The 121,896-nt window shown below is 36.4% G+C and overlaps 17 protein-coding genes, 2 long non-coding RNA genes, 1 other non-coding gene and 1 pseudogene across 27 annotated transcripts; 7 read left to right on the plus strand and 14 right to left on the minus strand.

Moving 5' to 3' along the window:
- Window positions 1-3,265: 3,265 nt before the first annotated feature.
- On the minus strand, window positions 3,266-7,049 carry LOC105179219 (beta-fructofuranosidase, soluble isoenzyme I). The gene is made up of 7 exons (XM_011102818.3): window positions 6,578-7,049; window positions 6,376-6,384; window positions 4,658-5,517; window positions 4,289-4,447; window positions 3,971-4,206; window positions 3,786-3,873; window positions 3,266-3,675 (listed from the first exon to the last, which is right to left on the minus strand). Exons 1-7 carry the CDS (start codon window positions 6,981-6,983, stop codon window positions 3,475-3,477), a joined length of 1,959 nt encoding a protein of 652 aa, XP_011101120.1. The 5' UTR covers window positions 6,984-7,049; the 3' UTR covers window positions 3,266-3,474.
- Window positions 7,050-18,532: 11,483 nt separating this feature from the next.
- On the minus strand, window positions 18,533-20,252 carry LOC110011310 (uncharacterized). Of its 2 annotated transcripts, XR_016066494.1 has the most exons (4): window positions 20,009-20,252; window positions 19,792-19,921; window positions 19,413-19,480; window positions 18,533-18,831 (listed from the first exon to the last, which is right to left on the minus strand). It is a non-coding gene; the product is annotated as an uncharacterized LOC110011310 (long non-coding RNA). The 2 variants fall into 2 exon arrangements; XR_016066493.1 differs by having other exon boundaries at window positions 19,413-19,921.
- Window positions 20,253-23,842: 3,590 nt separating this feature from the next.
- On the plus strand, window positions 23,843-26,160 carry LOC148787595 (uncharacterized). Its single transcript, XR_016066333.1, has 2 exons — window positions 23,843-24,323; window positions 25,462-26,160. It is a non-coding gene; the product is annotated as an uncharacterized LOC148787595 (long non-coding RNA).
- Window positions 24,825-27,866, minus strand: LOC105179218 (putative glycerol-3-phosphate transporter 1). Its single transcript, XM_011102817.3, has 3 exons — window positions 27,668-27,866; window positions 26,166-27,220; window positions 24,825-25,742 (listed from the first exon to the last, which is right to left on the minus strand). Exons 2-3 carry the CDS (start codon window positions 27,169-27,171, stop codon window positions 25,183-25,185), a joined length of 1,566 nt encoding a protein of 521 aa, XP_011101119.1. The 5' UTR covers window positions 27,172-27,220; window positions 27,668-27,866; the 3' UTR covers window positions 24,825-25,182.
- Window positions 27,867-29,632: 1,766 nt separating this feature from the next.
- LOC105179216 (heat shock 22 kDa protein, mitochondrial) lies at window positions 29,633-30,916 on the minus strand. The gene is made up of 2 exons (XM_011102816.3): window positions 30,533-30,916; window positions 29,633-30,172 (listed from the first exon to the last, which is right to left on the minus strand). The coding sequence occupies exons 1-2, from the start codon at window positions 30,726-30,728 to the stop codon at window positions 29,775-29,777; spliced, it is 594 nt and encodes a 197-aa protein (XP_011101118.1). The 5' UTR covers window positions 30,729-30,916; the 3' UTR covers window positions 29,633-29,774.
- A 1,096-nt stretch (window positions 30,917-32,012) lies between these two features.
- On the minus strand, window positions 32,013-36,475 carry LOC105179215 (LUC7 N terminus domain-containing protein). The gene is made up of 8 exons (XM_011102815.3): window positions 36,227-36,475; window positions 35,606-35,734; window positions 35,355-35,394; window positions 34,348-34,423; window positions 34,058-34,258; window positions 33,751-33,963; window positions 33,251-33,664; window positions 32,013-33,155 (listed from the first exon to the last, which is right to left on the minus strand). Exons 1-7 carry the CDS (start codon window positions 36,267-36,269, stop codon window positions 33,284-33,286), a joined length of 1,083 nt encoding a protein of 360 aa, XP_011101117.1. The 5' UTR covers window positions 36,270-36,475; the 3' UTR covers window positions 32,013-33,155; window positions 33,251-33,283.
- Window positions 36,476-39,860: 3,385 nt separating this feature from the next.
- Window positions 39,861-42,772, plus strand: LOC105179214 (cell number regulator 6). Its single transcript, XM_011102814.3, has 5 exons — window positions 39,861-40,094; window positions 40,243-40,365; window positions 40,801-40,915; window positions 41,257-41,525; window positions 42,347-42,772. Exons 2-5 carry the CDS (start codon window positions 40,255-40,257, stop codon window positions 42,572-42,574), a joined length of 723 nt encoding a protein of 240 aa, XP_011101116.1. The 5' UTR covers window positions 39,861-40,094; window positions 40,243-40,254; the 3' UTR covers window positions 42,575-42,772.
- Window positions 42,773-43,343: 571 nt separating this feature from the next.
- Window positions 43,344-45,408, minus strand: GONST3 (golgi nucleotide sugar transporter 3). 2 transcript variants are annotated; one of them, XM_011102813.3, is made up of 2 exons: window positions 45,215-45,408; window positions 43,344-44,717 (listed from the first exon to the last, which is right to left on the minus strand). In XM_011102813.3, the coding sequence occupies exon 2, from the start codon at window positions 44,715-44,717 to the stop codon at window positions 43,590-43,592; it is 1,128 nt and encodes a 375-aa protein (XP_011101115.1). In that variant the 5' UTR covers window positions 45,215-45,408; the 3' UTR covers window positions 43,344-43,589. The 2 variants fall into 2 exon arrangements, with proteins under 2 accessions (XP_011101115.1, XP_011101114.1); XM_011102812.3 differs by having other exon boundaries at window positions 43,344-44,722; window positions 45,215-45,406.
- Window positions 45,409-46,449: 1,041 nt separating this feature from the next.
- On the minus strand, window positions 46,450-49,227 carry LOC105179212 (F-box protein At5g51370). Its single transcript, XM_011102811.3, has 2 exons — window positions 47,718-49,227; window positions 46,450-47,138 (listed from the first exon to the last, which is right to left on the minus strand). Exons 1-2 carry the CDS (start codon window positions 48,917-48,919, stop codon window positions 46,844-46,846), a joined length of 1,497 nt encoding a protein of 498 aa, XP_011101113.1. The 5' UTR covers window positions 48,920-49,227; the 3' UTR covers window positions 46,450-46,843.
- A 2,021-nt stretch (window positions 49,228-51,248) lies between these two features.
- LOC105179271 (uncharacterized) lies at window positions 51,249-55,461 on the minus strand. Its single transcript, XM_011102887.3, has 2 exons — window positions 52,406-55,461; window positions 51,249-51,771 (listed from the first exon to the last, which is right to left on the minus strand). The coding sequence occupies exons 1-2, from the start codon at window positions 55,059-55,061 to the stop codon at window positions 51,392-51,394; spliced, it is 3,036 nt and encodes a 1,011-aa protein (XP_011101189.2). The 5' UTR covers window positions 55,062-55,461; the 3' UTR covers window positions 51,249-51,391.
- Window positions 55,462-58,667: 3,206 nt separating this feature from the next.
- Window positions 58,668-61,836, plus strand: LOC105179211 (uncharacterized). Of its 2 annotated transcripts, none has more exons than XM_011102808.3 (4): window positions 58,668-59,246; window positions 60,569-60,809; window positions 61,135-61,228; window positions 61,368-61,836. In XM_011102808.3, exons 1-4 carry the CDS (start codon window positions 58,774-58,776, stop codon window positions 61,637-61,639), a joined length of 1,080 nt encoding a protein of 359 aa, XP_011101110.1. In that variant the 5' UTR covers window positions 58,668-58,773; the 3' UTR covers window positions 61,640-61,836. The 2 variants fall into 2 exon arrangements, with proteins under 2 accessions (XP_011101110.1, XP_011101112.1); XM_011102810.3 differs by having other exon boundaries at window positions 61,383-61,836.
- A 2,538-nt stretch (window positions 61,837-64,374) lies between these two features.
- On the minus strand, window positions 64,375-68,147 carry LOC105179210 (splicing factor-like protein). The gene is made up of 2 exons (XM_011102807.3): window positions 65,600-68,147; window positions 64,375-64,639 (listed from the first exon to the last, which is right to left on the minus strand). The coding sequence occupies exon 1, from the start codon at window positions 68,055-68,057 to the stop codon at window positions 65,622-65,624; it is 2,436 nt and encodes an 811-aa protein (XP_011101109.1). The 5' UTR covers window positions 68,058-68,147; the 3' UTR covers window positions 64,375-64,639; window positions 65,600-65,621.
- A 1,261-nt stretch (window positions 68,148-69,408) lies between these two features.
- Window positions 69,409-72,106, plus strand: LOC105179270 (hexose carrier protein HEX6-like; annotated as a pseudogene). Its single transcript, XR_016066302.1, has 3 exons — window positions 69,409-69,762; window positions 70,432-70,755; window positions 70,888-72,106. The product of XR_016066302.1 is annotated as a hexose carrier protein HEX6-like (transcript).
- Window positions 72,107-72,749: 643 nt separating this feature from the next.
- LOC105179269 (small G protein family protein / RhoGAP family protein) lies at window positions 72,750-79,584 on the plus strand. Of its 3 annotated transcripts, none has more exons than XM_088882321.1 (10): window positions 72,750-72,874; window positions 73,457-73,566; window positions 73,700-73,962; window positions 74,936-74,998; window positions 75,087-75,105; window positions 75,491-75,589; window positions 75,675-75,752; window positions 75,843-76,087; window positions 76,638-76,800; window positions 79,176-79,584. In XM_088882321.1, the coding sequence occupies exons 2-10, from the start codon at window positions 73,506-73,508 to the stop codon at window positions 79,319-79,321; spliced, it is 1,137 nt and encodes a 378-aa protein (XP_088738447.1). In that variant the 5' UTR covers window positions 72,750-72,874; window positions 73,457-73,505; the 3' UTR covers window positions 79,322-79,584. The 3 variants fall into 3 exon arrangements, with proteins under 3 accessions (XP_088738447.1, XP_088738449.1, XP_088738448.1); XM_088882323.1 differs by having other exon boundaries at window positions 72,832-72,962; XM_088882322.1 differs by lacking the exon at window positions 72,750-72,874 and adding an exon at window positions 72,881-73,150.
- Window positions 79,585-80,088: 504 nt separating this feature from the next.
- On the plus strand, window positions 80,089-83,807 carry LOC105179208 (N-terminal nucleophile aminohydrolases (Ntn hydrolases) superfamily protein). 2 transcript variants are annotated; one of them, XM_011102805.3, is made up of 7 exons: window positions 80,089-80,304; window positions 80,729-80,900; window positions 81,446-81,510; window positions 81,621-82,013; window positions 82,095-82,153; window positions 83,023-83,127; window positions 83,321-83,807. In XM_011102805.3, the coding sequence occupies exons 1-7, from the start codon at window positions 80,242-80,244 to the stop codon at window positions 83,553-83,555; spliced, it is 1,092 nt and encodes a 363-aa protein (XP_011101107.1). In that variant the 5' UTR covers window positions 80,089-80,241; the 3' UTR covers window positions 83,556-83,807. The 2 variants fall into 2 exon arrangements, with proteins under 2 accessions (XP_011101107.1, XP_088739017.1); XM_088882891.1 differs by lacking the exon at window positions 80,089-80,304 and adding an exon at window positions 80,330-80,585.
- Window positions 83,808-84,075: 268 nt separating this feature from the next.
- LOC105179207 (putative kinase-like protein TMKL1) lies at window positions 84,076-86,875 on the minus strand. The gene is made up of 2 exons (XM_011102804.3): window positions 85,964-86,875; window positions 84,076-85,357 (listed from the first exon to the last, which is right to left on the minus strand). The coding sequence occupies exons 1-2, from the start codon at window positions 86,451-86,453 to the stop codon at window positions 84,768-84,770; spliced, it is 1,080 nt and encodes a 359-aa protein (XP_011101106.1). The 5' UTR covers window positions 86,454-86,875; the 3' UTR covers window positions 84,076-84,767.
- Window positions 86,876-88,972: 2,097 nt separating this feature from the next.
- On the minus strand, window positions 88,973-91,720 carry LOC105179206 (acid phosphatase 1). Its single transcript, XM_011102803.3, has 3 exons — window positions 91,061-91,720; window positions 90,325-90,534; window positions 88,973-89,314 (listed from the first exon to the last, which is right to left on the minus strand). The coding sequence occupies exons 1-3, from the start codon at window positions 91,474-91,476 to the stop codon at window positions 89,137-89,139; spliced, it is 804 nt and encodes a 267-aa protein (XP_011101105.1). The 5' UTR covers window positions 91,477-91,720; the 3' UTR covers window positions 88,973-89,136.
- A 3,932-nt stretch (window positions 91,721-95,652) lies between these two features.
- Window positions 95,653-98,714, minus strand: LOC105179205 (G-type lectin S-receptor-like serine/threonine-protein kinase At1g11330). The gene is made up of 7 exons (XM_011102802.3): window positions 97,932-98,714; window positions 97,605-97,703; window positions 97,330-97,520; window positions 97,035-97,245; window positions 96,708-96,942; window positions 96,400-96,550; window positions 95,653-96,265 (listed from the first exon to the last, which is right to left on the minus strand). Exons 1-7 carry the CDS (start codon window positions 98,470-98,472, stop codon window positions 95,948-95,950), a joined length of 1,746 nt encoding a protein of 581 aa, XP_011101104.1. The 5' UTR covers window positions 98,473-98,714; the 3' UTR covers window positions 95,653-95,947.
- A 1,551-nt stretch (window positions 98,715-100,265) lies between these two features.
- Window positions 100,266-100,339, plus strand: TRNAN-GUU (transfer RNA asparagine (anticodon GUU)). Its single transcript has one exon. It is a non-coding gene; the product is annotated as a tRNA-Asn (tRNA).
- A 26-nt stretch (window positions 100,340-100,365) lies between these two features.
- Window positions 100,366-101,818, minus strand: LOC105179204 (F-box protein At5g07610-like). Its single transcript, XM_011102801.3, has one exon. It carries the CDS (start codon window positions 101,725-101,727, stop codon window positions 100,486-100,488), a length of 1,242 nt encoding a protein of 413 aa, XP_011101103.1. The 5' UTR covers window positions 101,728-101,818; the 3' UTR covers window positions 100,366-100,485.
- A 1,226-nt stretch (window positions 101,819-103,044) lies between these two features.
- LOC105179268 (ARM repeat superfamily protein) lies at window positions 103,045-121,529 on the minus strand. The gene is made up of 39 exons (XM_088882529.1): window positions 121,186-121,529; window positions 120,868-121,081; window positions 120,651-120,746; window positions 120,375-120,492; window positions 120,121-120,288; window positions 119,854-120,024; window positions 119,608-119,663; window positions 119,415-119,504; window positions 119,192-119,340; window positions 118,972-119,054; window positions 118,757-118,885; window positions 118,495-118,569; window positions 117,630-117,798; window positions 116,847-116,986; window positions 116,640-116,732; window positions 115,616-115,796; window positions 114,604-114,698; window positions 114,366-114,515; window positions 114,135-114,288; window positions 113,232-113,365; window positions 112,948-113,017; window positions 112,706-112,868; window positions 112,301-112,376; window positions 111,934-112,107; window positions 111,782-111,850; window positions 111,595-111,693; window positions 110,443-110,532; window positions 109,850-110,061; window positions 109,507-109,717; window positions 109,242-109,421; window positions 108,841-108,936; window positions 108,672-108,739; window positions 108,252-108,603; window positions 107,623-107,838; window positions 106,694-107,368; window positions 106,176-106,585; window positions 105,728-105,977; window positions 104,842-105,012; window positions 103,045-103,589 (listed from the first exon to the last, which is right to left on the minus strand). The coding sequence occupies exons 1-39, from the start codon at window positions 121,355-121,357 to the stop codon at window positions 103,359-103,361; spliced, it is 6,450 nt and encodes a 2,149-aa protein (XP_088738655.1). The 5' UTR covers window positions 121,358-121,529; the 3' UTR covers window positions 103,045-103,358.
- Window positions 121,530-121,896: the final 367 nt, after the last annotated feature.

Below are 121,896 nucleotides of genomic sequence, written 5' to 3' on the forward strand. Positions count from 1 at the left end.
TCCATATTTGCTATGTCCCCACCCCACAAATTGCGCTTTTGCTGTACTTCCCGCCAATTTTGCACCAGTTGTCGATTTCTCATTTAATTTTTGTTTTGCCCTTCTGTCTCCAACCCTCCATTATAAATTAAATAATCAATTAATAACTTAACATATTCAATTTGTGTGTAAAATATTAAAAAATAATAAAAACTATTATAACCCTTTCGGGTGATTTAGTGTTGTTACACGTAGACAGGTACGATTTAGAAATTTTTAATACATTTGATGTTTATTTTCATCTAAAAAATAAATTTTCAAGTGTTCATATGAGTCACCGAATTAGGTGATATTAACAAGAACATATTGAATCAAGATTTACATTTACACCCGACTGACTATTTCTGGATTATTACAAATCAAATAAATCTTTTTCTGATCAAACTATTCTTATACATCTTCACACGTCAGTACATGTGATGATGTATATTTTCATCCTTATAAGAATAATTTAATTTAAAAAAAACTATTATACTTTTATACCTACATAACATATATATATATATATAATGTTTTATTAATCATACACGTTATCTTGAATTGACAAATATAGCATATTAATGTGACATGTAATACGACATAAAAATGAATTGATAAATAGGTTTGCTATGGAACACATTAATTATATGTTTATTTTAATTATTCATAATTTGATTGAACTTTGTCTGATATATCATATTGTATTGAGCTTATGGTTATGGGTGTAAATAATTAATACAGATACTCCAATAATTATGACAATATGTCATTTCATGTGATAAGAATTTGTGTATACATTTGAGGGGTAATCTATTTAATGAGAAAATTTTATGTTTGAATTTTATTGGGTGCGAGGTTCTATTTAGCCGACAATAATCATAAACTGCAAGAAAGAATTAATTTCGAGTCTAATAAAATTGGGGACACTTTCTGAGAAAAAAACTACTAAAAAAAAGAATTTGCGCAAGAAAGCAAGTCATGCAATAAATATGAGTTTTTATTATTTTTTAATATGATAAATATTTATTAAATATAGTTAATCGCAATGTATGAAAACATGGATACATTTAAATACAGAGATATTTCAAAATTGGTATTTCGAGGAAAAAAATTAAAATGACGAAAAAATTAGTTTAGTTGGTAGTCTATTTTTGATGAGGTAATTTGTTACTTGTCATTTTCAGGTTCCATCAATAAATATTAAATTAAAATAAATGGTCGGTATCTACCAGATTTGGAATTGACAATATATATATATATATATATATATATATATATTTACACACACATGAGATAAAGACAAAACCCTTTATTCTACCCCATCTATTATAAATTATTAATTATTGCGGCACATTATTTCTACGTGCACATAAATAGTTTTTCATGTTTTAAAATATATTATAAATAAAAGTAAGATATATAAATCAGTATAATCCATTAACAAAAGAAATAAAAAAAAATAATTTATTAATTAATATAAATTTTAAAAAATAAATAAATTAGTTATTTTATCATAAATGACATCTTTTACTTCACACAAAATTGGTGCGACAGTTTCATTAACTGTCATTTGTGAGTATGAAGATTTTTTTTTTTTATATTAGTATAAATAATATCATTTCTAAATGAGGGACTTTCCAAAAATAAAAAATTTTCACAAAGAAAAAAAAAAAAGAGAAATTCTTCTTAGGGGAAACATTGAAATACATGCAACTCATAATACAAATTATTGGATTATGATTTACGCAAAGCGTTCTAAAATTGGTTGTAAATCATGTGTTTAAATAATTTAAAAGTTTCAAGACGATCAATCTCTAATAAAGCGTCTTTTTATAACAAATTCATGATACTCATACGAAATCAAAGCGAATAATACCTCGTATAAAAAGGCTCATATTGAATCAAAAACCACATCATAAACCACATCATATTAGGATTAAAAAAAATTGATTATCCATGCATCACATTTTAGTCAATTCTTATTAATTAAGCCCCTACTTTTTAATTTATATTTCTTTAGTTCTCTTGGATTGGGGTTTTTTGGTGGTGGTGGGGGGGGGGGGGGGGGGGTATTACCTGAAATTTCAAGAAACAAGTAATGATGGATGAAAAGTGGGCATGAATTTAATAATTGGATGAAATTTATGGAGCACAAAAATTATAAAAACATGAGTAGTTGCAATGATTTCATGTATTTGCGTACCCACATGTTATTAAGAATCATTCATTAATCCATCATTATTTGACTTTACTATGATCAATAATTACCTAACTTTTTATTCTACAATTTTTGTTATTCTTGGGAACATCAACACTGTATGATTGACCTTATAATAGTCAACATTTTCATTCATAAAATACTCTGATTTCTACACATAATAATTTATATATAAAAAAAAAGGAAAAACAGCTGGTAAATATCCAAAATTACAAACATTAATATAATACGTGGGTGTAGTTTAGGTAAAATTATGAGTTTAAAACATCATATGATAGTTACGATTTAATATTAATTGTTACAGTTGTCAATGATTGAGATCATAAAGTCATTGTAATTGATTTACTAAAATATAGCACATCACGTTGAAATAATACAAATATGAATAAAGTTGCGCATAGTTTTTAAAAAATTGAGAAAATAACATGAGCTGAACTTAGGTATTGTGAGGATTTACTCCACCAGGTTATTGCCTGAAGACACAATAATCAGGCAAAATAGAGAATTTTCAGACCAAAGCTCAACCTTATATTTTATTCCTTAATTTCAGATACAAAGAACCCGCTCGCACAAGAATGAACTCTCATTCATCCTTACATAAACGTGCAAGTCTAGGTCAGAACATACAATTACAACATTATAGTTGACAACCCCAACTGCAAGCAAAAATCTGCCCAAGAAACTGTCTAAAACAAACCCACAATTTCTGGGACATCTATAGCCTCATGTAGCAATGTAGACACGCAATTTTCAACCATAATTGTCTGTCATATGCTACTTGAAATTTCCATACGCCAACCTTCAGCAAGTCACTAAACTTTATTGTACCGACTGTTTGTCAAAACCTGTCGGTCCCATATAATATTTTCTAAAATGAAATATGTATCATTCTTATGTACATAATGTGTATATATTAAATTACATAGAAGATGATTTGATATTTGCAACAAAGAATTCAATATAAAATTGATATTTTGTTTTATTACAACCTTGTAATGATATACTAGAGGAGGAAAAAGGGAAGAGAAATTAAAAAATTAAAATTTAAATTATTTGCAAATAATTACATAAATCACATGTTCAAAAATCCAAAAACACGCCAAAACTATTGAACAACTGCTGGACAAGCCTTCCATTTCTAAGCTAAGGTCCAGCAGACAAATAATCTCATAATCAATTTTTCCCATCTCTTTCCTTCATCAAGTGTGAATGGATGAAAACAACGATTTTTGGATGCGTCAAAGTTGATCCAAAGGGAACGGGCGAATATTGGCGGAGCTCATCTTCCAGATCTTGATGGATGCATTGACGCTGGCTCTTGTTGCGTTGTTGAACAAGAAAACGCGCGCTGCACCACCAATGGCCGTTGTAGGGTAAATTCTCGATGTGATTACTCTCCTTCCTCCTTGTGCAAAGCTCTCAACAATGGAGTGATCCACCTGAAATCGTTTTTCGATAAGTTTGTTAAGAAATAGACACAAGGACTGTGAGACATGAGTTGAAATTGAGAAAAACTCTAACAGAAGAATGGACAAATCTTTTGACATACCAATGATCTAATGGTTAAGTTTTCACCATCGAGCACAGGGACTTTGCTCCCATAAACTATTTTGTCGACATCAGGAGCTACCGATGACCTACACGGTCGGCATATGTTTCACTCAAGAACACAGCTATAACAAGTTGGCTGCATGAAATTAAAGCCATTGAGCAATCAAAAATAACGAGACTAACCTCAACTCATCGGCACAAAAATGAGTCTCGACCTTCCCATGAGGCCCTTTAGCAATGTAGAAGTAGATTGGTGTCAACTCCAATAGATTTTCATCAGCAAGAACAACGATGCCGAAGGGTCCTAACATTCCCCTATTAACAGCACCACCGCTTGTAGGACAGTCATATCCGATGTCTGCTTCAGTTGTCACCTCAAACGTCTCTTTGTCTAACTCAAATGAGGCAACTATGTCTAGCTGCATTTGTTTAGTCATAAAATCAATAGCTTTATTGTAGAAAGCTTGGTTATGTTTCTGGATTATCGGACAGAGTACAAACCTGTGATCCTGAGTCGACTTCAATGGGCACAACTGATCCTGGTTCAAGCTTCGCATTGAACTCTAAACTATCTGATCTCAAGCTCTCCACTTCTTCTACAGGCCATTGGAGTATGTTGCTGCCTGTCTTCTGGTCGAACACAACGGTCCTTGGAATAGACTGCATTAAATGAAACAATCAAAACTCCTTTTGAGGGAAATATAAGAAAAAACTCCAACCAAAGCAGGGGGGAAAAACAAACAAACAAAGAATATGAACTCCTAGGCTGTCCAATCTAGGTAGGAGCTTAGCAGCTACAAAATTTACTATGCAAGAATACATATTTGTACGTAATGTGATATTATACTAGGTAGTAGGATGAAATGGTACCTGAACCGAAGCCCATCCTTTCAAGATATCAAGTGCTTCAGCATCAGTTTCTCTAATCCAACCCCACAAAATTCTCCTCTTCTTATTTTGGTCATAAAATGTCTTTGATGCATAGTATTTCCCATAGTCATATCTTAGGCCAATACCCACATCCAATTCCGGGTCATCGGGTGTCCACTTGTTCTTAACCGGGTCATACGTTCCAAGCGCATAGTAATCATTCTTGTCATCATCCAAACTTACTTTCATCACATGCTTAATACCCTGCCCATTAGCCGATGTATCTAACCCATTTGACTCCGTCAAAGAAATTGGATAAAAATCAATGCACTCCCACATACCCGTACCCGGGACCTCATGCAAGTACCCATCCAACAACTCATACTTGAAGAAGTCAGCAGTCTCATAAACAAGTGAAATACCCGTTGTATTAATCTTCGACCCAATTGTGATCCGCCACTTATCACCATCTGGGCTAAGCCAAGCGGTTGTCGGATCCCTAAAGTCCTTATGGCCAATACCGGGTGGAGGGACCATGACCGGATTATTCTGGTATTTGACCCATTTAAGGAGGAGGGGATCAGATAGGTCAGCCGGGTAGGCTAGACACTGCACCTGCACGACATCATGTGTGTCTCCAGTGTACAACATCATGATCCGACCATCGGGCAGAATCGTGGCCGACCCCGTCCAAACTCCGTTAACATCGTACCATTGATCAGGGACCATTGCATAGGGGAGGTGGAGCCAGTGGATGAGATCCCTTGACACTGCATGGCCCCATGTGATGTTGCCCCAAACAGCTGATTCTTGATTGTATTGGTAGAACAGATGATACCATCCCTTGTGAAACAATGGACCTGTCATGTACACATGCATTTTGTCAAAGTTTCTCACTGAATAATATATATTAAGTGACAAAAATAGCGTCAAAATGTAATTTTTAAAAATTCATCGATGACAAAAATTTACAAGTTATTACTATTCATAATTCATCTATACTAAATAAAAGAACACATAGATTATCCACAAACCATAACATTATGTTTTTTTTTCTTAATATACTTCAAATATGTCTCAAGAATGTAATAAAAGGACAATACATTTATGAAAATTAAAAACATCATGAATGATTTTGACAAAGTGATGAAAGCTAGGGCCTGGAATTTTCCCCAAGACAAAGAGTGGGCATCATCCACGCCCACCCACCCCCCAACCCCATTGGTCCACCACTATGTATTATAAAACATACATTATTATTGTACTAAAGCTGAATATTTTAATTTCCAGATTCAGAACACTTATCCCTCCCTTACTCATCCAAATCCCAATTACCAATATCAAATCCTTGAAAATTCGCCTAATTTCATCAGAAAAATTAGCAAAAAGATAATAAGCGCTTAGCATAGAAGTTCCTATTTTTCTTTTTTCTTTTTCCTATTGAATTAATTACAATTATATTATAAATTTACATCGCATAATCAGCATATCATGTATTTAAATTTAATGTTTATAATTTTAAAAATAATTATTATTAAAATAAAATAACGCCGACATATTGGTAAATTCTGACTTGGTGAATTAAATTAGACTTTTACAGGTCTTTATTGATTAAATTTCAGGTTACTGGCTAAGCACTTTTACCAGTTTTAGAAAGCGCTTTTGGCGAACTTTTAGACAAATCAAAAATAAAGAAAGAGAGTTCTTGAACGACTTACCATTAGGATCTGTCGCAGAGCCCACCACAATTCGCCCCCCAAAAGTTTTCCATACAAATCAAAAAATTAAAAAAGGAAATAGTTAGAATAATAAATACGGACATTAATTAGCAAAAATATAGGAAAATCGTGATGTCTAAATTCTTAAATTAAAAAGAAAAAAGGGAAATAACTGTTGCATATGTATAAGGTAGAAACCTACCATTCATCCAATTCTTTTCCGGTTGAAAGTGGTAGGCCGTCCTCTGCCAGGACAGCATAACATTACTCCAAGAAAAAGTCAACTCTCCGCCGCTAACCCGCCGGAAAACCTTCTCCGACGCTCCCATCGACACCCCCCTTGACGGTGGCTCAGTCAGAGGCCTCGCCGGAGAAAAATCATTAACTGAAGTTGACGGCGTGGTTTCTACAATATCGAGTTTGGCTGGCCTTTGGTTGACAACCAAGAGGACTAATGACAGCAAAAGGAAAGATGAAAACAAGATTCTGGCGAGGAGCTTCTTGGGCCGGTGGGGCTCCGCCGCGGAGGAGGTGCGGTGGGGGCCGGCGGGGATGGGGGAGTAGGACATGGCCCCTTCGAGATCGTAGGGCGGCGAGTGGGTGGCCATTGTTGTGGAAGTGGGGGAGGGATGGAGAGGGAGACTGAGTTGAAGTAATTTAGGAATGGAGGAGTTGTTGTAATTATAGAAGCAGCAACACGTGATTGGCTAAGATGTCTGTCTGAGTTGGAAATTTGTCAGATAAAGAGTGGAAAAGTATTAAATAAGGATTTTTGCCTATCTACATTAGGAGTGTGGAAATCCTAATTCAACTTAAGTTACATCTCCTTAGAATTAATTACAAATTAAGTATAATATATTTATTCTATAATTAATATAAAGTTGAGAAATAATAATTAATCATAAATGTGGTTATATTTATTGTATAATTAGTTGATTTTGGATATATTTAATTTGGGTAAGTAGGAGTAAAGAAATTCTAGTTCAATTGATTTTAGCCAAATTCCAATAAATTATGAGTTAAGTCTATTATACATATTGTGTGATTGATATATAATTTAGGAAAAATGACCAATCACATTATAAGTATATCACACTTATTATATAATTAGATGATTCCAGTCAAATCCAATTTGAGTAGGATTTTTTTTAAGAATTTATTTTATTTATTTCTTTTTGAATAATTAAAATAATTAAATACAAAATTTTTTTAAAAAAAATCAACATTAAAGAATTTTGTAATATTACTCTGAAAAGTAATAATTCAGAATTAGTGATGTGGAAGTATAAATTCTAACCCATAGCATCTAAATATTAAAAAAAAAAAGTTTTGTTAATTGTAAATTTATAATTCACTAATGTTTTACAAGCGATCCGTAGCCTTTTAATTGATTTTGTTCATGCATTTGAATCATTACAATTTGAATATTTTTTTCCCATCAAAAAATACATTTGCTTCTTTCTTTGAATGTAGGAGAATTATTCTTCTTCTTCCTTTCTAGTTAATTGATTATAATTAAACTATAAATCATTAACAAAAAAATCCATCAATTACTAATATTAAATATATATATATAATTAATCAATAATTATATTAAAATAGACGAATATACATAAATTGGGGAACTAAAATCCATGTAATTTTTTAATCATAAAACCTGAAATTTTACCAATTAAACCGCACATCATTGGCTGCGTTACTTATATTTTCTTGTGAATCACATGGGCAATAAACAAAACAGGTAGTAGATTTGGAAAGTAGAGCATTTTAGATTGGTCAACAAATTTATGTTGATCATCGTGAAACCAACTAAATTTTCTTACCAAATAGAACGTGTGAAGGGTGTAGAAGGTTGGGTGACATGATACACGTGATGGGTTTAACAATGAGAATTAGTGGGGTAATAAGCTTGTTGCCTTTTTGACACTCTTTGGTCGGAGGCAGTGATGATCAACGGCGCAATTAAGAGAAAAAGACCCCTCAAATCATTCATACCCATCACCTCATGTCTTAAATTACCTTTTTATTTAACATGATGCAAAAAGCCCTCTGTTTATTTTTCACATAAATAATAGTGAATTGATTCACCTTATTAAATTATTTGTGAGATATGATCATAATTTTAATAATTCTTTTTTCATCTGTATTTATTTAATGATGACTACAAAATTATGTTGATTTTTTATGATAAAAACTGTCTAATTTAATTTGAATCATTTTTTAAAGATAACTTGAGATTTCACATAAGAAAGTAGTAAGCAATGCCCAATAACACTTGAAAGAAGAGAATTTCCATCTACAAAATCATCAGAGTTCGGTTCTACAATGGGTTTGAGTTAGCATAAAACACAAAAGAACAACATAGAGAAAAAGAAAAACCTAAAGAACAACAATTCATGTCTTACTAGGTAGCTGGAGGACGAAAACATGATTCATATCCGTTGAAATCAGACGAAGAATAAAAATTGATCACGCAAATGCCGCCAACAATCACCCCACTCCCAAACGCCCCACAATACTTGGCAAATTTCCCCCAAATTCTCCCCAACCCTTCTCCCTCCTTCATATTATCATCATCCACGCACTTCTCCGGCGGCCTCTCGCCTTCAAAATCCCATCCACGCACCGCGTTGGCCGCGACGTCGTCGTTCAGGAGCGTCTGAGTGCAATCAGAGCACACCGATGGAGTATCACAATCGAGATAATTCTTCTGTGCACAAGTTCGGTACTCATCCCAGCCCCGAAACGCGGCCTCCAGTCCGTCGAGTTTCTCTCCGACTTCGCGCAGGCAGTCCGCGTTTTGCGGCCGAGAAGCAGCCTCCGCCCTGAGAAGATTGTTGAGGAAAATGAAGCGCTGCTCGATATCGTCCACGAGGATTTGGTGGCGGGGGTCGCGGTTTTGGCCTAGGGGGAAGCGGAAGACGTCGGCGAGTTTGGATTCGAGTTGGTGGAGTTTCTTCTGCAAGATGACTGATCTCCGTGTCATTTTTTGTGAAGTAATTGATTTCTCGCTCAGTTAGTTTCCTGTTTTATTTGAAAGCTTTGGCTGCTCATCAACTGCCGCGACGGTTATTACCTTCTTTGGCGACGGTTTACTCTCTGTTTCTTTTTTCATTAAATATAAATTGCAATATTTATAAGAGCAACATTTACCATATATTTCTTAGATTTAAATTTCATAGAAAATATTTTATGGAAAATAAACAATATAAGTTGAAAGGGGTGGGGCATACAGACATCCTAACCCTGTGTTGGCCCATATTATTGAATGAATTTATATACTTTATTTAACAAAATTGCACTTTTAATTACTACTAAATTCTGAAATATTAATCTGGCGCAAGGTGGTTTGCTCCAATTACTCTCAAATCACTTTGATTATTTCCAACTTTGGAGCATCTTCTCATGTTTCACACACTATAATTAAATTCATCCTATAAACTTTATGTATCTGTAAGAAATTATTGGTGTGAAAATATTGAGTGGGCGACCAAATTTCCAAGAGCTTTGTAATTCTTACAAAATAAAAGCAAAGCTAACACGACATTGTTAACAAGCACATGAGTTTTAACAACTTAATTAACTCCATATTCCAAGGGGAAGGGGCGAATATTTGCGGAGCTCATCTTCCAGATCTTGACGGATGCAGCTGTTAGGAAATGGATCGGGTTAAGATGGATAACAGGTGGAATATGAAGGCGATAAAAGACACACGAATTTGTTAACCCAGTTTGGATATAAATCCTACGTCTGGGGGCGATACCAAGCCAGGAGAAAACACTCAAAGAGGAGGAAAATTGAGGAGTACAACACACACACACATGTATGCAAGTCTTCACCACACGTGAAAGACAACACTCACCCTCATCTCAACTCTTTCTTTTCTCTCTACTCTATTCTACTTTGCTCTATAAAACAATGCTAATAAGAGTAGTATATATATAGCCATGACTTATCCTTTTTCCAACTCAACTTGGGATTTCTAAGTTGAATCGGGTTATCCTTCTCCAACTCAACTTTGAATCGGGTTATCCTTCTCCAACTCAACTTTGAATCGAGTTATCCTTCTCCAACTCAACTTGGGATTTCTAAGTTGAATCAGGTTATCATTTTCTTCTTCAAATCAATCTTCACAACTTAACAATCTCCCACTTGAAGATTGATTAGCTTTTCTCCACTTCTTTCTTGGTACCGCCGGGTTTGTCCACTCTAGTCATCAAGGCCAGTCGAAGCTGTACACAGCTTCAACTTCTCCATCGCAACCGCCTTGGTCAGCATGTCCGCAGGATTCTTTTCTCCTTGGATCTTCTCCAGCTGCAGTGTCTTCTTCTCCAGAAGTTGTCGGATGAAATGGTACTTGATCTCGATGTGCTTTGTCCGCGAATGGAACGCGGGATTCTTTGCCAGATGGATCGCACTCTGGCTATCGCTATGAAGAATCACATCTGCCTGAGGTTTCCCTAATTCACCCAAGAAGTGTTGCAGCCAAATGAGCTCCTTAGCCGCCTCAGTAACTGCCACGTACTCAGCTTCCGTCGTGGACAGTGTGACAACCTTCTGCAGCTTTGAGACCCAGGATACGGCTGTACCGCCATATGTGAACACGTACCCTGTAGTGCTCCTCCTTTTGTCATAGTCACTCTCTGCAAAATCAGCGTCAACAAACCCAAACAAGGTAAGCTTGCCCTTACCAAACACCAATGCTCGGTCCTTAGTACCCCTTAGGTACCTAAGAATCCATTTCACAGCTTCCCAGTGCATCACTCCTGGATTGCTCATAAAACGGCTAACTACTCCCACTGCATGTGCTATATCCGGTCGAGTACAGATCATAGCATACATCAGGCTCCCAATTGCTGAGGCATACGGTGTGACTCTCATCTTTGCACGTTCGGAGTCAGTCTGGGGCGCATCACTGTTGGATAGTCTGAACTGATTTCCCAATGGCGTTCCAACCGGTTTTGCATTTTCCATCTTGAATCTGCATAATACCTTCTCAATATAATCAGATTGAGATAACCATAATTTACCAATACCTTTGTCCCTTGTGATTTTCATGCCCAATATCTGTCTTGCTTCGCCAAGATCTTTCATGTCAAACTTCCTCGATAACTGATCCTTGAGCCTATTGATCTCTTTGACATTTGATCCTGCTATCAACATGTCATCAACATACAGGAGTAGAATGATAAAAAACTCATCGAACCTCTTCACGTAGCAGCAATGATCAGCATTGCATCTAGAGAAACCTATCTCTAGCATGAAGTTGTCAAACTTCCTGTACCACTGCCGCGGAGCCTGTTTCAATCCATACAGGCTTTTCTTCAGACGACACACCTGCTGATCATCTCCATTATACCCCTCTGGTTGTACCATGTATATCTCCTTCTCAAGATCCCCGTGTAGGAAGGCTGTCTTCACATCCATCTGTTGTAACTCCAAGTTCTCTGCCGCTACCATGCTCAACACAAGACGAATAGTAGTTAACTTGACAACAGGTGTAAAAACATCAGTAAAGTCAATACCGTATCTTTGTTGGAATCCCTTTACTACGAGTCTTGCCTTGTACCGCTTCTTCCCGTCTGATTCTTCCTTAACCCGATAGACCCATCTGTTCTGTAGGGCCTTCTTTCCTTTTGGGAGCTGACACAATTCCCATGTGTTGTTTTTCTTCAACGAGTTCATCTCGTCGTTCATCGCAAGCTCCCACTTGCTCTTGTGGACATCATTGACTGCCTCTGCGTAACATTCGGGTTCTCCACAATCAGACAAAAGCAAGTAATAAAGAGAGGGGGAGTACCTATCTGGGGCCCTTCTCAGCCTCGGTTCTCGACCTAGTGCCAAGGGTGTGCTGCTTTCAGTAATCGGTTCCTCCGATACTAGTTCTGGCTCTATCTCCGTCTGTTCGGTTTCGTCCGTCTGAACTCCCACTGAATCCGTATCTGCTGGTCTCATGATCCCGGAATTTGAAATGTCGAGATCAACAAATTCCCTTTCCTTCTTGTCATCGTCCGGGCTTACCTTCCTGTCGTTGTACATTACATCCTCATTGAATATAACATTCCTGCTACGAATTATTTTCCGATTTTGATCATCCCAGAATCTATACCCAAATTCGTCAGTCCCATACCCAATGAATGTACATTTAATCGACTTAGCATCCAGCTTAGTCCGATCATCGTTCAAAATATAGGCTGAACAACCAAACGTACGTAAGAAAGAAAGATCCACTTTCTTACCACTCCATACCTCTTCCGGTATCATGTTGTTCAACGGGACAGAAGGCCCTCGATTGATCAAGAAAGCAGCCGTGTTCACTGCATCTGCCCAAAACATCTTTGGTAGTCCGCTCTTCAATCGCATGCATCTCGCACGCTCATTCAGTGTTCTGTTCATCCTCTCAGCAACGCCATTTTGCTGAGGTGTCCCCGGGATTGTTTTCTGCATTCGGATTCCATGGTCGGCGCAGTATTTCTTGATACCTTCACTGCTGTACTCGCCACCGTTATCCGATCTGAGACATTTCACTTGTAGACCTGTCTCATTTTCCACTAGTGCCCTCCATCTCCTGAATGTATCAAAGGCATCAGATTTTCTTTTTAAGAAATACACCCATACCTTTCTATTGGAGTCATCGACGAATGTCATGTAGTACGTTGATCCACCAAGAGATGACACTGGTGCTGGCCCCCACAAATCGGTGTGAACAAGCTCCAACTTTTCTTTCCTCGGAGTTCTTCCTGTGGTCAAGAAGCTCACCCGCTTCTGCTTTCCGAACACGCAGTGTTCACAATGACCCACCTCCACCGATTTTAACTCGGGCAACCGTCCTTTCGACTTCAGCACGTTCATTCCTTTCTCGCTCATGTGGCCCAAGCGATTGTGCCACAGGTTAGCCTGCGATACAGTTCCTACAAAGGGGATGTTTGAACTGGATCCTCCCGCCATGTAGAGCGTTCCCGACTTTAGTCCTCGTGCCAAAGTCATTGCTCCCCGACTGATCTTCCACTTTGCGTCTCCAAACGTCGTGTGGAATCCATCACTATCCAGCTGTCCGACTGAGATCAAGTTCCTCTTCAGTCCTGGTATGTGTCTCACATCATGTAGGGTCCAACATGACCCATTCATTGATTTGATCCGCACATCTCCCTTTCCTACAATCTTGAAGGGTTTGTTATCTGCAAGATAAACTAAGCCAAAATCACCTGAGGTGTATGGCTCCATGATGTCTTTGTTGCTGCATGAGTGGAATGAGGCCCCTGAATCCACAACCCAATCATCGGAAGAACTGCTCACACTCAACAAGAGTGCATCCGTGATCTCTTCCGTCGCGGCATTCGCTGTCCGGCCCTCCTTTTCCTTCTTTGGCGCCCGACATTCGCTTTTCATGTGTCCGGGCTTATCGCAGTTCCAGCACACCATCTCCTTCTTGCCTTTATTCTTCCCCCTGGACCTTGACCTTCCACGGTATTTACCCCGTGTGTCAGGTCTCCCTCTGGACTCTGTATGTAGTGCAGAGCCAGATGATCCACCCGTTTGCTTTCTACGGGTTTCCTCGTTCAACATCATGTCCCTGATGTTGTCGAACTTCATCTTCTCCTTCCCAGACGAAGTGCTCACCGAAGTAACAACCACATCCCAACTGTCAGGTAAAGATGAAAGCAAAATTAACGCTTTTACCTCATCGTCAAACACAATATCCACAGACGCCAGCTGTGTCGTGAGTTGGTTGAAGTCATTGAGGTGATCGGCCACCGACTTCCTCTCCTCCATCTGCAACCTGAATAGTTTTTTCATCAGCATAACCTTGTTCATTGCTGAGGGTTTCTCGTACATATCGGCAAGAGTCTGTAGAACTTCCTTCGTGCTCTTTGCTCCCTTCACATGATAGGCGACATTCCGAGAGAGCGACAGGATTATTGCGCTCATCGCCTTTCGATCGAGCACCTTCCATTCTTCATCACTCGTCTTCTCGGACTTCTCTGCAAGTGGTTCGTACAGGTCCTTCCCGTACAGGTAGGCCTCCATCTGCATACGCCAAAACCCAAAGTCGGAACCATTGAACCGTTCGACTGGAAACTTTCCCTCCATCTTAACTCCTTGAACCAGGCTCTTGATACCAGTTGTTAGGAAATGGATCGGGTTAAGATGGATAACAGGTGGAATATGAAGGCGATAAAAGACACATGAATTTGTTAACCCAGTTTGGATATAAATCCTACGTCTGGGGGCGATACCAAGCCAGGAGAAAACACTCAAAGAGGAGGAAAATTGAGGAGTACAACACACACACACATGTATGCAAGTCTTCACCACACGTGAAAGACAACACTCACCCTCGTCTCAACAGCAGCGACGCTGGCTCCCGTGGAATTGTTGAACAGGAAAATGCGTGCTTCACCATCAATGGCCTTTGTAGGGTAAATTCTTGATGTGATCACTCTCCTTCCTCCTTGTGCAAAGCTCTCCACAATGGAGTGATCCACCTGAATCGTTTTTTGATAAATTTGTTAAGAAATAGACACAAGGGAAGTGAGACATGAGTTGCAAAACACAAGGATATCTAACAAAAGAGTGCACAAATTTTTTCACATACCAATGATCTAATGGTTAAGTTTTCACCATCAAGCACGGGGACTTTGCTCCCGTAAACTATTTTGTCCACATCAGCAGCTACCGATGACCTGCACAATCAGCATATGCTTCACTCAAGAACACGGGTATAAAACAAGTTGGTTACAGTAAAAATAAAGCCATTGAGCAATCACAAACGACTAAACGAACCTCAACTCATCAGCACAAAAATGAGTCTCGACCTTCCTGTTATGCCCTTTAGCAATGTAAAAGTAGATTGGTGTCAACTCCAATAGATTTTCATCAGCAAGAATGATGATGCCAAATGGTCCTAACATTCCCCTATTAACAGAGCCACCGCTTGTAGGGCAGTCATATCCGACGTCTGCTTCAGTTGTCTCCTCAAACGCCTCTTTGTCTAATTCAAATGAGGCAACTATGTCCAGCTGCATTTGTTTAGTCACAGTGTCGGTAGTTTTATTGTAGAAAGCTTGGTTATGTTTCTGGATTATCGGACAGAGGAGCAAACCTGTGATCCTGAGTCGACTTCAATTGGCACAACCGATCCTGGTTCAAGCTTTACGTTGAACTCAAAACTATCTGATCTCAGGCTCTCCACTTCTTCTACAGGCCATTGGAGTATGTTGTTGCCTGTCTTTGGGTCAAACAAAACGGTCCTCGGAATAGACTGCATGAAATCAGACTATCTGAACTGCTTTTGAGCCATGTAGCTAGTGGAGAACTCCAATAAAAACAGGGGGAACAACAAACAAACAGGACGAAATGGTACCTGAACACAAGCCCAGCCTTTCAGGATATGAAGTTCTTCAGCATCAGTTTCTTTGATCCAACCCCATAAAATTCTCCTCTTCTTATTTTGGTCATAAAATGTCTTTGATGCATAATACTTCCTGTAGTCATATCTTAAGCCAACACCCACGTCCAATTCCGGGTCATCGGGAGTCCACTTGTTCTCAATCGGGTCATATGTTCCGAGTGCATAATAATCATTTCCGTCATCAAACAAACTTGCTTTCATCACGTGCTTAATATCGGGCCCATTAGCTGATGTATCCAACCCGTTTGCTTCCTTCAAAGAAATCGGGTAAAGATCGATGCACTCCCACATACCCGTGCCCGGGACTTCATGCAAGTACCCCTCCAACAACTCATACTTGAAGAAGTCAGCAGTCTCATAAACAAGTGAAATACCCATTTTATTGACTTTCGACCCAATTGTAATCCGCCACTTGTCTCCTCCCGGGCTACGCCAAGCAGTTGTCGGATCCCTAAAGTCCTCATGGCCAATACCCGGTGGAGGGATCATGACCGGGTTATTCGGGTACTTGACCCATTCAAGAAGGAGGGGATCGGATAGATTGGCGGGGTACGCTAGACACTGCACCTGCACGAGATCATGGGTGTTTCCTGTGTACAACATCATGATCCGACCATCGGGGAGGATCGTGGCGGATCCTGTCCAAACTCCGTTGATATCGTACCATTGATCAGGGAGCATTGCACAAGGAAGGTGGAGCCAGTGGATGAGGTCCCTTGATACTGCATGGCCCCATGTGATGTTGCTCCAAATAGCCGAATCTTGATTGTATTGGTAGAACAGGTGATACCATCCCTTATGAAACAATGGACCTGTCATGTACACATGCATCTTCCTGACATTGTTACCATGTCAATATTGTAATTGTAAATTCCACCTCATCATGTCGTGGATTTGCAAATCCTATCCAAGTTGGCATTGAAATTTCTATTACATTTAATATAAATATTCCTTGTATGCAATATATATATATATATATTTCTTTAAATACTTAGATAATAATTTATTGTACACTATATGCAATATATGGACCATTTCTTTCCTTTTTTCTTTTATAGGACTCACGGTGATAATTTTTGAATATATGGAATTCAAATGTCTTTAATTACTTTTAGACAAATTAATTAAAGAAAAAGAGTTCTTTAACCACTTACCATTAGGATCTGTCGGAGAGCGGTAGTCCACCACAATGCGCCCCCCAAAAGTTTTCCATACAAATCAAAAGATTTTAAAAATACTAATTAGCAAAATACAAAAAAAATCATAATGTCTAAATTATAATTATTATTATTTTTGAAAGGAAATTGTTGAATATGTATAATGTGTATAATCGTACCATTCATCCAATTCTTTTCTGGTTGAAAATGGTAAGCCGTCCTCTGCCATGACAGCATAATATTAGTCCAAGAAAAAGTCAACCCTCCGTGGCTAATCAGCCGGGAGACCTTCTCCGGCGGTACCTGCGACACCCCTTCTGGCCTTCTGTTGACAATCACGAGGACTAATGGCAACAAAAGGATAGATGAATACAAGATGCTGGGGAGGAGCTGCTTCTTGAACCGCCGGGAGGAGGCGGGGATGGGGGAGTAGGAAGGCGGCGCATGGGAGGAGGGGGTGGCCATTTCCAGGATGGAGGGAGACCATGAGTTGCAAATGGAGCTGTTATTATGATTATAGTAGTAGTAGTAGTAGGAGCAGGTGATTGGGTAAGAGGTGTGACGTGTTTGTGCGTGTCTGATTAGAATTTTGTCTGATGAAAATAATTATTAGAAGTAGGCGCCCATTTTTAATGGTTTACTTTTGACTCCCTCTGTCGTATTTTAGTATTGGGAGAATTTTATTTTTTATCTTTTAGATTATTTGCTAAATCACTTTTGCCTCCTTATATTTCAATCTTATTAATTTTACTTCCCAAGTAATTAAAGTTAATTTTGATCATTGGTTGATAAAAAACAAACGGATGTATTTCTCACGATTTGGTAGTATAAATTCTGTCAAAATTTCGATATGTTGCATGTGCTGGCCATGTCGTATAGTACGATTATGTTTCTCAATTATATTAATTTTAATACATGTTTTAACTATAAGATAAAAAATATTAAAATTTGTAAATATTATGAACCGAAATTACAAAAAAGTAACTATATATAGGGATCAAAATTGTATTTACCCACTTTTTGTTATTTTTAATTTTTCTTTTTAAATTAATTATAATATTTAACTTATAATTTATTTTTATTATAAACAATAAAAAATATTGCAAACACTCTTTGAACGTATAGATTAGCTTGTAAGTGGTGGCCCAACATTGTAGTGGCCCATCCAGACATCCTAACCCAATATTGGGCCGTATTGTTGATGGCCCAAGTTTACTTTTATACACCTTATTGTTTCTTTGATTGATCCGTTATATTTAGTATTTATCCATATTTATAAGTTTTATTTTGACGGATATGAAAATCTATTTATAAAATAAATTATATCTGTTTAAGAAAGCATTAGAACAAAATTTGGTATTACCTTCATTTTACTGATTATGGGCTTAAGTGAAAGTTTCTCACTTCCCTTTAATGAGTAAGGGCAGATGAAATATATATAAATACGTCTTTAGAAGTTGTATTTGAAAGCAAGAAGGTATCCCTCTTTTATATTCCGAGCTATGGACAGTTATTTTAGTTTTCACGTCGGTACTATCCCTTTTTGGTGCCTCATTGTTGGTCATAGATCCCAAAAGAGAGAGCGAGGTAGTTGAAAAACCAGTCGGCTCCAATGCCGTGGACCTTACAAAGATCGTATACAAAACACAAGTAGCAAGTAAAGGGTAATTTAACTAAAAACACTCCATGGTGGACTTCCACGTATTATTTTACCTATTTTGTAATAATAATAATAATAATAAATTAGAAATAACGAGGAAAATAATTAAATTATTTATTGTGAATAGGTGATTTACGATGGGGTGGCTGATAATCCGTCTTTGATAAATCTTCGTCCTTGAAAATGGCCATTTCTCTAACATCGAGGTCATGTGGCCATCTTGAAGCCTACATATCATCAACATAGGTAGAATAATGTCACAAATCCAATCATATCATCTCTTTTACTTTCTAATACTTTACCATATGTCCTCACATTTTTAACCCAACTAAATTTGGCCCACCAATTAATAAAATATTTTTTATGGAATGTCGTCAAAATTGTGCCTTGAAAAATTTAGAGATCAAAACTGATTTTGGCCAAAAATAGGGACCAAAAGTGTAATTTACCCTAAAATTCTGATATGTAATTAAACATAAAATGTTTTGGATATGATTTAATGTTGAATAAATTTGAAGTGTTGATGATAAAATGTGATTGGAATTGACAGGAGAATTGAGGACTATAGATGGAATGACATAGAATCCACATGTCTGTACATGACATCTGTCCTAGACCATTTGGTCCATATCAAACAAATGACCTAATTGTATCTCCATTTTGACTAGTCATTTTCAGTGTCATTTCTTGAAACACACATTATCTCTTATTTCTTAATTATTAATTATCGTGAACTATATATATATATATATATATATATAAGAACAACATAAAATACTCCAAGAGCATCTTAATTATAATTTATTACCTCTGAGATTGAGGGATGCAGCAAACCCTTGTGAAGATCAGAAGACTTATTATTACAATCTTCACTTCCTGCATTTCTCATATGCATAACGAGTTCAAGATATATATATGTAACAAAATAGACAAAATCCTAAGAAAAAAATTTAGCAATCTAATTAACATTAGTGAATAAATCATCACTCCTACATATATAGGATCTTGTATGTCCTAAATCATATAGACCTAACTAAAATTTTTGAACAAAAATCAGTTATGAGTAGGAGGTCTCGTCGTTGGCCGAGAATAATCTGAAAAAGTTCCAAGATTTTTGTAATATTTCTTGATAATGTCTGGTTTAGGCCAAGACATGGATACACAACGAGGCTTAATCAAAAATACACCTGACTTTATTCTTTCTATGCCTTTGTTTTTCTGGCATAAATCCTTTGTTTCCATTGGATTTAAACGCTTCCAAAATGTATTCTTCATGTTTGAACTATGATTCTTGTTGAATTTGAGATTCTTCTCGACCTGTATTATCAAACCCAAAAAAAAATTGATATTAGAAGACATGTTATGAAATGTAAATAAAGTAATTATAAGGGAAGAGACACAAACCTTGTGTGAAATCGAAGTGGCTCCAGCAAAAGGTCTAGCGTTACATGCATGCATTGTAAGGAAACAAGAAAGCAAGAGCAGGAGAGGAATTTTCGCACACATAATTGAGTGATTATGATGGGGAAAATTCTGTGTTGTCTGAGAAGAGTGTGGGAATATATATATATATATAAACAAAGATGTGTGCATGTGTTGAGACTGCCTATGACCTCTGACTCGCCTATGATTAGACAGTCTTGATCCGAGAACGAGTTCAGACATACTGTTGTGTACAAGACCACAATTAAGCATTAAATAAGCGTGATGCGATGCAATACGGGTCGGGTTTGAATAATTATGATTATTTTTTATAAAGAATGAATTTTGAAATTATTAGTAATTTTAACTAAAATTTTGGGAAGATTATGATTTGAATTTAATTTACTAATTATATGATTAATAAAGTGTAGAAAAGTATAATATTAATTAGTAGAGTAAATAGGAGAGGGTAAGGCATTGTGTTGTGTGGATACAAAATTAGGTGTTGGAGGAGACAAAAGAGAGTGTAGGATTGGAACATGGGGAGGGGAGGGGAGTGGAGTGTTGAGAAGACGTATGATTGAGTAAATGAAGTTGAGGAGGCCCTGTCTGTCTCCTCCCCAAACTTCACGTTTTCTAACACTTTTGTCAGGTCCCTATCAACTCAGCTTTTCCTCCAAATTTGAATATTCACTTTTGATTTATGTGGGAATTAATTTAAAATAATAATAATATGTTGTTGTAGTAATTTCTTTTTCCAACTTATTACTTATACTAAGTGGTTAAGACTAAAACTTTATTTTTGGGTAATTTCGATAAATAAATAAAAACTTTAGGTCAAAGAAATTTGTTAGTTAAGAAATAATAAAAATTGAGAATGTTTAAAAATTAAAAAAAAATTGAAGTTAGAACGTTTGGAGAAACAATTTTAGATTTATAATTTTATCAATAAATTTAAAAATGTAATTGGTTGAGAGCAGTTACTTACAACTTTTTATTTAAATCAATTTAATTTAAGTATTTCAAAATCAGAAACTATAGAATAAAAATATAATTTGAATTCCACTGATGACTTTAATAAAAGTTCAATCTCCTTGCAAAAATACTATTGAAAGGTTAGACAAAAGCCAGAAATTAAACAAAATAGTTACTACCTGGGAAGCCTCAATTTAGGAAGAATAAAAAGAATATAATTAAAGTCCTTAAATTAGGGTTCTTACTTTGACATTATTACTGTACTTACTTTGTCTTCTACTTCTTCAATCTTGCTAATTATTACATTATATTTAATCTTAGGATTAAATACACTTTGCATTCATGAACTATACATTTTGTCTACACTCCAAACATATGAAAAGTAACAAAAACATCCCTGACAAAATAATTTGAAATTGATAAGACAAAAACGTTACCCCTACACTTTTTTATTCTGTTTTCTAAAAATATGCTTTATTAAAATATCTCCCTAAATTATTTTTAGCAATTTAAAACTTTACTCACATTTTATTTTATTTATAATTTATAATTTTTTATAAATTATGGAGCACAAAAAAAATTATGACTCAATATATGCAAATATATTTTATAAAGTAAATAAATTATGTGGGTTAATTTCACTTTTCATATATACCCAAATTCATATAATTTATAAATTTTTATTCAATTACATGTCCACATAATAGAAATATATCATATCATTACTTAAAAAATTATAGAATTTTATGTATTAATTATATTTTAGATTTGCAGATTTTACAGTATATATAATTTGATGTAATATCTTAAATTTGTATTAATAATTCTTAAAAAAATCAATATATATAAAAACACATGCTAAAATTTTATAAATGTTTTACTAGTTGTGTAAAAGATATCATAATTATAAATTTAAGGAGTTTATACAGATTCTATACTCAATACAAAAATTATATATTTTGAGTAATGTCTATTTTAAATAAAAAATTTATAATAATTCATATTATATTTTAGGGGTGTAAATAATAAGGGCATTTTTATCATAAAAAAATTAGTATTTATCATGAAGAGTCATTTTGTTAGGGGTGTAAATACACTTGATGCATGATTTAAGAGTGCAAAGTGTATTTAACCCTTCATTTTATAAATTAATATCTTGTTAGTATACCTATGAAATCTGAGACATTCGTGTGAGATCAAACGTGAAATGAAATATTTCATCTCAAAATTCGAAAACATGACACCTTTAACTGCATGCTTCCATGGGTTGGTGCATTCATGCAAATGTTTGGAGATCTACAGACATGCTCCAAACATTTAGCAAGCTGATTAGCACTGGAAACTGATCATGTCCCTAATGCCCAAACTCTAACAACAAATTGTCAGATATCATGAAATTAAAAAAACCTTAAGTTTGTTTCCAGGAACCCCCCCCCCCCCCCCCCCCATCTTCTTGTCTCCATAGATTTCTCGAGATTTCAGGGGAAGTCTCCCACTGTTTGCTGCTAATTCCCACTTTTAAATGGTTGAATCGGGTGGTCCTAAACTTTTTTGGGTCGTACGTAGTATGCAAACATAATACTAATTAGTTAGGGTAGTAGGAGTTGTCCCCTACCAAAACCCTTAACGGTTAAGTGATGGAGTCAATTAATTGAGTACATCAAAAGACGTGCAATTGGTCGAATGGTCTGAGCTGACCAGGTTGAAAATCCATTTGGGTTCGTGACCTGCAAACACAACATCGCAAATCCATTTGGGTTCATGACCTGCAAACACAACATCGGGCTAGGATCCTTGGGGTCTGTACTTAGGCAATTGATTTGCGTAGTTGAGTATATGGTGTGCATATTTGATCGGAGTTTTGATTTGTAGCAGTTTCACCCACATCACGGGCCTTTGTCTTGTTCTGCCAATGCAAGACTTTAATGGAGTAGTTATCTTGGAGTGCTAATAACATGTTATGAGACAGAATTCTGAAATTCTTCATGTGTGTCACTAACATTCGTGCCGTATCCACTTGTCTCCTAAGTTTTTTAGTACCAAAATTGTCTGAAAGCTACAATATTAAATAAATAAAATTATATTAATATATATATTAGAGTACCATATTTTTCAAATTAAAATAACAAAAATTTACTACAGTAATTATTAGATGGGGTTAAATGCATTTGCTGTCTGGCACCGTAGATCATCATTCTTTATGTTCGGTAATAGTATTTTGGCTCATCTTTTTAATTAGTGATTTTAGTTTTCTTTTTTTTTTTGTCAAAATTTATCTTTACCTACGAGAAGGATGAACTAGAGTGCAAGAAAAGGTTGAAATTGCGAAAACTAAAAAATATAGGATAAAAAGTGATATCCTAGAAGGTTGAAAGATAAAAATGCTTGAAAAAATGAGCCAATATGAATAATAAACCCAATTTTAAAAGATCATGTGAGATGCACATGCATTTTCTAGCTACAAGGGTAAATTCTGAAGGAAAAAGAATGACTAAATTCACAAAACTTAAAAAGATAAAGGACTAAAATCCTACCCTAAAAAATTAAAGAAAGAAAACATTAAATGACAAGTTTTATAGAACGAAAAATGCATTTAAACTTTATTGGATGCTAGAAAGTAATGAAAGATCATATAGATACGGAAAGAATTTGAAAAAGAAAAAAAAAAAGAGGGTACAAAGATGAATGTTCTCTTATTTTTAAAAAAATAATAAATACCTAAAATGGATGCTAAAAAGATGAATATTCTCTCATTTTTAAAAAAATAATAAATACCTAAAATGAAAAATAATTATATATGTAACTGTGATGTTATGCCCTTATTTTGAAAACTCTCTTTCACAATGTAATTGTTATTCAAATAGTAAAAAAGGAAAAATTAATATTAGAGGGAGGACAAAAATGTAATGTGCAACACGGCGTTGCTTAATCATGGAGTTATTTTGTCAGACGCTATCTACGCATTCTACTGCAACCGAGCGGCGGCTCAACTTTACACCACCCGCCGCGCATGGCGGACAATCCCCGCGGAGAACCCACAACATGAAAAGAACAGCCCTAAATCTATGTTCATTTTCCAGTTCGAATCAGAGAATGCCACTCACCAATAGGGCAAAAGAACGATGGGTATAGTAAGGAGCAGCTTCTTGCTCGTAGCTTCAACAGTAAGTGGAATTTACACAGCCCAAAGCGTCCCCAACATCAAGAAGGTTGTCCATGGAGCTCTTTTTACTGCCAATAAAGTGGAAAGAAAAATACCGCAAGGACGCCGTTTGGGCACTTGACTGAGCGTGATCGCAGTTTTGGTTTATTTAAATTTCAGGTTTTTATCTCTCCTCCTCTCTTTTTTTCCCCCCAAAACTGCCTGCTGGTTTGTGGGCTAAACTGTGATCGTTTGATTGAATTGTATTTCTTGGATGGATGTGATAAGTGATCGTATATGTGTAAGTGATTAATTGATGAAAAGATGGTTGCTTTATCAATGAATTTGACTGGTCATTTCCCCAGTTTTTCTCCCAGAAACAGAGTTTTAGGAGTTGCAAATCATGAGTAATGTAGAGTAAATCGAGTCAAGACGAAGGTATTTTTATCAAATATGTTTGGATTGTGATTGAGTTTCAAAATTGCATTTGAATTAATTGTATAGTAATCAAATCAAACTTTATCAAACTTTAGTTGAATCAAACTAAAGCAGCTCGATATTATGAAGCATGAATTCGTCATTGTTCCCCAATTGTATTGGTTTTGAGTTGAACTTGACTTAAGGAAGGAAAAATTATGTTCTTGTGATTTGTTAAATTTAAAACGTGAAGTTGAAACTAGCTTTGGAGAGAATAAGATATCTTTTGATTGAAAGAACTCAAAAGAGCAAATGATAATGTTAGACCTGTGGATAGCCATTTCCTCTGGCCTTCTCTAGGGACATATATTGTCCCATGTAGTATACAAGACTGTACAATGAGGTTATCTACTTATTTTTACATGTAATAGAAACAAGGGAATCACCATTTCTTCCCATCACAACATCAACCATGAATGACGCAAAAACATCTTCTATCAAGACCTCAACCACAAACTATTTACCACTCGATTTCATATCGACTGTGGCTACTCATCTGAGCCGAAATATCTAGCACACGGAGGCACGAGAACTCAGAAAACAACGCAGTTCTATAGTAAAATCATGCTTCAGGCAGAGCCGCCCTTGACCCAGGAAGTTCTTGTGTGCCCGGCCCTTGAATCTTTGCAGCCACCTCGGCCACAAGAAGTCTTGTTAGAAGCAAACCAGATATTAGTGCTGAAACCATTAGCATTGTGAATACAGCATTCCAGCTCTTGGCTGAAATGTATCCTGTTAGTAGAGGCCCGATGGCTGCCCCAATTGAGCCTGTTCCATCTATTATAGCAGTAACAGTGGCTAAAGCCCGTGAATTGCCTTTTAACGAGCTGTGTGTTCCCAGGTCGGCTGAAACTGCTGTTGTTATAAGAGCATAAGGCCCATTCACAAACATTCCTGTGACCAGCATGAGTGTGATGTTTAACGTCATTGATATGTGGCCGTAGCTTCTGTACAGAAAGAGAGCTGGGATAGCACAGTACATGAAGCTTGCTGCTGTTATGGCCCTTGCATCTAGACGATCAGAAATGTGGCCTGCCAGGATCCCTCCGACCACCCCTCCAACGTCAAACATAGTCGACAAGTTTCCAGATTCCTCATCCGTCAGGTACCTCCCCTCTATAGCTGCAGATGTCACAATGAAATGCAATAAGTGTGAGAGAGAGACAATGCTGTGTATAGGAACCTATTTTCAATGCAAAAAAGACGTAACAACCTCCCCCGGTTGCTGGTATAATCATTGACTACATTCTCCCGCTTCTGAAATTACGAGAACTTTCACTTTTAGTTTATAAGATTTACATAACACTTCATTTCATTAAGGTTAAAGAATTTGATGGAGTGTTAATATTCTATTTCCAAGAAGTAGGACCGGTTGTTCTGTATCTAACCCCATAATTAAGATAATTGTAAGGTTTTTATTTCTTAGATATGGAAAGTTGAGAGTTTGTAATCTTAGAAATACGAGGGATATTGTCGGTAATTACACAAACTTCCACAGAGATCATTGTAATAAGCCCAAGAATTATATTTAGGAAACTCACTTACCTGTGTGGCTAATGTAGAAAGGAAGCCAGTATAGGAAAGTATAGGCCACCAATTTCGCGAAGAAAAGGCAAAGAGCAAAAGGCGCAACCCCAGGAATACTCCAAGCCTGTCGAAACCCCACAGCATCCTTTGCATCTGCCTCTGTTTCCAGCAAAGGTTGTCTTATTTCTTCCCCCACTTTCTTGGAGGAGCTCAATTCATCATCTCCCACAACAGCTCCAACTGATTCAGGACTAACCGGCAATAGGAAGAACAGCACCATGCCAACAAAAGCAATGCCTAAACCAGGAGCAACCATGGACCAACCCCACCCATACTTCAACAATATCGAAGCAGCCACAGAACCTATAATGTTACCAAGAGATGTATGAGAGTTCCAAACACCCATTATAAGTCCTCTCTTCTTCTTACCAAACCAATTTCCCACAACGGCGACCACAGAGGGCCACCCAGTGGATTGGAACAATCCGGCAAGCATTTGAACTACTAAGTAGTAAGAAAAGATATGGATGTTTGCCCAGTATCCAACTCCAAACAGGGCAGTAAACAAGCCCGTTCCAACCATTCCTACAAAAAGAAATACCCTAAGATCAACTCTGTCACCAACATGACCGGAGAAGTACATCCCCACCGCATACACGAACAGGAACGCCACATCAAGCTCACCGAGCATTTCTGTCCCATCGCGGCCGTTAAAGGGTGGCCATCCAGCTCCAAGAGCAGACAAATTCTTGGTGCTTTCGAATGGCTGGTGAGAATAAGCCCTTCTCCATGAGAAGGGGGCGTTTGTATCTGTGCGTGGCGTCTGCGGATCAAGAGCACTTTTGACAATGCTTGTGGTTTTTCTGGTCGTATGGTAGGCCAAGTAGGCGAAAAACGTCACAATTAGGACAAGTGCTTGATATGACTTGTAAGAAATGGCAGATCCTTTTATGTACTCTAGGAATTGGATTCCTGGTGGCTTGCTGTCGTTTACTTCCGGGGCTGGTTCGGCGGTGGATCCCATTAATGGATTGAAGGTAACTTGTGTATTATATAGAACAAACAATTGCAACCTGAAAACCGCAGGAAAGTAATGTAGGTGAGGTGAAGTGGAACATCAGAGGAGTTTGAGTCGAGAAAGCAAATATATAGGACAAATAGGGATGAGTAGATTTTTGAATTCTCCGAAATCCCATTGCCACAAAAAAGAAAAATCATATGTTCCAGGAAAATTCTCCAGTCGCTGTTACTCAAATTCTTTCATTGCACACATACACGCAGAGAACAGGAAGACTATGGATTTCTAACAACTATTGATTCTTGTAAGATGATCATCAGTCTTAAAAAAATGATTCTTGAAACATACTTCTTCAGCGTGCGGAAGACTTGGGTTTCTAACAACTATTGAAAATTTTCATTCAGATGGACAACATGAAATCCCAAGAACTAGAAAGATAAAAAACAAAGAAAAGGAAGGATATAGGAGAGATATGTATGATTAATAATAATAATATAATCACCTATGTTGATTGAGGTTGAAAGAATGTGTTGTGCTAATCTGTCTGCAGTATTTATGTCTCCGCCTGCAAATCTTCTGCTGGGGCTCGGTTCTTCTTGGCCTGTGATGAGTTGCTTAACGAACAAAAAGCTGGTGACGTTTCCCCGAAGCAGATGATAGTGAGTGACGATTGCAAGAAGAGGTTTCAGTTTCTGTTTCACTTTAAACTCTAAAGGGAGTGGGGGTGGGGGTGAGGTGGGGCTACTATGACATTCCCCAAACTGCCCTTCTAATACCTTTTACTCGTCACCTTTGACTTTCATACCACTCAAATCTCAAACCCTCAGGGGGTGGTGTGGTAATTTTGTGAACTTACAAGTAAACAACAAAAAATAAGTGTTTTATATGTATAATTGTCATATTTAAACATTTATACATTTATAGTGAAGCGCAAAAATAAATATTGTAAATCGGTGGTGATTGAGTTGTCACTACTATCAATCAAAAGAAATGATTCACCATTACTGTAAGTGATCGATTTTTTATTAAATACAAAATAATTTTTGTAGTAAATTAATAAATTACCCCCTCTAAGTAAATTCTTTAGTATAATGTATAAGGATCAACATATCGGATTACACCTTCAAAATTTTCAAATTTTATTTTGTCAAATTTATTTTTCTTTTTTTTTTAAAAACAAGTGATACATATATATATATATATAGAGAGAGAGAGAGAGATGTGCAAGGCAATAAATGACTTTTTATTGAATTAAAATTGTCCAAGAATGTAAGAGATGATGTGATGAGATGATATATCAAATGTAACATCAATCAATTAAGACTAGTAATATAATATTATAACTAATTGATTTTATAATGTCTCTCCCCCCATCAACATTTAGACTTTATATAAATCAAAACTTTTTTGCAAGTTTCAAACACACAATTCCATGTCAAACAATCTTCTGGTTACACCATTTCCATGTTCCGCGTCCCGCCATTAAACAATTTTTTTTCTTAAAAAACTAACATTGCAAGCTTCCTTTAATTAAAATCACATAACACACTCAACATCTTTTTTTTTTTTCTGTTTTTTCCTGGAATGATGTAAATAGTCACTCTCAGACGCCGAGGGGAATGAATGCGAAATTTTGAGATGTAGTGCCTGTGTCTTATTTGCTATAATTTCCCAAACCGTATTTGGTGGTGTGCAGTTATGTTTAGTATTGTTGGTTGTTTTTCAGAACGTGGACACTCTTTTGAGATGTTCATCCCACTTACGGTCCAGAGAATAAGTTCCAGGAGACGCATTCATATCTACTATTCGACCTTTTCATGGGATATTCGAATATTACTAAAGCATATTTCTTCTCTGCGTGCGAGACGCTACATAAAATCAATCATACTACAAAAAATTGTTTTACTTGAGTTATGTCCTTTTAGTCAAAATACACTTATATTCATAGCAATTTAGTCCAGCTAATAAGCCCGAATAGAAATTTTCCTAAACAGCATATGGATTGCCTGTCACGACAATGTAAACGGCGTACCATTCTAATAACATCCCGATTGTATGTTATCTCGTATCATCAAATTGAAATCCACACGTCGGAACATGCCCTTGAATGGATCCTAAATAAACATCATACGAGTCCAGTCCATATATCTCTCTGCCTCACCAGAATCATAATATTAGAACCGCATTCCCGCCCATCAAAACCCAACTCATTCCACCGTTGAAACCCCAGGCCCAACTTACTTAAGCCCATGCCCAACTTGACCAACACCCAGAACCAGCTCACAGCTCCTACTCATCTTAAATTAAAACCAAACCCAAACTGCACATTCAAAGCCGAATTCATCCCGAAAAACTTGTTAACGTTTTTGCAATTATACCGCTCACTGATTGTGCGATATTACTTGTAATACATTCACAACATACATTGAACTGATCCAAGAAAGAGAAAAGTGATCCCATGACAAAATTAAGAAGCTGTCTCAAGATATTCGATATGCTTAAAGTTAAAACTGAACGCAGAAGTACAAGAAACAGACAACTCTCGCTTATTTTATTGACAGTTTCGTTCCATCACCTATCTCTGCTGCTAAAAGGACACTACGTACCATTCACTCAACACTCACATGGAAAACATCAGACCTCTCCTCTTCCTTGATCTTGGGCACAAACACTTTCAGAACACCATTTTTCATCTCAGCCTTGATCTCATTGGTCTTGTAGAGTCTCTCTGGCAGATCAATCCTGCTACTGTACCTCCTTCCATGCTCCTCTTCCTCGAATTCCTTCTTGCCCTCGCCTTTGATGATCAGAGTATTCTGCTCCACCGAGACTTTCACATCCTCCTTGTCTAACCCAGGCATATCCATGCGCAGGTGGAGCCCGTCAGCAGTTTCCCTGGCATCCCAGTTACGGCGAATGCTGGAAGTGACAGGGGATTCCATGAATTGGTCCATCATGTTCAAGATTTGACTAAGGCTGCTCCTCGTGGAGAACGGATCAAATACTCCTGCGTATTATGAAAATGCAATTGTTAACGAAATTGCTCTTAAGGAAATTATCTCTAATTGTTACTGCAATCTTCAAACAAACGCATAGACGACCTCCTAAATTGAAAAATAGTAGCACATCAGCTATTGTACTATAGGACTTGTAGTAGGCTTATGCACAGACAGATCTGAGTACATACGGAAACATCAGAAACACGAAATCAATAAAAATGTAGCACAAACGAAATGAAGCAAGCAAAACAGAGGGGGAAAAAAAAAGAATAGCACAATCACCACATGCAATTACACGAAACAGGCTTCAAGTAAACATAAACAGCAAGCGCACACTCAAACCAAGTATAGACTGCGAGAACAGATACCTGCGAAGGGAGAAAAGACGCGACGATCAGGACGGCGGTCTACGTCCACATCGCGGTCGTCGCTGTCATACTCGCGAACGGCGTTGCTGTTGAAGAGTCGGAAGGAAGCCGGCTGAGCTACAGCGCGAGCCGGACGGAACGACCTGGCGGCGAGGTTGGAGGAGAGGAGCTTCTTCAGAGCTAGAGAGGACGCCATTTCAGTTGCGACGTGCGATTGAAAGCTTGGAGAAGACGAAAGCGATGAGGTTTTGGCAAGGGTTTAAGCGAAGACAGCGCGTGAGTTGCAAGTGAGATGTGCGACGGGGGGGCAGTGGGGTAGAAGCGAGATTTAAAGGGAGGAGGAGCAGTGTGTAGAAGGTACGCGAGTGGATTATGGATAGAGTGATGGAGAAGACGAGAAGGTTCGCGAGAAAGACAGAAACTTTTCGCCCAAGGAAACATGGATCCTATATTGGGCCTGAATCTACTGGGCTTCAGGTTTATGGGTTTTGAAGTGGGCCGTTACACTTTACTATGGCATTGCATAATTTGCATGAGGTGTTCATTATGAAATAAATAACAATGAGAGACGAAGAATGTAGGAATTCTTGATGGGTGGAAACTGGAAAGGTAAAATCAGTTGGGAAATGCTAAGCTGAAGTACAGTTACTGTTACAACTGACCATGCTAGCAGACCATCACCACAAGCACAACTTGGTTCAAATTGTATCTCTTTACTTACACTATCCATTATTTAGTTGGCATAACCTCTTTTCAATAAAGGAGGCCAGTCTTGAGGTACAATTCACGTTCCCTACCTCCCACCCGTAATGTAATAACAAAGTACATTTTATTTATAGATTACTAATTACCGTGGCACGCAAACTTGCATGCATATAGTCGTAATAACAATATAGCGATTTAGAAAAAGATAATTAAAAGTGGAGCAAGCGACAAATGAGTAAAAATGAAAGATAAATATGATAGTAACTTGAAAAATGATTTGGATCGTTTAAGAAAAATAAATAATTATATTATTATAAATATTTAATGATATATTTCAAACCGATATTTATGAGTGAGCGCCTAGGATCTCTTACGAAGAAACTGAACAAAACATGATAAAATCCTCCAAACTCAGCCACTCACTATTTCTTGCTTCTTGGGCCCCTTATGGTACCATCATATACTATTCTCTGTACAAAATTGCTGCATTCGTGTTCTGTTGAAAGCCATCACTATCGCCCATCGGCTAGCAGAAGGTCATGCAATTACATTCAGCATCTTGACCAGCCAACTTCCACCATGTATGAATTCAGTTTATGGAAATATTAACCCTACTCTTTTCAACTTTTTTCACTGCGTGTCTAAGGAAATATCCTCCTAGGAACTCAAATTGTAGAAATAATAGCTATTCAGATCCCATTTCTCTATAAACCTCTCTATTCTTTCCATCTGTAAGATAAAATACATCCATTTTCTGTTTGGTTACAAACAAAACTTAATTGCACCGTGTAGCTTTATATCCTGTGTAGGAGGTAAATATGATCAAACTGAACTCCAGTTACAAAATTGAACACCCTTAAAGAGACACAGTAATAATTCATGTAAGCTAGCGCTTGGATCTGCCTTCTGATATACATTGAACATTGGATGATCATCACCCATAATATCACTACTACTTTGAGCTGAAAGCAGAGCACCTGTGCTTGGCAAGTCCTTCCAATCTATGTACTAACCATTTTATCAACCATAGCACTCTAAACAACGCATCACCAAGCCAAATTGTGCCAAGACAATTTTGCAACTATGCTGGTAGTCAATGTGACTCCACGACAAACAGAAGTTCCATCAACTCGTTCGCACATGTTCTGTTATAGTGAGCAACAAATTTCACCGTACAAGAAAACAGAGAGTTACCATAGGAAATCCAATGCAGTCCTGGACATCCTTGCATAATCTTGAAAAACGGCCTTGTGCAGAATGGAGTTTCATTTTCTAAAATTTTCAACATGGTGTGCACACTTCACACCAGTGACCTGAATATAGCTTCAAGGAATACATACAGAGTAATCCTCATAACTATGGAGAAGGCTAATATATTATCGATACGCTTTAAGACCAGAGGAAGGAAAAAATTGGATTCCTAGTCTAATCAAACCACAGCATTAATTTTTACCTATGATTTGTTCCAGGGACAAACTAGCAACACTACCAGTATGGATAGTAATGATGCTTTCATACTTCAACTATTCAAATCTGGTGCTAATGAGGGATGAAATACAAATCAGGTAAGAAAGATTTACCCCAGCAGTCCAAGAGCTTCACATAAGTGCAACAGCAGATCTACATGAGATCTTATTTGTGAGCAACAATCACAAGAAATAAATCACATTGCATTACCTGAGTTACCTATGAGAAGGGACACAGATTTGCCAGAAACTCTGAATAAACCAAGCCAAAAACAAGAAAAGCAAACTGGTAGAATGGTGAAAAGCACTGGCTTGAGGACAAAATCACTTGTAAAGCATCAAACAGTCAACCGAAACTTGAATAAAAGAGTTACGCCAATGAAATTGTACCTACCTCAACCTTTTCTCCTCTAATTATATTGTTGATAGGGAGATGGTACAGTCTCATAGAGCTGTGAGAACAGAAAACACGTTTACTCATAGTGACAACAGAACTTAAGCCTCCAATTCACACACATTAAACTTTGGTGGTTTATAAAGTGTCTACCTCTTCAGAATTCAGAAATTTTTATACAATCCTCTAATGTGGACGACCTGGACTCCTGGATGACCTTCTGCGACCATGCCTGAGGGGAGAACGTGACCTGCTTCTGTCACGTTCTCGGTATCTATCCCTACTGCCTTCTCTTCCGTTACTCGAACTGCTGTTCTTCCTATCTGATCCTCTTCCCCCTTCCCGGCTTCCTCTACCATTTCTTTCACGAGATCTCTCATGGTCACGATCCCGTTCTCGGTATCTGTCCCTCTCCCTGTCATTATCCCTATCACGATACCTGTCCCTGTCAGTAGAGTCACTTCTTCGGCGTCTGCTCTCATATTCTTTTTCCCGTAGCTTTCTTCGCTCCTCTGCTTCTTTCTCCCTAGCCAGTCTCTCTTCTTCTCTAGCCTTCTCCTTTGCTTCCTGGTGATTGTATAAAATATATAAATGGATGTCAATTATTTGGTGATTGCACAAATAGAGTATGACTTGCATAATATGAGTATTACCTTATACTCAGAGAGGAAGTCACGGACCATTCCATAACCCATGTGCTGCTTGCCGGTAACATGCGACTGAGTTCTCTCTGCAGCATCATTTGCCACTAGAAAGGAACCACATATTTCACATAATGCCATTTTTTTCTCCTGTGCAACCATCAATAGTTTATCCTGCTGCGGTTGCTGAGTCAAGGCTGTCTTCTCAATATTAAGCATTTCCACCTGAAAAGCATAGCAGTCAAAGTTAGTCAAACACAATCTGCGACACTTCCATAATTGAGAAGTGCAAAATCACATAGTGAACATATGAAAGCACCTTTCTCATAAGTGCCTCAGCTTCGTCAACCTTTCCTGCTTCACCAAGAGACTCAACTTGTTCCAGCAGGTTCTTTATCTTCTCTTCCAGCACTGCCAACTGCTCAGATTTTTCAGCTGAAATAGGAGGAGGGGGGGGGACCTCAACCTCCTGTGCAAGGCGTTCACGACCACGCCTCACTCTTCGATCTAAATCTGAAACCTGAAACAGAAATTTGAAAATTGGTGAAACTATTATCAGAGATCATATCAATTGACATTGAATCATAAGTACTGAAGACAGATACTTGCCAGCTTTTCACAGAAGTGAGCTAGTTCAGCTTCAAACTTGGGGACATATGAATCATGTCTGGGGGACTTCTCAAAACTACAGAGAGAAACAACAAGGTGTCATCTAGACTCCAAAATACGCTTATAATCTTGAAACTACTGAGGGAAACACAGAAAATGCATGACTGTCCATGGATGTTATGCAAGTTTGTATCAGATGCCTCAAGTTAGTATAGTGACTCAGCAACATCTGCTGTGATAACAAATTGCTTAAAACAGATTTTCAACAGGGTCCTATCTCTGAATATTGTTGATTAATCCATCTTGACATGAAAATCACGAGAAAAGATACAAAAATAGAAAAGGAAATGCTGATGCAGCATCTGTCTTTTCTTGTGGCCCTTCTCAAAGAAAACAGAGAAGAACAAAAGCACCTAGATTCCATGATCAGCTTATATAGGTTAAGTTACTCAAGAGCTTTATAGTGTACACTGTCAATATCTTTTTGAGGTCTAAAGTTAATACAATAAAAAACTCGTACATCTGTTATGTTAAAAGAAGTATTTTGAGGGGCTACCTTTCAAATTTTATAAAAACATCCAATACACAACCCGTGTAATTAGGATGTTCTAAACAAGTCGGTAATGTCTCATAAAAGTGTGCTCTAAAAGGAACTAAAGAGCTGTTAGTTGTTGCATGTCACTTATTAATGCCAAACGTTCCATATGGTCAAATCTCCTTCATCAGAAAACAACGATTATATACAATCTTAAGCCCCTGCGCCTCCATGTCAGACAGCCACAGAAGGCACACTCTTCAAAAAGACACAAAAGCAGGACAATAAATAGAATTCAAGGCCAGAACTGTAAAAGTATACACAACAGGTTTGCTGGGCACGAGCTCCTAGTCTCACAAGAATTCAGAGTAAAAATTGCACCTAAAGACATGGCATGTTAAAACTAGTGTATAACACCCTAGAAATAGAGAACGCTTGAAAGAAAAATTCCAGCTTAATAAGCTCCTATCACCTTTCCTTCAACTTTGGATCATGAATTTTTGGGCACACCCCTGATACAATCAACACAACCAAGAACATTAGTTAGCAATATAGCAGGTGCAGGAGAGGAAACATGGAGATATTTAGGTACTAAATGCAAATGCTTTAACAACGCGCATAACATACTATTAGGTGATGAAATAAGCCGATCTTCTTCAACATACTCTAAATAATACCTCCAGAGAAACTAGGAAGCTTGAATGAAATGAAGCTAGACATTACCTAGATCACTCCGAGTGTTTACAAACAAATCATGGGGGCAAAATCGAACCATGTAGCATCCACAAACTTCCTTATCGTCCCACTTAATTTCCCGGTACCCTCTTCTCTCTTCTTCCGTCAAATTACGCGCTGCAGTAAGAACAAGAATATGAATAAGCATTCCATTCAGTAGTATGTGCATAGAGAAATAAAAGAATGCATTTCCAGAACAGGTTTATGCTTCCAAGAAGTAAATTCGCAAACTTCAATCACCCACAACAACAAAAGATGAGAACAAAAAGATGTAGCAGTAAATTTTAATGTGCTACTCTATATCAATTAAGACCTTGCTTGCTGAAACTAGAAATTTGAGGTCCTAACTCCTAATCGAAATTTTGACAAAAAATTAGTTCACAACAACTGTCCAGTTCGAAATTTAGCCTCCAATTAGAATCTTCAAAGCCAAAAATAAAGCAACAATCTATTGACCAAAACCTGGGGATTGGACACTCAATCGAGCAATAATTCACTGACAAAAAATAAGCTTGAACATACAGAAAACTTAACCGCAAATTCCATCGAAAGAAAGCACAGAATCTAGATTCAAAAGCTAGGGTTTAAGGCAACGGAAATACTTCTAACCTGAGCCCATGAGTTCATCAAGCAAAGCCCTCTGAGCATCCATCGGTGGCAGATTGAATGTACCGAAGCTCGAAACAACAATAATCCTCAAGAAATAATTTAGTGATTTACAGTTTCTAGATAATATCAATGAGAAGCCCTAAGATTTAGTCGGGGAGCGATTTATAGTGTGGTATCAGAAAATTGAACGTTGTGGTAATTAGGGTTTCAATACTATTGCCCCAGGATTTGTTTGGTTGCTCGGTTTTGTGCTCCTGTATATAGTATTTAAGTTTTTTATATATATTTAATTAGCTTTAGCACCAATATAATAAATAATCTTTTATATTTTAAATAAATAAAATATATAAAATAATATATTATATTTAAAAAAAACAATTTAAAAGTATTATCAACACAACAAAAAATTTAGTACAGTAACTCTACAAATCGCCGTTTGTGAACAAAAAATATTTTTTATAATAATATATATTTTAATTTTGTTATATAAAAAATATTATTTTAAAATATTAAATTAATTATATATTTATTGGTGGAGTACTGAAAATGAAGGCAATAAGCGCAACGAAATTTAAAGATTTTACAACTAAAAATAAACATGCAATAAGATATATACATAAAACGTTTATCCATTGGAATAATAGAATTATGTGAGAGCACAAAATAGGGCAATTAAACTGATTTAATACCTTTTGCACTCCCTCTGAAAAAGATATAATGAATGTTCTCCAAAACAACCTCCTTCTTAGCAAGCGATGCATCATTCACAATCAAATAGCCAACCATATATCATATATATATATATATATATATAATGCACTTGAAATATAAGTTATATATATCGTTGTTTGCCGCAACAATAATGATAACTTATCTTGGGATTCCAACTATTGGTAGGCTCAAAACTAACTTTTTTTAAAAGTTTCAAAAGGATGCGCTATTTTTTGAAACTGTATACAGTGCACTTGATTTAGAGACCTCAAAGAGTGAACTCCCATAAGGTTCGTTTACTTTTGTAGTTGAAAAAAGTAGTGAATTTTGTCTGTTTAGATAAAAATGCAGAAATGCTAAACGCACACAATTATTAAATGAAGTAAATGTTGATCTACTCGGCTGATTTTTCTGTCATGCAAGAAGGGTATTTTTTATTTTTTTAATTTCAAATATGGTGGACATGTGGGAATAATTCAATATTGCGGATAAGAGGGTCAATATGTAATTTTATGGGTAAAATGAGGGTTAGAAAAGTACTTTCTTTCTCGAGACCTAAAAGACGATCGAACTAAGTAAGATCAAGGCCTCTTATACATGATAAATTACGTAAATTTATCAAAAATTACGGATTAGGACACAACCTCGTACCAATAAAAAAAATATTGGATATTATTGGATTGGGCCAAAGTTCCAACAATATCCAACCTAATAAAGCAATGTAAGCAAGGCCTAAGCATATTTTGATTTGGTCTTCCAATCTCATTGGAGTGTGCTTCCATATGCATAAATGAGTGTGCTCCCTCCAACCACATTCAACAAGTGCGCTTGTTTAATTATTTCAATTAATTAGCAAAAAACACATACCAATTAATCCAAAATTAATATATCACAATACTTAAGTAATCATATCAATTAAAATGCTGGTTCCTAACAAGCATTATCACACACACATTAATATCTTTATGTTAATGTCCATGAAATGAGACTTTTGCTCAAATGATGTTAATTGTGTGAGCAATCCTCTATAGGATTAGTGATATATTCATCTCATTGATCTTTGGTTTGGAATGTATAAGACTAAAATCTTGAGCGCAAATTTCATAATCACCATCATATGTGCTACCATGTGTCATAGTTATGAATGACCTAAAGACTTTGTTCAATTGCATAATATGAATACACAAATTAGGAATGAAGAATACAATATGATTTATTAATGTAAGATAAATAAGATCGTTTATTATACGAGTATTATAACGTGCTATCAAGCTACATCATATGCACTAATTGGCACATCGAGCACTTCCCTAATACTTACAATATATATATATATATGTGCATGTTTTTATGTATTAAATATCTGATAAATATTTATTATTTACAAAAATATTATACATACTATCTATTAAAAAATTTTAAAAGTTAACTTATTAATGTTGTATACTTTTAACACATATTTAATAGTTCAGTATTAAGATTTGCTGTATTTAATTTATTAAAAATAATATATATTATTTGTGATTATAAAATTTTGTAAATATAAATTTTATTAAATATCATTTAGCAATATAAAAAAGAATAATGTATTCCCAATCTATTTGGAATAGTTAAAAACTATGAGGGAGATAAGAAATAATAATTAACGACAGAGGTAAAATATAAATAAGTAATACTATGATTTTTTAATTATAATTCCAGAATTATGTTAAATTGCACCAACCAAATATATACTTATTAAGTATTTTTTCCTCTGTATTATATTTGAACTTTGAAAAAAAAAAGAATCTCACTTTGCAAATTTCCACCATCTATAAGATTGAATTTTGAATTCGGAGCATAAAATTACTGTAATTTTACCATATAATTTTCGGGTTAAATCCGTTTTGCCCCCCTGTGATATAACAAAATATCAAAAACCCCCTTATGAAATTTTTAATATCAAAAATCACCCCTAGGTTACCAATAAATAATCACACAGCCCCTAGGTCAATTTGAATCTATTTTTTTTAGAAACAATGACTAAAATACCATTCTAGTCAAACCGGTCAATTAGGCTTATTAATATATAATATTTTAATTTATAATTTTTAATATATATTTATAATACATATAATTATAATTTATAAAAAAAATTAAAAAATAACAATTATACCCCATTCCCCCCACCCCCAACCCCCAACCCCCACCGGGCCCACCGATCTTCTTCCCCCTCCCCCACCCCTTCCACCTCCAAACCCCCCCTTCCCTCCCCCCTCCCCTATCCTCTCGGCACACCTCCCCCTCCCCTTCCCTCCCCCGGCGCCCATTTGGGCGACGCCGGCCACCCAGAAATAGAGGGCGATGCGGTCGCCCTCGCTGGATGGGCGACCGCGTCGCCCATGGTGAGGAGGGCGCCGGCCCTCCTCTTCAGCAGTGGCGGCGACGACGCCGCCGCTGCATTTTTTTTTTAAATTATATATAAAACTAATTTTAATTTATTAAAATAATATTTTATTATATAAATAATTAAGTAATTATTATATAAAAAATATTTTATTATTAATAGAAATATATCATATTTTAATTAAATAATTATTATATAAAATAATATTTAATTCTTAAATACATATATATAATATTATATGTTAAATGTGAGAGAAGGGCAAAAATGTCAAAAAAAAAGGTATTTTTATAGAAAAATCGCAGTCAAAGCGCGTGTGGCCCAATTTTTGTACGGAGGGGGTTTTTTGAACTTTATTTTATATCATGGGAGTATTTGATACTTTAATTTTTATAGGGGGATTTTTGAACATTCCTATTATTACAGGGGGTTCTTTGGATTTTTCCCTATAATTTTCCGTCTGGGCAGACGTGGAGAGATTATATTGGGCCGGAAGAACGCAGACAAAAGATCCATACGTTGTATTGAATAAACCCTGTCTAGAACCAAGTAGCAAGTCTTTCGTGTTGAGTAGAAATAGTGCGTTAAACCCGAAAAAGAAACAAAGAATTCTACAGGAATTCAATTTCCATACCAAATAACTCAGTCCCGAGTCTTCGCCGTTTTCAATTCTTCCTTTGCATCTCGCTAAAATCTAATTGCATTATTAAGCGATTACTCCACGCTCGTTGACTCGTACACGTTCATCTACTTCAATTACAAGGCAAAACTGTGGTAAGAATACGCTATCTGTGTGTGTGTGTGGCGAGGGGTGTGTGGATTTTTCAGTGAGTGATTTGTTTTTCTTTAGTTGGGTTTAGTGGTACTACGATTTGGGGGTTTGGGGTTTTGAATTCTGTGAGATTTTTGTGGTTCTCCTCAGATCTTGTAAAGAATGGCGGAGGAAGTAAGTCACCCGTCGAGGTATGTCAAATTGACGAAAGATCAAGCGCCGATGGAGGATATTAAACCCGGAGAGCTTAATCAGCCCATTGATGTTCCTCAGGTTTTCTTCTTCTACGATGTCTATGTATATATAATAGATGTGCGTAGTTGTATATGTGAAGGCGTATTGTGTTCTTCCTATATATGTATCTGCGCTATTGACATTGTAATTCTGTTTCTATGTTATGTGATTTGGGATTATGCCTGGAAAAAGTTGGTTGGAGGGGATCCATCTGCCCCTGCCACTGTGTATGTGTGTGTAAAGGAAAGAGGGGAAAAAGGGATCTACCTCTGGAATTGGTTGAGCTGGATACTCAATCTCACTGAATTTAGTGTTAAGATCATGATTAATTCCTCCAGCTTTGATGTTATGACCTAGTTGCTTGTCTATGAATTTCTCAGGCTTCATTAAACTTTATTTTTTTTAAATATATTAGCGAGGCTCGTTTTTATATGTTCAAAATTCTGAATTTCATTTGTGTGGTTAAATCTGCAGTTGCATGTTCGCAAGTGCAATGAATGCGGACAGCCTTTACCAGAAAGCTATCAGGCTCCTGCAGATGAACCTTGGACAACAGGGATTTTTGATTGTGCGGAGGATGCAGAAAGTTGTAAGTTCTGATCATGTTTCAGTGAAACAGGAGTGAAATTTCTGAAGTCTCAACAGCTGAAGATGATTGCTTTGTCAACTCTTATGCATTAAAAATTATCTGAAAATCCAAAATTTCCTTAGTAAGCTTGATCCGAGCATGTAATCCAGCCAGGAAAACTTACATTCTACAATATTTGTTCCAAAAGACATTCAGTTTGGTTGTCATACAATGGGGCGAGATTCTATTGTTATACGATTATGAATAGATTAACGTGAAATGCCCCTTCAGTCTTATCTTAGTATCCGTCCAATATGGGTGGTTGATGATTCTAAAATCCTTTATGTTCTAATCTACGACAGGCAAGATGGGACTATTTTGCCCTTGTGTTCTGTTTGGCCGCAATGTTGAACAAATTAGAGAAGATACTCCATGGAATGGACCATGCATTTGTCATGCCATTTTTGTAGAGGGTGGCCTTGCATTCGCTGCCGCAACGGCAGCCCTACATGGAATCATTGATCCAAGGACAACATTTCTCATTTGTGAGGGTTTGTTTTTTGGTTGGTGGATGTGTGGAATATACACTGGCCTCATGCGGCAGTCATTGCAGAAGAAATATCATCTCAAGGTTATCTCATTTTCTTTTGGTAAAATGGCCTTTTTAGAATGGTTATGGTGTCAATTCTTAATATTTCCCAATTTACTATACTAGAATTGGTCCTTTCTGATTGAATGCTATCGTTGGAAAACATTTTTTATTAGTTTATAGTAACAATTACTAGATGCAAACTTGTCTCTGCTGTCCTCCTACGATATTCCAGCCAGAGGATCAGTTTGCTGTCAAAAAATTGTTTTCTGTTATCTAGTGTATTTAGGATATACTATTGGAAGAAAATGTTTTGCTTTGCCCAGTGTCAAAGCAAAAATACAAGGAAGAAGCTATATATGAACATAATTATATGAATATCTCTTCCCTTCAACATTTACTCTCTCTTTTACATCATTATGTTCATTTACATTTGCCGAATTCTAAAATTAGTTCTGCCTGTTTTATATACAGAATGGGTGAAAAAATGGTGACATTAGATTTGCTTGTCTTTTTCGTTGAACTTTCCCTCAGTAAAAGAATCTTTCCAGACGTTCGATTTCGACTCTTGTTATTTCAATCATCATAACCGAACCTCTAGTATCTTATCAAGGCTTGTGAGTGTTAATGTTTCTGCTGTAGTCTTAATGTTCAATGCTATTTGTTACAAGAAATTTTACTTTCTAATGATGGCCTTGCATTAGGTGACAGTGAAACATTAATGGGAATTTCTATTCTTTGACAATTGTCAATCCTACTTGTGGAAAATAAAAAAAGATGTTCTCAGGGGTCAGTTCTGTTTTTCAGCAGGAAGATCTGTTGCTTTGTTATTAACTTACTACTTATTTCCATGTTCCATGCAGAACTCGCCCTGTGACCCTTGCTTGGTTCACTGCTGCATGCACTGGTGTGCCTTGTGCCAGGAGCACAGGGAGATGAAGGCACGCCTATCCGATGATGCCATCATGCCAATGACTGTAGTTAATCCACCACCAGTTCAGGAGATGAATGCAGCTGGTGACAACCAGGGTTCAGCGTCAACCTCTGCAAATGGTGGGGAGCAAGTTCATGTTGAGATGCAAGCTTTATAGAACCTCATTCTTACTTCCAGATGCCCCTGAAGCCTGAATATTTTCAGTTTCCTTATTTTCCAATTTGATTATAGGAAACAGATGACTTTATACGACTTTTGAAGACCCTTTTGGCAGGACATTGTAAATTTTAGATGTTTTACATTTCTGTCAAAGTTGCAAGAGTAATGTGAGCTTTATACTAGCTGTTTGCATGTAGCTGTGAAGGTGCACCATTGTGGCCCTCTTGACAATCCAAGTGACATCTTGGCCAGAAAATAGCACGTTGCTTCAACTAGGGATCCCTGGTGGTGGATTGAAATGGGATTGCTGAAACTTTCGAGGACTCCTACAATTGCAAGTGGGCTTCTCGTTGCTAGAAAGGGGCAAGTACTACTAACCATATATAACTCAACAATAATAGCTGGTAATCACGCACTATAACAAGTTAGTATAAGCTCTTCTCAGTGGATCTATCAAGATCGAGAAGCTCCTCACTGTCCGCAGGATGTCTTCGTGCAATATAGGGGCAAACTTGAGCTTGTAACATTGTCATTACAATGAATTTGAAAGAAGCATACGGACCTTTAAGCTGGAGAAAAGCAGTGAACCTTATCCTAGTGCTGCTTGCGATGATGTAGCAACTGCACTTAAGTGGACCATGAGCACGCAGTATCTCTGCAAGGCAAACTATAAAAGAGCTGAATTTTACCATTATCTTCAACCTTGACTTAGCTGATATCTATATCAATAGCGAACTATGAGCAGGTTTGTTCTCTTGGCAAGTCGATTCAACAAAAAAATTTCCAAGAATGGCATGCAATTCTAGAAAGATTCTGAAACCAACAAAGAATAGGTAACATGGATCCTCATCGTGCACCTGAGAAAGCTAGGGCCTAATTCCTACCTTAAGGATGATATACTGTAAGGATGAGGAAATTACACTCTCCATCAACCCACTATACTTGGAACGAGAAAACAAAAGAAAAAAAAAATTAAAAGAAACAATTGCACTGGAATTTCCCACAAAATTGAACTATGATTTTCCTTCTCCACCTTCTGTAAGTTGGTTGTCATCCCCACCGTTCTCTGCAATTCTTTGCAATTCAAGCAGCTTCTGTTGTTCCTCATCAGTCTCCTGAACCTTCATATCTTTGGGAGGTTTAGGTTTGTTGCTAGTAGATTGTTGATACAAGACGCCACCACCCATGCAGATCAACAGTCCAACTGTTCCCAAGAAAGTCGAGTGTTTGTCCCAAACAACGAGATTTATCACAACTGTCAGTAGCTTGTTTACTATGCCGAGAACAGTGAATCCTGTAGCTGAAATGGCCCTACGGCAAGAGAATCCGAAGAAGGAGATTGCCAAACCAAAAAGGCATGACAATCCCACAGGCAAAACCACCTGGAACGAATGCCAATCTGACTCATCTGAAATCTCATGCTCTATCTTCTTCAACTCTCCCATTATAAGCAACTCCAAAGGAAACAACAGCAAAGCCTCAAGATTGTTGTACAACACAAGACCCCATGTGTTTAAACCAATAGTCATGACAACATGCTTGATGTAAACAAAATCTATGGACATGCTCACTAAGTATGCCAAAGCCCAGCTGTAAGCTGTCAGAGTGAATTGATAATCGGTAATGACATAAAGCACACTGCCAGCAAATATAGTAGCGAGTGAAAACCATGTCTTTAGTGCTGGCCAAGGCTGGTGCAAATATAGGGTCTCACCAATTGCAACAAATATGGGGACTGCTGAGCGGAAAACTATAAAGGTATCTACATTGGCATGAAGAAGGAGCTCACTGTTGGTGAATAGAGACAAATAGAATATAACTGCAGCAGGCAAAAACTGCCACATAGTAAGAAGATCAAGCTTATCATGCTCAACCAACTTAAGCCACCCACAGATTAGAACTCCAACAGCACTGGTGAAGTACTGCAACGCGGTTAAAGCTCCAGGGTATGGAAATTTCATAACTGCCCATTTATTGATGATTGATAGTAATGAAGCAGAAATGCAATAACCAGCCGCAACTCCATAAACCGAGGCTTGCTGGAGGAAGCTGCTATACCAAGATGCTATTGGTCCAGGGGGGCTTGATTGAGCATTAGACAATGCACTTCCATCCTTACGGTTTTCAACATCATTGGACATCTGAGCTGAATACACATTCCAAAGAAAGAAAGATTACCCCCACTTAACTATAAATATGAAGCTTCATTACAATTTTTGCAAATATGCTGATAAGGAAATGAAATCAGTTACACACACGTACAGTTTTCGTTCTTTCTTTCTTTATGTGTGTGTGTGTAAAGATCACTCCCAGTCAACTAACAGACACTTCACAGAAAAGGCTAGCATGGAAATTACACTTATAATTCAGCCATTCCGGACCCATACATCAACTTCATCTTATCCCTCCTAAACAATACACATTAAACTACCTTATTCCCATTAATTAGGTTGGTAACGGGTAACAAATAGTAGTACTGAAACTTCATTTTCACCTTTCATTCAGGGAACTAACACCACAATCAAAAGAACAACAGACTAACACCAATTCAAACCCGCACTACGATAGGATAACAGTCCTAATTACACACAGTAAACTAATCGAAACACACAACAAATTTCTTAACATGAAAACATACCTATTACGACGAATATCCGATGCCACGCGCAGCCGCCTGCGGATTTTTGGCTCCCGCAAACGCCTGAGATTGCTCCGCTGGTCTCGCTACGGATTTGCAGGTAGAGTGGAAATGTACCGCCGCGGAGGGCAGTGTCGGTGAAGCAGAAATTTGGAAGAGTTGGCAATTGGATCTCGTGAAAGCGTGTTCTTAGTTTGGATCTGGTTTATTACCATTAACCCGAACCCGCATGTATCAATCGGGTTGATCAATTTTCAATCACATGAAATATTTTTTTCTTTTTAATTTCCCCATGCAATAATTTCATAGTATTTAAGCTCTACTATTTTTTTTTTAATTTTTTATATTTATAAAAAAATAAATTTGATATGTTTTTCGCTGTATGGAATGTAAAGCTTCAATTTGATTCGAAAATTATATAATTTATTATAAAATAATTGAATATGAGATAATTAATTTTGAATTAATTGACTTAAAAAAATAATTATGGGATTAAATTATTTATAATTTTATAATTGATCATATAAATATAGGTTATAGCTAATTAGAAAAATCCACATCATTTTTTTAAGGTTAGTGAAGGAGTTAAAAGAATATATTATAATTGCCGTCCTCTTTTAAGATTTAGTGTAAATATACGTAGATTTCATGTGGTCTGATAAATTATACTTAATGTGCCAGACATTTGTTTTTATCCTACAAAACAGATTTATCTGTTAGTAAATTTACAGAATTTGCTCATATCAATAAAAAATGCTAGATTAAAATTTATATTTTTCCTTCATTGACTTACGGTGTTTGACCAACTACCTACCTCATCGCATGCATTAGTGCCTGAAGTTGTACAAGGTACTTTCGTTAAAAAAATATTTATTTGATCTGTAACAAATTAGTAATAAGTCAATCGAGTATAAAATATAATTTTTCATTCAAAATTTTTATTGATATCTACAATTTCGTAAATTTGAGTAATGAATGGATCTATTTGTTGGATAAAAATATATGTTAGTTATACTAGATGTAATTTTTCAAATCATAAAAGGTTTATGCATAATTATACCAAACCTAAGAGAAAAACGATATAATTATTCTAAAAAATATTTGATGGGGCATAATGGGTTATTAGATGAAATAGAATGCTGTGGGATAAATGTAATAAATTGTATCTTTTATTTTTAATTAGGCTGTAGTTTTAGTCGAATGAAAATGGAGTAAAAGAACACACTTGAGAAACAAAAGCATGAAATTGGAAAATTTTATCCAAATCAGATTTGATGGAACCAAACACATCATACAACAAGTGTCATGAACTTGTCATATGATACTCCAATTATATGTATTGTTCTTACCATATAACTGATTCAGGTCTAAACAAACTAATTTCCCGTGAAATTTTGAGAGTGGCGGAACTTTGAACTTCGGATGAAACTCTGTTCTTACAACACTATGTGTAACAAGCAGTACAAGTCAAAGATCAATGAACTATTGCTCTATCTTATGAAGAAACCTAAATAGCTTCAAACATTTATCATTATTATGTAAATGAGGATCAGAAACCTCCTCCATCAGCTTCGGAAGAAATCTCATATGGTCGATCAAGAAACCTTATCGTTTCAACAACCTGAAGTTCTAAGAGCCTGGCAAAGATTTCCAGTCGCACGTCCTCTTTAAGAACTTACTGCCTCTCTTTCCCATGCCGGTTCCTGCAAGAGTGGCTGAGAGACGAGATTTTCTATCCGGCTCCCATTTCAAGTCTTTAAGAGCTGAAAACACAGTAGATAGTGCAGGACCGATTTCATCTTCGTTTATGTTGTTGCACGATTTCACTCTGAGGCTCTGAAGCTTGTTGCAGGAAATAAGTACGGACTCCAGGCCGTGTGTTGTCAGCAATGAGCACCCTTCTAAAGAAAGAGACCTTACTCTCCTGTGTAAATTGCCATGACATATGTAAATTAGATCTAAATATCAGTAAACAGAAAATCCCACAACATAATTCTCAGTACTTGTTCTTGATTACATTTCTTTTTCGTTCCATTCCGTTGTTCATGGCTGCTCTCGTTGGCCTTGTTTTTGTGTTAGTAATCCGCGTTGTACTCTCTTAGTACCTCTTTCTGATATAGTGAAAGTCTCTCCTCACCAGTGGGCATAGCTCGTTTTTGTTCGAGTAAACTATGTAAATCTTTCTTTTCTCTCTAAATTTATGCTCTTAATTCTTGCTTGAATTCAAACAAAATCCCAGTCAGGTTGTGTTTCCACTTGCTCCTTCATGTCACATAGCCATTTTACCCGCAGAAAAGAAAATAACTACACAACTCTAGCAATTCAAGACAATGAGTTGCTCGGAAAGACAATAACACTCATGATACAATGGAGACACTTAACAACAGAATGATAGATGCAAGAAACACAAGCAAATGTTCGGTAACGTATTGATATGACAGCACATAAGATCCATAAAGACGGTAAATGACAAAGCAACTAGAAGAGTTAGACAATCCGGTACCTGAGAACACTTGCAGTGCCGAACACATCATCAGTAAGACCCCAGCAATTGTGCAGAACTAACTCCCTCACATTTCGGCAGACTTGAAACAATGCACAAAAACTCCTTTTATCCCTCAACTGACACTTCTCCAAATGTAAGCTTTCGACAGCCGGACAAGATCCCAACTCCTTATCCAGCAGAGAAGTTCCATCGATTCTCTTACACGACGAAAACCTTAACGTCTTCAAGTTTTGACAGTAAGAAAGAGCCAACAACCAACCGTCCTCCATTTTGTGGTTGCAAAGGGTTAACTCCTCAAGCATTTGACAGCACTGGCCTATAGCCTTAATCCCCTCGTAACTCCCTTTACATCCATTCAATTCAAGTTTCACTAATCTCTTACATCCCTGAGCTAAAATAGTCAATCCAACATCCGAAACCAAAGAGCCATAAACTCCATCAACAATCCCACTCAACTTCAAAATCTGTAAATTCTGGCAGGCTGCAATTCCTCTCAAGACCTCATCATTGCACATATGCAGCTCCAGTTCTTGCAATGTGGGGCACTCGTCAGCCACACTCAGAAGCCCCATTTCACTAGCATTGATCACCACTAACTTCCTCAAATTCGGATACCCACCAGCTAAAACCCTCAAACCCTTGTCAATTTCATCAGCATTCAACACAAAGTTCTCATTAAAAAACCAGTCTTTAGACTCAACCTCAGAGCCAACATGAAAAGAGACAATCTTGTTAATGCAAGAGATACCTGAATTCCGGGGGAAAACCAAGCACCCATTAACCAAATCAACATGAACCAGATTAGGAAACCTCAGAAACAATCTACCCGAAATCAGAAAATCCCAATCAAGAACCCTTATGGACCTCACAAGCCTGCCTTGCAGATTGAGCCAACGTTTGGAAACAAGAAAATTGGCATTCCTCTGAGGTTTTGGGAGTTTCGACATAATCTTGAGCAAGATTTCATCTGAAAGAAGTGAAGTTTTGTCGGAAACAAGATTTGTGAGAGTGAAATCTTGGATTTTGCTAGTGGGCTGCGAGGCAACAACAGATAGAGCTATTCTTTCTGTTTGATTCATAGGCTGCTTTTGTTTAGGAGTTGAAGAGTGGAGGCGCATTGTGAAGAGAACATTGTTCAAAGCTTTCTTGTTCTTGAACCACAACGAGTTTTGGTTCTCTTTCTCAGGTGAAAACGCCATTGATTTCAGCTTCACAAAATGACCCTTCCTTTCCTCTGTTTCTTAGTATTCTCCGCTCCAATTTCCTCCCAGAAGACAACCCTTTTCTCCTTTTCTCTCACATGTCTTGACAACTGAAAAAAGATTCAAGATTTTCACTCAAAATGAATACAGTTCGTTCTTTCTTCCTTTTTCTTGTGAACGTGTGTGCTGCTGTTAATCTGCTTGCAATAATTGAAGTTGGGGTGTTTTCAGGTAATGACGCTTCGATTTCCGTTGGCAACGGTCTAGTCTGGGAAATTGATGTTCAAATTGCTTCTTATGTTGCACTTTTTGTTAGTATACGAGAATTTGAATTGCGCACTCGGCATTTGTCGGGCCCTTTTCCCCACTTGAAGCTCAAACGTGAACCCCATACAGGATATCTCTTTGTCAACTTGTTTCTATTTTTTTCTATTTTTATTTGTTTTCCTATTTTTTTTCTTTCTCTTTTCTTCTTGGGATGGGGGAATTGGTCTGACAAAGTCGTTGGATGGATCCATTATTTTATTGCAAACTTGTTTTATTTGTAATGTATTTAGGAAAGTATTTGTGTAAAATTTTGATATATGTTAAATAAAATATGAGATGTAATATAAAATTTAAAATAAAAAATACAATACAATTTTGGAAAATGTTTTGCCAAAATTTGGTACGATTAGACCAATTTAATCACATATATAGCAAGTATATTTTTAAATTATATACTAATCACATGATATATGTACATGTAATCGAATCCAATCTGAATATGAATTTCTTTACAATCTAGGGGTTGTGTTGTTATGACAAAGTATTAATATATATTACAGACTTAAAACTTCTTGTGATTGTCCTTTTCTGTGTATCAAATGTTAAACATATAGTTACGCATATATTTATGCCCCACCACTTAGATAGCAGTTTCAAATATTTGACCATGTCTTTTTTCCCCCAAAACTTATTTAAAAAATATTTTTATAGTAATATATGTTATAAGATATTAGATCTTATTTTAAAAATAAAATTCAAGAAATATTTACATAAAATAAGATTATAAAGCTTATAAGATGTTAATAATGATAAATTTATAATTAATTTGAAGGTATTTATTAAGATATTTGAAATAAGTTGACAACTCCTTACCCTTTTTTTAAAAAACTTATAAACCCTTGACATTTTAATTTTAAAGTTTATAAGATTTTTTCTTAAAAAAAATATCAAACAATTTTTAGTACCTTATAAGTTTTCAAATATAGTATAAAATATTCCAAAAAACTTATAAGCTCACCCAAAACACCTTGTGAGTGGCACATAATACTCAAAGTTGCAATACTCGACTTTTATTCAATAAAAGAAAATTTAAGTTGTTAAATAATTTTTTTTAATGTCCGAATTATATACAACATCGCAAATAATAGAGGGAATTCAATGTGTTAAAAGATCGTTAAAATAGAAAATAGTATTTATTGTAATTTTCTTGATTTATATATATATATATATATATTTATGTTTCTTTAATGATAATGATAGATATATTTCAATAACATTAGATTATTCCCATCTATTTTAGAATTGGCTTAATTAAGGAAACCTGATTTGTGAATCAATTTATTAATTGCAAAATTCTTTCTTAGTGCATATATATTATACCTAAATTATTGTAATTACCATCCTTGAATGGATTTAAAAAATTAATACTTGTCAAATCAAGAGTACTACAAAAATAGTGAGGGATTGGGCCGTCCATGGGCTTTTGACATGACAATTGGCCCATTTATATCCAAAGATCCAACCTCAAAGCCCATATTTAGACCCATTACTAAATGGGACGGGTTCGGAACAGGTCTGAGTTCCTCTATCAGCTAAATATTATGATCAATTACAACGACATTCGCTGAGGTTTGTCATAATTACGGATACCTCCTCATTGTTGAAAAAATTACCAATATTCTCATTGATATTTGATTAAATTATGTAATCTTTGGATAGAACTATAAAATTGTCACTTTGCCCTTATTGTTGTTTTTTATTTTTTTTAAAAAAAATTAAACGAGGTGGATGAAAATTTTTAAAAATTATAAAAAAAATTATTCACTTAGTTCATAAGAAAAATTATTTTTTTTTTAAAAAAAAATAGAATTTCTAATTTACAAAGGCATTTTGATCAGTGCACCATGAAAAATGAACGAAAACCTAATAGATTGTGCTAATTGTTAGATAGCCAATCAAATTAGGGGGTATTGATAATTTTTCAAACAATAAAAAGATATTCATAATTATAACAATTATCAGAGGGGTTGTTGTAATTTATATTAAATATCAACATAACTAGCATATAAAGAGTAGTTGGTAATACTATTAAATGTAGCCTAAATATTTTGAAGCCACATTCTATGAACCACGTACTTATATACACTTATATACGCGTACAAAAGTTGAAAATTCTTTATACATGTATGTATCAACATTCTATTATGGCTCTGGAAAATCAACAACCACCTCATCACGCCTGACCAATTTCTGCTTCTGCTTGGGCTTGGCCTCTTGCAACATCGACACCACATCCCTCATTGAGGGCCGATCGGCCGGATTTCGGCTAGTGCAGAGCAATGCAACCCTAAGGAGGAGCAACATTTCTTCCCTCACCGAGGCACACGATGCACCAGCATTTTTGTCTAACACATCAACTAAACCATTTTTCATCCCCACTTTTGACTTCACCCAATCTACTATACAGTTTCCATCACCAAATTCGGTGTCGATCGATCTTTTTCCTGTTAGAATTTCCATGAGCACCACCCCGTAGCTATAAATGTCACTCTTCTCGTCAACTTGTAATGTATAGGCATATTCTGTCAAAAACAATTACAAAAAATTATTGTGCACTCAACGGGCCATATCTTGTCGCCCCACCTAACGAACTTACAACCATGATGACCAAAAAGATTAGAGATAAACCCTCCAACACTCCACCAAAAAAAGGACTTAAAAAAGTAAAAGAAATAAAATATTTTAGATATATGTATGTGACCTCAAATAACATGTTTATACGAAGTGAACTATGAAATAATAGAAAATTTTATTTGATTAAAATTGAGTTTTGTTAATTTTAAATTGATCATATGGTGAGTATATATATATATATATATATATATTACATGACTTGCAATTTATAGTTTCTTTTTAAATTACTAATCATGTGGTAAAATATGCAATAATAGTTATAATGCAATAAACTTGATGCAACTAAATCTAATTTAAATGACAATATTTGATATAAAATTTAATTAGGACTTAAAAACTAGATGAATAATAGCCGACAACAGAGATGGTGCAATTAACTTTCATAACAACTTATCAAAGTAATTATAATGCAACACAATATTAATTATTACACTCGTAAATGAAAGGGAATAACCAAAAATTCAAAAATTCTACTAATCAAAATCAACAAGAACCCGAAAAACAAAGAAATGTTATGCATACCTGGAGCAATGTAGCCATAGGATCCAGCAATCACGGACATAGACTCATCAGCCTGAATCAACTTAGCCACCCCAAAATCTGCCACCCGAGCCTCCATCTCCCCGTCCAGAAGTATATTACTCGGCTTTAAATCACGGTGCACAACCACTGGGTTGCAATCATGATGAAGATAGCATACACCTTGAGCCACCCCTAGTGCAATCTTGTACCTAGTCATCCAATCTGCTACCAAATTCTCATCCTTATTTTTCCCATGTAATAAATCATCCAAGCTTCCATTAGGCATGTATTCGTACAGCAACATCGTACATTTGTTGTTGCTAACACAGCCCAACAATCTCATGATGTTACGGTGTCTAACGTTACCTAAGACATCGACTTCTGCCAATACTCCTCTCCTTTTTCTTGTTGTGTCTTGCTGTTTACCCCATAGTTTTTTAACCGCTATGATCTCACCACCTGGCATTTCCGCCTTGTACACGGTCCCCATGGAGCCCATCCCGATGATCTTATCAGTCATGTGGAGACATTCTAACACATCGTTTGCTGTGAAATTCAGCCTATGAAATGCTGTCAGTTTCCAGGACCCCACATTTTTGTCATGGAGGAGTTTTCGACTGTATTTAGCCTGGAAATAACGGCTGCCGACGACTAAAATGAGCAACCCGACACCCAATGCTGCCACCATGATCCAAATAAAGGCGCTGGCCGTCTTCTTAGGCTGGTGTCGGATCTGCACCGCTTCAGTGGCTGGTCCCTCTGTAAGGCAAGGTTTCTTGAGAATCTTGCCACAGAGCCCGTCATTCCCAATGAAGGAAGATGGATGAAGACTTGAGAAAACTAAGCCTGATGATGGTACAGGGCCTGTGAGCTGATTGTATGATACATTGAAATTCTCCAGCGTGCTGCAATTGTTGAACTTCGACGGAATGGCTCCTGTCAGAAAATTGTGGGACAAATCAACATCTGTGATCGAAGGAAGTGTCGAGATTTCCCATGGAATGGTTCCTGTTAGGGAATTCCTGCGCAAATTCAAGCTAACCAGCTTCTGACAGTGGGTGATGTCCGGCGGAATTCTGCCAGTGAGATTGTTTCCATCCAGCTCAATTCTGTAGAAACTTCTGCACCCCACAAAATCAGGAATTTTGCCATCAATATTAGAAGAACTTGCTAATAAAATCTGTAATCTTGGGGCTTTCCATATGTTCCCAGGAAGCTCGGAATTGAATGAGTTTTCTGATATATTCAAGAACTCAAGTTTCATTGCAATGCCAAGATCTTCTGGGATTGGACCGGATAAGCTGTTCTTGCTTAATTCTATGAAAGTTAGGTTCGGCAAGGAGCCAAATCCAAGTGGGATCGAGCCATTAAGGTTGTTATTCTGAATCCTTAAACGTGACAGGGCCTTGCAATTCGTCAAGGATGAAGGGATCTCACCAACAAAATTGTTCGAGAAGAGTATGAGTTTCATCAGCTTGTTGCTGAGGCAAAGATTTGGTGGGATTGGACCCGACAGTGAATTTGAAGAAACATCGAGCCGTTGCAACTTACAATTCGAGCCTAGTGTTTGGGGTAAAGTTCCTGAAAGAGAATTGTTCCAGAGATACAAGGATTCAAGATTTGGAAGCTCGCCAATTCCTTGTGGAATTTCACCTGTCAGCTTATTGTTCATCAATGATAATGTTTTTAGCTCCTTGAGAGATGAAAATCCACGCGGGATTTCTCCTGACAGATTATTATCTGATAAATCAAGAATCTGCAAGGATCCCATATGAGCCCAGCTCGCTGGAATGGATCCTGAAAACTGATTCTTGAAAAGTAACAACGTTTCGAGCTTCGTTAGTCTGCCTAACTCGGCCGGAAGATTTTCTGACAGATTCGATGATGAGATATCAAGATAGACTAAATTCGATAGCCCGGAAAGTTGCGATGGAATTCCTCCGGAGTACTCATTGTACCCCAATTCTACATGCTCAAGCTGATTCAAGAAACCTAACTCAGCTGGAATCGGGCCCGTCAGTAAATTTCCATGCAAGTATAGAGCTTTCAGCTTGAAAATTTTCCCGTAGGTAGTTGGAATCGGGCCGTCAAAGTAGCTTCCACCGAGGTTGAGGTACTCAAGATTCCTTAGGTAGATGAGCTCTTCTGGCAGAGGGCCCGTGAAACTGTTGCTATAAGCATTGAAAAACGTGAGAGACTCAAGTCTTGATATTCCAGGTGGAAAACTTGAATTGAAGAAATTGTGGTTAATATCGAGGGTTTTAAGGTTTGGCAGTTCAAAAATGGCAGCTTCTAACAGGCCATCGAAAGAATTCATACTCAGATTTAAATGACGTAAATGGGACAAATGTCTTATATCGGTGGGTATTCGGCCTGAAAGATTGCGCCCCGACAGGTCCAAGGTTGTAACTTGGCCGGTCAGGTTGCATTGGATGCCGGACCATGAACACCAGACGGGCCGGGAATTGGAGCTGGAGAACTCGGTTGTGGAGTCCCAATCATGGAGTGTGTTTAGAGGGTCTTTAAGGGATGATTTTATTGACAGAAGAGTAGAGGCGGCTGCCGCCTCGGTCGCGGCGGCGAGGACTAGTGATGCTCTAATAAGAAGCAAGAAAATTGAGAATGGTATAAGGGGGAAGAGCGGAGAAAGGTTCATGATTTTGAGGTTTAGTTCTGGAAATCACTGAGAAATGGTTTGTGTTAAGAGAAGTAAATTTAAGGTGGGGAAGACATTGATGGTTTGATTTGCTTTTCTGGGGTGGAGGGTGCAGCTGCAGCTGCTGTTTCATCATCATTGGTTTTAGACAGTGGAGGGCCGTAGCAATTTTCATGAATATTGAGAGCAAATGTTGGTTGCAGGATCCAAGAAAAGTGATCAAAATCGCCCACTATCTTCATCCTGTTATTCCTGGAATAATCTCTTCCCTCTTTTCCTTTTTTCAAGTTTTCCTCCTCTTCTTTTCCTATCTCCTATAAATCCTAAAATATCAGGTGGTGTAACAATTAAATCATACTAACCATCAAACTATATTATACTCATGATATATGATTCATACTCTTCACTATTTTTGCTTGCAAAATATTTCTAATAATTTACGTTTTGCACTTATCATAACTAAGAGCAATCGTATAAGTGTAGTGACTTATAAATATTTAATTTTATCGTAAATTAGTATTGTTATTTCATATTACTTTTTTTAATATACATCACATATAAAAGAATATATATTTACATATAATTTAAATTTTGTATAAACTGCAATACTAGAGGCGAAATCAATTTATAATAAGACAGCACAATTGGTCAAATCACACCAAGAGAAAGATTATTCAAAAGGGATTAAAGAATTGCATTTGCTAATTTAATTATGAGAAGATATTAAATTTTGTGGGTGCTTTTTATATATATGGCAGAGAGCTTTGAAATGATGGGCATTCACTTTGCATCATTGTTTAAATTGTTAAAGTGCATTTATGATAAGAAGAAGGCTGCTTTTCAAGACTGACAATCATTAATATCCACACATTTCTTTGCTTCCCAAATTGTACACAATTTTGCATAATTACATGTTTGGAGTGGTCTGGTGGGTAGTTTCTACCAATAAACTCTTGATTTTCCTTGATGCATAATCAACTTAAAATTGAAATTATACCCACCACTATTGTACATATATGACATTATTGTATTTAACATACAATCTAAATATTAATGCGGTTTATGATTTGGTATCTTCTCACACTAAATATTGTCACCTCTAACTTTTTAGAAGTTTCACGAATTTGTCCAGAAAATGTATCTGACTAGTGAGAGGAGCCTTGTGGCCTATAAACCACTCACTGAAGCTCCTTGTTTGTAATCAATTTGAGGCGCTTGACTACATTATCAATCCTCCAGACAGTGGACTTGGAACGGGACATATGACCTCGTTCCAACAAACAACACCAAATGATGTGCTCATGACTAGTGCTCCATTGCGCGAGGTATCATCCGCTCTAACTTCATACAAATACAAAATTTGAGAGATATATTAAATTTTATATATCTACAACTAGTGTAAAAATTGAATCCATCACCTAATAATCCTAATATAAAGAATACCCCTCAAGTCAAACAAATATGACAAATGTGAAAAAATTATTCAAACTTTGGGAGATGAGACTTATCTAGGTGATATAGGGTTGAGATTAACTTTATTAATCTTTATTAAACTATAATTAATTTGCTTAATGTTTTTTTAATATATGACTGCGAATTAAAATACAGTATGTGAGGTTTTAGCCTTTCTTGAATGCCTATGTTGTCAATTATGCTTAAATCCCCATAATACCCCTTATGAGTTTATGAGAAAGACTGCAGGGGGTAGGGGCAGTGGAGGAAGAACATAGATAGATGATTGGGCAACAGCAGAAGGGCAAAAGGCCGAAAGTGGAGTGTGGGCCCAGTTTTGGTGGGCCCAATAGCACTTTTTGTCTCCTTAGTCCCCTTCATCAACCCATGATAAAAAGGCCCACTTATTAAGTTATGACCCATACTTTTTTCACGTGCCTTCCCACACTCGCTCGCGTGATAGGCGTGACTTCCCCCCCGGTTGCAGCACCAGGGCCCCACCACGCGCGTGAAAGGCACTGCGTTCTGTTGCTCTTTTGAGCTCTAATATTTTGGTGCTTGCTCCTATAATTATTTTTCTAAATTAGCTTTTTTTTAGTTAAAATTACAAAATATTCTCTTTTGATATTCGTGACAATTACAAATATTTTTTTATATTTTTTTAAAAATTTATAAATATTTTTATAAAATCAACGATCTTCTAATAGATATCTTCCAACAATGAGTTGTTGCGAGATAATATTTACTAGACAATTTTTAATTTCAAAAGGGTATTTGTAAGTTTTTCAAATAACGAAAGGGTATTTATAATTATGAAAAACTCCACAAAAATCTGTTGTAACTACTAGTTCGGATACACTTTGAGGCTCCCAAGTTGAGCTCAGTCATAAATTATGAATAATTATATTTACATCCTAATCTATGATCTATTTATATTGATTATTCTTGTCTTTTCTATAATTACAGAAACCACTCATACCAGCTAAAAAATACGAGTAATTTGTGTAATATTGTCGAAATTCATGTGGATTGATGTGTAATTTAAAAAAAAAAAGATTAATTTATTGTGACCATTTTACATTTCTGATAGATGTATGCATATTTTTTTAAAAATAAAAATAATTTATGTAAATAAATTATAATAAAAAAAAGTAAAAATTTAATTACCCCTATAAGATACTTATTAATAGTGAGAATCAAATCCAAAATATGGTGGATGCAAATATTCACAACGGATCATATAATTCAAATCGTACATAAATGATCTGACATCACAACTCAGCCAAGGTAGTCATTTAAAAAAATGAGAGGCAAATCGAAGGGCAAGATAGTCCTTTAAAAGAAAGAAAACAGAATATTACGTAATTGCCCTTATAGCAAGGCGTCGGGCTCTGTTGGGCGGGGTCAGATGTACAGCCTGTGTAACCTATTTTATCATTTGGGCTAATCCGTTATATAGCTTTAAAATTGGGTTAAGTTATTACAAGATTTGGGCTTTCTACATGTAAATATAAAGCCTTAGCCCATACTATTATTACAATTACACAGACCAATTGTAATTTGGAAGGGCATAGCCCAACAAGCGTACTGGATTTCCTTGGCAAGTATATTTTTGAAATTTTGAAAAAAATAAAAGAATTAGTAATAATTTGATTTAAACTTATAGTTTGTGGTTTATTTATATAATTATACATATTTTTTGAATAATTACGTATACACCGATAAAAAGATATCTGTATTCATTTACATAGCCACCCTACTTTTTTAAAACCATGCATATATTCTCAAAAAAGGTTATTATCATTATATAAATTATCTTTGTTTTTTGACTGTTTTGAATAAATTTTTAAATTTAAAAAAATAGAGTTTTAAATGAACTATGAATTAAAAATATAAATGTAAAAATAAATATATTTATTTGAATTTTGCCCGTCCAAATAAAAACATATAAGAGAAAAAAAAAAGTTTGTTTAATCATCGGATAAAGGGACTATGATATTCGAATAATAAACAAAAAAAGAAGCTTTCAATTTTTATTTTCAAGAAACCGATATATAATTGAGAAAATTCACAAAAATGTATAAAGCAACACGTCGCAATTTCTCCACGTCCGTAAACTTTCACCTCGAATGCATACAAATCTGCTCTGCCTTAAAAATCTAAATCGAACAGCGACTCAAAGCAGCTGATGAGTGCAGGAACTACCGCATTATCCATATCCATAAATACCAACAAAGATTGAGTCTTTACAGATAAGAACATGCGGAGGTCATTTGGTGGTGGCGGCGGCGGAGGAATGGGCGGAGGTACCGGCGGAGGTGGTGGCATTATCAGAACAGTTAGGAGGGTTGTCGGCGGTGCGCCGCCGGAGCCCTTTTCGCCTTCAGCCAACACCACCACCACCATTGCTAGCGCAAATTCAAGAAAAGCGAAAAGCTTCGACAGAAATCGACCCACATCTCCAAACACTGCTTTAACGCTTTCTTCCTCTTCTTCTGCTAATGGTAGTGGGAGTAGTAATAACGGGACAACCGCTTTTTCATCACTGAAAAATCTACCTACTTCGGGTGCAGATACACCCTCTTGGGGGGGTTCTCCTGCACCTCATGATTCGGAGTGGGAGTGTGTTGATGCGAGTGAGGATGGAAGGGCTTCTGTTTTTTATGAAGATCTTGTCTTTGGAACTGTCCCATCTAGAGATGAAGTGCAGCATGCAGTTTCTGCTCTTCAACAGTGAGTTTCGAATCTTTTGTATTGTTATTTTATTGATTTATATTATGTTGTAGTGGGAGTTGGGGCAATTTAATGCGATAGAACAGAATTATTCTACAGAGGGTTCAAGATTATATTTTTATCCGCTTATTTCTATACATGAATGTTGAAATAAATATTAAGAGGAGTTGTCTCCATGGATCGTCCCTTGTTTTACGAGTTGCTGCAGAAGTTGATGGATTGGATTTGATATTTAAATATCTATCCTATCCACTATTCCATTTAATATATAGCGATAATTACACTTCTTTTTTTCGAAATTTTTTTAGTCTAATTATATTTAGACCTCATATGATTTGAGAAATTACATCTAGCACCATGAGGTTTGCTTCCGTCTAACACATACATCTAGCACCATGAAGTTGCTTCTGTCTAATAAATAAGTGTTAGATGAAAACAAACACAAGAGTGCTAGATGTAATTTCCTAAATCATAGGGAGTTTACGTGTAATTACACCAAACTTAAGGGGAGGAAAATGTAATTATCCCTAATATATACGGAGTGTGTTGGTAATTCTTTCATGGATTAGCAACATTTCTATATATAATTACTCTCTCGAGATCTAAAAATACTTCAAAACCAATGCTTCAAGCATAAGGCTTTCTTACTAGACGTCTCGTATTCAAACCTTTGGGTGTGTACGGTGTTGGGTGCGCGAGTCTTAAAAAGAATAAGAGAGAGAGAGAGAACACCAAGCCAAAAGATTTCATGATAAATAGCAAGATTTCATTCATGATTCTGGATGCAGAGGTTTCAAGCAACATGCAGGAATATAGATGGTTGATCCTATAGAGGTTATCACTCAGGGAGGGAGCAAGAATATCTGGTTTTAGGTGCTGGTGGACGAAAAAGAATACGAGGACCTCATATTCTCAGATGAAGTAGAAAGAGTAATTTGGGATGTATTCTTGCATCTGTACGAAATTCAAAATGAAGTTTGCTACTTATTTTGTTCAGGAATGCTGCCATTCTTGGCCTCCTACTTGGTGGAGCGGAATAGTATGCTCATTTGTTGAAGATTTTAAGCTTATACATCCTATTTGAGTTTGGAATTCTATCATCATACCATGTGGTTAGATATGCTCTCTCATGGTCTGTGGTTCATTTGAACCTCCCGATACAGGTCACTAGTAATCAATATGGTTCGCTGATCACATTTGAATAAGTCTGCGTTTGCCTTATTACTATCTCGTTTTCTGTCCCCTCATTTGTTTCAACAAATAAACATTTAAGCTTTACAAATATTGATCAAATTTTTTTTCTGAGTTATTCTTATCTCCAGGGTCGTTGGGCCTTCATCTACGCATTTCCCAGGTGGAAAACTTGCTGAGGATTCAGAAAGGGGTGTAGTAGATGAGATTACCAGTCCATTAGGTTCTGAGAAGAGAGTTCCTTTGTCAGAGTTTGAGAAAGACTGGGTTGAACCCCCACTGCATCTCCGCAATTCAAGAATGTTTCAGACTTATGGATCAGATAGAGTGTATGATGCCTTCCATTTGTTGCAGACTGAACCTTCTATTCAGGTGCTTTCCCAGTATTAATAGATTCTACGCTTGGATCTTCAGAGGGCTGCATATGTTAACTTCCTGACGTTTTGAGACGCATCAAATTAGAGACTTTTAACACTTAATATTCTCTTGAAAACTCGTAAGGATTGCAATATTGACAGCGGGGGAGATGGAAAGCAGAAAAACTTATTCAAAGTAGACGGAAACAATCTAAAGTTTCAATAAATACACCAGATGCTTTGTTTCTGAATACTGTGGATGTGTTGTTGGATTGCCATGATTCAACTTGAGGGTGCTCTCTAATAATATGTTCTCCTATCATGTTTCTTATCTTGTGCAGAGAATGGTTGTCTCATTATCGTCTGATAAGGCGGTCTGGGATGCTGTGTTGAACAATGAGATGGTAAAGGAACTCAGAGGTTCAATCACTCAAGGTTTGTCTTCCAAGTACTCTAATAGAAAACAATCTATTAGCAATATGTCGGAGGATTGCATCTATGCATGTGTGACAGGAGTACTTTAAAAGTGATCCTTCCATCTGACTTTTCATTTTATTCAACTCTATTTGATCAGCTGACAATTTACTAGGGGAAAGCCCAGGCAAAGGCCATGATGGGACCAACCCGGTGAAGGACATCCTGAGTTGGCTTCTTATCCGTGCTAAGGCAAAGATAATGCAACTGATCGACATAATCACAAAGGTCGTGAACGATGCTTTCCATCCCCCAAATGGAGAGAAGAAAGATGAGAATACAGATGGTCTAGAGGGAAAGCTGAAAACATCCTTATTCCTCTCCATCGTTGTCCTCTTAATAGTGGTCATAACACGAGCCCACAATGCATAATTACAATTAGCCGACCTGACAGTTGCTCACCTTTGCTTCTCATATGTCTCGTGTCTTTGAAGTGTGATCGAACGGTCAGCATGACCATGAACACACTAGTTTTCAGAGTAATAAGCTGTTACCCTCTTAGGTGTTATTGTTGATCCTTAGGTTAAATTATATTTTTGATCCAATAAAGAATGTACATATCATTATTAGTCCCACGCTTTATGAAATTTTTGTTTTAGTCCCATTTTATTAAAAAAAGTTTTTAAGTTAATCCTCCGTAATTCCAATCATTAATTTTTAACGACAGAAGTGGTCAAATATCAATTTAATTATGTTGTCTTTGTATATTCAACTATTATAATCATTTTTTTGGCTTTTCTATTTGTACAATTTTAAACAATACAATTTATAACCATACATATTCTCTATTTTTTCCCCAAATGAACATGAATATGCTATTATTTTGAAATATTATTTTGAAATTTCATCTGGAGTCGCCTCCAACAGTGATTAGACTACCATTTGACCACTTCTATCGTGTAAAAATTGACGACAAAAATTACGGAAAACTAATTTGAAAACATTTTATAATAAAATGGGACCAAAAGAGAAATTACATGAAGTGTGGGACTAATAAGTAAATATGCCTTCTTAATGGGACCAAAAGGTAATCTAGCCCGATCCTTATTTTTCTTTTTGTGCGTCTTTCCCTTTTAAGGACGAGGAAATGACATATTTTAATCAAGTTCCCTTACCATTATTCTCTACAATTCCTTCCCAACACAGAACGACCAAATCCTTAGTCGCATGCGATTCTAGTCCGACTGTCTTAAATATCTCAATCAAAGAACAGAAGAGAACATCCGGCCTATATTCAGGTTGTAATTGAAGACCTGGGGGTATCTGAAGATTAACATCTTTTAACAATATTTTTTCAAAGGAAAGGTCTGGAACTGACCCATTCTCACTCGTCTTTATCCAACTAAGGGTGTTTGACTGAACTTCGTTAAACATAATCCCTACAGTTTAAACAACATACAAGTTAGGTTTTATAAAAAATAAATTTCCAAACCATTTGGGTAAATTAACATCTTAGAGCTTAAAATATTAGGCTATTTGACATAAAAAGATATGTAATTCCTATCCCTAAATGGTTAAGTGAATATTACTACTTTACACTTGTCAAAACTTTATAAAATTAGAAAAATTATTTAAAAATATAAAAACCTTTTAGGATGGATGAAATACATATTCCATCGAATACCAATTCAAAAAAATATTTTAAAATATATACAAGACTTTAATTTATAATATAAAAGAGCATTTGATAAGTTCGACTAAAAAAAAGATGAAAGCCTGACAAAAACTAACAGAATACCCTCATTTACGAACTTTAAGATCAAGGTGTATTTATAATAACATTAAAATAATTGTAACTATGCCAAATTTCAAAGGAGGTAGTTGTAGCAAAATGATAAGATTACTTTTCCCCAATGAATTATTAATTAGGTCTATAAGTTGTTACAAAAAAAGGTATTTTACTTTTTTGTACTTGTATAGGATAAAAATTATTTTGAAATTTTATAAACTAGTATAAGAAAATGCCAAAAAATTTGTAACATCTTAAAAGCTCTTAAACATCTTATAACATGTTTTGAGGAGCTTTTGAACTTAGCCAAACACCCTCTAAAATAGAACTAAACATAAGCCATACTTGTGCCAGTAGGTCATAGGATAAACACAAAATCACCACAAACCTGCATATTCAGACAAGCAGGGGGAAGACCTCTCAAGTCAAAACATCACGAACAGGAGAAGATTGCCCAACAGAGGCGCAAGAAACCACATTATTCCACAAACAAGCCAACCATGAACATTGTAAATGAAAAAGGGAACATGCAAACCCAACTCCATAGTCATGTCCTCAGTAGTGCACAAGTTATTCGAAAACCCAACACGCAAGCAAACACAATCATTAGACAAGCATGTAATCACCCCAACAAAGTCCTTCCCATTTCCCTTTGCCGTAAAGGGGCCAGCTTGGACTGTACTTCAGACAAATCCTAAAATAGAAATTGGTTGGACAGAGTTTTCAAGGATAATTTAAATGCTCACCAAAAGGCAACCATAGGAAAGTGCTAAATTATGAAAAAGAGATGTGAAAAACAGTTTTTATCTTTAAGTGCGACCTGATCCAGTCGAGAACTATGTAAATATTCTGTTCCAGTATGTAACAGAAATATATACAACTTCCCTCTATTTACTACGGGCACATATCCCATCATTAGGAATCCCTCAAACTACCAAGAAAAAACTCAGACAACTAAGGAGGGAGGGAGGTGGGAAGCCTAGTGTCAAGGCAAAAAGCATTATAAGCAAGTCTCAATAGACACACGTAAGATTATCCCAGCACAATCACACCACCTGCCATAAATAAACTAGGAGACGGCATCAGAGTGGAAAAAAATAAACTGAAATCAGAAGACAAGCTCAATATTAAATTGTCAGATTAAACATACCACCTGTGGCCTCAAAATCCAAGTTGGGCTCACCTTGATTTAGATTCGTAGAGGCAAGCATCAGCATGATTTCAGAGTAGGGAGCTACAACCACTAAGAATAGTCATAATAACAAGGAACAGAAAATGCAAAACAAAAAATAAGAGAACGTTAGGAGAAAACAAAGCAGACAAGTACATGAGTAATTGTGAGACTGTCAGCACAAAGGTCAGCAGAAGAGACTGAAAATTTCAAACATATAATGTAAATTGAATTCAAGAAAACCAGACTCTAAAGCAGATATAACCGTCCAAAAGATAGAAATTGTCCTACAAAAGGGATAATCAACAGATTAATTCGTGAACCGGTAGAACAACACATGGCTGAATGAAGACTTTATCGCAACTCTCTGCAAATGTAACAGTACAGCAAGGTTATGTGAGTCCCAAACTTCCAACAAGTAAATCATGGCAAGAGATAAGAAATCAGGATGACAAGTGCTCCAACAAACAGCCTGTCAAGATATTACATAATGACAAAAGAAACATGTGTTATGATTTGTTAAATAATCATTAGAAAGCTACTTAAAAGTGAAAGCATGCATGATAAATTAATATCAACAGAAATATGAGCTCAAAGGAGGCCGAGACTCCAAAAAGTGGTAGAGAAGGTCCCCACTGACAACATAGATAGTTGTATCAGTCACATTATGGCTATCTGCACAGACTCACAAAACATTTTACATGAGGAAGAGACAAAAATATTATCCACAGACTGCACAGCATTCAAGCATGTTATTGTGCTTTCTTTTTCCACCAAAAGTCATTTTAGTTTATAATTAAGAGGTTCCAGTTTGACCAGGTAGACACGGCTATGTCTCAAAGAAAACGGTCATAGCCATCCGATTGTCAGGCATCAGTTATCCTTGCAAGCAGAATAATCGTTTCACTACCCACAAAGGAGAATAGACTTGTCATTCATATGGTATCCAATCTCTCCAAGATAAATAATTCAGGTTTCATTTGTTATTCTGCAGTAAGCACTTTTTCAACAAGTAAAATGAACTTCTCCAATTGGATGCTTATATTTTCATTAGAATGATCTATTAGTTCTACACTTGCTTTTCATGGTAAGTTTACTGTCAAGACTCAGTTTCATCAGCACAATCTAGTAACTGAATAGCATTAATTTTAAATGTCAATCATGAGAATTTTCATCTCCTTTTGCAATTTTCTAATCACTCTAGAACCCTCTGACCCCCATAACACGTATCTTGATCCTAGAATGCACACTGCTATTTGGGTCAACAACAATACATCCTTAGGCAACCTCAGGCACTAAATTATAATCTGCCTCTTAGAGGGAAAAGAATATCACTGTGAAAAAAATATAAATTTTAAAGTGATATGATAGTGAAAATAGAATAGCATGAATTTTTATAATAATTGGTTAAGTAAAGGAATAGTATGCTTACCACTCATCAACCAATCACATCATCATTTCATTTCTGCCATGAATTTTTCATATTCAGTGTCTGTGTAGCTGCTCTTCTCAGCCGATGATGAAGGTGGAGGAGGCACTGGTGGATTTGATGCCCAAGGAACATTGTTCAGGCTTTGTGAAGGGTCCGCGGTTGACTGCGGCATAGCTGGAGGAGGGGGAGGTGGAACAGCACCATAATAAGGTGGATAGCTATATGGAGGTGTTGGGTATGGGACCTGCGAACTTGGTGGCATTGAAGTCACTGAATTCCCATAGACATAGGTTGGAACTGATTGAACAGGTGCGCTACTCTGAGATTGCACTCCAGGTGGGTAATTCTGCTGAGTCTCAGCAGATGATGCATAATGTTGTTGTGTATCAGTAGAAGAAACAGTCTGTGTTGGGACACCAGAAGAACCAGGAGGCATCGGCGGAGGAGGATATTGCACTCCATATTGAGGAACAGGTTGACCTGGAACTGGGGGGTACATAGCTGATCCTGGAGGGGGAGGGGGATAAGGAGAATATGAAGGAGGTACAGGTGGTCCCCAAGGAACGGGAGCCCCAGTATAGCCGCCAGGAGGTGCACTTCCAATAGGACCACCCGCATTGTACTGCTGGGAGGGGTAGGCCCCAACAGGCTGGTTTGGAGATGGATATGTTGGCACAGGTGGAGCAGGAGGGCCTGGAGGCACAGTAGGCTGAGGAGGTTTACCTGCGACTCTCACTGCAATAGTTCTTCCATCCAGTCTGTGACCATTCATGCTAGCAATTGCATTGTTAGCCTGCTGGACATCAGCATACTTCACAAACCCATAACCTTTACTCAGACCAGAGACCCGGTCCTTAATAACCTTAGCCATCACAATTTCACCAAAAGGAGAGAATAAGCTGATTAAACCATCATCCTCCAACGTAGGAGGCAAGTAGCCAATATATAAGTTTGTTTCATCATATTCCTTTGGTTTGATCAGATTCGCCCCTAAACCAGCTTGAGTGGTGTTAGTAGAAGTGTTAGGACCACCTGCCCAAGGAGGATTAGTGCCCGTGCTGCCAGGAAGAGCAAGGGTTGCGGCGCTTGACTTGGTTGAAGACTCTGGAACCGTCCCTCCAAGTTCTGCTAGGAAGTTTTGATACTCATCATCCATTTTCTTGCCAGTAGTATTCTTCACTGGACAATCAATAGTAGGATGCCCACCATCACCACAAATCTTACATAAAACATCACTCTTAAAGGTAGATGTCCGTGAAGGACATGCATACTGCCGATGCCCAGGCTCACCGCACAACCTACAATACTCTTCATCCCTAATAGTACCATTCAATGCCGCAAGCTCCCTAAGCTGTTGCCTCTTGTGCTCATTAAGAACCTCATCGACAGGCTGCAAGAGCTTCTCAACCATACCCGCAGCAGCATCTAGTGCCTCCTGAGTCTCTGCCTCAACCAGCACATGCAGATCCTCATTCTCTGAAGGGTCAGGCTTCAAATCCCTCTTCTGCTGCAGCCTACCCTCCTTCACTGACCCTTTCCCCCGGATAACAATCTTTGCTCCAGTCTCTCTTTCCATCCTTTTCTGAGTGTTTCCTCTTGGACCAATGATCAACCCAATAAAATTATAACCTGGGTACTCCTTCATCGGAATATATAGCTTCTTTTGAAGCTTCGGTGGCCTATAATCAGCAGGTGGCTTGAACGCTGGATTTTTCTTAATAATCTGTGATATAATCTCTTGTCTCTCCCTATTCAATTTCTCCCTCGCGCGATACTCCCTAGTATTGATCCTTACCCCCATGTTATCATATATGGGTTCTGGGGAGGGTGACCTAGCGCCCTCTGGCCGATCATCTAAAAGCATACCCGATTGCAACTTGCGACTAATCTCAAGTAACCTACTGTTCAAAGCTTGAATTTCAGGATCGAATTCAATACCTCCAGTGAAATCCTTCATGAAATCAGGTAACTGGATCACGGGCTTAGGCTCATCATCCGCCCACCTCGACTTCCGCTTCCTTCCTCCAGTCCCGGAATTTCCATCACCAGTTCCACCGGTACCAGCAGCACCATTGTTGGTGGACTCGCTCGGCGGTGGGTCCCACCTGGAACGCCGCCTCCGCCGGCTGGTGGTTTCCTCCTCACCGCCAGAAAAATCCTTGTCGGTGCCGCTGTGGGTGTTTGTTAAACCGTTCTCCGACAACAAAGGCCTAGGGAAATCAGGTTTCAGGGGGGGCACAGATTCGCCGGCGGCGGACGCTCCGTTCTCAGGAATCTGACCGGACGAATCTAGGGTTTTGTCAAGGGTTTCAGATTGGGCTTCGGACTGGGTTTGGGGATAGGAGTAGGAGTAATTCTGGTAACTGGGGTACTGGTCGTATGAATATTGAGGTTGAGGTTGGGATTCAGATTGGGGTTGAGATGGGGAATCCATGTAGTTGGATTGAAGAGTGTCCATTCTAGAGAGAGAGAGAGAGAGAGACGATTGGGAAAATGAAAAATTGATGAGATCAGAGAGAAGAGGAGCCGTATGTACGCGGATTTAGGGTTAGCTTCGGGTCTCTTATAGAAGGGCCCGAAACGGCGGTTCATGTGTACCGTGTCTTGAAATTAGGATCTTCTAAAAATAAATAAATAAATAAATTACAAATAATTTTTTTTAAATTTACAATAATTTTATACATTTTTATTATTTAAAAATTTATAAAATTAAAATTAAAGTATCATCTATCAAAATTCGATCATCATTAATTCAAGGAGTTAAATAATTTTTTAAATAATAAAAAACTATTTATGATTATGACGAATTTCAAAAAAGCTATAGCAATATAATAAAAAATAAAAGAATTTAACACTAGATTTTCTTATAAAGTTTCATTTCATTATCTCGAGTTCAAAAAAGATTAAATAAAAATCAACTTTATACTAAGGCTCGTTTGGTTCCGTAAAATTACACAAAATATGATCCATTATCATATATAATCATATTTGGTTCTTGTGATAGAAAAGATAAGGCCTAACTACTAATGCATGACTTATTATGTAGAATTTAAAATGTCGATCTCACAAGGACTAGCATAATTATATGAGTTTTTCAACTTTTTATTAGTTAAACTAGTCAAAAAAATGAAAGACTATTCGAATTAATTGATCAAGAAACTAGAAAGTAAATTAAGTGTTAAAAAGAAAACTATATAGAACGTGGAACTTCAACTTTCAGTACTTCAGTGGACGTTTTAAGCATGCAAATATGTGTCGGCATGTTCACAAAATAATAGTGCTTAGAAATTAAGTTTGCAACTGATCTAAAAAACATCAAAATAGTGTAATCTTTAAATAATAAGGAACTATATAATAATAATAAATTCTAAGTAAATCTAAATTTATTAAAAAGAAAGCGATGAATTACAGTTATGTCCCATGTTATAAACATGTAAAACTAAATATATCAAGGGAGAAGCCCGTAATAAAATAAGAATATGATGTATGGAACCATAATGTGAATGATTATCGTTCCACATCCAAAGATGGGTACACAATCTCACATATTTTGTTACATGGGATTAATTTGTTTGATGACCAAAAATGTCATCCATCTTCCACTAAAATACAAAAGCTATGAGTTAAAGTGAATACAAATGTATCAATATAAATGATAATATTTTAAAATATTTAATCTTGTATTTTAAATAAACAAGACACTACTATGGAAAGTAAACCATATACCCTCGTTTATGGAACTTGAACCCACGACTTTAAGTTTTAGTACATGATTGATCATTTGATTGCCATGACTAATTTGGCCGTACATTATAATATCTTGTTGTTTTCTGAGTAATTTAAAAATTATCTTACCAAACCATCCGTCGAAAAGTCTTCCACCATAATGCTTATCAAAATGAATTTTTCATCTCCTTTGCTCAGAAAGTCAAGAAAATGACCATTTCTAATGCTTACTTCCACAGTCTTTCAGTGCAAGTGTTTTTATAAGTATGCAGCTCTATATAGTAACTCAGCAACATTTCTGGCAGCCATGGCTGTGGCTTTGGAGATTAAAAGTGACAGCAGGCAATATAATGGGAGAATTACAGTGTTTGCTCTGCTGTCTTGTATGGTAGCTGCTACAGGAGGAATAATCTTCGGCTATGATGTCGGAGTTTCAGGTTTGTTTTCTATGCGTATCTCATGTCCGGTCAAACATTAAAGAAGCAAACATCTTATGTGAATTTGTCAAAGAATCCAAGTGCATTTGTTGATAGTTTCTCGATTGTACTTGGTGGCTTCTGATCGAAGTTGTGCACTAGGGTCGGCCTCAATCAGCGAGCATGAGGTCAGAAGGGCCTTTAAGATTGATATAAATAACAAACGACGTACCTTATCTCGATTATTTTTGCGCGTTTTGGTAGTTGGAAGGACAATTAGGCGCACGTGGCATGATCTTATAGTGCCATGTGGTAAATTTGAATCGCTATGCAATTTAAATTTGACTCGTGTAAAAATACACAAATCTTTATCTTATTTGAACATTTTTCTTTGCTTAAAGTATTTGGTTTTCCTAGTTGCTATTAAATTAGGATATGATTTATGCTTAAGATCACACCTTCAGTTGTTCTGCTTATGTAATTTGGGGAAACTGCACTTTTGGTCCCACATGAACCAAATGTACCGTTTCATTCTATGGGACCAACTGTGTTAAAACTGTAAATTGTGGTACCAAACATATAACACTTTCTATTTTGTAGAGCCGAAAGTGCAATTTTTCCTAAATAATTGACTCAGTTGCTTCGAGTTCTTGTAATTAGTACACTAAACCATTATACTTGATTTTATAGGGGGAGAAACATCAATGGAGCCATTTCTGAAGAAATTTTTCCCAAAGGTGTACATGAAGATGAAACATGACACCAATATAAGCAACTACTGCAAAATTTGATAGCCAACTACTGACATCTTTCACCTCATCACTTTACATAGCTGGCCTGATTACTTCTTTCTTTGCTTCATCTGTGACTCGGGCCTTTGGACGAAAGCCATCAATCGTTATCGGTGGAGCTGCATTTGTGCTCGGTGCTGCCCTTGGCGGTGCAGCCCCCAACATCTACATGTTGATATTTGGTCGTGCGCTGCTTGGCGTTGGGCTCGGTTTTACCAATCAGGTAATAATGATTTATGATTGTTTCCTCAGGGACTCAATTAATTAAGATTGTACTTGTACCGATCACATAATAGACTACTGTTTTTTCTTGTCTGCGATCACATAATAGACTACTGTTTTTTCTTATCTGCAGGCAGTTCCACTCTACCTATCAGAAATGGCACTGCCCAAACATAGAGGAGCGTTCAATGCTGCCTTCCAAAAGTTAACATTGGTTTCATAATGGCTACTTTCATAAACTACGGCACTGTCAAGATCAGAGGCGGGTGGGGCTGGCGAATATCCCTTGCCATGGCCGGAGCGCCAGCAGCCATCCTGGCTGTTGGAGCTCTTTTCCTCCCCGAGACGCCAAACAGCCTTATCCAGCGTAGCAACGAGCAAGAAAAGGCCAAACGAGCATTGCAAAGAGTCCGAGGAACCAACGATGTCCAAGTGGAACTAGATGACCTCATTGAAGCAAGCCATGCTTCAAAAGCCATCCAATACCCTTACAAGAACCTCATGCAAAGAAAATACAGGCCTCAACTTTTGATGTCCATAGCAATCCCATTCTTCCAACAAGTAACTGGAATCAACGTGATTGCCTTCTACGCCCCAGTCCTCTTCCGTTCCATAGGTTCAGGCGAGAGCATGTCCCTCATGTCTGCAATCGTGATCGGTCTCGTGGTCACAAGCTTCACTCTCCTAACATCCTTGCTGGTGGATAGACTAGGAAGAAGGCTCTATTCCATGTAGGTGGGGTTCAAATGTTTGTTTCACAAATGCTAATTGGTGGGATCATGGCAGCCAAGCTAGGGGATGATGGTGGCTTGAGCAAAGGATATGGGGTATTAGTCTTGATATTGATTTGTGTTTATGTTGCTGGTTTTGGGTTGTCTTGGGGGCCATTGGGATGGGTTGTAACAAGTGAGATTTTCCCACTGGAAATACGGTCGGCGGCGCAAAGTGTCGTTGTGGCTGTAAATCTGTTCTTCACATTCTTGATTGCACAGCTATTCCTAGCAATGCTCTGCCATTTGAAGTCTGGAATTTTCTTCCTGTTTGGAGGATGGTTACTGCTGATGACAGCATTTGTGTATTTGTTGCTGCCTGAGACTAAGAACATTCCCATTGAGAAGATGGAGAGAATCTGGAGTGAGCATTCTTTGTGGAGAGTAGTTGGTGGTGGTGGTCAGGATTGCAAGGAAAGCAAAATTGAGGAAGCATGATTTTGCATTGTTGTAAATTGTAATCGGAAATCCAAGGTTGGACGAAAAGGATCAAAATTCAGAAAATGTGAAAACATTATAATAAATGAGATTATATTGAATCAGAATAAATTTGTATTCAAATCAAATTTGATCGTATTGAAATATTGAACCAATTAAGGTTATTTTCCAACTCGTATCCTAAAACAAGTCGTAACGTGAATAGTTCGTTTTTACGATTATCTATTTTATTCACTCATATCAGATTATATATGAGCAGTTTGTATTTCAAATCTTCTATTCTAAAATTGTACGTAATAAAAATGATAAAAAATAATTTTTTAAATTATGTAGAATATTTAAGTTCCAAGTGCCAAGACTTGCTATTTTATTTAAAAAAAATAAAAAACAATAAAGGAAAACCAACACATAACACCTTTGACTGTCAAATAATTCTCATCTCGTTTTGTCCGATCAAATTAATGTTGTTTGATTGTGAAATTAATTTTGTTTTCCGAATAAAAAGTTACTTAAAACATTTTTTTTCTTTTTACATAATTTATATTTAGTATATATATATTTTATTATATTATTTTTATATTACATCCAATCACATCATAAAAATAATTTGTCATATCAACAAAACTCATTCCACTTTATTTTTTTAATGAGATAAGATGAAAACACTAACGATGACAATTATTTATTTTTGAAATGGAGAAAGGGGCGCACGACCGTTGTAAGGCACAGTGAGAGCACCACGTGTTCTGTTCTCATTGGATAACGAAGTATAAACCCCAGAGTCTTACCAGTCTCCAACTCATATATAATAAATTTATTTGACTTTTTCTTTTTCAAGAATCTCCTCTTTCTCCTCCCACTGCTTTTCCTTCCATAGATTATTCAGGCTTTCAATTACTCGCGATTACAAAGGCAAGAAAAAACCCTAATCAACTCTCTGTTTTGTGTTCTGGAGCAGTCGATCAAGTTTTGCGAATTCTGGGATTTTGAAGTCAATTGTGTATTTTTTTCTTTATTGAGTTGTGTTTTTTTAATATTGGGTTTGTCAAATTATCGTTCAATAGATTGTTTGTTGGTGTTTTTAGAATTATTCTGATGGACGGTGTAGTCTTGATTGATATATGCGATCTTCTTCTTCTTTGATCACTTTCCTGATTACTGGTCAAATCCTAGAAGTTCTTTTATTTGGTAATATACTTGGTGATCTTTAGTTAATGTATTTTGATTGATTATCTTGGGATTCTTCGCAATCACCTTATGTTAAATTTGTTCTCTGACAATAAAATCTTGAAAGCGGAAGGTAAAGTTTAAATGTAAGATCAACTTTATCTTGTAGTGAGTTCCTTTTAGTGGAAGGTTTTGCTAACAATTCCAGGACCAGAGTAAATTGCAAGAATTAATACTCACTTACAAAAGATTGCTTAATGAAACCTTACTAGTTTGACAAAGTTAAACCTTATTGGTTTTGATTTTTGTGTGCCTAAACTGCAACAGATTCACTACATATTTGCTTAGTCGAAACTGGTATCTGAAGACACGGCAAATGCCTTCAGTCATTTCACCTCAGTGGCACGAAAAGGCTACTGATTTTTTTCAATCCTCAGGTATTTGGTGTAAATTCTTGTTATAAGCTGTCCTTCTCTCTCTCTCTCTATATCTATCTATCTATCTGTCTATCTATTATTCACATGTCCATTTGCATTGGATGGAGAGGTAAACCCTAATATTAATGAACAGGAGTGAAGCTTAAAGAAGCAGGACACAGTGCTGGAATTTTTGTTGGGTATGTTGCAAAGGATGCAAAAGGAAATGTTGCTGATGTGGCCGAGAAAGTGGGTTCAGCAGTCAAAAGCCGGTGGGCTATCTTCCAGCAGCCCTCTACCAGACATGCTGTGCAGGAGCGTGTTATTTCTGCTGCTGCTACTACTAGCATGTTTTTGAGAAAGGGATTATCAGAGACAAAAGATAAGGTTGTTGTTGGAAAGACGAAAGTCGAAGAGGTAATACATGTGGAGCACTTCATATTGGAAGTCAACTAGAACATGTGTTGGTAAATATACTTCCATGGGTGGCTCAGTTTTGCTGTTATGACAAGTATGTTGCATTTTGTTCTATTCTTTGCCTGGTTTTATTCTGTATATTCACATTTACGCAACTTAAGTTTAGTTTGATTCATACTATCATGTTATTGACCTCTCACTGCATGACTGTTGAAACATCAAGAAAGGATATATATAATAATTAATACATACAGATTTTCATTTGTTTTTACAATTGTAGAATATATCGATTAGCTTCCTGTGATTGCATACTAACAATTGCATTCTCTCGAGTGTTCATTGAATCTTAATATTCCACCTTTATCACAAACTGATTATAACTATAATTATAAGGGTTGGAAAAGCTAAATTATTTAGGTTCTGTGACTTTTTTCAAGTTTTCAGTGTTGGTAATTATGATTTGAATAAATCAAGGGTACTTAGCAATTGTATTAAGATTCGGATTTTCCCTAGAAAATGTCTGGCTTTTTGTATATAGCCTTTGACTATGTAGTCGCATTGATTGAAAATTTGGTTTCTGTTGGATTAAATGCTACCTACTCATATAATATTCTTTAATGTGAATATACAAGGGTCTTGTCTGCTTGATTTGTCTGGCCGTCAAGATAGTTAAATTATTTCCTAATATGCTGATGAAGAACACTTCGTATAAGTTGCAACAAACAATATGTGCAGTGTCATTTTTTCTGTTTCTTTTGAGAGTGGAAAGTCAGACATGGTGCCGATGTTTACATAATGAAGGGTAGTAAAAATTTATGAATTTGTTGTTTATGTCCAAATGAATAGAAGAACAAACTCAAGTTAGATATACACACCCATGCTACAGGAACTTACTTGAAATATGCTAAGTATGGCAAGACTAAGATTCTCTTAAGGTGATGTTATCACTTTGACCCCTAAATTGATTGTACAGGTGGCCAAGAAGACTGCACAAAAAAGCAAGACTCTTCTGACGGACATCGAGAGATGGCAAAAGGTTACATGAATTTGGAAATATTTCTTTTTTCCCTTTTACGTCCTGGAAGCAGAAGCTTACGAATATTTTCGTTTTACCATTTCTGCAGGGAGTTGCAAGTACAGATGGTAGGATATTTCATTTTGTGGATCATTTAGTTTACAAGGAGTGCCATGTAAAGTCAATTTGGATTTGGTGTTTTCTGTTACTGATGTGTTTAAAACTCACTTGGTCATTGAAGAGTGACCAACTTGGAAACACTTTAAAAGTTTTCGTGACAAAAAGGATTTTTGGACTCATTTTGTTTGGCTTGTATACTGGTCATATATGAGGTTCTTTTTGGATCAAAAGAAGTTTTTATTGACATTTTAAATGATCTCAAATAATTCTTAATACCTATATTACTGAAGCTACTTGTGTCAAGAATAAGTTAGATCCGGCTCCTTGTGTGGTATAATTACATCCTGGCTTGAATACTACAAGGTAATAACTTTTCTTACTTGTTTCTGGCAGTATTTGGTGTTCCAATTGAGTTTACGGTCCAGCGCCAGCAGTCCACCTTGCCAATTCCAAACATATTGATCAAATGTGCAGATTATCTTATATTATCAGGTAATACATGGAAGTAATGATAATGAACGGACTGTTTGGTCTATATCATAGATTGATAATAAACTTTACCTTTTTGGTGATCTAGGCTTGAACACCCAGGAATTGTTCAAGGCCAAAGGAGACGAGAAGATTCTTCGGCAGTTGGTATCAATGTATAATAATGGTATTCACTAAAAATATTCAAATTTAAGAGGGTCCTGTTTAATGGGCAAACTCTCCACTTATTCTTTCTATCTTGTTATTGCATCTCCAGATCCAAATGCATCACTACCAGAGGGTGTAAAATCAATTGATGTTGCAGCTCTGATCAAGTGTTACATTGCAAGCCTTCCTGGGCCATTAACCACCTTTGAGCTGTACAATGAAATCAGGAATGCTCGCTCAAGCATACATGTAATGAGAAATATTCTCAAGAAGCTTCCAACTGTTAACTATATGACATTGGAACTAGTTACGGCTCTTCTACTTCGTGTTAGTCAGAAATCTCCACTTAACAAGGTAGATGCATATCTTTGTGTATGTGCCCGCATGCCACATGGGGTTATTTTGTCTCCTTAATTTGGTGTCTAGCCATGTTTAGTGCCCCCATGTGCTTGCCAAGTGACTCAACTTTAGTGATGCTATGTTTTCATCTTCTAGGTTTGCATGGATTTGATCGTTTTTTGTGGTTTGGATGTATAACAATATAGCATTTTGACATTTTTTGATTTACTCATTCAGTGAACATTTATAATTATAGGCAAAGAGACTAGTGAGTTTGTTAGATCATAATAGGCAAATAATAATAGTAGATTTGGTCACTTGCTTGTTTAGAAAAAGTCCTCTGGTCATTCTGGTTAGGCATGAGGATGCAGCAACTTATGTTGCAGATGTAACAGCATTGACCTTTCATTCGAACAACAAAAATATTCGTAGTCAGAAGGAAAAATAAGTGTTCAATTTAGTCATTTGATGATTTAATGACCTATCATATAGAGGCCAGATGAAATCAAGTTATTGACTGAATTATTTATTATTAGAATGCTTAGATGTTGCAAACATGTTGCAGATGGATGCTCGAAGCCTTGCCATGGAAATGGCCCCTATCATTATATGGCAGAAAGGCCAGAGACCTGAGCATTATAAACACTACTGGAATCATCCATCAAAACTTGACTCTAAAGCCAACTTAGATTCAACCTCCAACTACAGTGCGTGGGACATGCTTGCAGGTGATCTTTTCGTCTCACATTATCCAGTACTTGAGGCACTACCCTTTGCTTTGCTTCTATGTTATTTTTGCGGCATATCTTACTGTCACATGTCAGTAGATGCAAAGACTTGAGCGTCCACAGAAATTTAGCTGGTGAAGAGTATACCAACTTTTATTTCTGATTAGTAGCAATGAACAACTTTGCTCACTGAATAATTGGAAGAAACTAGGGAATAACATAACAGTTCTTCAAGAATTGCACCAGTCAAGGTGTTGGATCAGAGTGATTATTATGAAAAGCATTTGAGAGAACTACTTCACGCAGTGTAATTTATCGTGTAGGATTTTAACTTAGTTTTTATGTTTAATGGGACTTGAAAACTTAACCATTTGGTTTTTGCTAGTTCCCGGTGGAAAAGCATGTATCTTAAACAATATTTGATCTTTAGGTTAAGATGGTAATGAATATTCTTGTTTCTGGAGTTTTCAACTTAGGCTATATTATGCATAAGTTTGGTTATATTTGAGGGAAAATTTTAGTTACATGCTAAAGAGAGCTTATAAACTGCATAAATGCTATTTCGAACCAGTTGTTTACATAGTTTGTTGTTTAGAAGATGAAGGCCTTGCATTAAACTTGACACATAAATGAAGCAAGCAACAATTTTTAAACATTTTGGCATATGCATTCTGAGGATCCAAGTTTATCTAGACTGGATAGCTGAAATCTCTAAAAACATCTTTCCGTTAATCTGTCTGGCAACTTTTTTTCTAAAGAGTTTTAGATCCTAAAATAAAATATTAGGAGCATATAAGCTCTTAAAAAAAGTAATCTTAATCCAAATATTTTTGGAGATCTTTTGACTATTCAAGACACAAAAATACCATCACTATTTTCTTTAGAACATCTTATAAGCTTCTATGTCTGATAAGCTGTTTTAAGAGCTTAAAAGATGCATGAGCATATAAGATTTTTTAAATAAGTTTAGCCAAACAATATTTACTGGAAAAAAATTAATTTGAAGGGATAATTTAGGAAAAAAGTTTCAAATGACTCCATATCAGAAGAATTTGAAATCCATTAATATTTCACAAAATATAGTTTAGAAAGAGAGTAGAAAAGGTTTGAAATTATTTCTAATGTGGAATTACCCAAACAATTCAAAGAATTTTGTTATTAGGATTTGAAATCCCTACCCTCGAATCCATTAATCCAAACACAATGTTGTAAAATCCATGTTGAAACCATGATAACCTTCATTGGACGTTTGGCGTCCTTTCCTTGAAAAATCAAGGTCATTCTAAGTACAGATTCAGCTATGCTTCACATGCTAATAGTATGACTTTAATCGCTCATACCATTTGTTACATCTGAGTCCTGCAAGCCCTTTGGACAGGAAGTGCCTCCAAACCTATAATTTGCTGTTTGCCAAATGATGTCCAATGGATGAGTTCTTTAGCCAATACTTATAAGTTGGTTCCTTTCTCATTTTTATTTCATGAGAACGAGGCATCAGAATCAATCACTCCTTCAAAATGTGACCTCTTCATCCTGGTATTACAAAGTCCATGATGGATCAAGAACTTTAAGATTCTAGTGGTGGCTCCTGCAACAAGGACTAGTAAAAGGCAGAAACAAATCTGTCAGGAATATAGTAGTGGCTAACTAGCTGCTGCCAATAAGGAGGGGAAATTTGCAAGATTACGACTTCTTTCAACAGATTTACTCATTGTAGATTTTTTCCCCTCCCTTTGACAAAGCAAAACCTTGTGGAATGCCTTCCTTTGCCCCCAGTAGCCAACTTTTATTTTGCGCAAAAACTTTCTTATTCACTGTGTTGTCCTTGGTTTCTCTATACATGTGTGCTCCGACATTTTGACCTATAGAAGGCATCTTTAGATTCCCAATGTCTCACAGCCATCAGGAGTCTGCCATACTGCAATAAGAACACTGGGTTCTGAAGTCGGGGTGTGCTTGTGATGCTCCACCTGACGTGGATCTATTGAATATTGCTTATGGTGTAAAGTTGGATTATGTTTAGTGGATTGGAATAGGCTCCTTAAGAAAATGGAAACTACAGGAATAGCTGATACTAGGTTGTACATGTGTTATAACATATTGCTGGTTTTGAATTACATAAGATTCTGTAACCTTCTACTCCTGATGATTAGACGAGCAGTATTATGTTTCCCCATCGTGCTGGTTTTCATTAGATTGAAGGAACAGAAAAAGAAAATGACTGTAGCTTGCCCTGGTTTGCTAAAATGCAGCTTAACTAATTAGGCTGCCAGGATTTTAACATATTCACTCCCATGAACCCTGCTGTTTGCAGAAGGTGATGAAACTCTTGATGCATGTATATAATTTTAATTCTGTTTATTATCTGCTTGCAGAAGACGGTGAAAGTCTTGATGCATCCTCTTCCATCCCTCTTGATGATGCGACGCCGCTGGACTTTTGCTCTATTGAAGTTATTCAGTGCTTGATCGAGCATCACAATGCGGTGTTCACAGACGCAAATGAAACTGTCTGGAGATGATTCATGACAGTACCATATACTGCACAGATTCTTTGTAGTGAACTATGGCCAACACAACATGTATATAGAAATCCTCTTTGCTTTTTTTCAGTAGTGAGACATTGTTGTGAACACTGTATTCCCCTGTAAACTCTGCTTGCTTTCATTGCATGCAACATGGAAGTTAATTGTCTCCTGCAGTTATAGCAGCATTAAGAGACTGCTTTGTGAAGAATTTTAGTACTAAGCTTTTCTTTGTAATGAAACACCTGTTCTTGGGTCAATTTATTTTTTATCATTGAATGAGAACATTGAAAAAAAATTAATTTATTCGGGATAAGACGTGGGTAATAAATTAGATAAATTTTCAAATTTATCCAATCTGAAAGAATATATGATTGGGGAATTCAAACGTTGGTAGACACTTAACTCAAATTGAAATTTAATCTGGATGCAAGAATATAGTCTGAATTTTATTTTACAAACAAGAAACTAATAAAATCTTCATTATCAAAAGAATGACCACACGATTCTTGAACTTTTAGAAAAAGCTCATTGATATATTATTTAAATTGAAGTTTAGTAGGATTTGCTCTTTTTTATTGGTCAATGGAATTTTTTGGCCTATTATTATTTTTACAAGAGAGTTTGTCGCATTTAAACCAAAATTATTAATAGGATTTTTATTCTTCATATTCTGAATCCACATACTGCACATAATTAAGTGACAAGAACAATGTGTGTTGCAAAAGTCAAGAAATTCAAATAGGGGCCAATTTGCGTAGGAGTGGTAATGTTTGGGGATCAACTTACTATTATTGAATTCACAGGGGGTAAAATGCTAAAAATTCGAAAGTATCGACGTATCATAACAGGCCCCAGTTCCCAGGAACGAGGAACCGCACTGAACCCACTGTAGGCAGAAGAGTACCCTCTCAGTGATGTCTGCCAACTTCGATAAACTTGGCGTCGCTCTTTTTTTCTTCGTGACTCTGTTCTCCGCGGTAATCTTTGTCAATGATCTTTTCTGATTGCTTGTCTGTATATATTCTTTTGGTGATTTTACTGTTATAATGCATTTGTTTGCTTGTAAGCCTCTGGGGTTGCGAGTTTTCTTCTGGGCTTTCGTAATTTCTTTGTATTTTTGAATATTTGATGTTGGGATACGGTCGGATTTCGATGGGGTTATTAATGGTATTTGAAGTGAAGTGAGATATGGGAATATGAAACAATGGGGACGGTGATGGTGGGGGAATGAAAAATGGCAAACGAAAAAGTAGTGGAGGTTTGGTACATTTATAAAAGAGCGAATTTTTTCTTGTTTTTTCATATTCTGTAACTATAGAAAAGTTTGATCTTTATTTTGGTAGCATTATCTTTTTGTTGCTCCTTTTTACTAATTGCCTGTTGATATCTTTCTTCAATTAGGCATTTGGAGATGGGGTTAGGGGTGCTAGGAAATTCCCTTTAGTTGTCAGCACCTGGCCCTTCCTGGAAGCTGTCAGAGCAGCATGGAGAGCTGTTGATGGTGGACTTTCCGCCGTGGATGCAGTTGTAGAAGGTTGTTCTGCTTGTGAGGAACTGAGATGCGATGGTACAGGTTGGGATCCGGTTATGTAACATTGTGTGTTTTGGGTATTTCAAATGGTTGCACTTGCTTTACATGTTTTTATAACTCGTTAAAGTGAATGCTGGCCTCCATTTGGAATAGGGATTACCTGAAATGCCAAACCCCAAGCAATTTGTGAATTGGTAGAATTGGAAAAGTTGGAATGAGAAATTTGCCTATTCAGTCTATTGCTCTGTTTCAACTTATAAGGTTAGGATGTAGGAAAAATGAAACATTAGTCTTCATAACAGATCTTGCTTGGGTATGACCAGCAGTCACTTTTTGTTGTTGATCACATGGATAACAGAAGTCGTCATTTGGAAAATCCAAAAGAATAATTTTTAAGTTTTCTGAAGTTATCAAAATCTTATCTAAGATAAAATATATTTATTAGATCACTTTGTAGCTTGGTTACTGAATGCATTCTCAGTCCATTCTCTGGATTTTGTTGGTAACCACATCTGAGACAACATGTAAGATAATTATGTATACCTCCATGGTCAAATGCAAAAGAGATGATACTTTTTGATGGACAGTTGGTCCTGGAGGAAGCCCGGATGAGAATGGAGAAACAACAATTGATGCTATGATCATGAATGGGGTATGGTAATTTGGCAGCAATCCTTATTGTTGAATGTATTCTTGTTGGACAATGCTACAAAAAGTGAAGTATTGATGGTTTATTCTTGGCATCTGCTAAGACATGCATAGGTAACAATGGAGGTTGGAGCTGTTGCAGCGATGAGGTATGTGAGCGATGGCATCAAAGCTGCAAGATTAGTAATGCAGCATACTAAACACACTATGCTTGTTGGAGAGCAAGCATCAATATTTGCCATTTCTATGGGTCTTCCAGGCCCCAAAAACTTAAGTTCTGAAGATTCTATAGAGAAGTGGAAAAATTGGAAAAAGAATAAGTGCCAGCCCAATTTTAGGAAAAACGTTATGCCGATTGATGATTGTGGTCCTTACCGTCCAGAGAGTAGTAATAACCTTGGTGGGGGAATATGCTTGAACCCGAAGACGACTGGCTTTGATGAGTCTGGGTCGTCCCTTTTTAATCTCCATAGCCACGATACAATATCCTTGGCTGTTATTGACAAAGTAAGCTGCTTTTCCCTCTAAAATTCCATTCATTGATGCATTTGCAATAGATATAATCATTTCTATATATGGTTTTTTCAGTTGGGACATATAGCTGTTGGTACGTCTACCAACGGGGCTACTTTTAAGATTCCGGGCAGGTAATAATAGTGTCTGTTTTATGTCATGAACAAGTTTAACTTTGCGATCGTGATCTTTTATGTCGTCAATATCGTCAGTATCTTCATCATCTGTAAGAACGTTTCACTGCGGACTCATCTGATTTAGAAGACTTGTGGACTGTTCTTTAAATGTTATTCACATATTTCAAAAGAATGAGGAAACAGAATCATGGTTAACCTACACAAGAAATCATGAATTCCTGAAAATGACAAAAAGATGGAAGAATGAAAATTAATGCTCGCAAAGTAAAGGTATCAAGCTTCTTTTGTTTCATCTTGACTCCCTACTTAAAGCCAAATGTACATCTTTCCACTATTTAAATGACCTAATATGGCAGAATTGACAATGTCATCATTGTGTAATATACCTAATATAATAGAAGGTTAGTTTTGGGAGAAACAAGGTTAAGCCCTGGTCAACTTGGTCATATTGTGCAATAAACCATGTATCTTGTACCACACATTTCTTCGAGCGAGGTGTATGTTTGGAGATCTCAACAATTTGAATAGCTCCACATGCGTGAGTCTTCAACATCATTCTGGTAAAAAAGTAACAAGAGTCAGTCAAAGCAACACTAGAAAAGATAATAATGTCATTGTCATGTAAAAGGGGAAAAAAAGGAGAAAGAATTGAATGCATTGAATAGGACCTTTTGAGATTTCTGTTGTTCATCTTCAAAAGATTTTACCATTGGAAAACCCACTTAGTGGGTGGCAAGGATAAAATCAAATTTAGGATGTCAATCCTGATCCTATGTGAATAAACTTCAATTGCACAAACATGGTCAGCATCTTACCTTACTGAAATTCTATGTGTTATAGATTATAGAACTTCTTTTGGGCTGCAGGGTCGGTGATGGACCTATTGCCGGATCTTCTGCATATGCTGACACTGATGTTGGAGCTTGTGGGGCTACTGGGGATGGTGATATCATGATGCGCTTTCTTCCTTGGTATATAGTGGAAACTATTCTATGTTTAGTTGCAATCTTCAGACTGCTGATAATTTGGAAAATATTTCCATAAATCTTAAATGCATTTTAATGTCCATTCCTGGACCAAATTCGTAACACTCATATGATGCTTGAGCTACAATGCTTCCCATGTCATGCTGCAGCTAAGATTTGTTCTTTGCTTTATTTTTAGCTATCAAGTCATTGAGAGTATGAGGTTAGGCATGGAACCTAAGCTTGCTGCCCAGGATGCCATTGCAAGAATCGCAAGGAAATACCCTGATTTTGTTGGAGCCATTTTTGCAGTCAATAAGAATGGTGTCCATGCAGGTGCATGCCATGGTTGGACTTTTCAGTACTCAGTGAGGAGCCCTGACATGGCTGATGTGGAAGTTTATACAGTCATTCCGGAGATGGCAGCAGAGTGAAGCTGCAGGTCTAGCATTCTGGATATGTTGTATATGATTCTTATCCATCCCGGCTGCTGGAATTTATATCAGAAGGTTAAACAAAGATTTAGGCAATAACTAACCGGAGATTGAGGATGTTCTTGTTTTTGCCATGAGATTTTGACACGATCCTACTGAATGATGGATTTTTCAGTGCATGTAAGTTGTCTTCACATTGTTGAATAAAGGAAGTTGCAATGCCCCAAAATATATTTGAAGAGGCTTTCAATTTACGCAAGAAATGAAGACACCTCTCTTCTTTTTCAAACTTATATTCTGACAATAGAATGGAAATGGATGAAGGACTTTCTTTTGTAATATTTGAACTAATTTAATTCCCTTGGTTCTTTAAATGGTGGAATTCTGGGGGGTTGAGGTGTTCCAAACAATTTTCAATAGATGAATGGAATCAATATTATAAGTCACACTGCTCCCCATCAGAACCCACCCCCACTGGATTAACTGGCTACAATTATTCATCTCCGAAACAGACAAGAGATTAAGACACTGGAAATTTTCTTGATTTTGGTTGGATATGGGAGAGAAAAAGCTCTACTTTATACATTAGAAAGTGATACTTGTACCTATAGATTCTATACAGTAAGTCCAAGCACTACTTCATATTGCGGAAAGTGATTGTCTTGAGCTGGTCTCACAACTGGGAATAAACCTCTGCAGAAACTCTCATTCACTAACAAAACATCAATGTCCTCAAAGATTTTCCCGATTTTGAATAGAATTCGGGCAACATTGAGAGTTATTCAGCTAGTCTGTTTTTTTTCCGTGCAATCATTCTAAAACCAGCACAATTACTACTTTAAGATCCTGGTAAGAATCCCATTTCCATGTAATTTGGACCTTGTTTCATTCTTCTCTCGTTTGTCAAATAAAACGATCATTTCTAAGCACAACAGAGAGGGTGCTAAGAGAAAGATCACGATATCTTTTTCTACAGATGACTTGATACAAGATTAACCGTTCTTTAAGAACAGTTGCCATTGATACTCAACTTTGATGTCAGTTAGACAAATCTTCCAATCTTGATTTGCTGTAACAAGTGTTCCTTCCCGCAGCCCGCATGCTAAAATCAGTCCAAGTCACTTTCTGATCATGTAAACAGCGGTAGAAACAATGACACTTGGATAAAACTTTTATGAGTGGGCCCACTAATTTTCGTCATAATCACCGTTCTTACTTTCCAATTCCTTGAAGCTTTTCAAGGATTTGATTTATGTGAGGCCGAAGGAGACGTGTGGGAGAACAACAAGCCATTGCGAGCTGGAAAAATCTGAAAACACGATCTTCAGTGACTATTCTCTGATCATTGCTTAAGCCAAGAAGAATATCTGGATGATACAAATCCACCATCGTGTCATCCAGAACAGCATTTCTGAGGGCACTTGGCAAACAAAAATCTTGATCTGGAGTGGAATTCTCATCAATCGCTAACTTTCCAGTCAGTAATTCAAGAAAGATTACCCCCAGGCTGTATATATCACTCTCTTTGCTAGCATCTTTCATTTTCATCAACTCAGGGGCTCTATAGCCCTGAGAGGCAGACGACTCAAGCATTTGCTGCCCTGCGGTTGGATTCAATAGAAGATTTAAGCCAAAATCTGAGATATATGGATTGAGATGGTGATCCAAAAATATATTCTTCGACTTGAGGTTTCCATGTATTATGGGCTTCTCAAAAGCTGTATGAAGATGCCGAACTCCTCTAGCAATACGTATGGAGATCCTATATATGACAGGCCATTTATGGGCCTCAGCTTTACCATCTGAGCAACAAACACACCATTGTCCGAATCAGTTTAGATTGTATTGTTGCACATTTTACGCGTGCCAAATTCACAGTTGGAAGCTAGAGTTTGTTATTCAACAGGAAATGACAAGCAAACAGAATCCCAAACCAAAAATGTGAAAATTCCAACTGAAGAAGGTAAAATTTAAACCCATAACAAGACAAATATCACATTTTTATGTTAAAACAGTGAGAGCTGTCACAGTATATTAGGAGATCCATTATTAACAAAGGTCAATAAAGATATCATAAGACAAATTAGAAAGGGTATCAGATCTCTCGACCAAGCTAAAATCTTGAAAAACTGAATTACGACATAGAGTTTAAGATTGGAATGGCATCAAAATCTTAACCGTAAACGAAGCACAACATTGTCATCTTCACTTGCAGTAAATTTATGCACCAGGACAAAAGTAACACGAAACCATGTAAAGAAAGGTTTTCTTAAAGAAATGGTAAACTCCATTACAAGGACATTCATATCTGGTTCCACATTGAACTCATATTTCCTAACATCAGCAAGAGAGCTTATATAAAACAGAAATTATCTTTTCAACCAAACTGAAGCCAAGAAGAACCTTACCTTTGATGAACTGAGCTAAATTTCCAGGTCCATAAAATGGATGAACCATGAGCTTCTCCCCTCTAGGCCCTGCATAAAATGCATACAAAGGCACCAAATTTGGATGCCTTACAGAGCCGAGCAACTCAAGAATGGGCACCACCTCTTTTATCCTCAAGGTACAAGTAGGCCTCAAGAATCTCAACAATGCAAGTGAATCTGAATTTACTAAACTAGCCCTGTACAGAGTCCCATAGCTAGATTTTCCTATAACTTCACCAGGGGCATCCAGAATTTCCTCTACAGTTAGATCTTCACCCCCATGAAACTTGATTAAATCCTCAGTGTTAACACGCCCATCTCCTTCTTTACACTCAAACGCTGATTCTACATCTCTGGAACCATGTTCAGCTTTTCTTCTTCTACAACAAAAAACTGTGAATAAAAGAATTGTTAGGACTGTTACTGAGGTGAGCCCTATGATTAGCATGAGTTTATGTCTGTGCCTCATTCTTTATCAAAGCAGTGATTCTTGGAGTCTTTTTGTCGGGATAAAGATTGAAGCTTTACGGGTTTTCTTGGAAAAACAAGAAGAGGCCAAGATCTGAAAATGGTGGTGGGATATGAACTCAGAATGTGAAAATGAGAGGAAATGTGATCAAATGAAATTGTTTTACAATAATAGGAGAAGAAGCCATGAACCGAACGCTTTCTTTGAAGTACGTGAAACTCCCATTGCAATTCATAGAAAATCTGCGGATTAATTCTGTTAGAACTGCAAAAGTGATTCTAGAAACTGAGCTGCAGACAAGTTTCCAGTGTGTGTGTGTGAGAGAGAGAGAGCGAGAGATGCAGAGAGAACAGAAAATTTGGCAGGTGAGTGGATGAATATGAAATGGGTTTGGCTGTTAGCCTGTTATTACATTCTTATACTATCATTTATGAATAAAGAAACTCTCAATCAACCTTCAAGAACATCCTCATTCTATCAAAATAATAATAATAATAAAATAAAAATAAAAATGACAAACAACAACATTGTGCAATTCTAACATTGAAATAATTAAAAAAAAAATAAAACTTTGGCATTCTTATTTTCTTTTTATTCTTTAAGATAATTACAGAGAATTAATGACACCATATCATATTATTTTTTAGAAAACAATTTTATGTTTTTTCATTTCTTCTTCCTTTTGCTTATAATTTGGCATATCCAACCAAACATATATTAAATTAATATCTCAAATATCAAGAAAGATACTTTTATCCCTCATCAATTGAATCCCCTTTCCTACCCCACTTTGAAAAAGATGTTGAGATTAGTGTACAAACAACTTATATACTCACCTTTCAATTGGACCATCCATTTTCTTTTGTAACTGGACCACCAAAAATGGTCCAATTTTTATTACCATTTTCTTTTCCCAATTTAAATGATCTTTTATATATCAAATTTAAAGGCTGACAAATTATAGTAATAACTTTAAATTAAATTCACATCCAACCAAATGAAGCACACAATACTATGAACGTAAATTAAGCAATATTTTAATTTTAAAATTTAAAAATAACGCTACGATGAAATCACGCCTACAAAAATGATTCTGTATTCCGCATTTTGATAAATTAGATTCAGCAACGAAATTATTCACATCTTATATAATTTTAACATGATATATTAAATAATACAATTAACTTATAATCTATTTTTTTTAAAAAAAATAGAAAAAAAAATTTATTTGAATATAAAAACTAAATTGTAAATTTTGCAAAAAGCAAGTGCCCCTAGCTCTCTAGTTACTCATGATTTGTCAAATCTTACTTTTGTAGATGGTAGTTAGGGGCCTTGATAACTTACCATCCAAAAAGTTAGGTGCTTTAATTATTGATAATCATAGTAATTGGTTGTTATTTCCCTCAACCAAGTTGCTATTATTTCAATTCAGATTTTCAATTAAAAGTTATATTATACTTTATATATGCACATTACTTTAATAAAATATATTTTCTAAATATATATATATATATATAGGTAATGTGAATTTTATCAAGTGACTCATATGTAAAAAGTATTTATGAAATTTAACCATTAATTTATGATAATGTGTTCGAATTCATTTAATTCGTAGTTCTTTTCTTTAAAATGAGAAAGATAAGCATAAAAGCTAATGAGCGTATAGTTAGATAATGAATTGAGGTCCTATAATTATGAGGCTGTGAATTTGAATTTTATTAATATGTGAATGTTGATCTATTTTAATAGTAATTGTTGATTCATGTAATAATAATATTGATCCCTTCTTAATTTTACCTTAGGACAATCAAATAAAAGGGACCACTTCCGCATATGGTGATGATTTTTATTGGGAGAAAGGTGATTGCCAATTTATGGTCCATAATTCATCCATGCATATGGATAGCTTCGCAATATTTTATTTATTTATTTATTTTTAGATGTGTAATAAATTTGAATAATTTTCTCAATATCATAGTCGATACATAATAGCATATATATATATATATATATAACGACGTATAGAGAAAAAATCAAAATTGGTGAAAAACACCAAAATGTATTTTAATTACAGAGAATTAAATAATTAATATATTATTTAAGTGAATTATAAAAGTAATGAATGGATGCTTGACCCCTTTGTCCAATGATATCATTTCAAACTAAGTAGAATGATTTTGGTAGTTGATGAAAAGCACATGCACCAAAACACATTATATTCCCATCTCCAACAATTTATTATTCTATTTTTTTTCTAAAGTTTCATGAGAAAACATTAAAAATGTTATGATCTAATGTTGAGTTTTTGGAAGCATTTATCAATCTTGAATTATTTTTTGTCATTGCTCTGTATTTTGTACAACATGGCCACAAGCAAAGTTCCCATTCCGAACTCAAAAGAACCCTCATGTTTTTTTCCATTTTTAACACAGACAGCCAACCCTAATTTGTCTTTCAAGCTGTACCAATTATTGCAACCTCATGCATGTCTGATTTTGATAACTAGAAAATCTTAGTTCATATCAAATTAGGCCATCTTAAATTAATAAGACAGGAGTTCATCACCAGTATCTGTGTTAGCAACATACAGTTCGATAAAAGTGATCAATCATACAACAAATGAATTACATGATCAATACAACAACACCTGAAGGTGATGCTTCAATGTGGAGAAACCTGGTTAGGATATGTAATACATGGGATTCGGAAGCTTAAATGAACGTATAGACATAGAAGAGCCTAGTAAATCACTCCACTGATCTCCAGAATTGCCCAGAATTTGATATCCCTGTTCTACGAGCTCGTTCCTTTTCTCTGACTTGTATATCGTTGCTGTCTTTTCATGATCCTCCGAGGACCTGCAAAGACAAAAATTCAATCAACGTACGATTTTTGGACAGACAGAAGGCATCCCATGTAGCAAATACATTTGCGGTTATACTTATTACCAACCAAGTAAACGAGCAAAAGTTTTCGTAATGGATACAAATATTTATTTGTCCGGATATAGCCAACTTTTATGGACACTATTGCTTTGTTGAAGACATATATCATGCAACATGAAACAACATTCATTTGGGACACCAAGAACCACGAAAGTTGACAACATGAGATGTCATCCACCTGATGGTTGCAATCATCTGAATTGACAATGCACATGCGATGTTACATATAAGTATTTTATAACCTAAAGTTTATAAATTCAGCACAATGACTGTTATTAGCTAAGAAGTAGAGGATGTCTCAATAACCTCTGCCTACTCATACTTGCAGCAGAATTTGATGCGAACATAAGTTGCATATATCGAACGGCATTTTTGCACATTCAAAAACCATGATCCTTACTATGACAAGACACAGTCTGAGTACAACTCAGAGTCATAGTGAAAGCTTCTGATGTTGAAAACTATTTTTGACATTACTGTAATAACTGCACGTCAAGAAGATATTATACACAAATCATCGCTATAGCATTTGTCTACCAAATGAGTGAGCAAAAGGACATGTAATTTAGATAAAAATATGGGGGAGAAGCAAAGAAAGCACACATATATTGCTGTCTCTATCAAAGACAAATCAACCAGTGCTATTGCAGGTTTAGCAGAGTTTAAGGTTGTTCGCTCATTTACCACCGCCATTTCACTAGTTCTTTAATTTGACCTTGATATCAACATCTGCAATGCTAGGGAAATTTTCTAGTTCATAAAAAGACCTGTCTAAAATCACACTGGCACATTCACACTTTATTACAAGATCTAAGCATTCGCTTCACACTTGCAACCTTTAACTAAATAAGACAGAGTTAAACATGTTGATCAATAAAAGTGAAGGACAAAGCCATCCCACCATACATATGTTGCAAAATTACCTGAGTAAGAGCTTGTCCCATTCCCGAAATCCAGCTTGGAACAAATTCTCGACGGTAATACTTCGGTGCCTTTCACTTCGACCAGTCAACAAGATAACCTTGAATCCCAAGCTCAAGACCTCTTCATAAAGTTCCAAACTGGACTCTATAGCAGGTGCTATTCCCATCTCGACCCATTGACCAAATTTTGTGCTATCAAAAACTTCCAAGCTACAAATGACCAAGAAAAGCAACAGTTTAGACTCCCCAAATCATTGCAACAATTATTCATATCACAAAGAACAATAAACTGAAGAAAGGCCAAAGAATGGCAGTAAGATTTTAGGATTGAATGCATTTTTTGTGGCATAACTTAGGACATTTAGCATTTTCGTCGTTTAACTTTTTAGGGTAGCATTTTGGTACTGCAACTTTTCAATTTTTGCAATTTCAATTCTTTCGTTAGCGGAAGTTCACCCACCGACGAGAAGGGTGAACTCCGACGAAAAAAGAAATGAAATCGCAAAAGTTAAATAGATGTTGGTCCAAAATGCTACCTTAGATTGTAAAAAGGATAAAAATGCTGTAGAAATGGATCAATATGAATAAAAACACTGATTTTAAAATATCACGTTGAGAATGGTAAACTCAGAAAAAGAACGAAAATATCAGATGACTTTATTTACGGGATCAAAAAAAAAATTAAGCCAAGATTTTAAGTCTAAATTTAAAAAAAAAAATAGGAAGAATTTAATACCCAAAACCATGGTCCGCATAATAGGGAAGATTGGAGAGCAGAGTCTCATCCACATCAAATATCCAAGCACTTTTTCCATCCCCACTCAAATATACACTTCTTGCAAATGCTTTTGCCTCATTTGAAACCCTTTGAAGATCAAGTTCATATCCCTTTCCAATCATATACTCCTTCACATAATCAGCACACTCTTCTGGAATTTTCTCCCATGGGCTTAAATTATTGGCCTCCACAGCAACCCTCCAACTCGTACACTGTAACTGGACTTCTTCTTCTTCGACAGGCCATTCTTTCAACTGGGCTTCATTAATTTCAACGATCAAAGGCTTGGGGAAGGGGTCAGACTCCAAAGCTTCTTCGCAAAGGGCAAGCGTGAAAACAGACAAGAAAATAAGAATTTTCTTCAAGAAAAACATTATGGGCCAATGAGAGGTTTCCTTTCAACTCAAAGAGTGCTCTTTTGTCCGGTCAATGAAGAAGATGAAGGAGATGAAACCAATAAATAAGTCAAGAAATGCTTTTTCTAGATGTGAATGGCAAACCCCTCTTGAATAGTTTGTTTTCTTCCCCACCTTTTTTAATATCAATGGCTTCGATTTCCGAGTTTTGGGAGGTTTTGTAATGGGGTCAAATTGGGAGGATAAAACACACACAAAAACGTGTGTGTGTGTGTGAATGCACCTATTAAATATTTGGACTGTAGTTGTCTCTTGGTGAGGTAGGAATGTAAGAAGGAAATGCGTGGCTCAGCCAATAGAATCGCTTCTAAGGGGCCCAGATGTTAAGTTCGTTATGTCAGTCCTTTCCTTATCATTCCGATTTTTCTCTTTCCTACTCCAAACTATTTTCTTGCCATTCAAACTATTACAAGTGAACGCTTATTTTCTTGCCTTTCAAATTTTATTGAATTTTATATTTCGATTTACACAGACCACATTGTGTGCATAAAAATTTTATAATTCTTTTTATTTAGAAAATGATATACACAACATTTCTTAAATAGAATCGAATATTCATGATAAAATCTATTTTTTGTAAATAATTTTTTTTAATCAAACTATCCTTCTACATTTTCGCATGATAATCAATGTGATGAGATGTATCATTACACTTATAATTATGTTTTGGTAATAAAAAAATTATTCGACTGTAATAAATGAGTAATAAAAATATGTACTTTGTTTGACAAATATTGTATTGATAATAGAGTAAAGTTCTTGTCTAGACCAGATTTGAACGGATCAAATCAAATCATGTGACTAAGTATTATTACAGTTGTTGTACTCTCCTTAAATTGTACATCAAGTAAATAATTCCCTCGTGGATTAAAATTGGCTGAACGAAGTTTGATCTGGTCGAGATTTTTTGTTAAAGGATAAAATCAAGATTTTACCACGACATAATTGCACATTAGGTGAAATGCAATTTATACTTACAATTTTCCAACCACTCTTACGTTCTTACGTTGTTGATATGTGATTCGGGTCGAATTATTCGAGCTCCTGAGACGATCTCACTGCGGGTCGACTAATTCTTTCGAAACAGATTTTGGATCCCCTGAGAATAAAACACGAACCGTGAAGCTCATCGGGCACGTTCCCGACAATGACCCTCCGACGCTCAAGTTAGGTTGATCGAGTGAAATGTATGCGATCTCAAAGTTCGATCTCAATTAATGCATAACAGTTACCTCATTTATGGCGTATCGGGGTCTATTTATAGTGCACAGTTGTATGGCAAATAATGGGCCACGTGGCCTTATCTTGCTGATTCACATTCTGATCGAACGGTCGTCATTGTCCGAGTCTTCCGTTAGTCTATGTGACTCGGGTCGGGTCCTCTACGACCCGCCCGCTATGAAACACACGGATCCTGATTGCGGAAATGACCATAATGCCCTTAATGAAGGGCGTTTCAGTCTTTTTGTAGGGATGATATATGTATACCCATCAATATGATATCGGTTGCTCCCGAATATTCTAAGCATGCCGAAGTCTGAGATCTTTGGATCCAGTCATTATCCAGCAATATGTTGCTGGGCTTGAGGTCCCTATGGATTATCTTCAATCCAGAATCCCTGTGAAGGTAAAGAAGGCCTCGACAAATGCCTATGATAATGTTAAAACGCTTTCCCCGGTCCAGGATGTCTTGTGATTGATCTACACAGGTTAATGTCCAAAGAAACGTAACTGATCAGTTCTTGAATTCTCGATCAAATCCTTAAACAGAAGAAAACTTGAACTGACCAAAGAGAAAGAAGTCAAAGATTTCATTAGGCATGTATTCATATACCATTAAGACTCAAGTCAAAAAGACCCACATCTCAAAAACTCTCTATTTTCTTCGTTAATTGCTCATCCTTTTGCTCTCTTTTTCTTATTTGTTTTTCTTGGATCAAAGGGGAATTTATACCAAATGTAAGAGAATGAGGGAGATTTGAGCGGTGGTGATCATTTCCAAAGCTATTGGTAATGAAGAAAAAATACAGAGAAAGAGGGAGAGGAGCTTTGGAAATGAAGAAAAAATACAGAGAAAGAGGGAGAGGCGCTGTGGTCATGAAGAAGAGAGAGAGAAGACTTTTACTGACTTGATAAAATAAAGAAGGAATCAATTTTGGGGGCTTCTAAATGGGACCGGGTCGGGTCATGATTGTGGGCTGGATTGGGGCTTGGGCCATCAGGTGGTGGGTTGGGCTTCATGGGCCTACCAACGATGAGCATATCCTGGAACTTTGGTCATCTCTATCTTCAAAAATCCATCTTTTCTGCTCCCATTGCTCATGCTTTCTTGACAGTTCAACGGAACTCTCCGCACACGCCCGTTAGTCCAGTTTCCAGAACTCCATTCCAGCTTGTTCATCGGTTCAAATCCTCGTAGACAAACACAGATTGGAGAATCCTCCGAGTTGCAGCTACCACAGGCTCCACACACGCCATAGCTGTCGCAAGCGTTTCTTGTCGTGTTCTTGTTGCCTTGCGCTGTCGAAAATCTTGCAAAGAGTGTAATAACAGTGAAGAGAAGCAGAAATTCAGGGTCGTTGCTTGGATAATGATCATGAGGGAGAATATGATCTGTTTGTATATGGTTGCTGTTGGGAACCAAGAATATTACTGAGCTCTTGTGGCCACGGAGGGATGAATCTGAATGCTGTTTGCAGCACTATGATGAGTGGGGGTAGGAAGTAATAAGCCAAGAGAAGTAAGTAAGAGAAATCTGATGTTGAGAGCCGCATGATCATAGCCTATGCAATGGAGCATTAAGCCCAGCATTATAGACATTCTATAACTTTTGTAAAATTATAGCTACATCCCTTAAGGTGTGTTAAATGTAATGATCTCTTAAAAGGTATTTGTGTAAGTTTTGTTTTTAAATAACGAGTGTAGTTTCAACTTTCAATTACAAGTATAACCTTATGGGATGTAGTTGTAATTTTATAAAAGATACAAGTGTTTGTATATTTTGACATAACCTTAAAAATATTAATGTAATTTACCCTAAAAATAAGATGCAATGAGGGTATAAGTTCATCAAGAGAAACTAAGGAGTTTTTAAATGGTAAGAAACAAAATTATCATTACCAATATTTTAAAAGTCCATAGTTTCATTTATTTAAACACTTCAAGAGGTTATATTTCAAATAAAATAAAACCTTTCATAAATTTTAAAAAAATATTTTATAAGATATATAAATTTATAAAGTGTTTTAAATAAGTTTAAATTAAACATGATATTATAAAACTAATAAATAGTTTAAACCATGGATAGATATATAAATAAAAGTAATAAATATATTTAAATTTTATTTTTTAAAAACTAAAGCATCCGTACATGTAAGCTGGTAAACAATTAGTTCTTTATCAATAACAACATTGTTTTATTTTTAGAAGGTACGCTAATTTTATTTTATTTTTTTACCAAAAACAAAGAAAAAAAATGTCAGTATTCTTAAATAAAACTCCATTAGAAAAGAATTTGAGAATTAGTTGTTAAATTTATTTGAAAAGTTTATTAATTTCACCCCATCATCATCATACACTTAAAAAAGTTAATTATTGGATTAATTAAATAGTATATATAATTTTGAGATGGAGAGAATAATTGTCTATAAATAATGAACTTGGACTATGAAAATTAAAAGTCTTTGAAGGAATGAAGCCACTTCAAGAGGTGAAAGAATCATGATACCAACCACTAACTCTAACACAAGTAAATAAGGAATAATTATATCAATATTTTTTTATCTATGATCTATTTATTTAGAGTAATTCTTATTTTTTGTTAAAGAAAATTACATATATATCCCTTGAAAACATTAATATCATTATACAAACTATTTCTATTTTTTCGCTGTTAGGGGTGGTTCTGTAATTACACAAAAAGACATAAATAATTTGTGTAAATAAATCATATATCAAGAGGTGTGATAAGAAATTAATTGAAAAGAAAATAATAAAGCCTCTTCCTCTAAACGAGAATTGATTCAGCAGGTTATCTTTTTTAAATGCTAATTACATATATGATTACATCAATAATTTGATAAATTAAGATCAATTCTAATGTGTTTTAGACAATCTAGACTTAAAAAAAAATCATTTCATACTGTGCCAAACATGAATATAGTAGTAATACAATTTCAACAAATGTCGAACTTACAGAGTTGTAAGACTTAGCGGATATACGTACAGATCTATATGAAAATTTCTTTAATTCAAATTGACTTTGATCGGGCCTAAACATATCTAATGGTACAATCTACACTTGTTAATACGAATGGTCGATGTAGTATACAAAGGTGATAAATCACATAACAATTGTGACAAAAATTGTAATCTGATTAGTTGGGACTAATCAAACTTGATTTGAACAAAAAGTAATCTTTATGGGGTGTCAGCGGCCATTGACCACGGAGAGAGTAACGTTGTTCAAGGAGCAACTGCTCTTCTGGCTCTGCTGGGAAGAACTATGACTCGTATCTGTCCGGCTCGAGGTGAAGGCAAATGCAGACTGCTTAGGCCTCGGAAGCTCAACGATGTCGCTGCTAAGCATTCCGACCACAGCCGAAATGGATGGCCTGTCTTTAGGAAGTTCTTGCACACATAGTAACCCTATGTGTATGCATCTCACCACCTCGGCCCGGTGGCTCCGACTCCATATTCTTACATCTATTGTTGCTTCAATGTTGTCTTCATTCCACAGTTTCCAGACCTGAAAATTTTCATGTCACAGAAATTGCCTGTTTGTTTATGTTTTATGTTCAACTTTCAGTGGAAATTTTACACAACACTTTATAACAGCTTATAAAATGTTCTTAAATAGCTCATAAATTCACCCAAACTTACATGTCCCAAAAGGTTGGCGGAACTCGTGTGATTGTAGAAGCTCGTGTTCCTTCGCCCACTCACAATTTCTAGCAGCAAAACTCCAAAGCTAAAAACATCCGACTTTTCAGAAAAACTCCCTTCAATTGCATACTCGGGAGCCATGTATCCGCTGCAAGAAAATTGCATCACTTAGACTTCTCTAAGACCAACCAAATCATATGAAAAGTGTTATTACACTTGACAAACTCTTTTTAAACTGTACACCAATTAATTAATTCGGTTACCATGTCACCGAACTGGAATTGGTGGAACGAAGTTATACTTACTATGTTCCTACCACTCTTACGGTGCTGATATGATCTCGGTTGCCCCCGAATATTCTTGCCATGCCGAAGTCTGAGATCTTGGGGTTCCAGTCATTGTCCAGCAATATGTTGCTGGGCTTGAGGTCCCTGTGGATTATCTTCAATCTAGAATCCCTGTGAAGGTAAAGAAGGCCTCGACAAATGCCTACGATAATGTTAAAACGCTTTCCCCAATCCAGGATGTCTTGTGATTGATCTACACAAGTTAATGTCCAAAGAAACATAAGTGATCAGTTCTTGAATTCTCTATCAAATCCTTATGAAGAAACAGGGTTGAACTGAACTGACCAAAGAGGAAAAAGTCCAAGCTTTTATTAGGCATGTATTCATATATCAGCATCTTCTCATTATTCTCCACACAGCATCCTAGTAATCTGACAAGATTCCTGTGTTGGAGTTTAGAGATCAGCACGACTTCATTCATGAATTCGTCCATCCCCTGTCCTGACGCCTTTGAAAGCCTCTTGACGGCGATTTTCTTTCCGTGCGCCAGTTCTCCCTAGAGTTGCAGCAACATTTGTCACCTTAATCTTGAGTGAATGTGAATGTGAAACGTGACTTAAAAAATAGCATGAAAAATTACCTTGTAAACGTGGCCGAAACCACCCTTCCCAAGCTTGTTAGCATCGGAGAATTCATCTGTTGCATGTGCAAGTGTCTGAAATTTGAACAATGGTAGCTCTTCAAGATTAACTTTGCTTAGCGCGTCTTGAAGAGAGGGATCGACTGAATCTAATGTGCCCGGTTCTTCAATTAGAATGGTTCTCTTTTTGCCTGATTGACAGGGAAATATGTATATTTAGTGGAAAGCTGCATATGTTGCCTGATTCATTCATGGAAAAAATGTCCGAATATTACCTCTTCCCCATTTCCAAGAAAAACACATAACGCACATAAGAAGCACGAACCCGATTATAGCCAAAACTATAATGATTTCCTTGAAGTCTTTCTTGTGATCTGCATCAACAGAACAACAACGAAACAAAATGATTGAGACGAGTACTACTATGAAATCGAAAGGGCATTTGAACAACACAAAACCAGGTAAAAAAGAACTGAAAGAACAAGAATATCAAAAGGGATCCAAGAAAACACAACTTAAGAATGTTCTTAACTGCAAATACAAACAAATAGCCACCTCTTGAGACGTTTCAACTAACATGAACCGTCTCAAACTAAACTTACCTAGTTCAGAATTCGCCACACGAAGATAGAGATCAGAACCAGAACCCGAGCCACTCTGAAACTTGCGAATGTCCATCAACGTATTATTCCAAAACATACAACCGAGATCAGAGTTATGCCCATAGGCCACGCAAGAGCAGTCCTTGAGGCAAAGCCGTGGACACTCGCTTTTGGATCCAAACCAACGCTGAGCATACACCGGAACTTTAACCATATCTATCTTCACAAATCCATCTTTTCTGCGCCCATCACTTGTACTTTCTTGACAGTTCAATGCAACGCTTCTCACACATCCTCGACTCCAGTTTCCAGAATCCCATTCTTGCTTGTTCGACGGTTCAAATCCCCGCAAACAAGCACAGATAGGAGAGACCTCCGAGTTGCAGCTCCCGAAGGCTCCACACTCACCGTAACTTTCGCAAGCGTTTCTCGTGGCATTGTTGTTGCCTTGAGCTGAGGAAAATCTGGGACAGAAGGAAAAGAGTAGAGTGGTGAAAGTGAAGAAAAGCAGATAGTTGAGAGTGTTGGCCTGGATCATCATCGTGCGAATCTGGAGAAGCTGATGGGAGTGGGAATTATTGAATTCTTGTAGCTAAGGTGAGGGATGAACATGTATGACGACTTGCAGCATCATTCAGAGGAAAAAAGGATAGGATGCAAGAAAAACGTAAAGTAAACATCATGGACAAAAATCTGATATTGGAAGCCGTGTGATGGCCTAAGTAATACTAATGGAGTATGAAGCACAGCCAGCCAGCCAGCCATCAGAGTGGACTTGCCTAACTTTTGGCCCAGAATTCCTTCGGGGAGCATTATAAAGGTAAAATAAATAGGGTAAATTAATTTAAGTGAAAATACACAAATATCCTTTGAATACCATAAAATGTAGAGGATTATTTGAAATATTACATCCACATGAGTCCTTATAATTATAATACATTTAAAAAGAATCAATATAATTCCACATAATTTTCAATGAATATCATTACCATATGCTCAAATTTCAAAGTAGAAAAAACTATAGGGACGTGGTCAAGGATAGATACAGAAGATGTCTTGTCCTAATATAGAAAAGAATAATAATATATCCCCAAAACTGGGACACATTTCGCCATCACTTGACTCCCAATTAAGTAGCATTGTAAGTCAATATTTGGGACCACATTTTTATTCTACGATAATTACATCTATACTTTTGACTTATTAAAAATTAAACCATACACTTATTAAATATATCAATATCATTTATAAAAATACTTTCTTTTTTTTCAAGAACTATACCATACACCTATGGAAAAACCTCAGCAACATTACAGCAAACTTTTCTGCTTTTTGACTGTCAAATATAATTTTCGTTATTACGTAAGAAAAAATATTAATAATTTGTATAAATAAACTAAAAATTAGAAGTTTATAGTATTTATTAAGAAAGAGTGGTAATTATACACACACATGAAGCGTGTGGTGTAATAGTGAGGGAAATTGAGGCGTATTTATTTACAAGTAGGAAGATGGAAGTGTGGAACACCTTTTCCAAGTATTGGTGAAAGGGTCATGATAATAAGGAGCACTAACAACCTCAACTATATGTATAGAGAAGACTATGCACAATAATTGTTCAGTGGAATATGAACAGTTCTGACTACGTATAAGCCTTACATAACACAATTTTCAAGACTGACTTAATTTCTATATAATTTTTCATAATCGATGAGTTTTAAAACCCTGTGAATGGTGCTCGGTTGAAAGCTGATGAGAGGGTTGGGGTAACGGATGAGGTGTAGTAATGGTGAGTAGTGCTGAAGCGGATTGAGAATTGTGATCGGACCTACTAAATGAGTTTAGATATACTTATAATATTAAGGTGCGAATCATTTTGGAGGGATGTATTATCCAAAAGTTAATTTGAAAAATATTTAAATAATTCATTGCAACAAATTAAATTTTTTAATAATTGAAGATACAAATAATATATATGCCTCAAGATAAAAAGGAGCATTGAGGAGGTGTAAACTTGTGGCATATGGATCTACACCACCACTGTTGTGATTGCAGGACACCCCATTGTGCCTGCAATACTTTGATAATTACTTTTGATATAAATAGCATTAACCCTGCATATAGGGGATTAGCTTCTTCTTTCTTTCTTTTTTGTAAGGATAAATTATAGCAAATTCTTCTGAGATTGGTCATAATTGTAATTATATTTTCATTATTTAAAGAATTATAAATATTCTTTTGGAATGAACAGTCATCTTACAAACAATGAATAGGAGGAATTTGTAATCATGATGAATCTCATAGTAATACAACATTTAGGCAAAAATGATCAAATCTGGAATAGCTCAGTTGGTTAGAGCGTGTGGCTGTTAACCACAAGGTCGGAGGTTCAAGCCCTCCTTCTAGCGCGATTGAATCTTCCTAGAACATAAAATTTTCACTCAAGCTTAAATCTTGGTATATCGACAGCCCAAATTCTTGTACAATTTTAAACCCACAATCAAACAATTGAACAAAAAAAACGGAAGATTTTTACAAAAATCAAGAACTAAAACTAAACACAACAGAGGGACTCAATGTACTGAAATCCATTAACACGCGGAAATGTCAAAGAGTCATCATCAACCTCCTCAGCTCCCTCAAACTCATGCACAATTTCAAAAGTCTTACAGACAATATTGTACCTTATTGCTTTTCCTGGAATCTGCAAAACCAAGAATGAATCCTCTTCTTGCTCACCCCGAACCAGAACAAACACTGAGAAAGCATAGTAGTGCCAGTCTGTCGGCTCAAAGTTATCTCTGATCATCCCTGGATTTGCAGCGACAACAGGTGAGAGATCAACCTGGTACTTCACAAACCACGCAGAATAATCCCTTTTCATCTCGTACACATTGAACTGAATCTGCGGCGCGTAGATCTCAATATAATGCAAGTGGTCACAAGACTCCCCAAAGTAATAATTGCTTCTCCAGTCCCAACCATCCGGGATTGGAGGCATAGGCATTTTCTCGAGCACCTCGCTGTCAGTATTGAAATAGAAAGAATCTCCAGCCCCGTTGCTGATCCAATGGACTGCGCCATTCCAATAGACCCCGTTTTCAAAATCGACATCGGCTGTGAAGGGCTCCCCACATTTTCTCCAAGGACCTTTCTCCGACGAGTAAACCTCAAACTGATAATGGTACTCTTCAGAATCCACGTCGAATCCCCGGACGCAAACAACCTTGTAATGAGGAGACTTGGCAGGATCAAAAGCCAAGCTCATCCCGCGTACGCCCGTTGAACCCCAACTTGCTCCATCTAGTTTTGGGAGTGCGGAAAACCTCTTGGTGGTGGGGTTGTAAACATAGTACCTTTTGCTATAATACCGGCCCCAGGAACTACTACAACAGAGCAACAGCCCGTTGCAAGACTGCAAGATTCTGAAGCCTGAACACTCTTCCGTGATATTAAGCTGTCTGAAGGGTGCAGTCGGTGGAACACCGAGAGAGAAGGGAACATATTCAAACCGGGAATTCAGCTCTAGCACAAGACATTCAGTCTGGCCGAATCGATTCTGCCCACCGTCAGAACAAGGCAAGAACAGGCCAACGGCGGGATTGGGATAGGGATTGCGCAGGAGAGAGAAGCGAGGGGTGGTGATGAGAGAATGCCAGTGCTTGCAGACTAGTTTGAAGCGAATGAGCGATCGTATGGGCAGGCGAAGTAGAATCTCTGTTAAGAGATCATCAATGGAAGCAACAATTTGAGCTGATGATCGGGCTCTCTTAGGAACTTTGATTTTGATTTTCATGTTGGTACTTGAGATGTTTTTGTTTTAAAATTGCCTTTGTGGGGGTATTTAAGCAAAGCTATATTTGCATGCTAGATTGCTTTGGAAGCTATAAGCTGTTTTATATGTTTTGTTGTGTGTTAAGGTGTAAATTCTTCTTTAAGGTAGATTGCTTTGGAAGCTATAGATTTTGACTTTTTATTTTTAATGAATGCTATAGAGAATAAGTTGTTATTAACTAATCGAATCCAACGCCATTGCAATATTAAAATGATTCGATCAAGAAACATCACCAACTCACCCTAAGTGTAATTTTACATGTATTTTCTGGGGAAAAAAATGTACCACGTATAAAATTTTAAGTAAATTGCAATGATTTTTTTAAAATTTATCCACCACTTATTATTTTGGAATATTTGATGAAACTATCATCTTTGAATTATTTACCTGAATATTTGATGAAACTATCATCTTTGAATTACTTACCTGAAATTACCGTACTTTTTTTAAAATTAAAAAAAATTATACGAGCTAGATAGAAAATTTTAAATAATTATCATCTTAGTCCATAAAAAAGACCCTCTAAAAATTGTCCATAAAATCATTTTGATCAATTTAGCACAAAAAATGAATAAAATCCTAACATAATTTAACAAATTGAACTAGTTATTAAACAACTATTAAAATCAAATGAATATTCATAATTTTTCAAATAATAAAAAAACTTTTATAATTATGTTAAATCTCGTTAGAACTTATTGTGATATACCCCAAATTTTTTGAACTTGAGGGGTATAAACATAATTTCTGAAATTTGAAAAAACAAATATTAGGAAAACTAACCCTACAGAAGCAACACTTCAAATCTATAAACATAATAACAAATACTTTCCTTGACAATATAAACATTACAAGTACATAAAGGAGTAGAATGGTCATTTAATAGACTTCTGATTTAATTATTTCTTAATTTTCAAATTAACAATAAAATAAAATTTTCATCGCCTCTTTACGAATGAGACGGGCGTAATTCGGCAGTTACAGTGTAATTAACCCTATTCAACTTACTCAAAAAATAAAAATAAAACCCTACTTAACAAAGAAAAACATGGACTCTAGTTAATGAAGTTTTCAATGAGTAGATAATAATAAAATGCAAGTGTTGCCTTTTTTCATTGTTATTTTCTTTAAATTTTCGTCCATATTTTAATAGGTTGACCCTTCATCTCCCATTCTGCTCTGTGATGCAACCGGACCTAAACTCAATGCACAGGGGTCATCACCCTATTTTCCTCAATGGATAGCCATTTGCGACAATTAACTTCAGACACAACAACATGATTTGTCAATTAGAAAAGGCATTATTATGAACACTGAGCACAAAATTTGAGCTTACTGTATGACTATAGAAACAAAATTGGCCCAACTCCAGATGGTCCAAGCACATATTCCTCACTGGAGACTGTAAGTTTACCTCAATAGAACACAAATACCCTCCTCATCTTGAGTAAATACTAAGTACACAGGTAACCTACAAACTGCAAAAAATCTGAACAAAGTTGGCACCTATTTACAGAGAGGATATGGGGATCGCTTCCAAGTAGCTCAATTGCATAGAACTAAAACACCTAGTATTACCGGTTTATGCAGTATCAGAGGTACTGTCTGAGGCTTTCACCACTCATAGTTTCCATTTCCTTGAGAATCTCTTGTGCAAGAGACTTGACAGATAGCTCAGCGTCCTCGAGCAATTCACCGAGGAAGGGTATAGTTTCTGGTAAAAGTACCAAATATTCTTCTTTCAAGTTCTCTAGAAGAGACTTGACTATTCTCAGACCCAAGATGCGGGCACGCACTTTCTCACTACGAGTGTGCATCAATACCTGTATTGAAAGTATTCCAACCAAAAACAAAAATTAGCACGTTACAAGAATTAACTCCCTCCATCCAACAAAGTTGGTCTCCAGTTCATCCATGAGCCATGAAACATGTAATCATGTAGTCAGGACAGACAATAATATGACACAATTTTGGCAAAGAATTTCAAAGAGCATAAAGTACTGAACCAAGGCACTGGCTCATCAATGTGGAAAAAAAAAGAGCTTGAAAATCTTTGAACAATCCAGCGGTCCATACAATGAAAAACAGTACCCAGGATGCACTAGCAGATCCTTCTGTCTAATTTGGAGGAATAAATGTATATATAATTTTGTCAAATTCTCATCTAATGATTGGACAAGTGAAAAAAACGGAATGATAGTAAAATATAAAATTTTCCTTAGAAAATTATGTTGCAGGCTTGCAGCAGTTCGCCTAGTCGAACAGATAATTGGAAGCACATCAAGAATGATTGTCATATATGGGCGTTTGCAAACTTATTAAAAAATGCTTAATTTTAGAAAAAAGTGGCAAGTGATTAACATGTAAAAGATGAAAAGTATTTAGAAATAATAGCGATAAGTAGAAAAAAGTTAATGTGGAAGTTTGATAAAAAGTTGGTGTATTACCCGCTTATTATTTAAATTAGCTTAACCTACCCAGCAGATGGGTAGATATTAGTCATTAATGGGATCGGGTATTTCAAAATATACAAAACATACTTTTGGCAAAAAAGTCATAAGAAGAAGTTCCAACTTATTCATAAAAATGCATTAAGCCGTAATAAGCACAGCTTACAGCTTAGCTTATGTTAGCTTAATTCAAGAAAAAGTATGAGCTGAAGTTGTATTTCCAAACACCTTGATTTAGTTTAATTTAAGGTATAATCTCAAAATCACTTAATTTAAGTTTATGCAGACAGCCCCTAATCACCAATGCCAAGGGCTGAATACTAATTCCAATGTTCAATATAGATGTGATGTGACAATGGACATCTTCTACCATGCATACACAAACAGCTAAAATTCAATTCCTTCAATTAAATGGCATTGTAAGCCTACTACCAATAATCTCAAAATGCATAATTTTTGACAAAGATGATGGGCAACTGCCTAAATACAACAATCGGTAAAGAAAACGTCACTATAACCTAAATGTTCTCTTTTATTTTTTTTTTCAATCCAACTGAATACTAAAGGAGAACTGCAAAATATACCAATGGTGAAATGGTTAAAGAATGATGCATATTTTAGTCACCTCGTGATTCAGTGGCTTCCACAGCAGGTCTGAACCAGCAGTAACAGCCATTTGACCAACACAGGCGACCAACAATTCATCCACTTCTTTCACAGATGGTACATTTGGATGATTCTCAATAGACACTGGGGGATCCATAACAAGCTGTGACACCAAGGGTTTCAGAAGAACCTGAAAGAGAGAGGGAAATCAACAAAAACAACCAAACATGATAGTAGACAGCTGAGGCGATAAAAGTGTACAAGCTACGTGGAAATAAGTTGATTGTGTGTTCAAACTATTTCTTTAAATGGTTTTGCTGCCATAACATGGTCAGACCTTCTTGTTGTCAAGTTCGCTCGTATAACACAAAGTATTAAAACGGGTACAAGACTACCAAGATATAGCAGTACCGAAAAAGTTAAAAAGTCGTGACAAGGTTACCCAATTTTTCAGGCAAAATCGAGATTGTGTAAACCACAAAACAAGCTGCATCAATCAGATATACACAAATGCTGACAATGCTTGAGATAAGAAGAATAGATGGATGCCATGATGCCCAAAAATCTGACGACATTAACCTCACCAAAAATAGACAAACTCGTGATCAATTTTCGCATGTTCAAAATGATTGTGCAGATTGTGTCTCAAAAGCGAAAAAAAAATGATGGCACAGATTTATCATCAGACCAACTAGGAAATGGAGACATGCAACAACGCTAAAATAAATAAAATGTTTGCTTGATTTTTATACACAAAAGAGTGGACCTGATTCTACTAAGCGAAGCATCAGAATGAAGATACAATCTAAAGCGCATGCCATCACATGACTAGTTGTCTGAATTTCAACATAAATAAGGCATGAAGATAAAGTATATCTCTTAAAAAAGCAGAAAATTGCCCTTGCCTGAAAATTAGAAGAATCAAGAAACTTTGCACTTCCAGTATCATAGAGAAAACACTTATGCAGAGATGACAATATTAAGGCCCGAAGATGCCACGCTTGAAGTGATAATGCATCATCCCTGTCCTTTGCATTATAGCTAAGCTTAGCCTTCTTTTTCTTCTGAGTCAGACCAGGTTTTATATCTTCAGTACCAGCAAGACCTCGGACACAGCCATCAAGCAAGTACTTGAAGTATGGGACAAACAGCGACCTGAAAAACAAATATGGAATGAATGGAGCTTGCACTTAAATATAAAAGAAAATCAAAACAAGATCATAAAAGTACAAAACACACAGAAAATTGCAAATCTGACTTTGACATATAAAAACAACAAAGCTATTCAGTACCAAACAAAACAGAATGCGACTACATGGAAAAGATGCTCCACAACAAATGATTTCAGCTCACCGATGGCTTTCAGCAAGTTTATTAACCAAGCTGTAGAAAGAGATGGCCCGACTATTAGCTTTTACAGGGGAATTCTCATCACCTTCCACATTCAAACCAGACCATTCAATAGTCTTGATGAAAAGTGGCCTGAACATAGTCTCTGTGAGTTTCATTGTCAGGGTGACAACAGCATTGATGACATTCTGTTCAACAACATCAATTTTCTGAATTGAATCAGGATTCTGATGACGCAGATCAAGAGCTAGCAGGCACAAGTCAAAAACTTTTGCATGATAAACGCCAATTGATGATCTATCCATTGAACCAACCAAGTTTCCCAGCATTTCAAAAACAATAGACAAACTTGACTCCCCAGATTTAATAGCATCAGAGTACATTGACAACACAGGTGGGAGTAGAAGTCGAACCTAATGAACAAAATTAACATCAGTCGAAAATCACAATTGAAAATGGCATATCTAGAAAGAGAGCAAGTTTTATCAAAAAATACAAGACCATTAAGTGAATCAACTCACAGGGATTTTTTCCGTGATAAGCTTGCGCACAATATCAGCTTTCAGCTTCAGCTTTAGCTCGTAGGAAGAGAACAATAAGGGATGCAACACAACTAGTCTTAAAATATCTGCCAGATAAGGATTTAGAAATCCAGCAAGCTTATTCACAACTGCCTCCAAGGTTAGTAGAATAGACATGAACAGGGACTCCACTGAATTTGAAGAACCAGTAGCACCGTTGACTGTCCTCTTGGTTTCTACAGCCATGGAAGAAATATCACGAGATCTTCTCAGCAGACATTCCATAACCTTAGAAAGTTCGGGCAGTGCCCTTGGCCCAAGTGCATTAACTAAAGCACCAGTGGCGCGAAGGCAATGACTAGAGAGAGAAGAATTGTCTGAACAGATTCTTTTACACACAGATCCAAGGCACACACTATAGACCCTATCATGTGAAGGGAACCTGTTAGCTAAAACTTCCAATGCTGATATTGCAGCCAGATTCAGTGAAGTACTAGAGTCATCATCAGATGCATCGAGTAATGTCAATATTTCCAAGCATAAGTTATCAAACGATCCCAGAGAAGTCTCATTCAGATTCAGCCATAAGCTTCTAAAGCTTGAACTTGAACCCTTCTTCACAAGCTTTGCATTCGTACCCAAGTCCTTCACAGTCTCACACAAAAGCCCAAGAGCCTGTTCAACAAGATGCACAAACTTAAGGATGAGCCAAGAGTCAGACTTTGACTAATAGAAATCATGCAAATGAGACAATAGTGTGAGTGAAAGAGTGTCTTAGAGCCACTGAAAACCATCGATATTAGGAATTAAGGAGAAAAAATTTACAAACAATAAAGACACAAGTAAAGTCCCTTCTCCAAGGTGCGTATCCATGCCAATTTTGGCACTACAGATTTGCTTACAATCTTTCATAATTGAAGGGTTTTTACCTTCTTCCTCACGTTTTTATCCACATTGCGAATCAGCTTAACCATGATTGTGAAATAGGTTGATGGTAAAAGGTCCGTTGTAAGAGTTTTTAGAATATCACGGATGTACTCTTTCAGCTCATTCTTGACCATAGCTGGAACACCAATATGCTTCTTTTTTAAGTCAACCAGTCGCAGATGGTATACAACTTGCTCCATAAGTTCAGCAACCATACTCTGCAGAATTCAATTCGAGTTGGAGTAAGAACATCAACAGACATAAATATACACATGAAGACACTCTCCTTACCTGAATATTAGCACTTTAAGTACAACCTCAAAGAAAAATTCTGGCATAAATTAAGATTCTTCTTCGATAACAATAATCCTAAAAAGTTTAACTTTTCAATCATAGATAAATAGAAATGCACCTTCTCGGAACTTAGGAGTCAGAGAAGTATCGCATTTGTCGAAAACAGAGTATTTCTCAAGTGAACAACCTTATCAGTTGAGAGAGTATGATCACCTTTCAACTGAAGGGACTTAAAATTTCAACTGATGATGGCATAGGAAGAGCTATTAAGGAATAATTTTACAGTCTTCATCAACAGGTAGATGACATCCAGAAAGCGGTACATATATTTCCATACCTGAATATTACTTAAATCTTCATCTGTCTCAAGCTTGTAAGATATCTCAGGATCACGCAGCTTATTAGCAACAAACTGCATTGCAACCAGCATTTGCATAAATGTGTCTTCACTTAAACCATTACTTCCGATCTTCTGAAGTGCTAAGATGAGAGAAGGAAGCCAAATTGTGCACGAGTACTGCTCATAGAGCTGCAATGCAAATTCATACTCCCACTGCTTACTGATGACAAGAGTCAAGTTATCCAATGACTGCTCACTAACAAGGAGACTACGTAAGCTCTTTCTTGAGATCAATGAGTGGAAAAGGAGAAAGAGCAGTGAACCCAAACTTTCAGCCTCACCTAAAGTCCTGAGAGAGAAAACTAGTTAGCAAAAGCCAAATTTCAAAGACGATAACGACTAATCTGCAATTTCTACCTTAATATGTGTGCAATGATGGAAAATCTTCTATGTTCTGCAACTTGCGGCAATAAATCCACAAAAATCTATGAGAATACACACTGTCAGAAACTTGTCTGTGAACAAAACGTCAAGGAATAAGTTGCTAGCAGACACCTAGCAATTCAGCATATTATAACGGTATTACCTGTAGTAATTGTTCTGTATTCTTGGTCCTTGATAACCAGCATGGTATAACTGCTGATATAAGGCCTTCAAACACACACTGTGAATGGCTATCCCACTACAAACAGATGAAATTTTATTTTTGTCAATTACAGATTTGGTGAAAGATGAAATGTCGTGATTTTTCATTACAAGTAACCAAATTACATAGATTCCCCTATAACACTGCACCAACCAGCCATATAATCAGAATTGCCAACCATTTTACACGAGAAGGAAATACTTCACTTATTACTAACTGTAAATAGTTGATTATTTAACAGGAACCAACGGCATTCCATCAAATGCAGTAATAAAAACATATCAACCAATTGAAGAAAGCACGAAAAGAATATAAAATGCAGGCCCACAAAAAATCCAAACCTGTGTTACAGTAGACTCGCCAATGGCAGAAAGAATATCTAAAATTTGGTCCAAGACTTTGTCAGGTACGATCTTTACAAGAGTAGTTATTAATGAGAACACATGATTGCGGGTAATAGCATTGCCTGAGGTACGGGCACATCTGACTAATAATGGCAAGTCAAAATGGTGAACGATATCCTGATAGAACAAGTGTAAATTGTGATCAGAAAGAAGAGAAGCTGTACTAAATTGTAACCAAATATACGAGATAAAGAGGGGAAACCTTATATGGAATATCATTTCCAATGGAAGTACTAATATCTTCCAAAGTCAATAGTAGAGACTGCTGAACATAAGATGCAGCATCGGGAACAGTCTGAGGAGTACCAGATGAAACTATAGACACTTTATCCTGGTCTGCAGCTTTAAGCATCCACTCATTATTTGTAAATATCAGGTGGAGCAGCTTAAATAAGGGACCAACAAGTGAGGTTCTACAACAATATGATGAAAAATCATCAGCTAAACAATTGAGCAGTGGAAAGATTATCAGACAGTATAACAAAGCAGCATGCCAGCCACAACTTAAAAAAACTTTAAACCTCTATGGAACATGCATAACACACCTGTTATCTATATTTTTCTTCATTAGCAACACATCAAGAAAAGCAGTCAACATAGATAGCGTGCTTTCTGTTTTTGGGGTTGCATAATTGGATTGATCAGGATCCTGGAGTTTGACTTGTTTCTTTTGCTTCTTCCTATGTGATGAACCAACTGAATAAATCTTCTGATCCAAAATGGAATCAAGAACCCGTCCAACAATTGAACAATCCAGCTGCAAGATTTCATGACAAGTCATCTATTGTGGCAGACAAAGCAAAAGACATGAAAGTTGACCATTGTCGGAGAATCTACAACAAGAAATCCATGGATTTTCTGCCTAGCTCCTTAAACGCAATAATATTATTCACATGAAACGAACTCTGGGAATATCATGAATACCAACCATTTGATAAAAGCATACATAATTCTAACATGCAAACATAGGTAAAAGGTCATATCAGTGTACTTAGATTGTTTTGCAGAGAGGAAATTCTAGTGGCATTCAGACCAACCCATATATGAAAAAATCAACCAAAAGGGGGCATGAATCGTTCGCAAAAGTTGGAGATGGAGAAAAAAGAAGAATCAGAAAAATTGAGCTGATGGAACCTACATTTATTCGTAACAAGGCATCTCTAGTGGAATTCTGTATATCACCATTGGCACTCCTAAATAGAATCAAAAGATTTCGAAATATGTGTTCCTGCAAAAACATAAAAGACAACCAAAATGAAATATGAACTAAAAGAATAAACAAACACCCTAAAGTTTCCTGTGCAGAGAAAAGATGTTTTTCAACACAAAATCACAAAGTAAAGCATGATAAAGGAACATCTCTTACACGTTAGCTTCAATCATATGAACAGAATACACTATGCTGTATGCAAGCACCAAAATTGGCGTTCTGCTGAGTAGGGAGAGGGGATCCAAGGCCAAGTTATTATCAGTTAAGCAGTTAAAAAAGATGGTGAAATGCCAAATATCCACTAAAACCAAGACTAGATATTAGAATCATGCAGAGGTTAGGTAAATAATCAACACTCTGCACCAAAGGACATGGTACATAGAACTTCCACCTTGTTAGACCTTATGCTGCAGGAACTTAGTTACAAATTACAAGTATCAAGGTCATTTCTAAAGTCATTATGAATCTCTCAATCTAAGTTAAATAGAAATGTTTTCCTACAGGAGAGCTTCTACTTAAAGAGAACTGTTTAACTCAAGAACAACGTCAAAGTTAACCAACTTGCACACAAAAGTTTGCAGAACGATCGCATTTTATATACTTTCCAAATTCCATCAAATGCCAAGCACCAGCATGTCTGATACCCATACCAACTTGAGAAGTTTGAAGTACAGGTGTCTGAAAGAATTTGCTTATTACCTAGGCCATTCCTCAAAACCAAATACAGTTACCAACTAAGGACACTGATCAACCAAGATCTCCCAGGACTCAGTCTCATTCACAGTTCGTGGACATTCAAATAGCACCTGGCTAAGAGCTGATTCACAGTTAGATCAATCAAGCAACGGCAGGTATCATTGAGTTTTTCAACTAATAAGTGATCTTGTTTGCTTATTTCATATAGGAAAATTAACAATCAGCTAAATAAGCACAAAAAGGAACAGTAAACAACACTTAGTTACTCACAAAAGTACATCATGCTTTTCTTAGTTAAACCACGTTTTCCATGCATTAAAATCAATCTAAAAACCACAATCAAGAAGTAAATCGTGTTAAAAACGGAAAAAAGATAAACTCAACCTGAGTTTCAGTCTTCATATCTCCATAGAGGGAACTGCTAAGATTTCGCAAAACTGTCATACATGGTTCCACAATTGAAGAGTCTTCAGCACCATTTACCTGAAGCGCAAACGCCAACAAGAGTTTGACAGAAACAATTGGAGAATATAGTGAAAAGATGAATCAAGTAAATACAAAGGCTGCTTACCTGTAAAGCTTTTAATATGAATTCCCCACAGTCATGCACTTCATGAGATGAAGCAGGTCTAGTACAGCTCTGAGACACATAAACTGATCTAAGAAAATCTGCAGAGGTTTGAGGCATAAGCATAATGGCAAAACACACTTCAGAAAATTTACCTCCAGCAGAAGGCACAATATGTCAACTTCATTTTGTGACAACCTGTGGCATAATTTGCCATCTGAAAGATAATATTGACGACGACTTTCCAAAAGATCATTTAATAATGACCTCACCCCAGAAATAGACATGAGTTTACTTCCCATGCCTTTGATCAAAGAAAGAATCTTCAGCTGCCATGAATCACAGAGACAAAAAAGGAACTGATCCCTTAGTCCACTTAAACCATTACCGCATCTAAAATTGAACATCAGTTGAGAGTATGTATTCATCAACGATGATAAAAACACCCACGTTGCTCTCAATGTGAGATTTGATCTAAAAAGAAGCACCTAAACAACAGAAAATTACTGCAGAAACACTAACCTTTGCATGAGACGAAAGTCCAAGAGCGTGGCCAACCATGAAAACCAAGATGTCATCTTTGGTAGATACATCAAATCTGAAAATTCATGCAAAAAAATTGTAAATAGACAGGATACAGACTGAGATAGTTTGGAGTATGGATAAAATTAAAAGAAACTGAGAAAGTGAAAAGATTATAAAACAAGTCTGTAGAAGTTTCCGTATGGATTTAATTTTAACATATCCAAATTTTATTGAGCATCCCAAAGTAATGAAAGAGGTAAAAGAAAGAAGACGGGGAAGAAAAATCTAATCCTATTCTATAAAGCCTAGTCAATACACAATGCATCCTCAGTATGACAATGCCCCAATCATTGGGTGTAAACACCTTTAACTAGGTCACAAGCAACAGGATCAAATGCAAACCTCTTTCCTATAGCATCTTGAACCAAAAGGCTATCAGATGATGAACCAAGCAGAGATGAGAAGAAAGAAGCAAGAATCTCTCTGTCCGATAACAATATCTTCTTCTGCTGAATAATTAAGCATAACAGCTCCCCAAGAAAATGCAACCAGGTCCTGTTGTTGCCTGCAATATTACTGGATTTGAGAGGCCAACAGAAAAACAATAAGGAACTTGAGTAAAAATTTATGATATCATTGCATACCATTCCTACTAATACGGGACCACAATGCAAATAGCTCCTCGATGCAGCTCATGGCAGCCGCGCGCACATTCTAGAAATTTTAGGGGAGAGAGAAATCAATTTCACAGTTGACATTGTTCAAGTACCACTTGTTTGAAACAAGAGTTTCAAATCCAAAGATGTAGAAAGTAACCCATTTTAGTAGGTGCAGTTTCAGCTGATAAAATAATAGCCACATAAATGATCAGACAGTAAAAGTCAATGGCTAAGCAAAGGAAGAAAAGCAGCCAGGGTATAAATAAAACCTGGTTATCACTCGAAAGTGGAATGAGAACAGAAGGGAAATCTGCAAGGAATTGACCGGCTGAACTCTCATCTAACTGAGAACATATATGCGAGAAAGACTGAAGACTCTCAATTTGAGCAGCAACAGGAATGCCTGAGAGTGCAAGTAACAAAACAAAAGAAACAGTTAGAACAAAGCTTAAATAAAAGACACCTTTCATGTCAGTGAAGAACATAAAAATGAACAAAGAAATTCTTGAACTAGTAAACTAGCAAACATTTTCCAGCTAAAGTTGGAAAAAATAAGTTCCAGGCGGCTTTAATATAACTCTGAGATAAGCATTCATCTCTAATGAAGATACTCATTTGTAAACTCAGCCTTCTAAAAGCCACTTCTAAACCTTCGTTCCCAAAAAATTTCAAAAAGATGTTGTAAATGCCAAATGCCGTCCAACTATTGTTTTGACTTATATCTACTGTTTCCCATTAGTGTACAACATGAATCAAATGTATGAATGGAACAGTTTTATTTGTATTTATGTAGCTAGATTAAAAATTATCAGCATCACATTTTAAATCTTCAACACATCCATTTAAAATAAGTAACATATTGACGTCTAGGAACTCTGTCGAGGACATCTTCATTTAATGGTGAGAGGCACTAAAACTTAACTGTTTCATGTACATATTCCACCAATCAAAAATCAATGTAAATATAGTGAGCCAGTGACATGGATCCTTTACGCTTGTATTGTATGATCCTCTAGATCTGTCAAAAAGTGACCTTGGGCATTCCATGTTCAATGTTTTAAAAATAAACATTTCAACAGTCATCAGCCAGATACAGGAGAACTGACACGCGTACAGAAAAGGGGAACAAAAATGGCAAAACAAATAACAAGAATGAGACAAAATAGCTAAACCTTCTTCTGTAAATAGTTTCAACATTATTCGCGCCAGAGAGGACTTGCACTTCATAAACAGGTACTCCAGATGTTTCCTAAAAGCATCTTTAGAGTGGCATGCAAAGAATAAAAATAGCTCCTGAAGCTTACATTCCCACACACCCTTCATGTCCTGCAGCAGATACGCGTTTAGTTCCACTGAGTGGTCTATGGATATGATAACATACAAAAACATGAGCGAGCACTAACCAAAGACACATCCTCAGATGCCGCTGCAATAAAAGCTTCTGATAATCTCAAAAACAAGCAAGATAGAATCTCAGCATTGAGGTCTTTGACGTTAATGCCAAGATCATCTAGGATTCCTCTGCAGTCACTGTCCATGATCCTTTTCTTGGACTGTAATCATGCAAGGACTGTGTCACTAGTACCATTAAATTTATAAAGTAGCTAGCATGTGCAAAGCAATATGGTAAAATTATTATACCTGCTCTGCAGATATCCCCATAGACTCTAGCATTTCCCATTCATTTTTTAGAATTGGAAGACAAGAATCAAGGAACGCAGAAAATTGTCCAACACCTGACAAGCCAAAGGGGGCATACAGAATTATACATGGTACCTCCATGACTTCATTGCAAGAAAAGCTAATGCATATTGCAGTCCAAAATTATAAAAATTGTCCTAAACCTCAAAAGAAGAAATCTAAAGGACAAGTATAACGGCAGTCCAAACTCAAACAATATACTCAATATCAGTATGTATCTCATTATTAATATGAGATGAAAAGCACAAACCAAATCGTTCACACTTAAGAACATAAGAGCATGCTACATTCAAGAACAAAATGATTGGGATGGTAAAGATGCACCATTTACAGTGGTGTGGCACCTTCACTGGGAAAAGGTAAACAAGCAGCTAATAGACAGCCAAAGCAAGAACATGGCAATAACCCAAGAACCAACTTTGTGGTCTTTTGACAAGAGGACCAGAAATAAATGGAAAAGGAGAAAGGTATCCTGATCCAAACATACAAGAGGAATCTTGACAATCTCGACATCTGATGTCACAAAACCAAATGATTGTTGTAAATAATTACAAGGGACTAATAATTCTTTAGGGAGGACCCATGCAGTGATAGAAATCCTATTAAAACATTCTTCCAATTTCTGGATCAAACAGAATTAAGAACAAGATCAAGTATTATATCAACCAGAACTTGTCATAAGAGGAAACCTTTCATTTTTTTTCTGACTGCACATACACAAAAACTTATGAACTCAATAATCTTAACAATCTGAAAAAATTTTAGAGGTAGAGGCAACAAAATTGATGGCACCATGCTTATCAATAAGCAAAATCCACATACTGATGTACAACACCAACTTCTAGGCAATACTAAAAACTGTTACCAAACATATAAATCAAGGGTCAAAAGCAATGAAAATTGATAAAAATGTTGTTCACAACAACTGGGAAGAGTTGAGAGGTGCATTTACCCATTTTCAACACCTTCAGTGACTGCAATAAAACCAAGAAGAATAATGTCCTTGAAAGCTCATGGGAGTCGCAGCACTTAACAAGCCAAGGCATGTATTCCTCAGGACTCAATGAGAACATCTCTGCTAACCTATTGATATTCTCAATATTAATTGAAGATATACGTCCGAGATCCAATTTCTGCAACCATTTGAGATTTAAATTCAAATGAGACGTGAATACTCTTTCACCTTTTCAGATGCTTATTAATACAAGTATAACCAGAGCAATTGTCCAAATAAAATAATTTAGGGGGCATAATGTTCAGATAAAGCTTTCATTTATAGGGACAACTGGAAGTCTTTATTTTTCCGCAAAAGGAGTCTGAACTTATGTTCCAGAACTACATTATGTACATAATCATAAGAACACGCTTTAATATGCAAAATATGTGCATATATGTAAGTAAAACATATTTCCTAAAGTCATAATATACAAGTAAATATGTCATCGCTGAGCATATCTTGTACTCATGCCAACAGTTGTACTCATGCCAAAGAATATATAACCATTTAATTGAATACACGAACTGCAAAAATAAGAAAGCTTAATCAATTACCATTTATATTACCTAAGTACCAAATTTCATTTATTTCAAGTGGATTATGGAACAGATGAAGCATAGTCAATAAGCCTTCTCTAAAACAGAAACAGCAGGAAAAAAGCAAATGGTAAGGATGGATGTTCAAGGGGTACAATTTGCATATCAGGCTATAACAGTGATACCAAGGAAATACAAGAAGGATATAACCAGTAGAAAAAAAGTCACTGGATCGACAATCTAAGTTCTTAAAAAGGCAAATATTATTATAATTCCACAGCCTTGCAGTAATTTAATTAAGAAAATATTAAAAGCTCCTTCTTTCCTTTTGTCAAGTCAAAAGACATTCATTTCTTAATACCGGATGATCAAGTGAAGACTTAAATGCAACAGCAACAGCAACATTTTATCAGCTCACATTTCCTTTTCTAATATCTGTTTACCTTCTCCGATCCTGGAAGAAGAACAAGGCTCTCATATAAAGGCCATTTTAATTCTTTAGCCAATTCTAAAGCCTTCAAGTTCAATCTCTGAGTCTGGACAAGAGAGGGAAAACATATAATTAGCAAGCAAGGCAAGTAATTATCACAGATGACCTCAAACTATATTTGTTTAGGCCACAAAAAAAAAGTCTTTCATCAGAAAGAAACCTTAGGTCGAATTAAAAGTAATGGAAAGATTGTTGTTGCTAATATCATCACATATTCTTCCTGATCTTTGAAGTTTTTTATAACTTGTTGCAGGCACGATAAAGCAGCATTACCCATGGGAGATGTGTTTGTTAATGGACCTGCAATAGCACAGCATATAAGAACAAGTTGCATATCAGCAGCTTTAAGATAGACATCCTGGAACACGCAATGATTTTTAGTTGAATAAAAATGGATACAGTAAAAGATAGAATCCCCTGCTCCAACACAAAAAAGCCCTTTCAATACTGTTCCCCATTCTTTATAATTTCCTCAAGTATTAAACTAGTCCTATAGACCAATCTCCGAGTCATGTAAATTTGTAAATAACCATGATTGGATTATTACCACTTGATCCATATGATAAATCTACTTTTTTCAGTGGATAAACATCAAATTTGCACTCAGTTGACAATAAAGAACTTTGCATTGTCACTTTCCCTAACTGCCCTTAAATTCATATCAGAATCTCAACATTTTTGCCACTCCATTTTACAAAAAAGAATCCAAAAGCCACCTGAAACATAAAGCAGGCTGAACACTAACAATAACATGAACACAAATTCTCTACTGATCACCAACTGCTGATATCTACCTACGTTCAACTAAAGTATCTTATCCTTATATTCTCACAGATAAAAGATGTGGCCAACATTTGCATGGGTATAATTTCTTTTTAAGCAGTGCCTAATGACATTATCTATCTTTCTCAAATATTTCAGTGTAGAACAGTAGCAGGCTCACCTGACAACAAAGTTTCAATACATCTTTGAAGCACATATTTGACTGCTTCAATAAGATGTGCTGAACTTAATATTTCGGACAAATTCTTCAATTCCAGAACTGCCAGGACAACATTTAGGTCATCATCATAGAGCCGGCGAAACAGTGCATCTTGAATGGCATCAAACTTCTGAACAAATAGTCAAAAAAGAATATCAAATTGAAGTCAAAAGAACCAAGGAACAGTGACCAGAATTTATTCCAGAGCTCATGATGAATAAAATGCAATATGTGAATATAACAAATTGGATAGAGCTGCTCTAATTTGAATTTCGCGTGTAGAATTAATATCAAAAGCACTTCCCCACTTTAAACTTCAAGAGAGAACAGAGGTAATGGTTGGTCAATGAATCCAACCATCGTATCCACTATCCTCAACTAGGTCTCAAGTACTTGAAGATCAGATTCACAATGCGAAAGATGATGCCTTGGTCCATCAGATGAGGAGATGAATATTTACTCCTCAGGCAAGGGTAATTAAAGTAAGATGTTAAGTGAACTAAAGCTATATAGATGCACAAATAGGTCCGAACATGATCTACATTGCATTGCACTAGCAAGGAACAGCTACCAGCAATTTCCAGATACAGCTAAAGGGCCCATATGACTGACATCGGAGGAAGTATGATGACAACCGATGTTAAGAATCTTGTGGAAAGAGGCCAAAAACATTTCCTAAAAACCAAATGTAATTTATCACGTCTTTTGCAGAAACAAAATACTTCAAGAATGTTGGAATTAGACCAACAGAGGACAAGATGGTGCATAATATACTAGTCCACGGCATATAATATCGACAAAAATCGAGAGCATCAACGCTATATACCTTCGAGCCAGTAGCTTTCTGCCTCAGAATGTTGACAACATCCAAGCCCAAGACTGCTGACCTTCGGATCTCGGCCTGTAAAAATAATCAAAGTGCATGCAGTAAGATAACTGATCCCAATTCCAACACTGGTAGGAGATCAAGACAAAATGGCAGAAATTATTGTCTAGCATTCAGAAAATTAAACCAAAAAAAGATAAAATATTTTTGTGGCATCAATAATGCAATGCCATCCAATTTATACTATCTAAAAGAATGATACCTCTGAATGTTCGAGAGCAAAAAGTACTTTTGGATTGGATATTTCTTGTGATGAGTCCAAATGTTCATCTACAATCTTGCAAAGTAAATCATAGCCTGAACTGACTTTCTTGGACTGCAACTTCGCATCCTACACAATTCCATATGAAAAATTGGAAAGAGATTAGTATTATGTACCAATAAGGAAACAAGAGCAAGAAAGAGGGAAAAACCAACCTTCAAGAAATTATAGAAGGCTCCCCTCGATTCATTTGGATACTTCTCACAGATAGAAACCAGAATCTGTTTGCCGTGGTTCCCTAATAAAACAGCAAAATTAGACAACTGAAGCCATCACTAAAACTAATCCTGCTATATGCATACGCAAGTCTACAATGACTGTGCAAAAGCAAAGCAAGTAGTAGTCGGAAGTTTAAATGTGAGCATAACTACAAACCTGATTCAGACGAGACAGAATTAACCTTGCCCTGCGGTATCTTCATGCTCATACTAAGAAGTCGAGAGACTATTCTATTAACATAGACCTTAACAGGAACAGTCTCTATTATTGATAATAGAGTCCGATGGCACAGATCATCGGAAGCACTGCAAAGCAAAGTATTTAGATTGAGTGAATAAGAGTAAGAAAAAGAGTAAAGGAGAAAGCAAGCACCACCAACCTGTACTCTAGTAAGGAGTCCAGAAATACAGCTAAGAACTTATCAATGTTGAAGTCCTTTGTCAAGCCTGAAAGGATCCCTGAAATATCCCTTCAAAATCAAGAAATATAATAAGCACTCCATTTCCCGATATGTGAAATTTAAGAGGCCCGTTTTTGCCAATGGACACTAGTGTATGAGTATAAATGATCACCTGATATCACTTAAAACATCCATAGTCTTCTTGGGGATTATTTCCACAGATTGAAGCTAGATAAACGAACATGATATCAATGATCAATCAGGTAAACCCAATACCAAACAAGCTATTTGTAAGGAACACATATAGCTTCATGGCTATACAAGCCAAAAGGGAAGAAAACCAAATCTAGTCCTAAGATGCATAAACAAGGAAGTAGAATGCTCTGGACTTCAACTTGTTCGACTAGAAGCTCAGTACCTGAACAATGGTGATTACAGTCATAAATGACATGCGCAACCATTGTAAGTCACCTCTTTCTTTTGCTTCCACCCTAGCTATGTCAGCCACTGAATGCAACAAGCTTTTGACAACATTAGGTCCCAAAGCTGCCTTTTGTGCTAGTAAACTCACAATCATGAGAGCCCCAGCCTGTATATTAATAAAGAAGACATCCTTCTCTCAGAGGATGAAACTAATAGAGTCATAGAAAAAGGAAAAACACGAAATTCAGATGTTGAACTTGACCTTCTGGTTTAGTCCTCTGGCACCAGGTTGCAGCCCGGAATTCACATACGGAAGAATCCTCTTCACAATATTATTGTCAATGGTAACAAGCCCCAAAACCTCAAAAATGACTGCTGTGCAGAATCCAATCACATGCTTTGACGGTTGAATCTTTTTCACAGGTGTAGCCTACAATGTTTTAGGCCTTCAGGTACTCATGATAGGAGCAGAGATAAGAGGATCAAAATACTCATATGCCTAAAACAAATTCTTACATAATTACAAATAGCCTCCAAGACCCCCAAATCTCGGATACACTGTTGCACAATAACCTCCCTAGGTGGCCGTGCACCTGATGTTTTAACTCCATCAAGAAACTTCCATCTGTTGTTACTGCACAACCAATTAAAACGAAAATGGTATATTGGCATCACTTACCTTGATCAGTTACAGAGTAATAACATGAACATAGAAAAATAAAGAAATGAAAATGAAGATAACATAGAAACCAAGAGTTTCATATATAGTCCAGAAGGAACTCAGTAACTTACCCTGTGTTAATTAACTGAACTATTTGAACAAATACATGTGTGTCATGGTACGGCAGTGCACATAAAATCAGGTCTTCTGCATTGTACACGTGAACCCTACAGTTCAAAAGGAAAAAAAATCAAGTCTCCAAAAGAGGCAAAGGCTCCCAACTTCGCAAGGTTCAAAGTAAACATTCTTCTAGAAAGAATCAAGTTCACATAAAAACAAAAAACATACTTGTATCTGCGAATTAAATATTCCAATGTCTTCAAGGAAGAATGTGACTCAAGATATCCCGACAATAGTCGCAAATACGAGCTAATGGATGCATTAATTCGGTTGTTTTCTTCTTGGCCAACCAACTCCCTATCGAGCTCCTTACTCTGATAACTGAATAAATCATTCTTGTAATTCCTAAAACGCTCCTCCATATTTATAAGGACCTCCAACCCTGTTTCCGAGCAAATAAAAAGAACTCTCAGAGGCATAATACTACGTGTAGAGCACAGTTCCGTTGTGAAAAAGTTGGCTAAATAAAATGTAAGATTCTAATACCAGATAGGGCGATGTTGAGGATGGTGTCAAGGTCGATATCGGCAGCTGTTTTGGCATCGAACAGAACTGAAGGTCGGGTTAACGGCCGCCGCCTACCAGGTTCAGGATCGGTGGATACGTTCAGCACGTCTTTTATTGCCTTTAGCTGAGATGAAATTGAGGTTCCCGCCATCGTGAAGTTGTGTTCTTGGGGAATTTACTGGGAATTGTCGCGTCGCGGGGTCCTGAACTCTGAATTCCTTTTCGTGGCCTTGAGGCGGTGATGGGTGGAGCGAGTGAAGGAGCAACAGACTTTGAAATATGGCGCCGTGTTAGGGTTTAGGGTTTTGGTGCCGGAGCAATAGCATTCAATCTCAGGGAATTACCTCATTACGACGTAGTATTTATAAAATGGGGGGGTAAATTTGTCTTTTCGTTTTTCCATTTTGTTCCCTTTTCTTTATTTTTTGTATTTTACAACTATGCAAAAAGGGTGTTTGAACAAATTTATAATTTTTTCCAATTAATTATGTTTACAAAATATTTGAGAATTATAAAATATTTTAAGATCTTTTATAATTTTAAAAATTATAACCTTTAAATATAATGAAATTATAACTTTATTAAAAAAAAGTAAAGTTCATAACTTGTTTTTAAGATATTAATGTATCCTCTCAAATTAATCATAAGTTTGTTATTACTAATAATATCGCATAAATTTTATCATCTTAT

This window comes from Sesamum indicum, linkage group LG7 (genome assembly GCF_026168435.1).
Source record: "Sesamum indicum cultivar Baizhima isolate 11 linkage group LG7, ASM2616843v1, whole genome shotgun sequence".
Classification (NCBI taxonomy): Eukaryota; Viridiplantae; Streptophyta; class Magnoliopsida; order Lamiales; family Pedaliaceae; genus Sesamum; species Sesamum indicum.

Excerpts from the sequence above, each read along its gene's own strand:
- LOC105179219 (XM_011102818.3), bottom strand. The coding sequence starts at position 6,983 with ATGGCCACCCACTCGCCGCCCTACGATCTCGAAGGGGCCATGTCCTAC. Across the intron at positions 4,207-4,288 it reads AAGTCGACTCAGGATCACAG|CTAGACATAGTTGCCTCATT; the intron begins GTTTGTACTCTG and ends AAACAAATGCAG. Across the intron at positions 3,874-3,970 it reads TTTTGTGCCGATGAGTTGAG|GTCATCGGTAGCTCCTGATG; the intron begins GTTAGTCTCGTT and ends CCGACCGTGTAG.
- LOC105179218 (XM_011102817.3), bottom strand. The coding sequence starts at position 27,171 with ATGGGATCCACCGCCGAACCAGCCCCGGAAGTAAACGACAGCAAGCCA. Across the intron at positions 25,743-26,165 it reads TTTCTACATTAGCCACACAG|CTATAGAGGGGAGGTACCTG; the intron begins GTAAGTGAGTTT and ends TGACATCTGCAG.
- LOC105179216 (XM_011102816.3), bottom strand. The coding sequence starts at position 30,728 with ATGGCGTCCTCTCTAGCTCTGAAGAAGCTCCTCTCCTCCAACCTCGCC. Across the intron at positions 30,173-30,532 it reads CGTCTTTTCTCCCTTCGCAG|GAGTATTTGATCCGTTCTCC; the intron begins GTATCTGTTCTC and ends CATAATACGCAG.
- LOC105179215 (XM_011102815.3), bottom strand. The coding sequence starts at position 36,269 with ATGGATGCTCAGAGGGCTTTGCTTGATGAACTCATGGGCTCAG. Across the intron at positions 35,735-36,226 it reads TGATGAACTCATGGGCTCAG|CGCGTAATTTGACGGAAGAA; the intron begins GTTAGAAGTATT and ends TTCTTACTGCAG. Across the intron at positions 33,665-33,750 it reads ACTTCCTCTCTGAGTATAAG|GAAGCAAAGGAGAAGGCTAG; the intron begins GTAATACTCATA and ends TACAATCACCAG.
- LOC105179214 (XM_011102814.3), top strand. The coding sequence starts at position 40,255 with ATGGCGGAGGAAGTAAGTCACCCGTCGAGGTATGTCAAATTGACGAAA. Across the intron at positions 40,366-40,800 it reads AGCCCATTGATGTTCCTCAG|TTGCATGTTCGCAAGTGCAA; the intron begins GTTTTCTTCTTC and ends TTAAATCTGCAG. Across the intron at positions 40,916-41,256 it reads TGCGGAGGATGCAGAAAGTT|GCAAGATGGGACTATTTTGC; the intron begins GTAAGTTCTGAT and ends AATCTACGACAG.
- GONST3 (XM_011102813.3), bottom strand. The coding sequence starts at position 44,717 with ATGTCCAATGATGTTGAAAACCGTAAGGATGGAAGTGCATTGTCTAAT.
- LOC105179212 (XM_011102811.3), bottom strand. The coding sequence starts at position 48,919 with ATGGCGTTTTCACCTGAGAAAGAGAACCAAAACTCGTTGTGGTTCAAG. Across the intron at positions 47,139-47,717 it reads GGCACTGCAAGTGTTCTCAG|GAGAGTAAGGTCTCTTTCTT; the intron begins GTACCGGATTGT and ends CAATTTACACAG.
- LOC105179271 (XM_011102887.3), bottom strand. The coding sequence starts at position 55,061 with ATGAACCTTTCTCCGCTCTTCCCCCTTATACCATTCTCAATTTTCTTG. Across the intron at positions 51,772-52,405 it reads CTATGGCTACATTGCTCCAG|AATATGCCTATACATTACAA; the intron begins GTATGCATAACA and ends TGTTTTTGACAG.
- LOC105179211 (XM_011102808.3), top strand. The coding sequence starts at position 58,774 with ATGCGGAGGTCATTTGGTGGTGGCGGCGGCGGAGGAATGGGCGGAGGT. Across the intron at positions 59,247-60,568 it reads GCAGTTTCTGCTCTTCAACA|GGTCGTTGGGCCTTCATCTA; the intron begins GTGAGTTTCGAA and ends TCTTATCTCCAG. Across the intron at positions 60,810-61,134 it reads AGACTGAACCTTCTATTCAG|AGAATGGTTGTCTCATTATC; the intron begins GTGCTTTCCCAG and ends TATCTTGTGCAG.
- LOC105179210 (XM_011102807.3), bottom strand. The coding sequence starts at position 68,057 with ATGGACACTCTTCAATCCAACTACATGGATTCCCCATCTCAACCCCAA.
- LOC105179269 (XM_088882321.1), top strand. The coding sequence starts at position 73,506 with ATGCCTTCAGTCATTTCACCTCAGTGGCACGAAAAGGCTACTGATTTT. Across the intron at positions 73,567-73,699 it reads TGATTTTTTTCAATCCTCAG|GAGTGAAGCTTAAAGAAGCA; the intron begins GTATTTGGTGTA and ends ATTAATGAACAG. Across the intron at positions 76,088-76,637 it reads AGAAATCTCCACTTAACAAG|ATGGATGCTCGAAGCCTTGC; the intron begins GTAGATGCATAT and ends AACATGTTGCAG.
- LOC105179208 (XM_011102805.3), top strand. The coding sequence starts at position 80,242 with ATGTCTGCCAACTTCGATAAACTTGGCGTCGCTCTTTTTTTCTTCGTG. Across the intron at positions 80,901-81,445 it reads ACTGAGATGCGATGGTACAG|TTGGTCCTGGAGGAAGCCCG; the intron begins GTTGGGATCCGG and ends TTTGATGGACAG. Across the intron at positions 82,014-82,094 it reads CCTTGGCTGTTATTGACAAA|TTGGGACATATAGCTGTTGG; the intron begins GTAAGCTGCTTT and ends TGGTTTTTTCAG.
- LOC105179207 (XM_011102804.3), bottom strand. The coding sequence starts at position 86,453 with ATGAGGCACAGACATAAACTCATGCTAATCATAGGGCTCACCTCAGTA. Across the intron at positions 85,358-85,963 it reads TTTAGCTCAGTTCATCAAAG|ATGGTAAAGCTGAGGCCCAT; the intron begins GTAAGGTTCTTC and ends TTTGTTGCTCAG.
- LOC105179206 (XM_011102803.3), bottom strand. The coding sequence starts at position 91,476 with ATGTTTTTCTTGAAGAAAATTCTTATTTTCTTGTCTGTTTTCACGCTT. Across the intron at positions 90,535-91,060 it reads TATGCGGACCATGGTTTTGG|CTTGGAAGTTTTTGATAGCA; the intron begins GTATTAAATTCT and ends GGTCATTTGTAG. Across the intron at positions 89,315-90,324 it reads TGGGACAAGCTCTTACTCAG|GTCCTCGGAGGATCATGAAA; the intron begins GTAATTTTGCAA and ends TTGTCTTTGCAG.
- LOC105179205 (XM_011102802.3), bottom strand. The coding sequence starts at position 98,472 with ATGATGATCCAGGCCAACACTCTCAACTATCTGCTTTTCTTCACTTTC. Across the intron at positions 96,943-97,034 it reads CTTGGACTTTTTCCTCTTTG|ATCAATCACAAGACATCCTG; the intron begins GTCAGTTCAGTT and ends TAACTTGTGTAG. Across the intron at positions 96,551-96,707 it reads GTAAGAGTGGTAGGAACATA|CGGATACATGGCTCCCGAGT; the intron begins GTAAGTATAACT and ends ATTTTCTTGCAG.
- LOC105179204 (XM_011102801.3), bottom strand. The coding sequence starts at position 101,727 with ATGAAAATCAAAATCAAAGTTCCTAAGAGAGCCCGATCATCAGCTCAA.
- LOC105179268 (XM_088882529.1), bottom strand. The coding sequence starts at position 121,357 with ATGGCGGGAACCTCAATTTCATCTCAGCTAAAGGCAATAAAAGACGTG. Across the intron at positions 109,718-109,849 it reads AAGAAAAATATAGATAACAG|AACCTCACTTGTTGGTCCCT; the intron begins GTGTGTTATGCA and ends ATATTGTTGTAG. Across the intron at positions 106,586-106,693 it reads TTATCACGGAAAAAATCCCT|GTTCGACTTCTACTCCCACC; the intron begins GTGAGTTGATTC and ends TTTGTTCATTAG.